General features: G+C 49.4%; 1 protein-coding gene across 1 annotated transcript; it reads right to left on the bottom strand.

The window, feature by feature from the left end:
* Positions 1–11,466: 11,466 nt before the first annotated feature.
* HCN4 (hyperpolarization activated cyclic nucleotide gated potassium channel 4) lies at positions 11,467–116,804 on the bottom strand (the record flags this gene model as incomplete). The annotated part of the gene is made up of 8 exons (XM_084268312.1): positions 11,467–13,028; positions 25,987–26,151; positions 28,384–28,624; positions 30,150–30,296; positions 41,395–41,613; positions 50,228–50,389; positions 85,483–85,906; positions 116,101–116,804. 8 exons carry the CDS (start codon positions 116,802–116,804, stop codon positions 11,467–11,469), a joined length of 3,624 nt encoding a protein of 1,207 aa, XP_084124438.1.
* Between the last annotated feature and the right edge of the window lie 5,092 nt (positions 116,805–121,896).

The raw sequence follows: 121,896 nt of genomic DNA, 5'->3' as shown, positions 1-121,896 counted from the left end.
GGAGCCCCGCCCGCGGGAGCGGCGGCGGGGGCTGCGCGGGGCGGGGCCGCTAGAGGGCAGGCGCGGCTCGCTGGCGAGCCAGCTGCAGCCACCACCCCGCCCGCGCCGGCCCCGCAGCCAGCTGGAAGGGAGTGAATCGCTTCTCCCCAGCCTAGGCTGAGGCGGCTGACAGCGGGGGTGTGTTCCTGCTTAGCTGCGGTGCGCTACAGGCCCCAGGCAGCAAGCTCGAGGTGTTCCCTGCCTGGCTGTGGCTGTCCCAGCTCACACTGGCTCCCAACGGGCGCTGCCTCAGGCACCTCCCGGCAGCTGGTGTGGCACTGGCAGGCTTGCTTCCCCCATTCAGAGACTGCTGTTCCATGGGGAGAGGTCTCCCATAACCCAGCATGGGCTCCAGCCCGGTTAAATGTCTCCTCTTACACACAGGTGGGACCATATACTCTCCAGAACGGTCCATAAGCAGGCACAGCTACATTCCTGCCCCCAGACGAAGCTTGCCAGCTCCCCACTGCCATGGGCACCCTGGAAGTGAAGGGGACAAGTCATCCTAGAGACCAAACACACAGAGCAGGCAGGGGCAGCAGACAGAGCCAGAGGGTTTGGGAAAGGACAGGCAGCCCTAGGCAGGCACCACCTGGAAAAGTGACAGCACAAACGTGAGGGAGGGTAAGAGTGAGAGGGTGCTAGGGAGACCAATTAAAACCCAGTGAGGGGGGTTTGAGTCAGAATGTGATGTTTTTGTGAAACCATTTTTGATGATTTGGGCCAAGAAGTTGATGTATTTTGTCAAGGATGTGATGTTTGGGACAAAATTTTGAGGTTTGGGGTCAAGAATTTGAGGGTTTGAGTCCAGAATTCGAGGTTTCAGGGCAGACATTGGAGGTTTTGAGGCAAGAATTTCAGATTTGGAGCAAGAATTTGATGATTTTGATCCAGAATGCCATGTGTGGGTCAAATTTTGAGGTTTTTTGGGTCAAGAATTTGAGTGTTTGGGTCAACATTTTGATGTTTCAGGGCAAACATTGGAGGTTTTGAGGCAAGAATTTGAGACTTTGTGAAAAAATTGACATTTTGGGCCAAGAAATTAATGATTTTGTGAAACCATTTTTGATGATTTGGGCCTAGAAGTTGATGCTTTGAGTCAAGGATTTGATGTTTGGGACAAAATTTTGAGGTTTTGGGGTCAAGAATTTGATGTTTTTGTCAAGAATTTGATGATTTTGGCAAAAATTTGATGTTTTTGGGTGAAGAATTTAATGTTTTGGGGAAAGACTTTTTGATGGTTTGGGCCAAGAAGTCAATGTTTTGGTGCAAGAATTTGATGTTTAGGGAGACTTTTCAGGTTTTTGGTCATGACTTCAAGGTTTTGGTCAAGAATTTGATGTTTGGAGTAAATTTTGGAGGTTTTTTGGGTCAAGAATTTGAGTGTTTGTGTCAGGAATTTGATGGGGTTTTTTTCTAGGATTTGATGTTTGGGTCAAAAATTGGAGGGTTTGGAGCAAGAATTTGAGGTTTGGGTCCAGAATTCGAGGTTTGGGTGCAAATGTTAATGCTTCAGGGCAAACGATTTCCCTTTCACAGGCAGGGTTGGTACCAATCACACTATGACAATAACCTATTCCTGGCCTTCCCTAAATGAGAATCAACCTTTTCCAGCTACTTCCCAGTTTCAGCTCCCATTTCCTCACCTTCCTCCAGCACACACAGCCTTCCCTCCAGCCCTTATTCCCTGCAGGGCCACTGGCCAGGACAGCTGACTCCTGTAGAGCCAAGATTTGGCACAAGTGCTAATTTTCCACCATACTTTCTCCCAAGGAAATTCTCTGTTCCCCACCTTGGCTGCCTCAGGACATTTCAACCCTCAGCTGCCATGTGGCCCTCTGGCCAAGGGGGTGCTGCAGGGTGCTCTGCCCATGAGGGTTGGTCTTGGTGACAGTTTAACCAGAGTCCTTTTGTTCCACCCAAATGTACTAGTCCTACCCCTGCCCACCTTGGAAACATCATGTAGCTGCTCTAGCATCCACATAGCCTCACCCCCTGAACCAGACACAGGCCAGCCCTGCTTACAGCCCTGCAGCAGCCCCATCACTGCCAAGGCTGGCAGTAGTCAATGAGACATGCCAGGGAGGTAGCAATAAAATCATCACAAGTGAACTAAATCCAAATGAATGCTCACCAGGCCAGGGCAGAGGAGTCCCTGGACTGCCACGGGCTCCTTGACCAGGAGGTTTTGCTGCATCTCCTTTTCCCTTCTTTCATTTCAGGCTGGCTGTCAGTGCCCCCACCTCCTGCAATCTCATCATTCTGTAAAGAGGGCAGGTGGGTGAGGTCCTCTGTCCTGGGCTGTAAACCTGAGGGGAAAAGAACCAGTGTTAGAAATGACAAAGGTCCTAAAAACAGGACTCAAGGTAGACACGTTAGTGAAGCAGTAATTTATTATACATTCTTGCAAGAGTGGGTGAACCAGCAAAGTTGGCACACTTCTGGTCAGAGCCTGCAGCCTTTTCATACCATGCAGCTATACATGGTCATCACCTGTCCCGCTTCGTATAAGATGAATTCTAAGAAGTAGTTTCCATAAACTCCTCCCTGTTGCGTGGTAGTGGTCGTCGGGGGTCTCAGCAATGAAGGTTCTTCCTCAGGTTGACCCTTTCACCTCCTTCCTCTGTTTAACTATGGATTTTACAGGCTCAACCAAAGCGCCCCATCCAGAGCAGTACACAATATAATACACATGGCAAGTCTGGGAGATTCCTGCTTCCATTGGTGAAGAAAATTAAAATGCATGAGTCCTTTAGTCTGGGACAACTGCTTACTGGCAAGTAGTTGCCTTTATCTTAACTTTCCTGGCAACTGACCTGGCCCTGGGCTGAAGGAAGTCAAAGCTCCAGACAGGTTTCAGTTGGGCATGTTGATTTTGTAGCTCCTGAAAAGGTCTGTTATCTATACTAATGGGCAATTCCACTCCTGGGCAAAATGATTATGGAGACCCCACATCGTTTTGCCTGTTTTGCCTTGATGTGGTAATTTGTGCCTCTTTATCAATCAACACTGTCCAAAGCCTGTTCCTTGAGCCTGATTTCCTTAAATTCCAGCCCATGTCCTCAGTCAGGATTTAACCCCTTATCTCATTGTCCAGGATCATCTGTATCTTTTAGCAGAGCTATGTACTCAAATTGAACCCTTATTTGAGAACAGTATTCCCCCTTATTTTATGTGCTATCCTAAATTCCCTGCACAGGATTTCTGATGAGGCAGCCTGAGTCCTTTAAGTCAGGAAATAACAATAACATTTTTCAGTTTGCAAAAGTAACATTTCTTAGCACTTTCCACACCAGCAACCCTGTTTGCAATGTCAGCCACTGTCCCTGGCTGGCAGGGCTGCTGCAGGCAGGGCTGGGACACTTGGGTGCCAGTGGTGGAAAGCCCAGACATGAGTTCAGGCCCCACCTCAGCCCCTTTCCCGGGGAGCACGAGGCTGTTGCCAGAGCCCTGTCTCCCACGGGCACTGCTAAAGCTGACACCCAGGTCCCATCTTGCAGCAGGGCAGGGGCACCAGGGTGGGGGGGCACCCAACTATCCTTGGGGGAGGGGAGGGAGGGTTGCAGGATATGGAGGATTATCCTTGGGCTGTGATCAGACACGTGCTCTGGCTGGGGAGAGCCCAGGCAGGGCTTTCCCACGGGGACAGCCCTGTCCCACCCAGCGTCCTCCCGATCCAGCAGCCTCGGACGTGAGGAAAGCACCAGACCCCGTGTCTCCTCCGTGGGCACTGTCACCATGGTAACAGCATCTGCTTCATCTCGCCAAGCTCGGCACTGAGGATGGTGAGGCCAGGGAGGCTTCCCTCCTGCCCAGGGGTTTCCTCGCAGCAGCCTGGCTGTTTCATGGGGCACAGCCCTGCGCCCCTCCCATCGTTCTCCTCCCTGTATGCGGTGAGGATCTGGGGCCTCATACAAAAGCCTGGTCACTGGAGAAGGGCACTGAGGCATTGCCAGCGAGCAGCTGCCTTGGAAGCCTTCCCCAGGGGCTCTATGCCACTCCACAGTGCCATCCATAAACCCTCTGCCAGCACCCCTCAACCTGAGGGCTGCCCCATGTTGTCCCATGTGGGGTGTCATGCTGCAGCCCAAGAAGAGTCACCTCCAGATTGCCCAGAAAGCAGGAAGCCTCCAGCAGCAGGACCATGCCTTGCCCTCCCCAGCCTGGGCACGCTCCCTTTCATCTCCTGCCTCTGCCTGGCTGCTCTTGCAGGGGGGAATTATATCCATGCACAGGTGCCTCCAGGTTCATCCCTGGGTACCTGCAGCTCCCATAAGTACCCTACCCATGGCTGTCTGGTGTCATGCTCAAGCTGTCATGGTAGAGCTGATCAAAAGCCACAGGCTTTCTAGGGCTGGGCACACATGTCCTAGGTTGTCACAGCCTTTCCAGGAGCACAAGGCCTACAGTGACATGAGATACCGAGCTGTCCTGGCACTAAATCTCTGCCACAAACCATAAGCTGCATGAGGAGCCTGAGGCACCAGGGAAAAGGTTAATAACCCATCAGAGACACTGCTCCTGCCTGGCAGCGAAGCCACAAGCTACAGATGTGGCTTAGGCCAGCAGGTCCTTACTCCACAGGGTGCCCTGTCCCTCCCTCCCAAGGCTGGCCAGGGGTTCTGTGAGCCTGGCAATACATTCACACTGCTCTTGGGGAGGGACACAAAGGACCAGTGCTGATGCCCTGTCCTCCATCTTCCCCCCCTCACCAAGAGCAAGAAGTCACTCCTAAGTCTTCTAGGCCCTTCTGACTCCGGTGGGTTTGCTGCAGCAGTGCCAGGACGTGCTGTAACACCCCCCACCCCCCCCCCACCCCCCCACCCCCCCCCCCCGCACCCCCATGCTGGGTGGTAGGGGTGAGGTCCCTTCTCCTGGTGGCTGTTTCCAGGATGATGAGTCAGCTGGGCCAACTGGAGCATCAGCAATAGCAAAGAGCAGCTCCCATCTCTAGCTCCCCCGCGCTCTGGAGAGCCACCCCAGGGGCTCTGCTGGCCCACACAGTGCGGCACGTCAGCGCCGAGCCTCTGCAGGGAGGAGCTGACAGTGACGGGCATGCACAAGGCCAGAGCTGACAGCATCCTCTGCCCACAGCAGGCGGCCAGTGCAGGTGGACCGGACACCTGAGAGGCAGCAGCGTGTCTGGGGAGGGCAGTTGGCCATGCCTGCCCGTGAGCCACCCTCACCAGCCCCACATGACAGAGCTGGGGGGGTGTGGGGGGGGTCAGTGCTGCTCCAGAGAGGCTGCTGCGAGCCGCGTGTGGGCGAGCTCCAGCCATGCCCATCACAGCTGAAGAAAGCGGGTGTATGAAGCACTAAAAGAAAGAAGAGGGGGGAAAAAATGACCCTGAAGAGCTGTCTAATTTGCAGCACAGTCAGGGAGAGCAGATTCCCAGAGAGGGGGAGGTGTTTAGACATGTGGCACTGGGAGATGCTGTTAACGCCTTCCTGCCTGTCACTGCAGGACAGCTTCAGGCAGCTCCCATTCCATCCTGTGCTGTGGATGCTGTGGTGGGGGGACTTCTGGGGGAGGTGGCAGGCTCCACACACAACAAGAGGGCACTCAGTGAAAGTCCTACAAAGGACCTGACATTTCCTTGTCTATTTTAACCTATCAAGCAGTTCCTCCTGGTAAAACAAAAGATCATCTATGCCTTCTGAGAGACTTCAGTCGCTGTCTTGTCTCATCAGGTGCCTGCCAAAAGGTGGGCTTGAGCAGAAGAGTCGCTGCTGGTGATGAGGGTCAGGCCAGCTGGTAGCTGGGGGCTGCAAGGCAGCTGGTTTGCAATTCCTTCCTAAAAGAAAAATCAATATCTACTGCCTCACAACTCTAAGTGGCAGAACCAAGGCAGGTTTTTCTTCCCTTCATCTGCCAATAGTAGATGGCACCATATTCAGCTCCATTAAAAACAGAGCCTGCAGTCAAAGCAGGCTTCCAGCACGGGCTCGGTGTGGTGGAATCAGTGAGGCAAAACGTCTGTGACACAAATAAGTGACAAAAGCTACACGGGTGTGAAATCCCCCCCCACACACTTTGTTACCAAGGGGAGACAGCTGGCAGTGAGGGGATTTGTTTGAAGACACTTTGCCAGTCCAGAAAGAGATCCCCTGAGGAGACAGACAGGGCGAGGTCCAGGGCCGGGGACACTGGAAAGGCCCCAGCACTGTGCCAGCTCTGACGGCAGCCCAGCCCTGGGCAGGCCAGACCCTCAGCTCCCCCAGTGTCACTGTGGTGCAGCTAACAGGGTCACTGGGGGGTGGCACTGATGGCAGACAGGTCACATGCGAGGTCATCTAGGGAGGTCTCCAGCCCAACACCGTCTATAGGGCACACACCCCAGACCCGACTCCAGCACTGTGCTGAGAACAGGCAGAGCTCAGCTGGGACATGGGGCCAGGACCTCAGCGTGGCCCAGCTTCTCCACTTTGTTCCCTCCTGCCAGAAACAGGGTGTTGAGCTGGGGGTGTGCAGGGTGTTGAGCTGGGGGTGTGTGGGGTGTGGCATGGCTCACAATGTGCCTAAATAGCTCACTTTCATTTCTGCCCATTTCTGGGGGCAGGCTGGAGCTTAAAAACCAACCTGACTGTGGCTCATGGTCTGGCTGAGGGGTGATGTGCACACACAAAACCTGGCATCACTAACTAAGTGTTCGTCTGTGTGGGGAGAGGGAGAAACCTGACCAAGGAACTGTGCTGCTGATGACAAGCAGCTGCAAAACCTCCTGAGGGCAAACCCAAAGTGCATCTTTCCCTGCCCTGCTTCTCTTCCCCACAGCTGAGGGGAATCAGGAGCCCAGATTCAGTCCCATAGTGGGACAGGGAGACCCACATCCCTACTCACAGGCGACCAGTTGGTCACCTCAGCCAGGGACAAAGAGGGAGATACTGTCTGCAAGGGGGTGATGGAGGATGGGAAGGGAGTCTACAGCATTGAGAGTGTCACCAGCAATATATGGACTGCTTTTTGGGTTTTGCTACTGCATCCCAGCTCCTGGTCTTTTAGCCCTGCAGCCATCACCCAGGTCCAGCTCTTCTGCAGCACTGCCCCACTAGCCTGGCAAGGGGGGCGGGGGGGGGGGGGTCAGCACTGGAAGAGAGCGTTGGCACTGGGTATCCTGGGCCCTGGCATGGGCTGGCCCCTTTCCTCCCAGTTGAACCTCTCAGGGGCTTGGCAAGGTGGCTGCCACCCACCAGCTCTGGGCAGGGAGAATTACCTTCAGGGGGAAAGATCCTGCCTCATCAGGTGCTGGGCCTATGCTGGTGACAGCTGCTGACTCCAGTTCACAAGCAGTGAAGCTGTAACCCTTGCCTATGGGAAGCAGAAACTCCTGGCCCAACCTTTCAGTCCAAGCACAGTCCCCAGTACCTTGCTGTCAAGATGCCAACCGCGGCCCCTCTCCCTTCCCTCCCTAGGTTCCAACTCTCTGGGCTACAGGAATTTGCCTCTACCCTGGTGCCTCCCCAGGGGTCTGGTCTGTACCCTTGCCCCAGTGAAGTACATGGCCTACTGTCAGAGATGGGATGGAAAGCCGCCTGTGCACCCCACCACCACCTGAGAATATGAGCATACTCTCTGTGCCCTCATCTTCCTATCCTTTCACCATGTCTCCAGTCCCACAGGGAGGTTTTGGGACCCCTTCAGCCACTCATTTGTGAAAGCTTTTGTGGGGCAGCTGCAGACCCAAGGGGCAGGCATGGCTGTACAGAGCTGTGAAGGAAGGAAGGGCACAAGGCCACACGGCTCCCATGTGAGCTACTGACCCCAGTCATCCATTTCTGCACATACTTCCTAGAGTGGGTTTGGACAAAGACTAGAAGAGGCTGAGGCAGGAGTGAAATGAAAGCTAAGAGGCTAGTTTGACCTTCCTAAAATACATCAGGTACTGACCTTGGCAGCATCATCCAGCTTAGTGTAGAGACCTCAAATCAGCTACTTCCTGGCTCCCCTTTTTTGTCTGCTTTCTGTGCCAGGCCCCGTTCCAAGTCATTATGGTTTGTATCCTGTGGTAGGGCTCCTTCTGCTCTTCTCTGAGGATCACCAAGTCAGCCAGGGTTTCTGTATCTGCCATTCATGTGAAGGGCTTCTACAGACCACACAAGTGCCGAACAACTACCAGGTTGATCCTTTGTACTGTTAAAAATTCAAGTATAGGCAAAAGCTCCAAACTTCTACTGTCAGTGGCTTAGTACACACTTCCTACTACAGTGTGTAAGGTGGAGATGTGGCAGCAGGTAAACATGCTACTAAAGCTCTAAAGACATCAGGAAAACACAAACTCCTGTGTCTTCTCTGTTCAGCAGGTAAGAGAGGGCTGAAATGCCACCCAGGTTGTTTTCTTCTTCTTTAAACCTCATCTCAGTGTTGCCTGAAGTTCTACACTTAAAGTAGACAGCAAGCCAGAGGGATGGGTTTTTCACATTTTTATTTACTAAGGTTTTTATTGTGTGTTTTATATTGCAAACCCCACCCCTAGAACTCTTCCCTCCCTTCCCCCCAAAAGAAACCAAAAAAAGAACGATAATAATTCATATAGTTCCACCTACTGAGACAAGCCTAGTGTTGACTGGGGTCCAGTCAGAGTAACTCAATATTGGCTACTGCACTGCTAAGAACTGGAAAATCAAACAGTATCCCTGTGAAAAACAAAGCAAAGGAACCCAGCCAAAGAAGGATGTTCACCAGACCGGTGGATGAAACGCACGTCTACCAGAGACAGCCCTCGGGGTGGCTTTGTGCACCTCCGTTTGTCTGAGTGTCCACAGGGGTTGTTGAGATTCAAGTACCAATGCAGCAGTCGCAGGACAGGTATCCATGAGGGCTTGGCATTGCTGGGCTGAAGACCTTTCCCACCTGCTTTCATGAGATACCCCAGACCCAAACAGCTTAGCTCCCAGCCTCTTGAGATGCTCGTTCTAGGGGCCCTCTGCATCCAGGGGAAAAAACTATAAAAGACTGCTGAAAGAAATCTAAAACTGGAAAGGATATTGTGAGTCTTCCTGCTAGGAACTGCCTCGTGCCTTTGAAATATGAGAGGGCCTGTGAGTCTCCTTCCTTCCTGTCACCTGGTTCTGTCTCAAGATGAACCTGTTTGGAAAAGCAGGATCTACATATTATAATTATCACCTCCCAATCTGGCAAGTAGCTTAAAACTAGGAGCTATATAGAGAAGAGTGTGTGTGTGTGTGTGTGCATGTGTGCGTGCTTACACATGTGCATACATAGGCTACAGATGTGTGTAACTGGATACTATAGATATAAAAGCATGTGTGTATATAGAGAGATATATATAAAATCTATACACACACACACACACACACGCACCCCTCCCACCACACACACTCACACACAGAGAGCCAGAGGCAGCTAGTAGAAAAGAAACAACCCCATTTATCTGGAGTTGCCCTGACCCTTAAGGAAGACCGAAGCTGGTTCCACCTGGCTCCGGAGGCAGCGAAGCAGCTGAAGCAGGAGTGCCCAGGGATGCTTGCAGCACGTTCAAGATACAGGCACAGGTCAAATCGGTATAAAAAGCCCAACTGTCAGCCAGTGTTTGGGGAGAGAGCTGTGGGTGGGAGGAGGTAAGGGAGGGAGTTTTATGGAGCTGGCTCGTTACTGTGATACTAGTATGGGGGTTTTTGGCACGGCTGCATCAAGTCCTGCTTTCCCTCTGAGGGCTGGAGGGACCCCATGGTAGCTGGACGTGTTTCTAACGAGGGTTAGAAAAGTTGAGCACCTGACTCTTTACAGTGAGGTGGCCAGAGGCACCTCACAGCCTAAGGAAAGGGAAGAGCAAAGTAAAAGAAAAGGAGATGTTTGCTCTAGAGGTAAAGGCTGTAGCTTCTCAGCGCTGTGTACACCCAATGGCCCCTGCCTGCCTTCGTCCCACTTTGACTGCCTTCACAGAGTCACCGAATCACAGGATGCTTTGGGTTGGAAGGGACCTCAAAGCCCATCTAGTCCCAACCCCCTGCCATGGGCAGGGACACCTCTCACTAGACCCGGCTGCTCAAGGCCCCATCCAACCCGGCCTTGAACACCTCCCGGGAGGGGTTGTATCAGATGAGCCCAAAAAATCCAGCTCAAGGTGCCTGCCAGGCCTCAGATGTGTCCAGTGATGCTGCAACTGCAGGGTGAGACCAAAGCCGATCGGTGCAGGCTGTTATTGCTGGTGAAATCAAGCAAACCATTCCAATTCCCCCATCAGAGGAGAAGCATGGACCACGGCTGCCCAAATTGATGATATCAACATAGCTGCAAATCTGAAGGATTCTGGTCTTGGCACCAGTGTTACCCTCAGTGCCTCACAGCTCTAATGCCCCTGGGCTAAGGAGGACGGGGCTGGGGTGATTGCACACCGCTTTTCAATCTTACTCGACCCAGTTCTCTTTAAAACAGTCAGCCCATGGACACTGAGACATTAAAATAAGAGAGGGAAGGGTAAAGTGCTGCCTCCTTCTTCATCCCTCACCTTGCTTTGCAAGCCTCAACCTGGAAGGCAGCACACATGCTTTCCAAACGATGGAGAGGGTGAAGCTTCTGCTCTTCTGCTGGCCAAGGCCAGCTGCCTGGTGTGCTGGCAGAGAGATGGGGATTCTCCCACATCCACGATACCTACAATACAGAGGGGATGCTCACTGCCCTCCCTGTGACTGAAAAAGGGATCATTTCTTCCAACTAGAGCATCAGTGAAATAAGAAAGAGACAAGCATCTCAAGTCAGGCCCGTCCATCTCTTGGTCACCTTTATCGTCTTCAGATGGAGTCCAAACAAAAACTCAGCCCTTCTGGAATCCCTAGAGGGGACTGGCTGCATTAGCAAAACTCACCCCTCTGCAACCTGCTGCTCACAGGAGAAAACCTGGGAAGAAGTGAAACTTTCTGATGAGCACATCCAAGTCCCCTCATAAATAGGTGCTGCGGGCCAGGTTCACAGCTGGTGCAAAGCGATGCAAAGCTGAGGCCACCCAGAGCTGTTCTAAAAGCACCAGCTACAGGCCTGACCTGATGTTCCCTTTGATGGCCCACGTCAACCTCAGATCTTTGTCTCAACAGGAAAACCATTTTTTTGGTGGCTTCTATGGCTGATCATTCGCATGTCCCAGCTCAGGCACACGCCTTGTCTGTGCGTTACCTCGTTGGATTAAATTTGCTCATATCCTTTTGTTCCATGTATTAAAATATTCTATAAAATCAAGTGACCAAAAATCTATAGCTCTAAGAATACCTGGTTATCTTCTTTTTTTTTTTGTTGTTTTTCATGTGTTTTTTTGTTTCTAATCACAGTTAAACCTAAACAAAAGAAATGGAGAAAAGAAGGAGGGGGGGGGGAGGATGGGGGAGCAGAAAAGAAAAGGCCAAAATGATTGATGAAAGTCTAATCAGGAACTGAATTGCACGGCTGACATAACCAGCTCTCAGAAGGAGTCCTCACAAATTGGAGGGCAGTTTGGATCTGACAGGTTCCAGATCCCCCGTGAGCACTATGGATTCTTTCCTCCCACCAGCAGTCAGAGAGGCAGCGCCCGCAGCGCTGGCCCCAAACACCAGCGGATGTGGTAAAGAACCTGAGGACATCTGACGCGGTAAAGTCACACGCCCGGGAATCGAGCTACAGGGCTTCCCAAGAAGTCCGGTCCCTCCAGCAGGAAAAGGGGAGAAGCTGGAAACAGACTCTCTAGAAGAATGAGGAGAACTTTGGCTCAGCGTCTGAGCCAGCTCTTGGGGCAAAGATGGCTGGGAAGCAGAAATCAACTTGATGTCCTGGCTCAGGCGTCCCGGCGGCACGGGCGGCGCGCTCTTGGACGGCAGGATCTGCGGAGGTGGGCTGGCGGTCTGAGGCAGGAGCAGAGATCCGTGAGAGCCTGAGGCCCCGGAAGGGCCACTCTGAAAAGTTCTTGTTGCCACTGGGCTCTGACTAGGAGGACTAAGGCCAGAAGGGGTGTAACAGGGAGAGGCGACACCGGACTGTTGTAGTGGAGACATGGAGGCAAAAGGCGGCCGTTCTTGGTGAAGCTGGGCTATGGTTCCAGTTAAAGATCCTAATGCACTTGGATGCGTTTGGCACAGGCCAGAGGACGGCCCGCCAGAGGCCTGTGCCAGGTGGCTGAGGCTGGAGGATGGAGAGTTGGAAGAAGGAGGAGGTTGGAAGTGATTCATTCCCCCCAAAGTCCCACTGCCCGAGAGCTGCTGTAACTGTCCCCCCTGCAGCGGTCTTGTGGTGGGCTGGAACTGGTTGAGGAGAGCAGGGGGTGAGTTTGATGAGAGCTGCGTGAGTGATGTGGATGGGGAGCTAGTTGTGGCTTGCTGGAAGTGCCCAAATCCACTGCTGGGAAGGGCTGGCTGCTGCGGGGGCGGCTGCGGCGGGGGCTGAGCTGTACCTAAGGGTGATCCGGAAGGTGCTTGTTGGAACTGGCTCAGTCCCACTGAGGACATGCTGCTCAAACCAGGTTGGCTCGAGCTGCCCGGAGGGGATCCCACCTGGAACTGGCCTAATCCGGTGGCGGCAGAGAATCCTGCGAGCTGCTGGATGTGGAAGGAGGAGGACGAAGGGGTTTCTGCTCCTGGTGTATGCAGCTGGGACGGAGTGCTGGACGGCGAGCCCACAGCAGAAGGTCCGGTGGATGGGATGAGAGACTGAAGCCTCTTCAGCTGTCTGGGGGTCTGGTTGGATTGCTGTCCCAGGGAACCCAGGACGGACACCGGAGGACGGAAGATGGCTGTCGGGAGGCGTGGGTGGTGGGTCAGAGCTATGGCAACCGAAGTGGTGGCTGCTGCAGCTTGCAGGGGGGCCTGGATCAGGGGAGTCCAGATGACAGGGGTGGGGGTGGATGCGGCAGCGGCGGCGGCGGCAGCCTGGACGTTGTGAGCACAGTGTGCCATTTCTCTGTCGTGCTGCACGATCTGCTGGATGATCTCATTCTCTTGGTAGTTGAAAACACCCGAATTGAGGTCATGCTGGACTTTATGCAGCAGAATGGAATTTTTCTTGCCTGTAGAGAAAGTAAAGAGAGGAAGAGTCATTCTGGTATGTCAAAGCATGGGAGGCTTCCTCAAAGCTTCCTGCCAGACTTTCCTCCAGTTGTTGGCACCGTCTCCCCTCCACTGTCACTATGGGATCTGTGTACAGCCCCTGCGCTCCAGCAACAAGATGACAAACATCTCCTCTTCTGCTTTTGTGCTGTGATCAACAAACCTCAAGGCCCCATACAAAAGTGCCCCACAGGACACGTACTCCTAGTTAGACAGTAAAGCCACATTTGAGGCATGTGCAAGACTGGTAGCAAAGCTTGTGAATCAAGGAGGTTCCCATTTTGCACCTCCTAACTGGAATGTCCATTGGAAAAATGGAAAGGCTGTCATTTTTATTTGTGTTTGCAAAGGAAAGCCTCCAAAAATAAGTCCAGTGAAATGTCCTGAGGCTTCAGCTACTCTCCTCCAGCTAGAGCTTTTCCTCACCTGTCTCATGCAGACTTGTTCAAATAGGTGCTTTTAGGTGAAAGGAAATCCTTCAATGAATACAAAAGGACAGAAGGACTTTACATGCTGAAACAGCCAAGCTGGCCCAAGTAAGAGACCTCAGACACGCTGCAGCAAAGCTGAGTTGGCTGTGCCCTTCTAGCCCCAGCCTAAGAGGAAACTGCAGGTTAGCAAATGTCATGTTCCAGCTGGATTTCCCAGCCTGCAGCACAGTATTAGCTCAGCATTTTGCCTTTTCGATGGGCTGGAAAATGAGGCGTAATGAGTTTGCCTGGCCTGAGGGCACACCTGGCACCAAAGGGATGCAGTCACCTGGACTGAAGGCCAGAATCATTCAGCACAGAGGGATGAGATGCTGCCGGTGATGCCCTTTCACCAGAGCACACATCCCTTCTCAGGGGAGAGGATTTCTGCTGCGGATAGGCACTCTGTGTAACAGCTTTCATCTCTCTGCTCGCAGAATCAGTGACTGTGCCAGCACTGATTTATAAGGAGCTGGTATATGCTGATTTGAATGATTTTCTTAGAAGATTAGTGTAGATTAGATCCCTGTTCTTGCCCTTTCAAGGGTCCTCTATCCTGACAACATATGCCAGTTTGCATTGGTGACTGCCCCTGCCAATGGGCTTCCTTTTCCCTTTTGTTTATTGAGGCTGATTGGATTTGAAGGGTTCAGCTTTGGTAAGTTTTGTGTGTGTGTGTGGGGTGTGTGTGTGTGTGTGTGTGTGTGTGTGTGTGTGTGTGTGCACCTGCCTCCCTGGCTGTGTGTCTGCGCACAGCTCGTTTTGTAGCTGAAATTCAGGGGTGAGTGTAGAGGGGTCACCTCTAGATGAGGCACCAGCCAGCTTGGATCAGATCAAAAGCTGTATTAACCCTCCTCCTGAACCAAACATACCCCCATTAGCAAACCTCCACTCTGATTCAAATGCCATTTCTGCCAGACCCTGTCTGATGGCTCCTAGTGCCTGTGCAGGGCAAACAGCATCTTGCCAACTGCTGCGGCTTTCCAGAGCGTGAGCCAGCAGCAGGTATGGAATGGAGACTGGGATGTGGAAGAGGGCTTTTTTTCCTCTATTTTAACCCCTAAATCATGTCCTGCTTTCAGAATTAAAGGCTGGCAGCACAGTGAAAAGGGCTGGTCCTTTGAACTTGTCTCCACACTTTCAGGAAATCACAACTTTTGAGATAAGTCAACAGATTCTATTATCAGCTAAACCCAAGATATGATATTTAATTCGTCCCAGGCAGCATTCTAGGTTAAACTGGTGAGCTGGTAGTTGCCAAGGAGTGGCTACAAGTGAGTGGCCATGTTGGGTAGTAGGTCCCAGTAAGATTCCAGAGGAATTTCCTTTCAATCCTATGCCAGCCAGATCTCAGATCTCTGTGTGCAGATGTGACTACATCTCTGTATGTAGTACATCTGGATGTGTAGGACATCCAGATTGTTGGGTTTTTTTTTACTCTATGGTGTATCTTCTATATATGTAATGTATGAAAAGTAAGAGTTCAGGGACATGCCTCTTACTCTGGGCTAATGTCAAATCAAACCTCTGGCAGCAAAGAACTTGAGGGTAGCTGGCACCCTGGTGTCCTGAAAGCTAGCTCTGAAATTCTAGTCTTGAATATAACTAGATGGGTTCCAACTCTACCATCAGAAAAAGGTGAAATGTGTTGCACAAATAAGAAGGAAATATGAAGTGTAAGAGAGATCCTAGTCACTAACCCAGAAAACACTAGGAAGGCACTAAATATGATGGTTTATTTCTAGTGGCTAGCTGCAGAGCATGAAAAGGGACAGAAAATATCCACAAGAATCGGGCCTGAAACACATCAGTGAACGAGCAGAATGTATTCAGCTTCTCTCAGAGGTGACTTGATAGTGATTTACAGGGAACTTCACAGGTAAAGCTGCTAAGAACCATTCCCTTCAGTTCCAGAAGGGCACAGAGATACTGGGATTTCAGATAAGGCCAGGAGAAAAGGAGCAATCTAACAGTTATGCCCTGGAAGAACACACTAAGGGTTTTTCCTTCGCTGTAATTTTCCAATCAGGTTCTAAATAGGATGAGGGCTGGCTGCAGGGACTGAGCACTAGTGGTAGGTGGTTGTTGAGAGCGGGCACAGCTTGCAATCACGGGCACACGCAGAGTAATTCCCAGGTGGGATCTACACGAATCCCATACGTGCTTGCAAATGAATTAGATCACAAAGAGCTGCTTCAACAGAAACAGAAATAATAACTGCTCTGAGTCTGGAGAGGAGAAACAACCTAACTGAATAAAACTGACAGGGAAGAGAGACCCTGGCCAGCACCTCGAGTCTCAGAGGGATGCAGACCACAGGTTTGTAATCATTCTCTTGCTGGAGCTGAAGGTACAAATCCCAGCATGGGGAATCTGTGGCTATCTCACACAACTGCAAGGTCAGGATGGGGATGGGAGGTGCCATGCTGAGTTCAAGGCAGACAGGCATAAAAGCTGCCTTACAACATTTGCTTTCTTGATACCAGAGTGTAGCAAACCCGGGCTGAGGGGTAGGAGGAGGAGGAACAGCAGCTGTTGTCAGCGCAGCTTTCCGAACAGCTCAATACCAGCAGCAGCTCCGTGCTTCCATCATTACACCTCATCTCACTCTTCTCATTCCATCTCACCTGTCTTTGGCTTCTGATTTGCTTGTCTGTGCTTGAACAGCCTGCAACTTCCAGCGCTGCCCTCAATTCAAATGAGAAGCCATAGGGATGTTAATCAGAGCCCCACGGGTGGATGGAGGGGACTGATGTTTTCATAACTGAGCTCTGGATGGCACAGAAAGAGCTGAACAACAGGCTCTGGTTTCCTCAGCACAGCACTAACTCAAGAACACATGAGCCTTTTCCAAACCCACATTCTATTGCCTGGAAAATGGTTTGATCAAAGCTTCTGAAATGATGAAATAGTTCCAGCACAAATCTTGGAATCAGTTTTATTTTTTTCTTGTTAGTTTTTAAAACAGCCCATTGGAAATGTACATTACACTGTCCTGTTTTCCTGAGCCCAGCCTGAATCTATCAACTGCACCATTAGATCAAATTTGTCTTTTCTGTTTTGCCAAGAAAGTCTTGATTTTCTCCTCCGGAGCATTAAAAGAAATGACTGTAAATCACAGAATCAGAAAATCCCAGAATCACAGGGGTTGGGAGGGACCTCCAGAGCTCATCGGGTCCAACCCCCTGCCAGAGCAGCTCCCCAGCTCATATTGCACAGGTTGGGGTCCAGACAGGTTTGAGAGGTGGGCATGTGCAATCCGCATGAAGTTCAACAAGGCCAAGTGCAGGGTCCTGCACATGGGTCAGGGCAATCCCAAGCACAGCTCCAGGATGGGCAGAGAATGGACAGAGAGCAGCCCTGAGGAGAAGGGCTTGGGGGTATTTGGGGATGAGAAGCTCAACATGACCAGCAATGCACACCTGCAGCCCAGAAAGCCTCCCGTGTCCCGGGCTGCATCCCCAACAGTGGGACCAGCAGGGCAAGGGAGGGGATTTTGCTGTGCTCCACTCTGGGGAGACTCCCCAGCAGTGCTGCCTCCAGCCTGGGTGTCTCCATGGAGCTGTTGGAGCAAGTCCTGAGGAGCCCGTAAAGAGGGCTAAGACAGGCTGAGAGAGTTGGGATTGTTCAGCCTGAAGAAGCCAGTGGAGAAACCTCCAAGCCCCTTCCAGTCCCTAAAGGGGCTCCAGGAAAGCAGCTGTTGACAAGGGCAGGAAGAGACAGCAAAAGGGGGAAAGGCTTTCAGCTGCAGGAGGGCAGACAGAGAGGAGATGGGAGGCAGAAATCCTTTCTGGGGAGGGTGAGGAGGCCCTGGCACAGGTTGTCAGCTGAAGCTGTGGATGCCCCTGGCCAGGAGCTAGAGGAGAGTGGTCAGTTAGAGGATGTAAGTCTAAAAGATATCCATGGCACAGCTGTTGGGTTTGTTCTCTTTGTGCAGCTCCTGCTACTGTCTGATTATTTATTTGCATATACAAAAATAAGTATCACCAATGGAGTGCTCCACAAACTCCCTCTTCTCACTGCAACAACAGGTTTAAATGCAGAGGGGGAAGGAAGATGTTTGGAGCCTGGAAGATGTTTAGAGCCTAGAAGATGTTTATAGCAAAGCTACTGGTGCTTTGGAGTGGGACATGTAAAATTATGGAAACTGAGCAAATAGATGTTGCTCCCTTAATAAAGAATTGCAAAGTCAGATTTTCCTCAACTGTAGATAGCACACAAAAGACCAGGGAGAAAGGCTGATGTGATTTCATGAAAGGAGCCAGCACTCAACAATAATTCTTCTATCAAATAATCAAAATTAGCCTTCTGCTGTTAAAATTCTGCACAGACACAGGGGAAATTAGCTGCGACTTTCTGTTCATTTCTCTTTGCAGTCTGTCTAAACCCACTAGCTGCAGTTGAAGAATTCAGGTCACTAAATTGCTTTCTGAATTTGCATGTATTTGAAATAATCTCACTTTATTAAGCTGGCTTATGCCCTGGCCTGCTGTCAAAGTGGCTGCCCCCTGCCATATGGTTACTTCTTTCAGGTCTTCACTTCTTATTATTCATACAGAATCACAAACTCACAGAATCACAGGGGTTGGAAGGGACCTCAAGAGCTCATGGGGTCCAATCCCCTGCCAGAGCAGCTCCCCAGCTCATATTGCACAGGTCGGTGTCCAGACGGGGCTGGAATATCTCCAGAGATGGAGACTCCACACCCCCTGGGCAGCCTGTCCCAGGGCTCCCTCACCCTCACTGGGGAAAAGTTCTGCCCCAGGTTGGTGTGGAACTCCCTATGCTCCAACTTGCAGCCATTGCCCCTTGTCCTGTCCCCACAGACACTGAAAAGGGGCTGGCCATTCCCCCCTGCATCCCATCCTTAAGATACTGATAAACATTAATAAGGTCCCCCTTTGTCTTCTCCTCTCCAGGCTGAACAGCCCCAGCTCACTCAGCCTTTCCTCACAGGGGAGATGCTCCAGGCCCTTCATCATCTCTGTAGCCTCCTCTGGACTCTCTCCAGGAGATCCCTGGCTTTTTTATCCCAGGGAGCCCAGCACTGGACACAACACTCCAGGTGGGGCCTGACCAGGGCAGAGTAGAGGGGGAGGATCCCCTCCTGTGACCTGTTGGCCACACTCCTCCTGATGCCCCCAGGATCCCATTGTGTCTCTCAGCCCCCAGGGCAGACCAGGTATTAACCACCCTGCTTGGGTCACTGGTTGCAGCACAGGGCTCACAGCAGCTTTGCCCTCCCTTGCCTATGGGTTACTCGTGTCCTCAGCCGGTCTCCTGTGGTAATCCAGCAGGCAAAGAAACCCTGGCTGAACTCCATAACCACAGCTGCTTCACTGCCCCCAGGGAACTTTTCTGCACTGGGACTATACTGGTTGGAAGGTCTCACTGCACCAGCTCTTGCTGCTGTGTCACAGTTGATGTATACAGTGAAATTCACTGGAACAGAGCTTTCCAAATAGCTCAACTCCCAATATTTGTGCTCTTGTCCTGTCCCCATCTGCCTTTCTGCAATGGGAGTTAACCCACATCAAACTGTGTTAACTGCCCTGAAACAGAAGGTTTCTGCCCTGAACTGAGGTACCTCTTGGCAGCGTAGCAAAACCCACTGGATCAACTCTAAAAGCATCCCCAGAGGAGTTTGGTGCCCTTCACTGCAGGAAAGCCACATACCACATCGAAAGGGGAGTAAATGTCACCAGTGTGGAGCCCATTATTATACTGGGTAGCTGAATCTCTTTTCTTACCACCCTAACAAACAGTAATAAGTTCAAAAATTTAAGAAGGGACAATTCCATATCTTTCCAAGAGGAGGTCTTCCCTCCCTGTACAGCTCAGGCCTACCACTGATTGTTTCTCCACTCCCATAACCCCAATAATCATCTTCCAGAATACGTGACATCTCTTAACAGGCAGAACACAACCTTGAACTGGGCCAAACTGATGTAGGTCAAATGATGCACCATGAACACTGTTACCTGATGAATCTCATGGGGGGTGAACAAAATATAAATGAAGCTCTTCCAGACTTTATGGCTATGCCCATCACATGAAGCTTTGCTCTATATATCATAGAATCATAAAATCCCAGACTGGTCTCGGTTGGAAGGGACCCCAAAGATCATAGAACTCCAAACCCCTGCCACAGGCAGGGACACCAACCTCCAGGCCTGGAGCTACACAAGGTTGCCCAGGGCCCCATCCAACCTGGCCTTGAACACCCCCAGGGATGGGGCACCCACCCCCTCTCTGGGAAGCCCCTTCCAGCCCCTCACCACTCTCTCTGGAAAGAACTTTCCCCGATACATAATTTAACCCTTCCTTCCTTTAGCTTTAATCCATCCCCCTTGTCCTGCCATTATCTACCCTTTTAAAAAGTTGATTCCCTTCCTGTTTCTCTGCTCCCTTCAGGGATGGGAAGGCTGCAATGAGGTCCCCCCACAGCCTTCTCTTCTCCAGGCTGAACCAGCCCAGCTCCCTCAGCCTCTCTCCGTAGGGGAGCTGCTCCAGCCCTCTGAGCATCTCCGTGGCTCCTCTGCCCCCTCTCCAACAGTCCCACATCTTTCCTGTACTGGGGCCCCAGCTCTGGACACAGGACTCCAGCTGGGGCCTCCCCAGGGCAGAGTAGAGAGTGACAATCCCCTCCTTGTCCCTGCTGCCACCCCTAATAAAACTGAATTTATAGAGCCATCTAGAGCAAACTGTTTATGAACATCCATGAATGGGTGTCAGACCTGTGTAATTCTGCAGTGCCTGTGCTGCCTGAAGCATGGTGTCCTGGCTGTTTCTTACCACAGGAGAATGAAGCCAAAAACCTGCTTCTCAAGTGGCAGAAGGGCTTGTGTCTGGAGCCAAAACTCCTGTGCTCAATTCCCAGCATCCTGCTGTTGCTGACAGCTGTGACAGGGACAGATTCTGGAAGAGTCTGGACATTCTGGCAGTGTTTTTCTGTCAGATGTGTGCCTCACTGTGTGGTCTGGTGGCAGACAGCTACTGGACTGCCTTCAAGGCAGGGAAAGTCCCTTGAGCCTAGAGGTGTGGTTGTTAAGCAGGCCCTACTTCGTGCCATTAAAGAGGGGGGTGGAAATGACTTTAAAAGCTGTTGGAATGGCAAAATGTTATTTGAACAGATGCTTTACTTTGATGCAGATCCCAAAGAGCTGTGGATGTGGCTTTCTAAACATAAAGGAATGGGTAATTTGTGGGAACCACAGAGATGGAGCACAAATATATTGTATCTCCTACAGCTCCTACAACTCCCCCAACTCTCTTGCTTACGCTTCATGTCTCCCAGCTAGCCAAACATCCATCTGTGGTACTCCTGACTCCTACCTAGAAGATTAAACTTCCCAGCAAGGATGATATGGGTCAGGATAAACTGATGTGACCAAAGACAAAGACAGGTCTCCTGAGATCTCATCACCAGTCCTCACTCTCCCTTCTACTGGGATCTCTTAGGCTTTGTCTTCCTTCTCAAGTTGCATGGGAAATGGCACTTCAGATGCAGGTTAACAGGGCTGCCAGTTCACCTTCATTAAGATGAAGTAATCTACATTCCCTCATGGCTGGCAAGTTGCTGATATATGTCCTTAGGCTAAACAGAAAGCACTCTGAGGCTGGGCCTGCACTTCCCAAGAAAAAGAAATTGAAATATTGGCTTCCTGCTGAAGTTCAGGCTCCCATCTGCTCTAGATAGCGTCCCTGGGGTGTGATTCACCAGGCCACTCCAGGTAGCCACCTTAGGAGAACACGAATCACACTCCAAATGCCTTTTTCTCTCTGCTGGGATTCAGATCTCCACACTGTACTGCTGGAAACGGTGTGAGAGGATTTCAAGTCAGAGGAATACACACAGTGGTATCTGCACTTAATTCCCCATAAAGAGTTCCACATCTGGGTTATTCAGGTGATCCCAGAGGACACCAGACAGAAGAACCGGTGTTCTGTCTTGTCAGCCTCCAGTACCCTCACCTGCCCAGGCATTCCACCTCCTCAAAAGGCCAGGCAGAGTTCTAGGTGACTGTGAAACAAAGCTTTCTCCCAAAGCTCACACACTCCAGCATCGTACTCCTGGGCCACAGGAATCTGTATCTTTGTCACTTGTGTTTGTGTCAGCAGCCTCAAAGCAGCAGCACATATATCTGTGTGTATCTCTGCATCCATCTCCTCATGACCAAATCTGCTTGCTCATCTCACGTGTGCACCTTTTGGGGGGTTATTCACCTGCAGACAGTAAACAAATTTGGGACTACAATGTGCACAGGGTGTGAGGTTTGTGCTGAGTGCCAACTGGTTTGTTTATAGGCATTTCGGTCTGTTCCAGTTATCCCTGTGATCTCAGGTGGCAGCTAAGGAGGGTTCAGAGACCAAGCTCCAGCTTCATTAGTATTATTTTCCCTGTGCAAGAGATGAGGAACTGAGGCACGGAGCAAACATGACAAGGACAAAGGGGGAATCTGTGGCAGAGCTTGGCAGAGATCCCAGACCTTCTCATCCGCAGCTCACCTGGCGGAAGGCAGGCCAGCCCTGCCTCTGAGGCAGCAGATCCCGGAGGATTAGTCATGACCGAGACAGGCAGGGTTGCAAACCCAACATGATTCCAACTGCAGGAGCAGGATCACAAGCTGGCAAATAGGGTGCCCAGTCAAAAGGTTTGACAATACCTATTTTGGGGGCTTGTTTATATGACAAAGCTTTTAAAACTTCTTCCTCTCTAATATCTTGAACAGAGACACTTGTACTGCAGCAACGTGATGTAATGATATTTAGAGACCAGTATTATGTTGACTTAGTTTTTCTTGGGCTTTTGAGCATCTGCAGTGCTTGGAGGAAATGTGAGGTCCTGGAGCGAGTCCAGAGAAGGGCAACCAGGCTGGGGAAGGGGCTGGAGGGCAAATCCTCTGAGGAGCGGCCGAGGGAGCTGGGGGTGTTCAGCCTGGAGAAGAGGAGGCTGAGGGGAGACCTTCTCCCCACCTCCACTGCCCTGCCAGGAGGGTGCAGAGAGGTGGGCGATGGTCTCTTCAGCCAGGGGACAGGAGATGGGACAAGGGGCAATGGGCTCAAGCTGCCCCAGGGCAGGGTCAGAGCAGATGGGAGGGAAAAGTTCTTCCCTGGCAGAGTTGTGGGGCTGTGGCACAGGCTGCCCAGGGAGGGGCTGAGTCATCTTCCCTGGGTGTGTTTAACAGATGGGGAGATGAGGTGCTCAGGGATCTGGTTTAGCTTGAGATGGGAATGGTTGGACTTGATGATCTTAAAGGTCTTTTCCAACCCGGTGATTCTGTGATTCCATGAAAACATTTGCAACTGGTGTTTGAAATGTGTTTGAAATGTATGCATTTCAAACTAGGTGGTGAAAAAATTCCCCATGAAGATAAAAAAAACTAACTCCCTCTGGATTGAAGTATGGCTTCAGCTCTCCCCAGTGCCCTGGATACGGATGGGAAGCGACCTTATAACGGACTCTTGTGGTATTTATTACAGAGTGATGAGCAATGGAAAAGAATTGCATCCCCCAATATTTTTGGAATGCATCAGTGAATTTTGATTGGACAATATTCATGACCCATATAGTACTTACTTTCAATGAACATTTGAGTGGTTGTGTTTTACAAGTGCAAATACTTGTGAAAATCTAATTTTCAGCTTGGCTGGTCACTGCAAGCCAGTTCCAAAGCCAGTTTCAGAGCCAGTCAGGAAGGGAATGACACGACTTATGTAACCAAGTGACACATCACAAACCAGGACGATTCACAAATGCTTGTCAGAACAAGAATTACTCACTGGAGAAATGAACAAATCATTTCAACACAGAAAATACTACAAAGAATTTTAGAGCTTGGTCAAGAGCAAGAGGGAGATTTAATCAGTGATAAAATAATCATTAATCAGTGATCAGCCTAATTTCCTCCAGTCTCAAACTTCAGGCGCTGAGCCCATGGAGAATTTTGTGTGATGTTCTCCAGGTTGAGAGGCACTGTAGAGTCTGAGGTTGCTCAGAGAGCAGAGCTGAGCAGGGACACAAATCTTTGTAGAATCCCAGCCCCAGTCAATTCACAGGGACTAATCCCTTCCAGACTTTAAATGGCTCTGTGAGTCCAAAACACCCAAGGAACTTCTTCCCCCACCAGCGTGGCACAGGCAGGATGCCAGTATCACTCCCCATTAACAACAGAGGTTAGAAGGCACCATCACCACATTCTTTGCCAAGAGATTGATGTCGCTGACAGCTGCCTGGGGGGCTCTGCCCTTCGTGCTGCTGCACTGCCCAGCTACCAGCAGGAAGCGATGGGCACACAGAGATCAGGGTGCATCTGTCCCTCTCCTTCCCCTCTGCCTGGCCACAGGCTTTCAAACTGCATTTGTTCTGCAGAGTGAATGCCTCATCGCACCTCCAGTCAACCAGTGTCACTCCTGCTGCTTCAAGGGATGAGGTCTTATGTTCTCATCCTATCTCCCTACTACCTAGACAAGCTTAGACCATGTTTTCCAAATCCTCCATATAGCAGGTAATCCTGCAAACATCTCTCCAGTCACTGTGACTGGAGGATTTTTCTCCCTGTTCTCTCAATTCCTCACTGCACAAGGGGGAATACTGGTACCAGAAGAGTGATAGAGCCCTCTGAATCATTTCATGTACCCAGTGAGGCATGGGCATCTCAAGGACACGTTCTCATCTGGGTAGAAGGGAACGCACTACTGACTTGGAAAGCAGCTCCCATTTGCTTCCACCGTGTGTCCTGACCCTGAGCTGAACATTACCAGGAACCAAACAGTTACACAGCTACTGCACTGCTTTTTCTGGGTGGTGTGTGGTTCAGGTTCAGGAGGAAGGTGAAGAGATGCCTTTTTTATACAGACAGGAATCTCCCTGGGATCTGCCAGTTTCAGATGGGTGTGTGTAACCCCCTTTGGCTCTCCTGGGGAACTCCAGCCAAAGAGTGTTGGGCATGACAAGGATTGGAAAGTGCTCTGAAGATACTATCTTCCAACAGTAGAGGATGTAAAAGTTGGGAGAACAGGCTGCTCTCAAGACTGATTGATTGCCAGGGAGACAGGGGCAGCTATAGGATGTTCAATATACGACTCCAAAGGTCTCTGCCTTTTACATGGCACAGGGACTGATGTTGTCTCAGGGCAGCAGAATGGCAAAGGGAGGGGAGGGCAATACCAGAGCTCTGCACCAAAGGGCTTGTTATTCCACTTGGTCTGTGTCACTTTCTGACCTATGTTGACATTTTGCAGCTGTGTGTGGAAGGGAATTTCTCCTGGGGGAAGAAGCATGTGAGGCTCTTTATGCTGGTTCAGAATTATCCATGAATTTCAGTTAGGTGTGCAGGAAGCGACAGGGAGCACAGGACACCCAGCCCACCTGTACACACAGTCACAGAGAGCATCAGCCCAGGAAGCTGAGTGGCTTTGAGCACCTAAAGCCAAAGTTGCCTGAGATGAAGCCAGGCTGGCCCACGCCTGGTTATGCCTGATGTTACATTTTCTTTGCCATTTGTTCAGTTAAATAACCCAAGTGATGGGACTATTGCCACTTACACTAGGGCCTCATTAGCATGGGCTTTGCCAAACTCTACATATTTAGCTCATAACCTTTTCCTCAGGGGTCACACTTTCTGATTTGAAGCAGGTAATGAGATGCACAGAATACAATGTTCCTGGTATGAAAAGCCCCAGAGGCACTGCACCCCTTGCTGGGACGCCAGCTTATTCCCTACCTCCCTCACCCCGTTATCCTCCTCGCCTTCTGCATTGTACTCAGACCTGCACTGACCTTTTCCATTCTGAAAAGCAATGAAAATGCATGCAGTTTTAAGAGATGTATAATAAGAAGCCAAAGAAGTTAGACTGAGACTCTGAAATGCTCGGTCCTCAGCCCTGCAAAGGCTTCTTGCATGACCTTGCATAAATCACTGACTCTCTCTGTGTCAGTCGTGACCAGGGGATGTTATCCTGGTCTTCTCTACCTAGACAAGGGTGTTTGCAGCACAGGTCATGTCTCCCACAGGACAGGAGTGCATCCTGGGATGGGTGACTATGAGCTCTTATAATCCAGTAACACTCCTTGGTTAACTCTGTTTCCTTTGGGCAGGGGGAGGCTAGGGGTTTTATCAGTTCTGTATTTACACCTTCTAAGCTAAAATTCAAACCCCAGCGAATTCACCAGCTTGGCCCTGATGGCCTCAGATTGCAGACCTCAGTTCTGCACAAAGGCCTCCTGGAAACGACTGGAGGCAGAAGCTGGCAGAAATGTGCATGTGTGGGAGAGAAGGATGTGGATTTAACTGCGAATCGGGCTCCTTGTAGGAGCAGTAGTCAAGCAAGGAGAGACAGGCTGGAATCTGTTCACAACTCCAGCAAAGGAACCAAGGCCCAAGCCCGGAGACAGGGTACCAGGGCAGCAGGTAGTGGGAAGGAGACGCTCACACATTCTACTCACCGATCCTGTCCAGCCTGTCGAGAGCCACGGTTTCAAAAGCTCGCCGCATCATGGGATACTCCTCCAGCACCTCGTTGAAGTTGTCCACCGAGAGGGAGTAGAGGCGGCAGTAGGTGTCGGCCCGCACGCTGGCTGTGCGCCGGCCCCGCGTCAGCAGGCAGATTTCTGGAACGACAGACCCAGCCTGAGAACAGGGGGACAGACACCACCACCCCTAGACCTGGTGCTCACAGGCAGTCCTGCAAGCCACCCAGGCTCCTCTCTAGCCAGACTCTACCTGCTCAGACCATGAACAGTGGTAACTTTCTGGAGATGCAGCAACATTTCACAGGGGGCTCAGTTGTGGCAGCTGCTACACACAGTCACACCTCAGGGATTCCACTGATCTAATCAGCCAGACAAGTTTTATTACAGTGGATTATCAAAGATACCACTTGTGCATTCAGACTGGAGAAGCTGTCTCTCTCCAGCTCCTCATGGGCACTGGGATCAGAAGGTCAAGCCGTGCTCTCATTGAAGCTAATTCTCTCTCTAGGTTTGTAGGAAAGGTTCTGTGCTGACCTGTGGCCTTGGTGCCTGGCAGTAATTTTGATCCCCACACCCAGAACATTTCTCACCTCAGAAGTTTTCCAAGTTCTTTGTAGATGTGCCACAAGCTTATGGATTGTCAGGGAAAGCCAAGTAATTAGCCCCTAACAACTCCTGGTGTATTTACGCTGCAGTCATTTACTCCTAGGAGGATGCTCAGCTTGTTACAGAACAGAAAGCCCTTGACCCTACCATAAATGCAGCATTACTACAAGGTTACAAGTGCATTATTAGGCTGCTTTCCTACAGAAATGAGGCCTACGGGACCGTGCTGGCTGTGGGTGTGTATATGGTGTGTAATACACATTGAGTGTCACCGGCAGCTCCATGAAGTCTGTCAGTCAAGGTATCCCCTCTCCAGCACTGTAACTCCAGCTCCCAGCAAACTGAACTGACTTGGTAAGGACATGCAAAATCCATGTAGTCCAGGTGGGTGCAGACAGGTTGTTTCACAGGAACTAAGAGTTTAAGAAGAGGCCAGGAAAAACATGACAGTGACTTTTTAATAGAGAAAAACCCTTATAGAAGGGAAGGAAAGGCTGGTTTCATTCTGCCCCCTCTCAGTAGGCATTCAGTGCTTGTACTGAAACATGCATCTACCAAAGGACTGTGTCTTGGGCTGTCAGTGAGGTCTCTATGGGGCTCTGACAGAAAGGGTGTCTCTGTGTTACTTTGAACAGTGACCCCCTAAATCTTCTCTTATTGTGTTTCCTGGCCTCATACTAGTTTCACTGTTCCAGAGCCCTGCTGCTCATACATTACTGCTGCCTGCCCACCTTCATGACATTTTGCTGAGCCACAGGCTGGGGAGATGATGGACTATGTCTTTTCCCCATGTTCACACAGTACCTTGGATGATAGATGCCAGACAGCAGGACTAGGCAGCACTATAAATGTGCCTGGAGAACTCAGAATGCTCTATTTTTTCCCTTAGGCTCTGAGCCTCACAGATCTGTCCGTTTGCTTGGGGCCAAAAGAAATGAACTGGCGAGAATTAAGCTTTCCTTCTCCATCTTGTTCTCATTTATCATTCAGACTCCTGCACTGCCCATGAGTCCCAGTCACCTCCCATTACACCACTTACTATATGGGAAGCTGCAAGACAGGTAAGATGAACAGAGACAGAGGGTGGAGGAGGAGTCTGGTGACCAATGGCATCCTGGCTTGTATCAGAGATAGTGTGGCCAGTAGGTCTGGGGAGGGGATTGTGCCCCTGGACTGGGCATTGGTGAGGCTGCACCTCGAGTGCTGGGTCCAGTTCTGGGCTCCTCACCATCAGAAGGACATTGAGGTCCTGGAGTGAGTCCAGAGAAGGGCAACCAGGCTGGGGAAGGGGCTGGAGGGCAAATCCTCTGAGGAGTGGCTGAGGGAGCTGGGGATGTTCAGCCTGGAGAAGAGGAGGCTGAGGGGAGACCTTCTCCCCACCTCCACTGACCTGCCAGGAGGGTGCAGAGAGGTGGGCGATGGTCTCTTCAGCCAGGGGACAGGAGATGGGACAAGGGGCAATGGGCTCAAGCTGCCCCAGGGCAGGGTCAGAGCAGATGGGAGGGAAAAGTTCTTCCCTGGCAGAGTTGTGGGGCTGTGGCACAGGCTGCCCAGGGAGGGGCTGAGTCACCTTCCCTGGGTGTGTTTAACAGATGAGGAGATGAGGTGCTCAGGGATCTGGTTTAGCTTGGGATGGGAATGGTTGGACTTGATGATCTTAAAAGCCTTTTCCAACCTGGAGATTCTGTGATTCTGTGTATCAGTCCCACATGCTGCCAGCCCTGTGTGGGTGTGGCTGTGCAAGGGTGACAGGCTAACACGCACCTCCAAAGTAGGAGCCATCTGCCAGCTTGGTCTCCTTGTTGCCTTTGGTGAGGACGCTCACCACCCCGTGCTGGATGAAGTACATCTTCTTGCCAATGGTGCCCTCCCGGATGATGTAGTCGCCGGGCTGGAACACCTCAAACCGCAGCTTGGTCAGCATGGAGGTCACAAAGTTGGGGTCTGCGTTGGCAAAGAGGGGCATGGAGGCCACCAGCTTCCGGCAGTTGAAGTTGATGATTTCCTGAACCACGATGTGATGCAGAAGAGAGAAAGAGAGAGAACAGGGAGGGAAGAGGAAAGGTGGGACAAGGAGCAGAAAAGACACACCCATATGTTTAGTCAACATGTAATAACCCATGAAGATCCCCCACTTGATGTGTACATTGCACAGTGTGGGGGGAAAAAATGCTGTTCCTTTTGACTGTCTCCCCCAGTGCAGGCTGGAATGGGGTCTGGGTGCTCAGAACACTCAGTAGTGCAAGCTGGAGCTGACAACCTGACACCATGCTTCACTGCTTGTGTTCATACACTTCCTCTCCACGCAGGGACAACCTCCCCAGCCTCCCAAATACACACAATCTACCTCTTCCATCAGGAAGCCCTGAACTGTGGGAGAATGACACAGCACTGGTGAAATGCTGTATGGAAAAGCTCCTAGCTGGGAGAATGTTTTAACTCACCTTGGCAGCCCCACATTCTCTGCTGCCCTTGCTTGTCAATGAGATGTTAAACAGTGCAAATGTGCCAAGGTGCTCAGAGAAAGAATTATCCTGGGCAGATGGGGACAGTGTCAGGAGAGGGGAGGGAGAGGTGCCCACCAGTCACTGAAGCATGGGCTGGATCATCAACCTCCACTGAAGAAAACCCAATTCAGCTGTTCAGCTGTCACAGAGCAGACAGGGACTGTGCCTCCTCCTGTGCCTTGGTGTCACTCGGAGGGTATGACAGCACTTCCCACTGCACACGAGTTGCTCTGCGCCGTGTCAGCTCAGACTCAGCAGCAGAAAGTGACACTGAGTAACCCACCTCAGCACATTACTGGGGGGAGGAAGAGAGAAGGAAAAGTGGTTTTGGTGTGGGCAGGACTCTACTGGAGGCTTGTACTAGGGAGAGCCTGCATCACTAGGCTTCAGCTAGGGAAGGGGGCTTTCAGTAAAGACTCCTTTGAGTGTGAAGGCTCCTCCTTCAATTCTACAGGCTGGTATAGCTGATGGATGGGGCACAGATGAGGTCAGCACACTATCAGAGGTTTATATAAATACATAATACATATATAATTAATGCTAGGGAGCACGAGGTGGGAGCTTACTGAGATGCCATGCCAGGAAGCAGTGCATGTTTGTGTGGGGAGGGAAAGGGGCTTGCAGGAGTCTGAGGTCATAGCAAGGCACTTCCAGAGCCAGAGTTCTTTGGGGAAGTGGATGCCATTGCCATGGCCTCAAAGGTGCCAAGATGAACCTACTTGCACGCTGAGTGGGTGGCAATGCCTGTATACTGCAGCTCCCACTGCTTTTAGGTCAGACATCACTTGTGCTGCCACAACTAACAGACCCAGGCAAGAGTCCTGCAAAGGCCAAAAGCTTGTGCTTCTGCAGGGCATGAGGCTAGAGTACACACACAGGCAGTGCCAGTGGGAAAGCTGGCCTCCCACCATCCCCATCAGCTGATGGCATCTCTGCAAAGCACTGGGACAGAACAAACCAGGAACTCCACAGCTGCCAAAGCCGACAGGAACATGCATGGCCCATTCACTGCCCTCTGCTCACCTCTCGGAGGGGTTCGCTCAGCTCTCCCAGGATGCTCTCCTCATCAAACATCTTGCCCTGGTAGCGGTGCTCGTAGTAATCGTGGATGCGCTGCCGCATGTCCGCGGGGAGCTTGTGGAAGGACATATACTGTTCCACTTGTTTGTACTGCCCAGGGGAGAGAAGAAGAGAAGGAGTTACCAAGCCATGCAGCAAACAGTGCCTGTTCACAGACAAACACAGGCTAGACCATGCCCATACCTGCATCCTTCACGCCAAGCCAGGCCCTGGCAGATAAACCTGGTGCAGGAGAGAGCAACTGTCTGAACACATGGGGAGTCTGCAAACACCTTTGTTACATTCCCCAAACAGCTGGCCCTTGTTTTAACCTTTAAGCTTATCCTCAGCCAGTGACACTGTGAAGACAACTCCTCATTCCCAGGATGCTGAGCAGCCCATCTGCCTCCTCTCCCCATCACACACAGCAAAAGCTGGGAGTGGAGATGAGTAAGAAGTCCTCAGCTGGGAATGTCCTCTCAGGAAATAGTGCTGAGTGAAGACAGACCAAACCCCCCGCAGAACGAGAGCAAGAAAATAACCTCCAGAGAAGGTTCCTCCACAGCACACAGCAGAATGGCAGCCAGGCTGTATGACCTGGCAGCTGGGCTCTGACCAGTAAGTGATGTGCAGCACCCTGAGGCACCAGCCAAGAGCAGAAACCCACTGCCCTGGGGGCTGTACAGAGTAGCAGAGCACAGTATTGCCTCGGATGTTCATACTCACACACTGCAGGACACACAGAGACAGAAATCCAAGTCATTTGGTTGAAGCTGCAGTACCCGTGACCTGCTTTTCCTCTCCTGTGTTCCTGTCTGCCCTGCTATGACAGCACCTTTGCTTTCCCACCTAGGGCTGCTCAGGTCCCAGTTTACTTCCCCCCTTGGCTGGATCCCTCTGGCCCCATGCACCTGTGCTGTCTAACCAGCATCTTCTCTAATGATTTGCATTTCCACCATGTCACTTTGAGGGGAATACAAGGGCACACTCTGACTGGTGTCAGAGCAGAATTTGGGGATGAATGGTGCTTTCTGTGAATAAATGACACTTTCTCAAGGGCACAGGGCTGTAAATGGGTCCACTTGCCTTGAAGGTGCTGCAGGGAGAAGGTGTGTGCATTGCTACGGTCATACTCCCTCCCTTTGTACTGGCACACAGTACAGAATACAATTCTGTCAAAAGGCCAACAGAACCCTTTTGCCATCCCTCTTTCCCCTCTTCTCCCCAATAAATGTGTCCCTGAATGTCCCTTTGCTGCAGCTTGTGCTGAAGAGCCTAATTACCAAACTTCTGCTCATTACAGACCTCCCCTGCACACCCCAGCGTTGCTCTGCTCTCAGTACAGTCTGTGCTGGCACTGCCTTGCATGCTAACAACTTGATCTGCACCAGAGAGGAGAAGGAATTACTCTAAGAAGCCAAGGTGGCAGAGGGGACACTCGGGGTTTCCTGGCATTTCCAGAGCTTTTTGTCTGTAGCTAGCAGCAGAGGAGCTGCCTCTAAATATTCATGATCGCTACAGCACCATCAAAGTCAAGCGAGTCACCACCTCCCTGCTGGGAGCCAGGCAGAGAACTGGCACTGGGATGGCTGAAGCTCTGTGGAGACTGGCAGGGCTGTGCCAGGTGGCACTAAGCTGGGTGCTGCACCCAGCGCCATGGGGAAGGCAGCGGGAGCACAAACCAGCATCTCATGTGGACAGCTCACTGGTCTGAGCCCGTCAGGAATTTTACAGGTTATGCTCTTAAGTGCAAAAAGTTGAAGGGCTGGGCTCAGGTGCCTACAAACAGAGATGTCTCCTGCCACTGGAGATGCACCGCAGCGCTTGAGACATCCAAGGGACCTGGCAAACCGGACACGGGACACGCAGGATGCTCCCTGTGGAAAGTCATTGGGTACCAGCTTTTGCTGACTCAATTTTCTTGAATTTATCCTAAATCAACAAACAGGTCTCCTAGTTTTAATGCTGTATTTTTGTTCAATAAATGATTTGCCAAAAAGTATCACCTTAACTCTCAGTTTCAGCCCAATGTCTTGAACTGGACCACTGACCCCTGTCACAAGATGCCTCTCATCGCCTGCTGCCAGCCACCTGCCTGCTACTCCTCTTCTTTCTATCCTAAGCACTTGCTATCAATCTTTACCTGACCTTTGCTTCTTGAGAAAAATAACCCCACCTTCTCAGAGTCACAAGTGCAGGTTGGATGGGGCGACTCAGACTCTTCACTTATTCACCACTGTACATGGATGTAGTGCTCTGTAACAAAGAGCAGTAAATTACTGCTCTGCAAAGTCCCTAGGGATTCTCCTACAATCCCTGTCCCTAGATAAAGCTCAGAGTAAAAACAGGGCAAATTTACTTCACTGGAGCGAAAGCTCCTACTGCTGAGCACAAATTAAAAGCATCCTTACAGAAGAAAATCATAAGTAAGAAACCACAATTCTCTGTTACATTTAAAAAGAGCTGCACATCTTAGATCTTTTGTCTTTGCTAGTGGCACACCACCTCAGCCACGCCAGCTGGAGAGTTTTGTGGGCTCTTAACTCTCCCTGGTGTAGAGATGGAGTCTGTAGAGGTGCTCAGGAAGGAAAGCGCCAGCCCCTTCTCTCTCTGTCTGAAAAAAGGAAGATTCAAGGGGAGGTTTTCCCCTTTCCTTAGGGCTGCTTGGCCAGCCTGCAGGCCATTGCTCTTGCAGTGTCAAGCATCTTTAGCCAGTAAACAAAAGGCCAGTAGAAAGCTGCATGAGGAAGGGCCTTTCAAAGTGCAGTGGGACAGACGTGTGTCTGCTCAGCTCTAGGAGAGATCTCCCCTGAGCTCACCAGCAGCACTCAGCGGTGGGACAAAGCAAAGGGGAAGGGTGATCGTGTGGTGGACATCCAGAGCAGAGTAAATGGGGGGGGAAAGACTTTGCCTGATAACCCTGAATTCACAGGTCTTCCTTTTTTAAGGAAGCCCCGATACTGTGCAGACCTGGCACTCTCTAAAGCCACTTGGTGCCCCCTTGCCCTGGCATCCCTCTGAGGTCCTTTCAGATGTGGCCAGGCCTCATCCAACAGCCCCCTTCTGCCTCCTTTCTCCCTTCCACTTGTCTGTTCAGTCTCCCTACTCGTCTCCATGTCCTCAGCCTGACCTGCGCTCAGAGGAACACACAGAGATTAGTGGTCTCTCCGAGTTCAACTAAAAAGACTCATTTAGGAATTATTTAAATCTCTCTGAAGACAATCGAGTCCATTTAAATCTTAACTCATTTTCTTAAGGCTGTTTTTCCTCAAATAAGCCCTTGAAGGAGGTATTAATATATCAAAAGGAAGCCATTTAGCTGAGTATTTTTCCTTCCATAACTGGCCACTTTCCCTAGTTGTCTCATCGCTCCCCTCCCCTTCTAACAAAGCACAGATAACTCACAGTCCAAAGGGAACTCAGTATTTTTAACCCTTTCCATGCCCTCAATCTCTATCATGAATCCTCCTCCTCTCTCTGGCAGTAATAAATCACTGACTGCAAAGGCCAAACTCCTAAATATAAAACCAATCCTGCATCTGAGAAGAGCTGCTCCCACCCCAGTCCTGGCACTGACACCTCTTTGACTCCTCCCCCTCCAAATCAGTACCTATTCAGACAGGGATTATGCTTTGGACAATCCTATTTCTGGGTTGCAAGACATCAACAGACCGAGTAGGGTCAATTATAAGCCTGATGAAACAGTTGTTTACTTCCTCCTGGCATCTGCTTTGCTGCAGTGGCCATGGCACAAGCCAGGGAACCCCACGGCAGGGGAACGATGCTCTTCAGCATCTTAGAGGCACTCAGCCCTAACCTCTAATCCTGTGGTAAGGTGGTGCAAGGATGAGTGGGTTATATACAACAGTGTACACCATGGCTAGAGAAACAGCTTGTTTTTCATGACTAAGTCCAGCCTGGGAAATGCCTCAGAGGTTTGAGAGGTCACATCCTAGCCTAAGTCAGTAGTCCTGCACAGGGAACTTCTGGATCTAGTCAATGAATCTTTGATTGTTCATTAAGCACTGTGAAACTCGTATCACAGGGTATATTGGAGATGTCACGTACTGGCACTGGAACCACGTCTTTGGAGGCGTGATGGGGAAAAAGAGATCAACATTATTTTCACCAGGAGAGCAGAGTCAGTGAGAGGAGGTAAAATCTGCCACCAGACAAAGGCCGGTGATGGGGAACAGGGAGCAGTGAGTCTGTGCAACTTGAAATCAGTATTGCAGGGAGCAGCCTTTTGCCAGGAGAGATGGCTCAGCAGGGAGGCTCAGCTCTTCGCATTATGATGTATTTATTTATTTATTTGCAGTTCAAGTGCCAAAATGAATTTCAAAACTGATAATGAAGCCTGAAATCCCACACTGGGATAGGCAGCACTGCTGAGGCAACAGCACTGTCCTTCCTGTGACCACACACACAGTACCTGTGCGTGCACATACTGCTCAGACCAGGCTGCCATCAGCATTGCTCAAAGAACAGAACTCTCTGTCTGGCTTCCACTCTCAGAAATAAGATGTTGCTACACCCACAGCATCTCTGGTACAGCAAACCAAGACAACTCCCCAACGTAAACGTGCTGACAGAAGGGAACCTACATGGCAGCTTTGCTTCTCCTTCTGTACAGATGTGCCCCAAAGGCACGGCAATGTTGCTGACACCCTCCTGCCCTCCTTTGTGTGAGCATGGAGAGGGTGCTGCAGGTACCCCAGGTACCCCTGCCCTTCAGCGCTGCCATACGCTCCACACTGGCACTGCCACCCGTGAGATGGACACGCTCACGTACCTGGGCACCGAGCTGCCTGCTTTCCATGCTCACTGGTCACTACTGCATGCACAGCTGGAGGACATGTTCTTCAAAGGAACCATTAGGTTTTCATTCATAAAATATTTCCATTTTGTAACTGACTCAGGATTCTTTCGTGAAAAGGATTAAATAACCGTAAACATTTGACTTTCTGCTTTTTTGGTGGAGCTGAACTGAACACATCGTTGTTCATGCTGCTCCAGAGCCTCCTGCTCACAGACACTCTGCTGAAGTTGAGGGGATGTGGCACCTGTAAAAGGAGAGCTGCCTTGCAGCACTGGGAGCACAGTCCTAAACCAGCCATCCTTGCCAAATCTGACTTGCCTGAAAGCACTTAGGGACTTCAAACTGGAGTCAAAAGGAGCCTCTAGGAGTCATCTGGTCCAAAGCCCCACCCAGCAGAGGGCCAGCCCACAAAAGGATGCAGCCTCCTTGGACCTACTATCACAGGTGGGTGGCATGCAGAGAAGGTGGGCATGGGGCACCCTTCACTATTCCAGCCATTCTTTAATGTGTTGGGGGCAGAGAGGGGAAGTTGGACCCCTTCTGTTAACTTAAGCTGCATCTAAACCTTGCTCCTTTCACTTGCTGACTCTGGACTGCAAACCAACCAGAAAACCCAGTCCCAGTTACAGGAAAAACTACCTGGAGGCGGTGCTGAGACACTGAGCCCAGCACATGAGAGGCCCTCACTTCCAGACACAATCAATGCAGCACATCATTTATAGGCCTTGTTATCAACCCCAAATACTTTGATTGGCAGTATCATGGGACATAATAGTTTTCAGGCCATCTCTTAACAGACTGAGGCAACACACAACTAGTGCAGTCACAACAGGATAAAGCCAGGCTCTTCAAACTTTTTCCAATTAGGAAATCTGATTAAATTTTGCATTTGATTAAATTTTCCAGACACCTTTAATTTCTAGAGTGCTGCGTGCTCCCTACTGTCTCCTTCACACACATTACTAGAGGAGTAAGAGAGCTCTGCAGCTTTCCTGAACTGAGATGTTAGCTCAGGAGGGGCCTTCTACAGCACCCCTTTGGACTCCAGCAATCTGGGAATGCCACCAGACAACCTACAGGCATCGGAGACTGATCATCTTGGGAATGGCACTTCAAATCCTGTCCAGAGTGGTAATGAAGGTGAAATCTCCTGCCTGACAGGTTTGTGGCAGGGTAGGTGTGGGAATGATGGCAGTCTTTGCCCAACTGCATGTTAAGAGAGCAGCTGACACTAGTTATCCTAATGCATCTGTGCTGTGTTGTCCCCAAGGCAGCACTGGCTAAGTCAGCCCTGGAGCCACAAGAATTAATACAGCTGCCGTACAGTGCTGCGCTTGGGTTAATTAGCTCTGCTTAAAGGAGGGGTGGAGGGGGCTAATCAGCAAGGGCATGTTGCCAAGCTAATGAGATTATACTGCATCCAGGACCCCAGCTAGGATCTCTGCACCGAATTCCCTGCACACATTCATTTGGAGGCAGTTCAGAACACCAAACCAGCCTGAAGCAAGGAGTAGCCAGGAAGGGTCGGGCTCCGCTCACCTGGAGTATGTCTCTGATGGTTTCAGGTGCTCTGAGGAAGAGGAGGAAGAATAAAACAGGCAGCCAGCAATGCAGCTCCTGGCCACACTCTCCTAGATTTCTTGACAAAAGCAGATTAGGGATACCCACTGCCAGGGTTTGGATCTCCATCTCAGCATTCAATAACCTTTGAAATATTTTCCTGATGTGAACTGGTCTAAATATTCTGAGGCTAAGCAAACTCTGGGCCCGCACAGCACCCTGCAGCAGCGAGTTCCACAGTTTAATTACATACCATTTGAAAAAAAACCAAATCACTTCTTAAACCTGCTGCCTCATAAGACTCTATCCTGCTGGTTTCAGAGAAAGGGCAAGGACTGACTAAGCCCAGAAGACAGACTCTCACCCTAGCAAACAGGCACAATGGCCATGCTTCACTTCCCCTCTACCAAACACTGGTGTGACACCTGCTTTGTCTCCAACAATGGGACGTTCCAGTTGTTGTCCTTCAACCTTTAAAATTACTACATTTCCCCCAATTACTCTAGGTTGGATTCAGGGCTGAGATGTTGAAAGTTGGACAGCAAAGTGGTTTTTTGCTTGAGTAGCTAGACCATGGGATAAAACTGTGACAAGAAAGGCTGTGCTGATGTTAAGCAGGGCTGTTTCAGGAAGTGAGAGGTAATATCATTAGTGCTTCTGTAGGATTTATAGTCACTCTCTCTTTACTGTTACCTGCCTGTCCCCATGCAACTGTGTTGCAGCAGGTGCTTCTGCAGAGTAACAGTGAGTGAATATGTGAGTATCTACCCAGTTTCAGAATGTATTTTAAGAACAAGAGTCACTTGGGGTTTATTAGATAATTCAGACAGCAGTGGTTGGTGAGGGAGGAGGAGCAAGGCCTGAATGCAGAGAGCAGCAGAGAATGCCAGCGTAGCAGAAAGATCTTGAGGAGAGATGAGGCTCTGGCTGGAGAGATTGTGGTTTAGGAGGCCCTGCAACGCTGACAGCAGCAGTTCCTACCTCTCACCAGCCATTCTTCCCTACGTACCTGCAAGGGTAACACGGGAGAGCTGAGCCTCCCCACAGGATGCCCATCACTGCTCGTGTCCTGCTGGGATGGCAAAGTGAAGCCCAGAGTCTCTCCCTGCCTTGTCCAAGGAGCAGGGCTGCAGTGAGCAGCACAGGCACCGCTCCCAAAAGCCTCAAGGTTACAGAGGCTGCTGGGGAGGAGAAGTGTGTGTCTGTGTGTGATGACTTGACAGAAATATTAACCCAGCTGAGCGTTAGGATTAGAGAAAGAAATTAATAGGGGAACCTGCAAAAAGCAGGAAAATAACATGCACATCAGTGGAGTTTATTCCTCTCTGGGCAGGTAACACTCTTCCTCTCTTATGAGTCACAGTTCCCACAGGTTGTGGGGTAATTTCACAGTCAACAATGAACTCAAATGTTAAGGCTTGAGCTGATCCAAGCACAGCTGAAAAGGGCCCTGTGCCTCTGCCCTTGCCCATGGACCTGCTCCACCAGCTCTGGCACTCACCAGACTCTACGCTAATTCCACCCACTAACCTGGCAGAAGACTGACCCAGAGGAAGAAATCAGCTCAGTAAAGGTCTGAGAAGTGTGAAAGGTGGTGCACAAGAGTGAGGCGGTGCAGTGGAGAGTAGTGGCAGGGAGCACTGGGTGAGAACAGGGCTGTGAGGCTTCTCCTTTTTGGTTAGAGCTGCCAGACCAATTCAGTTCTAAAACACAACTGTACAACATGACTTTGGGATTTTTTTCTATCAGAATCCTTCAGCACAAACTTGTAATAATATTCTGTCACATGACACCAACCCTGTGAGCAAAGATGTTTTGGAGTTAGACACCAGATTGAGGTTAATTGATAAGAGGCAGCTCCTGATCCTGCCACTGACCCTCTCTGTGACCATGGACAAGTAATTTAGGGCATAACACACTCTGCAATGGAAGATGGGACAGACAGGTCCCTTCTAACTTTGCCTCTGGGACTGGAAATCAAACAGTCACTTCAGAGTGCCAGATCTAAAGAGCTACTCTGATTCGGAGCTTTTCAACAGAGACTGACATGAGAGATGTGCCAGTGCCAGAGCCTGAGCTGGTGTGAGTGCTCTGTGCTGCATGGGACTCTCCCCTTGTACTCAGAAACCTCAGCACTACACTGTGCTGGACGGCACAACTTCCCTCTCCAAACTCTCCATGCCTCCTACCACCTCATGGATCCTATACAGTCTTGTTGAAACCAGTATAGCCCCAAGTCAGGTGCTGCAGCAGGGGATTTAGACAGGCCAGGGACTGAGTGGCCAAATGTCCCATGAATCCAACCCAGAGAGAGACAGGCTTGCTACTGAAGCAAGCAGACAGCACATCTTGGCTCTTCTCAAAAGCCCTGTTTGTACAAGGGAAGAACAAGTTGGTTTGGCAGAGACTTGACAACCTGGAACCGCACCACAAACTCACTCCTGAACCTCCTCCTGAAGGTTACACCAAGCAAAGCCCGTCAGTACAGTTCCTACCTACAACCTGCCCTGTTCCTATGTTATTTCTGCTGTCCCCTCTCCCTCCCCCCCTCCATCTCCCCTTTCTTCAGGGACTCCCAGAACAGCTGCTAAAGACCCTGTAGCCTGAGCCTCTGCGGAGGTGAGAGGCAGAGCCCTCTTTGCAGCTGAAAGGTGTACTCTGCAGAGGTCTCTAAACTGTCACCAGCTTCTACCAATCGCCCTCCAAACTTGTGGAGATTCTTTGCTTGTCATATGCTTCAACAGACACATTGTCCCAGGAGCACTGAACTCAATTGAGTTGCAGGGCTGCAAATCACCCAGCAGCCTCATTTTAATCATGGCTATTCAAGTGCTAAGGAACGCAGAAAGTAAATACATATTTGTTTTTAGGCCATGGTTTGTGCCCTTTGCAAGAGGAAAATGAACCAGTCAGTCCCTGAGGCTTTATTCCCAGGAGAATACCTTGGGAAATGAATTGGCTTTAACTGCTAGGCATGAAATACACACTTTGTTAACTCTGCTTCTGTCACAAAGCTTTTCTCCTGGATCTATTAACCCTCTGATTTACATCTCCTCATTCTAATCAGGCTTTAACATCTCACACTTCTCCTGCCACCCCAGCCACAGTCCCTGTTGGCTTACTGGTGCCTGATTTCCCTGAGCACTGCCTGGAATCCAACTTCCAGGGTCAAGTTCTGCCCTTGTCTTCAGACCTGGCTGTGGAAAAAATAACACGTAGTGCCCAGTCGTGCAGGTGTAAGCTTGGCTGAGGCTAGGTTGTCCAGGTGGTTGGATTTGCAAATCAGTCCTTGACTTCTATGCTACTTCAAACACATTTGAATAAGTATTCTGCATACAGGGATTTGATCAGCTTGCATTCCTGGTGCTGCAGTGTCCTTCTCTTTGGCATGCCTTACTCTCAAGTAGAATTAGTCCAGCCAATCTGCAACGCAGTGGTAAAACTCTACACAAAGCTCAGTGCTCTAACTGCACCCCGGTCCTCCACACTTCTCCTGGGCTTTTCTCCCTTTTCCTTCCAGCTGTGGTTTGAGATCTTCCCTGTTTTCAAAGTGTGATTCAGCCTCTGGACTTTGCTTTCACTCTCTGCCTTACAGCAAGGGCTTTCTGGGGCCACCACTGTAATTCCTGTATCTCAGACCTGTTCCTCTGCCATTTAAGAAATCCTTTCTCCCACCTTCTCCCTGATCTTCAATTTCACCCAGCTGGTGCATGCTCACCATGCTTTACCCCCCGTGAGTACCAGCTACCCTTTCACCTAATCCGACTGCACTGGGCAGGGTCAGAACAATGGTAGCACCTCTTCTTCCTCATCTGAATCTTCAGATCAACTGCAGCCATATGACCTGGCTGTAACACCTCCTTGCCTGCTGTATCCACAGCCCTACTAACTGAGGGGACTTTTTGCTGATGCCTGCAAGTAACCTGCTCTCTTTGTGGTGAAGTCCCTTCCTCACCTTGGAGCCACCCAGGTCCTTGCTCTTAGCTGCACACAGTCACTGTTCAATTAGCTCTCCTGTTCTGTGGAGAACAGGACTCAACCAGAAGTTGAAGGCAGAGGTGTTTGCCTGTCTATGTCCTAGAGGGAGAAGTATGGGTGCACCAGCAGCCTCTTTGCTTTCAATAACAAAATATCACTGTATGGATAGCGATATACTGAGGACATGGAGAGACAGTTCCATGAGTTACCCTTCTCCAGCCCAATCATGGTGGCTGACCCCGTTTGCCCCTTACCATTTAACAGATTCACAGCACCACCTTAAGCCCACCACCACCAGTTACAGCTGCCTCAGGTGTGACCCAAGCAGCTGTGACATTTCTCTCTGCACCCTGCACTATGCAATTCAACAACTGTGCAATGAATTGGATAGCAACCTGGGAGCTCCTGAGCTTGGATCTGTGCTTTGGGGTTTGCTGTGTAGTTTCACTCATGGGCACTGAAGTGAATAATCCAGATCCTTCTAAAGAAACTACTTGCTAAACAAAAGCTGCACATTCTGGAACCTTCACTGGGGATTTGAAAGGAGATCTCAGAAAGGAAAAAATGACTTACAATTGTAGATAGCAGTGACATTGATAACATTGATCTAAAAAGACAGTCAGAGACAACAAAAATGACCCGCTTGCCCTACTGTTATACATCTGATCTTGCATCTCTTTCCTCCTGAGGGTCTGAGGGAAGGGAGGAGTATGAATTACCAATGATCTGCCCTGGTAACAACGACACCGCCCCGCGTGTCTCTCACTCAGGTCACTGAGAGCCCTCGCTTCCTCCACCACAGCATGTAGACCGCCCCTGGGGCGCACGAGGGTTGCAAAGCCCAGTCCTTACCTTCTCCTGGTACTGGCGCCGTGAGGAGTCCAGAGACTGGATTAGGGCTGTGGCATGGCCGATGAACATGGCATAGCAGGTGGCACCGACAATCATGCTCAGCATAGTGAGCCACACATCTGACATGCCAACGGGCGCCTGCTGCCCGTACCCAATGCAGAGCATGTGACTCATGGCCTTGAACAGCGCATAGGAATACTGCTTCCCCCAGGAGTCATTCTGAAGAGACAGATAGACAGACAAAGCTTTAGCAGTGGGACAGGACATTCTCTGGGATGAACACATTTCAGAAAAGGATCCCTAACGTTAGACCCAAAAGTCCACGTTTAAAGCACCTCTGTATGTTAAACAAGCAATGTAACTCTTTGATGGCTTCACAGTCCTGGCCACACTTGATTTCAAACAAACAAAAGCAACAAGCTTCAGTGTAGTCATCAGACATCAGCTGACTTTGGCCAGGGTTTTTCCAGACTCCATGTATTCTTTCCAGCAAAAGTTTCCAGAAAGGAAGCCAGACAGTCTGACACACTGGAAACCTGGGATAAACTGAAATGATGCACTGGGATATTGGTGAGGGGCTGGAAGGGGCTGCCCAGAGAGGGGGTGGGTGCCCCATCCCTGGGGGTGTTCAAGGCCAGGTTGGCTGGGGCCCTGGGCAACCTTGTGTAGCTCCAGGCCTGGAGGTTGGTGTCCCTGCCTGTGGCAGAGAGTTGGAGCTCTGTGATCCCTGGGGTCCCTTCCAACCCCGTCCAGTCTATGATTTTATGATTCTATGATATTTTCAAAATGACCCATGGATGGGAGAAGGAGCTGAAGCAAGTGATTACACCACTGGGAAATGGACTTTAACAGAGACCTGGTAAAAGACAGCCCGAGCAAGGCTGCCAGCAGCAAGATCCTAGAGTGGGGAAAATCACTCCCCAGCAATTTAGGAAATGGTCAGGATCTCTGGTCATTACCTGAAGAGATGGGAAGGGCAGAAACTTCAGGTGATAATTTCCAGACAGCAAGTTCTTCTCAGTGTAAAACAGGGCTTTTTTTTCAGGGAGCTGTGAAAACTCCAAACGGTCTCATGTGAGAGCTGCACTAAACCACGTGAGAAGCCAGCTGAAGTCAACGGCTTCTTTCGGACACCCTGTGCTCTCCCACTGCAACTAACACAAGATGCACCTCAGCAATTACATCATAGGACAGGGAGAAAAAAACAGCCTGAATTTCATGATTATTCTGATTAGCCTGAGTTCATGGAACAGCTCAAGGTGCATTTATTATCCCATAGGTATTAGATGCTAGCAAGTCCTTGCCACAAAACCTTGGGAAGTAAATGCACTGTCATCACACACTCTATTACCAGGTACCTGATAAAACACCCCTGCTACAGTGACACTCAGTGCAGCACGTAATCTGTACGTTCAGCAGTCGTCTTTCTGTGCCAGGGAAGGTGTTCACATTGTGGCTGTAGCTTTGCAGATACACACACCACAGCAACTAGGAAGGTCATTGGAGGGAAGGCCTGGTTTGTAGCTTGTCAAACAGACAAGCAATGCTTCTGTAAACTCCATTCAGAGAGCTGCAGAAGCCTTGGCACCGGTGACTAGTTACAACAGGAGCTCTGGAGTTCACTGGACACCTCCTTGGAGGGATCTAATCCCAGTCAGGTGGACGGGCAACGACCTCTCTGCAAACAGCTCTCTGAGTGTCACTAGTGTTGATGGAAATTTTTCAGTAAGCTTGCAGTAGTAACCAGAAGCAAAGGGTACTGATGCTGTTTGTGAGCTGTGGCAAGGAGCTGGAACCTCTGGAGAGTGTTAGTGCTGGGTTAGGAGATAAGCACATGGACAAAGACAGGCGATAGCGTTACCCTGGCCGTGTTGTGTTACGTTATGCAAGACAGGCCTGGGTCACAAAGCAACAGGCAGGGCAAAGCAACACAAGTGACAGTGAGGCAACATGGCAGCAGCAGCACAATCACAGCCCCAGAAGCAGCTGGTCCCCGCTGGCGCCAGCCTGTCTGGGCTCACCTCCCTAACAAAGCAGGAACCTCTTCACCTCCTGCACTGGAAAAAACTACCCTTGAGTCAAGGAGAGAGAGACAATGTGGCCATTGCTGTCCCTACTCCTGGTTTCCAGTGTGGGAAGAGCAGCAGCCAAAAGGGGAGCCAGCTACAGATGAGGGCGATGAGCATTTGCACGCTGCTGCCTGTACAGGGCAGCGAGAAGGGTCTGACCACAGGTCCTGTCTGAGGTGTGAGCACCACAGGAGGGCATCTGCTCCGTCCTTTGCCTCACCCATATCTATGCTGTGGCTCCCAGGGTACTGGCCAAACAAGTGTGGAAGGGTCTGTTTTTCACCATTCAGGTTGTGTGTCATATTGCAGAGCAACATCTGACCTCTGAAGGCACTGAGCAGCTCACACACCTTACACAGGCATCTCTGCATCTTCACTGTTCATGTGTCCCTCAGCCTTGCAGCACCAGCAGTCACAGAGCCGTGGTCCCTGCCCTTTCCAGCAAGACACATGCTGTAAACTCCACAGCTTTAGCTCATCTATTGTCAGTGCTTCAGCAGGGAAGTTATCCTGAGACAACAGGTAGCAGTCACACCTGACCAACCTTTGCTTAAAATGGTGCTTCACCCCTAAAAACGGGCAGCACATTCCCAGCTTCACGGGGACAGAGGCAGCAGTGCAGGTGTCCCACCCCATCCCTTCCTCACTGAATGAATTCCCTTCCAATGCAGGCATTTCTTGCTGGACATTTCAGAAATGCTGCTGCCTTCTGAGTTCAGTGTGCCAGGAGTTCAACCAGGGAATTTGGGGAGACAGAGTAAGAACAGCTGAACTGGAATTGGATATATCAGGAAACTGGCTGCCAGGGTCTTTAATGGCCACAAGTGATCAGAGCCCAAGAGGAACATCTGGGTATCAGGCAGGTTCAAGTTTTAAAAGCCATTCTTTCAGCACCTTGCTGCTCAGGAGGGCTGTTTACGAGGAAGCTTGCCAGTGTTTTGTAGGAATTAGTCATCCAAAACTACAACATCCAACACGGCTGAGCCCCTGTAGCCTGCAGAAACACTCCTGGCTCCCTGGGAACTCTACACTTGGAAGTCACAACCCCAATTCCCAGCAGCAGCGCGGCTCCCTGTGAGGACAGCCTGCTTCGTGCCACACTGAGGAGACGGCTGAGGAATGACAGGCTGAGGGGTGAGAGCTGCAGGAAAACACAGAGTGTTGAAAAAAACATCCTGAGCAACCTGGTCTGCTGGGAGAAGAGATCAAGGACTGCTGAAAGAGAGGCACTTCCATGAAGGGGAAACCTTTCAGAGCAATTACCTTTAGGAGAAAACATCTGAGCTCTCTGAGCATCTGTAAAGAGCCCTGGATCCTCAGGGCACAGGCTTTGGGATGACTCTGCTTACAGGGCTCAGTAGGTCTTTAGTTCTTAGGTCTGCTCAATGTTCTTTTGTTTTTCACAGAGTAAGCAGGCAGGTGAGAATGCAGTGCTTGAAGCCAGACTAGGAGCAGTGGTCCTGAATGTCCTGTGGACAGGAGTTTCCCAGTGTCACGGTGCCTTATGGTGACACAGCTTCTTTCCATGAGAGCTGTGCCCCCACACTCCACACACCACTCTGCCAGTCCCCACACTGGGAGGGTTGTACTGCTTCAAATAGACCAGAGTGCCTAAAATGGCCCATTAGGGTAGGGAAAGGAGGCCTTAAACTGCAGAAAGAAAATGACTCCTCATTAACCAAATCTCAAAGCAAGCTAAAATGGAGCTACAGATCTGTGCTTGAGCATAGTCAAGAGGGATGTTACCTCAGACACATGCCAGGCACTAAGAGCATTTGCAAAAGGCAGTTAAAATTACTTTGAAGTGATTTCTCAAACTAGCTTGTTTTTAACATCCACACTGGCAGGACTAGAAGGGTTTCTCTGGGATTAGTGTCTGCACTGCAATGCCTCTGCTCAGATCCACCCCTGAATACTCGGAGACACACTCCTGGAACTCTTCAAAGGCAGTGCTGGGTTCTGCAGGGCCTTACACAAGCACGTCAAGGAAGAGTATGGTGTCTTACAGGTTGGTTTGGGTCTGATGCACATGTGAATGTACCTAACTGAACCCTCACAGGAGAAGACTAGAGAGAGAAGTAAAGACACTGAGATGTACTGGCAAGTTCTTGGGGTAGGGGCATAGTCCATGGGCACAATGTTACTCCTGATTCACACCACTAACTTTTCACAGTGAAAGGGTGTGTTTCAATCTTGTGAACTCCCACATTTATCTCAGCAGTGATCTTATCTGACCACAGAATTGTTACTCAGGGTTTGCTACTACACACCACTTAGGTCAAGCTGTGAAATGAGGCCTCTGAACATCATCACCTTCCCCTGGACAGCACTTAAGCTGCTGGCCAGGGAAAACAGACCTTGGATCTAAATTAAAGGAAAAGAATAGCAGGGTGAGAAATGGAGATGATGGGTCAACCTTCACATCGGACGGAACCTGCCTGTTCTGGGCTTATATCCAGGGAGAGCTTTGCATAGCCTTAACCTAACAAGAGAGATGATTTTCTCAGGACTCTGAGCGTGCCAGTATTTTTTAATTGCCCCAGTCAGCCTTGCCTCAGACCCCCACCCATGCACCCACCATTCCTGGAGCTCCATTTCTGCTCAGGCCTGGAAACCAAGACCTTGCCCAAGCTGGGTGCCCAGCCCTGAGCCCAGAACATACATTCCAGCCTGGTTTCCAGCCTTGCCCCTGACCCCATCTCTTGCTGCTCCTAACTGGCCTGTGGACATGACTGCCACCCTGCTTTCACTGGAATGGTCCATGGACCCTGTTATCACCACATCTGCTCTGCTCACTGGTAGGGCTGTGCCCCAGCTGGTGAGAGCACTGCCTGTGTAGGGGTCACCCTCAGCTCCTGGCTCGTATTCCACCATGGAGCAGCCCTCCTCTTGCTGCTCCCTGACACTGTATAAAACATGAGAGTCTGTTAGCTTCATATGCCTGCTGAGTGAGGGTAGGAGGGATGTGCTGGACCAGAGGCTTGGGGGGAGTTAGGAATTACACAGGAGACCCATGCAGGATTCCTCTGTCATCCCACAACACATGCTGCCCCCGTTTCTCTTCCTCCTTTCTATCAACACCACTACAAGAATATGTTGGGGAGCAGGGAGGGGGGTTCAAGCTCCAAAGGAAAGCTTCTCTCCTCCTTTTGGTAAAGGGGAGACGATTAGCATTCCCTCTGCAAGGTGGCTGCATGTGACAGGGGGATATTTGCCTTCCCTGCAGGGTTTATCAGTTCAGCACAGTACCCAAGGGAGTGAGCCACGTGTTTCCTGCAGCTCTCAGGTCTGGGCAGAGCTCAGATTCCCCTGATGAGGAGCTGCCAGGCAAGGGGCTGGGGAGATGCTGCTGCCCGCACACACGCCGCTTGGCAGCTGACTCACCAGCCTTCCTCTTTTTAATAAAGGGCCCTGTAGGGAAGCTGCTGCTGAAGCCCCTGAGACTGGGGCTAAGCAATTAATACTGAAAACATCCTTCCCTGCTGCTCCAGAGCCAGTTCAGAAGCAAGTCATACAAAGACTCACTCTTTCTACAGCTGCTGAAGATGAGACATGGCGCATGTTGAAAACACCAAGACGAACTGGACCCAGGGATTTATCAAGCCCCTGATATGGTTTTGGCACCACCAGACCAGACTCTTCACAGATCCCTTGGAAGAAGATCAAACCTTTAGGAAGCAGATGGGAGGTGATGAAACTTCTTGCCCTGCTGCGTCGGAATCAGAGCTGGTTTTATGGGCTGCCAGGTGGCTACATGGGAAACTCTGGAGGGGTGGGAAGGCAGCATACTCAATCAAGGAGAAAGCCTCCAAAGCATGTGGCACCTCACTTTCAGCTCCCCTTGGCTGCAGACTTCAGAAGATTCCTTTTTTTCCTACAGTGGTTCCATCCCAACTTTCTGTCTCCTGTGTGTAATCAGGCCAGTCGTGCACCAAGTGTATTTATCTCCTCAAAGCTGTGACCAGGTCAGTACAGAATGTTCCAAAATCCAACCTTCCAACTCTCTGTCAGAGACAGAAGCAGTCCTGTCCTCCCATCTCCCACCCTTGTCCATCACAGTTCTCAAACAGAGCTGTTTGCAAAAAACCATCAAGATCTTGGCACCAAAGCCTGAGAACAGCCCAGGCCACCAGTTTGTACTGGTTTCCTGACTCAGTAGCCTCTCCTATTACCACTGTAGACTACCCATCCACTGTTACACTAATCATGCTATCCACATCCACCACTGGTCCCAGTGACACATCTGGAAATCTTCTCAAGAGATTAGAGGACAGAAGCTTATTGTGAGAAGAAAGTATCTGATTCCAGAAGAACTAATTACTCTCTGTGTTAAAAGTTCTAAAACCAAGCTATTTTGGGGCTGGCTTATTCCTGCACAACTTCTGGAGTGGAAGCCACTTGAACTATAGGTGGGGCATAAAACCATCTCTCCAGTTCTTCACACCAGTTTCCTGAGGCTCCATTTGTGAGACAGTCACAGAGGTTTTTTAATTATTTTTTTCACTTTTAATAGGTGGAAGAAGCAAAGGTGATTTAGCTGCAGAGGATCAGTGGCAAAAATCACACAAGGCAAGTTTAATTCCCAGCTTCACAGGCTCTCAAGGCTGGGGACAGGCTATCAAGGCTGGGAAGACAAGTAGTGCAGCAGGAGTCTTTGCCTGGCAAAGCTCTGCTCTGGATAGAAATTGTCTACTCTGCCTCTCCTGGAGACTCCTCTAAGGCCTCTTCCTATGGGATGCATCCTTCCCCCTCTCACCAGTCTTGCTGCTACGAAGGGTGCCTGGGCTAAATCTCTCCTTCCTCTGTCCTGTGTCCTGCCACCTTTTGAGACGACATCCCTTCACTGCATAGTGACCTTGGTGACCATTTATAGGTTCTGATCCCAGCCTGGCTCCACTGATACAGGCTCAGCTCTGTTTCCCTCCTCCCCAGGCTCTGAGCCCAGGGTGTTCACAGCTCTTCGTCCCGCTGGGTCACACAAGCAGCTTTCTGGCTTTCCAGCCTCGAGTGAGGAGCCCAGGAGCTGATGTGCATTATCTTGTGCATCCTACTCAGTACAACCCTGGGTCTCTCAGACTGTCTGGGATACCCACCATCACAGCATTTGCTCAGAAGTACCCAGGGAAGGAGAACAACTCTCTGAGCCTCCTGTCTGACTTGAATCACACAGAACAATGTTGGGAACTGAACCCAGGAATTCCACTTTCAGTCAGTGTTCCAGCCACTGGATTGTTCTTCCTCTCTCCACGTGTCTCTGCCATTGCTGGTTACTGCCTGTGAAGGTTTTCCATGCACCAGTTACCAGCAGACCTGGTTGGTTTGGCTCTTCCTTGCAGCTTTCATCTGCTGGCCTTAGAGCTGAGTGTGCCACTCAGTTGTAAACCTGCAACCCTAGCTTCCACCTCTTCCCCCAGGGATGGGTGGGAAAAGCAAAGAGAAGTTGTTGCCATCAGACAGCAGCCTCCACCTAAATGTCAGGATAAAGGAAAGACAGTTCAAACCTGCTGCAAAGACACCATGGCCCAGTCACTTCATCGGATGGGAATGATTCCTGTCTGCATGTCTGAGCTCTCTGTATGTCCTTTTGAACCTGAACAGCACAAGCACAATAGGGCCCTGATCTCTCATTGCTCCTGCCATATAAATAATAAAAAGGCAGCATGGGGGAAGACAAGGCAGCTGCTGCATGGGCTGTTCTTCTGCTGTAGATAAATAAATGCTCTAGTCTCCAGAACTGTCAGTCTGGCACCTTTCAACAGCAGGAAGTGAATGATTATTGCAGAGGAAAGAAATGAATAAATAAACACCAAACAGACAACTTTTCCATGGATGCTCCCTCTTCTCAGGCATGGGCAGCATGTGCCCACAGCTCTGCATGTGGGAGGCATGGCAAATTGGCAGTTCTTTTATCCATTCTACATTTGTTCTGTTCTGCCCCAGTGCCTGATTATTATTATTTTTTTTAAAAAAAGAAGAAATTGGCTGGGGGAATCTGGAGGTTAAGAGCTGCAATAAGAGGCAATTTTTTAAGCTTTGTCAGTTTTTGCTGCTTAATCAACTGGACATTGTCCCTTTGAATAAAAGATCCTGAATCCTCAGTGAGATGGTTGAAAGGTACCACGAACTCCCTGCATCTCCCATATGGTATAAATGTCCCTCACTGCAAACAGCAGAGTGAGCAGCACAGCTTGGGGTGTTACTGGGAAATCTGGCTCCTGAGCCCATGGCAGGAGGTTGAACTGAGGCTTGGCAGGCTCTGCTCCAGCCCACTCTAATGGGAGCCCCCCAGGGAGAAGGGTGGGTGACGACCGACCGTACAAGCCAGTATGGGCCAGAAGGCTTAACGGTCTCCTAGGGAGCAGCAGCGGGAGTTCTGGATCAGACCCAGCTCCGGCTCCAGGACCCCTCTGCCTCCTGCCTGAGGCTCGGTCTGCCCAGCTCCCAGCACAAACCCGCCTCCATCCTTGCTCTTCGCTGTCTCCTGTCAGGAGGGGGAGCCCGGCTCCTGCCTTCTGCAGCTCGCAGCTGGGGCTGGTTCCTGCTCTGCAGCCCAGACTGTCTCAGAGAGTGTCTCCAAGGAGCCTCCATGCCCACGGGCCGAGGCGTTCCAAGTGCCTGCTGGCCAGGAAGGCCCTCGAAGGAGCTGGGGGGAAATGGGAAGCTGGGGGATGCCGATAGCGCCGGGAGGTGGGTGCTGGGATGGCGATGCCGATGGGGGGCTGGGTTTAAGGGCGGGGAGCGAGCAAGCAGAGGCGGGTACTTACCACCATGCGGTTGAGGGACACCCAGCAGTCATCGGGGAAGTCCTGCAGCATCGGCACGAGGAACTGGAGGCAGCCATCCCAGTGACACAGCAGCAGCATCATCCCAATCAGGTTCACAATCCGCACCACTGCACTGGCCAGATCGTAGGTCATGTGGAAGATCTGCAGGGGCCAACAGGGAGCAGATGAGATGGCAGCTCCCCAAATAACCAACCCAACATAATTAGACGCAGTATCAGGGTCAAGAACCTTGCTAAAGTAACAGAAAAGGCTGCATCAGCTCAGGTCAGCCACAGTGTGCAAGCAGAACCGGCTGAAAAACAGATTAAAAACTAAAATACAAAATCCTAATCATTCGCCCCTCTTGCCCTTTGATTTTGCCTTCTAATTGACATTACAAGTTTCATAACTCATTTCATAAAATAAGTTGGTTACAAATATTTCTGGGACATCAGCCACTCCTCAGAAACAAACTCTCTCATTACACCTTTTTAACCACAATGCCCTCCTCTGATTTCTGCTCTTGCTGAGTATGTGCTACACACCGGCCCACGGTGGATGCTGTCTTTGAACTGGATGTCAGAGGCAGCATCTGCAAGTACCAAATGCAAGAAAGACCTGCCTGAAGCTCAGCAGAGCTTTCTAGAAGAGGATCTGATTTAATTGTTTTCCTGTATTTCTTGTATTCTGCTGCTGTATCACTTCCAGTCTTAGGTGGGCAAGGAAAAGCAAACCAGGGCAGAGCTGTGGAGCAGTTCTTTGCAAAGAAGCTGGGAAACCTGGGAAGAGGCAACAGCAGCCTCAGCTCCACAGTCACAAAGGGAGCCCATGGCCATGCTGTGGGTAGTACCAGCCATAAGCAGAGCATGCTGACCAGTCCAGGCTCCCTAACATCAAAGCTGCATTTGCAGTTGAGAACTGCTTGATGGACACTGTTTCTTCCTATGGGTGGTGTGTTGGAGTGGTGTGTTGTGGAGGCACTGGGGGTCCCTGGTTCTTTAATGCCCAGCTTTGTGATGACAGCACAGGGCGTGCCAGCAGCTGCTGTGCTGAGCTACAGATCTGCCCAGGTTGGGCTTTCCTTAGGTTACAGGATGCCTCAATGAGGAGGAAAGGACCTTGGAGAGCATGGCTGGCCCGATGGGGCTCACCACAGAGATCTCCTTCTTTTCCCATTAATACAGATCATGAAGTGAGGAGACCTTCAAACTGTCACTGGGCAATGGTTTGGGTCCAGTAAGGACTATACACTGTGTCCTCACCATGTCCTGGTTTCCAGCTAAAGAAGCCTACTGCATCACCCTGAAAACAGAGACCCCAAACACATCTGGCATCCCCTCCCACGTGGTGCTGTGTCACCACAGCAATTTCTGATGGAGCCCAGATGAAGGGACACCTGACAGCCAGTGTGTCCTGCCCTCAGTCTCGTCTGGAGAGACGTTAATCACTGCTCCCCACACACAGTGCTGCTGTTTCTGGTAGAGGAGGAGTGAAGTATTTGGACAGCTGTGCCCGAACAAGCAGAGACCGGCTGCTGTCAGCTGCCATAGCTGGGCCTTCTCAGGAGGCCTCGCTGTGGTTTGAAGGCACATGCAGCCTGGTTTGTCTGCAGCCCAGCCCACAATCTGGTGACACAATGTCCTAGTTGGATTTAATAGAAGGGAACAAGAGGAGCAAAGACAACCCCGTGAATCCAGTGAGGCTGCATGTCCCAGCTCCATCTCCACATTTCCACCCTGCCTGTAGGGCAGTACTGCAGTCAGCTCTGTCCTAAAACCAGCTTTATCAGCTAGGAGCTTGGACCCCCCCACAGCCCATCCTGCTTTCTCCATCCCAGACCCCCCAACAGCCCTGCCAGAGCCCTGCTCCAGCTCACAGCCCTTCTGCTATGCCACCTGCAGAACCCTCCTGGGCAGCTCTGCTCCTCAGCTCGGCCCTGCCCTGCTGCTCCAGCCCTGCATGGTCACACGTTGTGTTTTCTGACCTGCCACCACACCTCTGCTCACAGCCTGACTCCCAGTGCTGTTGTAAAACTGACCTCTGAGCGAGGAGGAGCACGCAGTGATACCTATCCAAGCTCCCCACTTCCTTAGGGATGTAGCAGGATTAACTGTCAGTTCTTCAGATGCAACATAAACCTGGAAACACGACTTTCTTGCAGGGCACCAGGCAGGGGGCCAGCAGGCCTGCAGACCCTGATACAGGGTAGCAGTGTAGCTTCCAGTTTGCCTTGTTATGAATAGAAATGGGTAGTGGGGCAGCTGAGACTGTGGGGAGAGGCACAGGGAGCGCAGGACACCCCCACAGCACCACCCCAGCTCCCCCTGGCCTCAGTGTAGGGCTTACAACGGGTCACCCAGGCTCCTGGCAATCAGCTCTGGACAGGAGGCGGTTACAGAGGGAGGTGACTCTCTATCTACAGCAGGGGACAGGGCATAGGCATGCTGTGTGCTTTGTGAGAGAAAGGAATTGTGGTTCCTCAGTTTAGCTACCTGAATCTGCTCACTGCTCTGTTGTAAGGGCCAGCTGTTCAAGTTCAATGCCTGTTCCCACACCAGACACGAACACCTCCCCACCTCATCCTGATGCCATCAGGTCATGCGCACTGAGAGATGTAAAGGTGCTTGATCTGGGCTGGGAAGGAGCCACAGAAGAATGCTGAACAGCAGAAGGATGAATGATTTGGATAACTGCTTCTAAACTCCATTCTTTCCGCTGCATCTAAGCTGCAGCTGGAGCCCACAGTGCCATTTAGTGTGAGAAAGGCCATTCTAGCACTATTTCTAGGCTGAAAAGATGAAAATATCCAAAATCCAGCATGAAAAGATGTTCTAGGAAATCCAACTCTCGATGCTGACTCAATAGGTCAGTATGAAAGCTGAGCACATAATTCACAAAGAATCATTCCTACTGGTTTCTTTCTTTTTTCTTTTTTTCCCATTGCAAACCCGATCACTCTCATTTAGATACCCCAAAGCCCATCCAGCCTGAGTGACAGCCACGGGCTATGCTTTTAATGAAGCCAGAACAGCAGTCTGCAGAAAAATCCCTGAATGGATCTTTTGTATCACCAGGGTTTTACTGTGCTAATGATTTTTCCTCTCCCACCTATGTGTGTTTTTTCAAAGAGCCCCAGTCTTTCTGTAACCCAGGGAACTCTAGACAGGGAAAAACCCTGTCACAATTAGGAAATGTCTGTCTTCCTTTAATATATTAAAAGCAGAGTGAAAAGCCTGAGGGAATGGATGGTTTATGGGAAAGGTGAATGATATGGAGCTTCTTATAAAATGATTGGGATTTAGTCTAGGCAGGCCAGGGCAGAAAGCCTTTATTCTTCTGTGCCCCTCTGAAACCCAGGAATCGAGTGTGTTTGCTACTGCTTTTAGACTCTGGTGCTTCCTCTCATGCACTAACAACTCACACACTTGATGGGTAAGAAAGGGCAGCTCTGCCCAGTACCGGTACGTCTCAGCTCACAGGTCTTCTCCCTTCACCACAGGGTCACCACCCACCACGTAATCTACCCATAAGCAGAGCTGGAGCACAAAAGGGAGGAGAGTCCTGCCTCTGCACCAACCTGGGGACACATCTCCCCTTGTACACACAGATGTTCCCAGCTCAGAGAGGCCTTTGGGGATTACCTTCTAATGCCCAGCACTGACTAGAGGAAAGGATCTCTGCTGCCCATAAAGCAAACCTAGATCATGAACTCTAGTGCCTGAACAGCAGTTGAGCCAAATCCAATTGCAAATGTCAGTCTCAGGAGTTACAGCTCATGCCCACTCCTTGGAATACATTTGCATTCACATGCAAGAGAAAAATAAGAGACACTCACTGTGCAGTGCACAGAAATAAATGTGAAGGGGTGTGAAGGAGCACCTCTCACTGAGAAGTAGCTCCCACTGTAAATGGGTGCCTGTGTTGCAGGGAATGCTGACCCCACTAGTGCACTGGGGAGTGTCTAAGCTGGTGCTGCAGTGCCCTAAAGCAGTCTATAGCTCGCCAGGGAGAGGTGGGGAAGAAGCATTCTAGAATAGCTGGTCCAGGAGCAGAGAGGAACGTGAGTAGTGATTACAGCTCTGGTTTTCATCATTAACACTCAGGGCTTTCTTGCCCTGTTGTAACACAACCCAGGCTGGGTCCCAGAGCATCACACCTCCTTCTGTCCCTGGAACTGCTTGTGCTTTCTGTCTTTCTGCTGCCTGTGATTTGGAAAAAGGGAGTGAGAAGGAGGACAAAGCATGGATTCATTCTTTAAAGAATCTCCTTCCAAGGGTGCACTCTGATAGGCTAATATCCCTGTTTCATGATTATCCAAAACAAGCTGGGGCTTCACAGTCCCCATTACAAAGTTGGTTCTGTCCTTCTAGCCAAAGGACACCTTTCAATGCTTTCTGAAAGACAGCTTGGGAAATTGGGAGGACCAAAATTTCCTCAAGAAAGTTATCTCTAGTTATGTAAAAGCTCCAGCTTGGAAATCCCCCTTACACAAAACAAGGTGTACGGATCCTAGCAGTATGAGTCTCAAATCTTGTCAGCCCTAACAACCCTGTACATCACTCCTCAATTGGTTCTGTACTGCAGAAGGATTCCTTTAACCTGGCCACAGGAGCTGGGAGAAATCAAGGACACCTTGGAGAAGCAGGGACCTGGCTCTGGCAGTGAAACAAGGGCTCTGCCTGAAGTCAAACTTGTATATTTAATTAGGTGTGTTGTTTTCTGTTGGCACACAGCTCAGCAAGGCTATCCAAACCAACAGGCCACAAGAATTGCTCAGATCCTTGAAAGAGATGTTGCATAAGTGCATCTGTCTGTCTAGTGCATGGAGGCTGGGCTGCTCCGGGCCAGAGCCCAGCGAGGACGCTGCGGGGAGCGTTGTGCGGGGAGGCAGCTGGGCCCAGGCACTCTGCACCAGCCCGGCCAGGCCCCGGCCAGCTCTTGCAAAGCCCCTGTCTCTCCAGCACATAGAACCACACAAGGTTGGAAAAGACCTTTCAGATCATCAAGTCCAACCATTCCCATCCCAAGCTAAACCAGGTCCCTGAGCACCTCATCTCCCCACCTGTTAAACACACCCAGGGAAGGTGACTCAGCCCCTCCCTGGGCAGCCTGTGCCACAGCCCCACAACTCTGCCAGGGAAGAGCTTTTCCCTCACATCTGCTCTGACCCTGCCCTGGGGCAGCTTGAGCCCATTGCCCCTTGTCCCATCTCCTGTCCCCTGGCTGAAGAGACCATCACCCACCTCTCTGCACCCTCCTGGCAGGGCAGTGGAGGTGGGGAGAAGGTCTCCCCTCAGCCTCCTCTTCTCCAGGCTCAACACCCCCAGCTCCCTCAGCTGCTCCTCACAGGATTTGCCCTCCAGCCCCTTCCCCAGCCTGGTTGCCCTTCTCTGGACTCGCTCCAGGACCTCAATGTCCTTCTGATGGTGAGGAACCCAGAACTGTGTATATTTCAGTGGCAAGAACAGTGTTTTGTCTGTTCTGGTGAGGAGCCCAGAACAGCTGTGGCACTCTGCAGGCTGGGGTGCCACTGTGCATCCCAGCTGGCTCTGCGTGTACCAGAGGTGCTGCCCTGGCCAACAAATGGGTTTCCCTGAGGGCCTGGGGACTGCAACGAGGGGCACAGGAATGATTCTGTTTGGAGCCAGCACGGCTGGGCCGGAGCTAAACGTCCTGCCAGAGAGAGCTGACAGCATCCACATGTGCTCAGCTGAATGCTGGCTCTGCACACACCTGCCTTCCATCCACGGAGCTCATGAACAGATTCCTCACCACAGGGAAGCAATGAAAGTGCTTGTTGCCCTTCACTACCTCTACTGGCAGCATAGCGGTATTCCTGTAGCACTGCATCCAAACTAAGAGCCTGCTGGTCCTGAGTCAGTGCTGGTGTCTGCATCCACACCATGGTTAACACACAACTGTGATAACACCCCTGTGGATAAGCAAGTAGCTGTGATACTGCTCCAGCTTAACAGAAAACAAAGAATTTGCTCTTAATTTATGACTTGAAAACCCCAAAGACCATAAAAGGAAACACAAATCTCAAAAGAGACTCAAAACAGTGACACACACTATTCTGAGTGCTCTAGCCAGAGCTAAGGTTGTGAAGAAATACACATTCACTTATATTTAAGAAGAATATTTGTGGACTATGAGGAAGAAACTTGAGATGTCGTTCACTCTTCCTTTCTTGGCTTTTGTAGATAACAACAGAGGTGAAGATACATTTTCCTCACAGAGGCATTAGCTGCCTTTTCAAACCCAAGTGCTAATCTCTTGATAGACTGGGGATAGGTGGTTGCTGTGAGGAGCTTTTCTGAGCCTAAAATACTGTTAGACAGATTACTGTAGGGTGTTGTACTAAGACACCAGCTACAGTGTCTCTGTGTATCACCCATCTAATCAGCGCCCTGGCCTCATCCAGATTCGTTATGAAAACTGGCTGCACAAGGGTTTAAGCTCTTACTCATTCTGGCCACCAGGCAAATGAAAAGCAGCTCATTGAAAAACCAGTGGGTTTGCTCAGTGAGGGATTGCTACAGCAAATCAGTGCCAGCTCTTGTGGCAAGGGGCAAAATGTCACCTTCTCCACACTCAGCAAGAGTCTCAGCTGACATGACCCATATAAGAGGCGAAGGGCTTTGGGGCCTTGATGCTCAGATCCATCCTGGGAGGCTGAAGCGAGGGGAGAGACAAACAACACGCAGAACTTGCAGGATGGGCTTCCCCCAGGAGGAAAAATCCTCTCCAAGCACACACAGCATTATGCACATCAGAGCACCGAAGCATGGAAGCCATGAGCATACACGAGGCACACACAGAGCCAAAACCCCTGAGCAACTGTAAAGACACAGGAGAAATCAGAATTGAGAGAGAAAGGGCAGCACCCCAAGAAATTCAGCCTGTTGAGCAAGCCCAGACCATTGGGAAACACAATGTTTCAGCAGAGCTACACAACAGATCTCAGCTGCTGTTCTCCCTCTCCTGATGCTGCTGTGGGGAATGCATCATCACCCCTTTACTCACTCCTTCCTCACCCTCCCCAACTTTGTTTATCCTTCCAGTGACATCGAGTTTAAGCTGTGCCAAACCAGAAACTGATTCCACTCCAAAAGGTTTGCTGTCTCGAGCAGCTCGCTGGGCCACAGGTTGGGTTCCTTTGGAAGAAGGGACAAAACGCTGTTCTTGCCACTAAAATATACACAGAGAGAAACTCTGGATTTCTGAGGGAACTGAAAAGGTGCTTTTTAAGGAAGAAAATGATGTAAACCAAGGCAGTTGGGCTTATTTACAACTTCAGAGCGTACCGGGAAGCAGAAGTCCCTGGTGAAGGATCAACTTTGGGTCAGACAGCTTTGGGCTGTGCTAATCACAGTGTGTTTGGCAGAACGGTGCAATGGGATGGGAGGGAGGGAGCGTTGGGATCCAGATTGTATTGGGACAACGCTGAAAGCACCAGCCAGCACACAGCAGATGGACTGGAGAAGGGAAATCATCTGTGGTGCAGAGATACATCTGCAAGCAGCGTGCAGATTCAGGGCTGCGCTCGACAGTTTGAGATGCTGTGGGATTTGGTTTTGTCTGCTTTTTGCTGTGCCAGCAAGGAAAACTAAAGCCAGAAGATCAAGTTTTCGATGAAGGCAAGAGTTTGGGGTTGATTCTCTTTTTATGCTTGCTTTGCACCAAATGACATAACCAATGTCAGCAGAATTGCTGATGCTGCCTTGAGTCAGGGCGAGGAGAGAAGCGGCTCCGTGATTCATTGGGTTTAACGCTCACGGGGGGAGGTACTGTGCAGTGTGCTTGTCTCAGGGCTGCCTGGAACAGCGAGCTGGAGGGAAGTGCACTGAGTGCCAGGTGTTAAGAGAGATATCCAAGTAGATTTTACACTTAAAATATAATAATCCTTCGTGCTGCTGTGGCAGTTCTCATCTGAGGGTCTCAAGGGGCTCGGCTGACATTAATCTGGTATGTGTCAGTATCTCCAGTGAATGTGTGATCTCCATCACTCTGGATGGGCAAAGTGAGGCACATGAAAGGGAAAAGCCACATCCCAGAGGTTGCACAGGAAGCTGAGAGCAAAGTTTGGAGCCAAATCTAGGGATGCCAGCTTTGATGTCCTGCTCTAACCGCTGCCCAAGTACTGTGGTGACTAAGGAGGGCCCAAGAGGTACCCTTTGTGTTCAGAAACAGCTGCTTCAGCCCCAAAAAAGCCAGAGTGCCTTTGTGCATGCAGGGCAGGGAGAAGTGATCTTGCAGCAGCTTGGTGCTGTTAAAGCTCTGTAAGGACATGATGTGAGCCTGCAAGCCTCCACCACCTCTAGAGATGGTTTAACTCTTCCCAGGCAGCTTGCTTCTGGCTCACTGAAGTTCTTCTCCAGGTAGAAGCTGAGGGGCCACAGAGAGAGAACAGCAGAGAGCCCACGCAATGAAAAGGGGAAAAAAAAACCCAGCAGGTATTTTCTTGCCTTCTCCCTCAGAGACTTGTGTCTACTGGAAAATATTTACAGCAGAGAAAGGTGAAATAGCAGGACTAATTAGCACTGAGAAAGCTGGCATAAATGGCAGATGTTTATAGATATATATAAACCCCAAAGATCCTGCCACCACCATGTGTTTTGCCTCTTGCACTCTCAGAGTTGAGGCTGTCATGACAACAGCCCCCCTTCCCCTCCCCATGCCACCATTCCCAGCCTAGACTTTAATCTTCATCATTTTAAGAACTTTTGTCACCACGGCAACGTGACACAGACTTTTAAAAATATTTTCTAGCACAACAAATGACTGCCTTTCCTGCCTGGGTTTCTTTAAACCTCTACAGAAAAACACTGAAGTGTTGGATTCTATCTCCACTGAACCTGGGAACCTGAACTGCTGGAATCAGTACAGGCTGGAGGTGACCTGCTGGAGAGGAGCTCTGCAGAGAAGGACCTGGGGCTCCTGGTAGATGACAGAGTGGCCATGAGCCAGCAGTGTGCCCTGGGGCTGAGAGACACAATGGGATCCTGGGGGGCATCAGGAGGAGTGTGGCCAGCAGGTCACAGGAGGGGATCCTCCCACTCTGCTCTGCCCTGGTCAGGCCCCACCTGGAGTGTTGTGTCCAGTTCTGGGATCCCTGGGATAAAAAAGCCAGGAATCTCCTGGAGAGAGTCCAGAGGAGGCTATGGAGATGATGAAGGGCCTGTAGCATCTCCCCTGTGAGGAAAGGCTGAGTGAGCTGGGGCTGTTCAGACTGGAGAGAAGAAGACTAAGGGGGGACCTTATTAACGTTTATCAATATCTTAAGTATGGGATGCAGGGGGAACTGGCCAGCCCCTTTTCAGGGCCTGTGGGGACAGGACAAGGGGCAATGGCTGCAAGTTAAGAGCACAGGAAGTTCCACACCAACCTGGGGCAGAACTTTTCCCCAGTGAGGGTGAGGGAGCCCTGGGACAGGCTGCCCAGGGGGTGTGGAGTCTCCATCTCTGGAGAGATTCCAGCCCCATCTGGACACCGACCTGTGCAATATGAGCTGGGGAGCTGCTTTGGCAGGGGGTTGGACCCCATGAGCTCTGGAGGTCCCTTCCTACCCCTGTGATTCTGTGATTCTGTGAACCAAGATGTAAGCAGGGACAGGAGCAGGCTGGTGCCTCCAGAGCAGAGGGACAACAGCATTTCCACCTCCCATGGAACGTGTCCCAAAGTGGTGATGCAAAGACTGGGGCCAGGGCTTTTTCAAGAACCTCTATGATTTTGGAGGAACCGCCCCTTTTTTTTCCAGTGGGGCTTATATTCCCACACACCCACAGCTCAGGTTTTCAACACTATCTCTCAATACAGTCAAATGCCTTTGGAAAAAGAAAGGAAAAAGCCAAGTCCCCAGAACTGTAAGTAGGTTAGGTGTCTTGCTCTCAGTGGGAATTAGATATCTTACCTGCCTAGGCTTTTTTTTTTTTTTTTTTTTTTTTAATCTCTCCTGGCTCTTATCTGCATCTTTGGGAATTGTAGTTCTTGTGAGAGGCTAGCAATGAATCACTTCTGGAAATAGGTCACAGGCTTTTTTGGAACTTTAAGAATGACCACAGTCATCAAGCAAAAGGTCTGTCTAGTTCAGTAGCTATACATAGATATGCCTAGGGAAAGAACTATCTGGGAGGCTGAGGGGAAAGGATGCATAAACACCTGAGAAGGAGATGAGAAACACAACTGGGTTGAAACTGGGGCTAGTGTTAGGAAGATGTAGCTACCTCAGGGTAAGAGGTGAAGCCCACCAAGGCCTGGAAATGGCATCAGGAAGGAGCACTGGGTGGTCTGAGAGGCAGGTCCTGGCACTCAGTGAAGGTATTCATCGCTGGAAAAGGCAGCTGAGCAGCAAGATGAGGTAATCGATGGATGACTCAGATGATGTAGGTGAGTCCAGGCTGCAGACTATGTCAGAAGGACCTCATTTGTGGTCTGATCAAAAATTCACTGAGCTAAGTGGGAAAAACACCCCCTGAGTGCACTGAGCTACCAGGCACAAAGTCAATTAAAACGGTTAGCATGGAAAAGCAATGAGACAAAGTACTAATGGCAATATTGATCAGGTTAGGCTATTGCCTAGGTCAGCGACAGCCTTTCCCTCAGAGCACGGATCTATTTCCAGCTGGGAAGTTAAAGAAGTTTATAAATAGCTCTCTTGAGGAAGGGGTTCCCAATCTTCCTTCCTCCCAGCAGCAACATCAGCTCCCAAAGCTGGACCACATCACGTACTGTTTTGAAGCTGTTTGCCTTCCACTAAGCAACGGCTTTGCCAGCATAAATTAGTATTAAGAGGTAGGAGTGAAAAATCAGTAATTACAGAATACTTTCTGGGACACCTTGGTCCAGGAAGGAAATGGTGACAGGCAGGTAAGACAGAAGTATCCCAGAAAGGCGTAGGTATCATGGATAGCCTTCCTGCTCTTCTCTCTCCTCTCTTACCCAAAGACATGAGGACTGTTTATCAAAGTGAAGGATCAGCTGATGAGAGGAAACGCTCTTTTTCCCAAACAATGTGCAGTTTAGCTTGCAGAATGCCCTAGGAATCTTTCCGGCCAGGAACTTGGCAGAATATTAAATACATCCCTAAATAAATACATGGCTAATAATAACTTTTAAAAATTGGTTTATATTCTTCCTTTTCAGTGCATAAAACCCCCCTGAGGAATAAATCTACCTGAGAGCTAGTTATTTTAGAGCTGTTGTTTTGTTCCCATGCTCCTGCTGAAGCATTTGATCACCATTAAGAGCAGGAGAGTGGACTAAATGAACATCTGGTCTGCCACAGTGCCTTGCTATTCCCTTTTACATAAATGAAAGAGCCTGACCCAGAGAAACAGGGGCTGCCAGCTGTATTTGTATCCAGCAACACACAACTAGGAGAAAGAAAATCAAGAGAAAAGAAAGGAGATGAAGAGAACAGACCCTTCAAATAAGAAGAAAATCATGTTCTCCAAATACAGATTGCCTGTGAAATAGCCATGGTTCACATTCTGGAGAAAGCTGTCACAAAAGAAATTAACAATGACTTCATTAGCAGTCTTTGCATTTCTTTCAGCCAGGCTTGAATTTTGGTGTTTAAGTCTCAAAAGGGAGTTTTAGAAACCCAAGACTGTCCCTTAGCATGCTCATAGGTTCACAAGATCACCCCCTCACATACAATACACACCCCTTAGATCCTGTCCAGGATGGGCAAACTTGCTCAACAACCACAGAACTCATACAGGTTACTCAATTAGTGTTGCTTTAATTTCTCTTACATGTCCATGAGAGTAAAGCACCTGCATGTTGAGCCCTATTTGGATGTCTGGAAGAGCACACTGAGATGCTGAGCTGAAAAACACATACCCCAAAGTGGAATGAGCTTCTCTTCCAAACACTCCTCCCTGCAATACCTGCACCCACAGGTGAGCCCTCTCCTCGTCCCAGAACGGGCTCGAGTGGTTGGAAGCAGAAGAGTTTACAGGCTCTTTCCTTATGGGAATCTGGCCTGTGGCTCCACAGCTAAACCTCCACATGGGGAACATCCCTACAGAAACAATGCACAGAGATAAGGGCATCAACCAAAAGGAGTCCTACAGGCTCTTTAAAAGAACTGCAGCTACAGAGAGTTTCACTGAGCTTGTTATGCTGTTAGCTCGAATCAGTACAGGCTGGGGCTGACCTGCTGGAGAGGAGCTCTGGGGAGAAGGACCTGGGGCTCCTGGTAGATGACAGGGTGGCCATGAGCCAGCAGTGTGCCCTGGGGCTGAGAGACACAATGGGATCCTGGGGGGCATCAGGAGGAGTGTGACCAGCAGGTCACAGGAGGGGATCCTCCCCCTCTGCTCTGCCCTGGTCAGGCCCCACCTGGAGTGTTGTGTCCAGCGCTGGGCTCCCTGGGAGCATAGGAAGTTCTGCACCAACATGGGGAAGAACTTTTCCCCAGTGAGGGTGAGGGAGCCCTGGGACAGGCTGCCCAGGGGGTGTGGAGTCTCCCATCTCTGGAGATATTCCAGCCCCATCTGGACACCGACCTGTGCAATATGAGCTGGGGAGCTGCTTTGGCAGGGGGTTGGACCCCATGAGCTCTGGAGGTCCCTTCCTACCCCTGTGATTCTGTGATTCTGTGACCAGGCTTTCTGGTGACTGAAGTGAGGGCAAGTTTTTCCCTCCCATTTTTAAACAGAGCCCATAATGTACATTTTTTACCTGCTGCATATGCCTGCTGAGGCTGGCAGTGTGTGTTAGAGATGATTATATTTACGTACAACAGCATAACCTGCCGCTGCTCAGAGCACAGAGCACTGCCAGGATGGCTCACATTCTGCAGGGAATAGAGAACTTTCCACCTAACTCAATCCTCCAGTTTAATTCGATTACAACCACAGCAACCAAGCACAACTTCCACCCTTGACGTCTGGGGTTGTTTTAGGCTGTTAGTGATTGTAACACCCACGAAAGGAACCAGCCTGGCAGGCCTGGAGACTTGAATACTTGCATGCCCCACGAGGCAGAGAGTGTGAGGGGAGATAAGGAAAGCTCCTCAGGCTGCAAACTTGGTGACACTGTATTTTAACAGGGACTCAGGTTCACAGACTGAGGATGCTCAACCCAAGGGCCTGATTTTCAGGCGGGCTGAGCGTTTGTTTGCACAGTCTCTGTTGTTCCACTTTGGGCACTCTTATCCTTTTCTTGCTTGGAACATTTCAGAGAATCACAGAGTCACAAGGTTGGAAAAGACCTTTAAGATCATCAAGTCCAACCATTCCCATCCCAAGCTAAACCAGGTCCCTGAGCACCTCATCTCCCCTCTGTTAAACACACCCAGGGAAGGTGACTCAGCCCCTCCCTGGGCAGCCTGTGCCACAGCCCCACAACTCTGCCAGGGAAGAACTTTTCCCTCCCATCTGCTCTGACCCTGCCCTGGGGCAGCTTGAGCCCATTGCCCCTTGTCCCATCTCCTGTCCCCTGGCTGAAGAGACCATTGCCCACCTCTCTGCACCCTCCTGGCAGGGCAGTGGAGGTGGGGAGAAGGTCTCCCCTCAGCCTCCTCTTCTCCAGGCTCAACACCCCCAGCTCCCTCAGCTGCTCCTCAGAGGATTTGCCCTCCAGCCCCTTCCCCAGCCTGGTTGCCCTTCTCTGGACTCACTCCAGGACCTCAATGTCCTTCTGATGGTGAGGAGCCCAGAACTGTGTATATTTTAGTGGCACGAACAGTGTTTTGTCTGTTCTGGTGAGGAGCCCAGAACAGCTGTGGCACTCTGCAGGCTGGGGTGCCACTGTGCATCCCAGCTGGCTCTGCGTGTACCAGAGGTGCTGCCCTGGCCAACAAATGGGTTTCCCTGAGGGCCTGGGGACTGCAACGAGGGGCACAGGAATGATTCTGTCTGGAGCCAGCACGGCTGGGCCGGAGCTAAACGTCCTGCCAGAGAGAGCTGACAGCATCCACATGTGCTCAGCTGAATGCTGGCTCTGCACACACCTGCCTTCCATCCACGGAGCTCATGAACAGATTCCTCACCACAGGGAAGCAATGAAAGTGCTTGTTGCAGCCTCACCAGTGCCCATTCCAGGGGCACAATCCCCTCCCCAGACCTATTGACCACACTATTTCTGACACTAGCCAGGATGCCATTGCCCTTCCTGGCCTCCTGGGCACACTGCTGGCTCATATTCAGCCTGCAGTCACCCAACACCCCCAGGTCCTTCTCTGCCTGACAGCTCTCCAGCCAGTCTCCCCCAAGCCTGGGGAGAACCAGCAGGTGAAACAACCACTGCACTTCACAGCACAGCGACAGACATTGTGGGCTGCAGCACTGGATGGATTCAGGAGGGAGGTATCCAGCCTGCTGGCCTGGCTGCTGGCCTTCCTGGGAGCACAAACCCAAACCGTTTTGTTAGTGTTGGGGTTATTTTCCTAAATTGCTTTGACAGGAGCTGGTCTGAGTATTCCCAACAAGGATCTGAATCATCTTTTGGGGGGCCTAAACAGTTTGCAGGCAGTGCACTGAAAGATGTCATCTCACACACTGATGCAAATTCATTTGCACACAGCGTGTCACACGCCGCATCCGGCCCGAGACCCGCCAGAGGAGACACAAACGCCCTCCTACTCCTTCAGAGCAATAATAGCAGTATAACCTTTCCAGCACTGCAACATGCTCCTTTGAGAAGAAAGCAAGCATGGTGAAAATAACTCCCTGAGTAATACACCTCAGAGAACCTGTACCCTCCTGTAACCTTCACAGAGCGGAGGCTGAGGAGACCCTGAGAACTTGGAGGAAGAGGAGGTGCTGGAAGAAATGCAGCCGTTCCCCCCCTGCCCCCCATGCACACAGGCTGTGCTGAGAGCAAAGGGGGTGGGGGTGAAGTGGCTGGATGCATTTCTTTACTTGCTTTAAGAATCTGGGGCAGGGAAAACTGGTTTTTAACCAAGAAGCAGTGTAGATGATATTTATGAAAGTATGACAGGTTAATTCCTGCTGTGGTTGTATATAGATACTTTGGCTGATTATAGAAAAATTAACTAAGTCAGAGCAAAGATGTTTAAAAGCAGTATTTAAACTCTACCTAAAATGTTCTTAAACCTCCATTAATATATGCTGGGCAGGAACATAGTCCCTAAAGGCTGCCATTTTAATTAGAAATCCAACAGGATTTCTGCCTGATGACAGGTATCAAGGCAAAAATCCCCAGAGCTGCAGCCAGGGAGGAGGAGGAGATTTGCACAGCTCTCCTAGGGATATAACATAATAATACAGTAATGGTAATAGTAACAGTAACAGTTTGATGGGGATGCTGTAAGTTCAAGGAAAATACTAGGGTGTTGTAAGAAAGTGCTGCTGTTCCCTCTGTCTCCAGCTGTGCCTCGTAGGCTGAGCTCATGTCATCAGGCCCACAATGGAAAGGGGAGTCCCCCTTCTTATTCACACCACAGGGCTTTTCTGGCCTTGAAACCAATCTTTGACGCCATTTCTTGGCAGCAAACACATCCCAACAACCATCCAAAAGGCAAAAGATAACTTTGCAAGTGCTTTTAAAAGGCCACACTCTTCCACAGGCAGGTTTTTATCCTTTACCCCTGAAAAGGAAGAGACATTTGATACTTGTCTGTCCATGTTGGAAGGGACCCAAACACCACTACAGGGTTGCAAGATGCTCACACAAATGTTAACAGTGTCTTAATGAAACCTTTTCTTGTCTCATCATGTGATCCCAAAGTATTCTATTGACATCTCTCTCCACAAGGCACACTGCATGATAGAACTATGGAAACAAAACTACTTACTTTGGCCCAAGTGTTGCTGTGTTCCTTCTGACAGGGCTTTGCTGCTACATCTCTTCATCTTTTCCTTTTAGTCCTGATGGGAATGGGACCCACCACCCTCCCCTGATTCCCTCCTCACAGAGCTGTGAGCCTGGCTTCCTTCACACCAGCATACACAAAGAATAACTCAACCCACTTTAGCTGAAACTGTATGAAGATAACAAGGTCAAACCACATCAGGTGTGGAGCCCAATTGCTCCAGAAAGCTCTCTGGCAGCAACCAGGATTGGTTCATCCAAAACAAGGCATAAGGAACCTCACATCAGGCAGAAGGATGATAATCCACCTCCTTGAAAGACTTCACCTGAATGTGTAATAGAGATTGATTGAAACTTGGAAGCAGGAGTGGATTTTAACCTTCCAAAGCTCCTGTCTGCCTTATAACTCTGGATATACTTATAGCTCACATAAACATCCCAACTGCCCTTGAATTGTGTTGCCTGTGGAAGAAGCTCCAATGGCTGAATACATGCTGTCTGAAAGAGTATTTCTGTGAATGCATTTAGAATTTGCTGCCTTTTCAATTTCATTCACTGCTCCATATCTTTGTTGTATATGGCAGGAAAACTATATACAGACCTCATCTTTTCCTAGCTCACTTATTACTTTACAGGCTTTTCCTCTTCCCCTTAAATTTCAATCTTCTCATTTCTTCCATGTTGTTGTTAGTTTTCTCTAAATTCAGTTTATTCCTACACTGCACAAGCAGCCCAAGTAACTACACTGGGGATACTTTTATCCTCAGTTAGCCTACCATGGCCATTTATATTATTTTTTAATGCCTGTCTCCACCCTGTGCTCCCCCATCCCAGTTCTGCTTCTTTATCCCCCTCCAGCAGAGAACCAGCCATCAAGCAGCCACACAGAAGCAGCCTCTAAAGAATCACAGAATCACAGACTGGTCTGGGTTAGGAGGGACCCCAAGGATCACAGAGCTCCAACCCCCTACCACAGGCAGGGACACCAACCTCCAGGCCTGGAGCTACAGAAGGCTGCCCAGGGCCCCATCCAACCTGGCCTTGAACATCCCCAAGGATGAGGCAGCCACCGCATCTCTGGGCAGCCTGTTCCAGCCCCTAACCACTCCCTCTGGAAAGAACTTCCCCTCAATATCTCATCTAACCCTTCCTTCCTTCAGCTTCACCCCATCCCCCTTGTCCTGCCCCTGTCTGCCCTTTAACAAGCTGATTCCCCTCCTGTGTCTCTGCTCCCTTCAGGGACTGGAAGGCTGCAAGGAGGTCCCCCCACAGCCTTCTCTTCTCCAGGCTGAACCAGCCCAGCTCCCTCAGCCTCTCTCCATAGGGGAGCTGCTCCAGCCCTCTGAGCATCTTCATGGCTCCTCTGACCCCTCTCCAACAGTCCCACACCTTTCTTGTACAGGGTCCCCAAGAAGCTGTACCATGAAGCAGAAATGGAGCTGCTTTCAGCATCCATATTTACTCTGCTTGGTTTCTCATTCCATTCTAAAAGGAACTGAGTCCTCTGGGATTTCAATTCACAACCTGCTCGTCTGACCTCCCCTGCCTTGCCCTCTAGAGTCATTCTTCAACTTCTGCTGCCTTGTCTGATTTAATGCCACCTCGTTGCTGTGCAAGCCCCCAGTCCAGCAGCAGGAAAATGTGCCCCCACCAGTGGCAGAGGAAACAGGCAGAGGGAGTGACGGCGGCAGCGCTGTGGAATTACCGGGGGAAATGAAGTACAGCAGAATGGCAGCACTGAGCACCCCCGCTATCCCCTGCTGCTGCTGCAGCACAGCCTCCCTTCCCAAGACCTCTGGATATTTACTCAGAGAAATGAAGTCCAGGGTAGAATCTGCTTTACCTCTGCGACTGACGGGGCTTTGCAAGAGCTGTGTCTACACTGGCTGTGTCTACAAAGGCTATGGCCTGTGTACACAGAACCTGTAGCTACACTGGCAAGCTAGAATGGACTCTAAGCAAGCAATAGGTATGTGGAGCCAGCCTCCTGCTACGCCCTTTCCCATCCCTAGGGCAGTGGTAGTTGTGGCACGGGTACAATGAAATACCAACAGTGAATTTAGGAGGGCTGAGTACCTCAGGGTGCCTGCTCCTGGGTGGTGCTCAGCCTCAGGCACACCTGTCCAGACCACATGAGTGAGAGCTGGGCAGAAAATACTCAAGCTCCCCACCTTGGCAGGAGTAATCATAGAATCACCGAATCACAGACTCACAGGGGTTGGAAGGGACCTCCAGAGCTCATCGGGTCCAACCCCCTGCCAAAGCAGCTCCCCAGCTCATATTGCACAGGTCGGTGTCCAGACGGGGCTGGAATATCTCCAGAGATGGAGACTCCACACCCCCTGGGCAGCCTGTCCCAGGGCTCCCTCACCCTCACTGGGGAAAAGTTCTTCCCCAGGTTGGTGTGGAACTCCCTGTGCTCCAACTTGCAGCCTTTGCCCCTTGTCCTGTCCCCACAGACACTGAAAAGGGGCTGGCAATTCCCCCCTGCATCCCATACTTAAGATATTGATAAACATTAATAAGGTCCCCCCTTAGTCTTCTCCTCTCCAGGCTGAACAGCCCCAGCTCACTCAGCCTTTCCTCAGAGGGGAGATGCTCCAGGCCCTTCATCATCTCCGTAGCCTCCTCTGGACTCTCTCCAGGAGATCCCTGGCTTTTTTATCCCAGGGAGCCCAGCACTGGACACAACACTCCAGGTGGGGCCTGACCAGGGCAGAGCAGAGGGGGAGGATCCCCTCCTGTGACCTGCTGGCATCCTCCTGATGCCCCCCAGGATCCCATTGTCTCTCTCAGCCCCAGGGCACACTGCTGGCTCATGGCCACCCTGTCATCTACCAGCACCCCCAGGTCCTTCTCCCCAGAGCTCCTCTCCAGCAGGTCATCCAGTAATGCTGGGGCACTGTCCATGCCTGGCTGTGTGCTTGTACAGATGCAGTGTGCATACTAGACAAGCTGGGACTCATGCTGAAGTGACAGCTGACATGGAGAAAGGCTGACATTGCCTCTTCTCTCTCCAGAAGGAGTACTAATAGAGTGGTAAAATTGCAACACAGGACTAGATTTCTGCCCTGGAGAGCAAGCCATGCTATAAGAAGGGATGAAGACGGGACCAGTGCAGTGCTTCAGTGGTTTGCATTTATTATAATGAGTGTCTTTTCCATGAGCATTTCTGACCTAAGGCAGAATTATTATTAAGTGTCAGTGGTGATTATAAATGAAGCCGGATCCCTGACCCCATAAAGCTTTGGCAGAGCAAGAAATGTGAATCAGGACAGAAGCACATCAGGCAGAGGATGTAGCTACCAGCAGCAGCTGCCACCTATGGAATCAGGCAAGAAGAACCAGCACAGCAGTAGGCATGTTCTTCCTAGACAGTGCTAAAGTTCTCACTTCAGAAAGCTTTAGCACTGTGACCTAACGATTCTCCATTTTAATTAATACTCTTAGTTTCTTTCTTTGTGTTTATGGAGCTTTCAAAGATAGTGTTAAACTCAGCAGGTAGCCCACAGGATGAAGCAAATGCAGAACATCAAACTTGACCTCTTCAGATTCCAAAACCCGAATGGGAGAACACAGCTATGAGCCTCCCCACCAGCTTAGGGCTTATCATCAATTCCAAAGCACGGGATGTGATTTCCCAGTTCCACATGGGATGCAGTTAACATCTCACCAGATGGAAGATTTTGTCTCCTTTCACTGAACTTGTAAGAATAGCACTGTCATATTTCAGAATCCTGTACACATGGTGGGCAGCTAGTGAGACATGGGAATTGCAAGGAAGTGTCTCTTCACGACCACCTACGAGCTGGTGACTTCCTCCAGAGAACTGGCTCTGAAGGATGTGGATGGGTGTGGGCTCTCTGAAGAGCAGCGAGCAAAATAACCTGAGGGATCAGATATTTCACATCCCCAGTGGGAAGACTGAAAATGGGAGTCAAGAGCAGATGTCTGATATCCCTGTCTGGATCTCCATAAATCCCCAGCAGGCACCTCAGTCTCAGAAGAATTAGACTGGTGTCCAAATTTTTAACAAATGAGTGGTGTTTAAATCTGAGCTATGTAACTCTCCCTACTATATAGATAAGAAATGATCTGAACATCAGGATTTCATTACAGATCCCATCTCTCATCTGTAGACTGAGTATCATGGAGGATGCAAACAGGTTTGACAAGACTAATGAGAAAGAATTTGGCAACTGCCTCTTCTTCAGATCTGCTGGATGTCAAGAGAGAGGTGAGAAGGGAAGTGCTGGGCATGATTAGGGATGGGTTGAGTGGCATGGAGTAGAATGTATCTGGATGAAATTAGGGAAAACCCTAAATTGAACATCGGGGGAAAGGCTGATTGTAAGGCTCCTTTAGCAGCAGTATCTTGCTAAAGTAAAGGTTGGAAGCCACGGGATTTAGGGCATCAGAAAGCAGGGCTGAGATGGGGTACTGGAGGCTTCTGTGGGCAGCTGCGACTGCACCTGGATCTGCCCACCCCAGCATATCTTCACTGTGATTCAGCACACCCAAGGTGACCTGGCAACTCCTTATCATCACAAAAGACACAAAGGGAAGACCAGCAGCGACAGGCATGGGCAGGCCAGGCCAGCCACACAGACAAGCGTCTGGCCAGTATGTCCTGTCACCCTCCAGCAAGCCAGCTGGGCTTTGCTAAGTTGTCAGCCCCAAACACACAAACACACACTTGTAGGCAAGATGAGAGGATGTCTCCACTAGAACTGCTGCCCACAGATGACCTCCAGCTGCCACCACTCCAGGAATCAAGCCGATCTCCCCTGGTCAGCGTGTGAGCTGGCTGGCAGTGCTCTGCTGCGGCTCCCCGCTGCGGGGAGCGGGGCCCTGTGCACCTGGCTGAGGGGCTTTCCAGCAGCAAGCAGGGAAGTGCACAGCTTGCTGTCCTGCTCCCAGGAGGCTCCGGACCAAGGGCTCGGAGCACTCGGCTGCCCTTGCAGTCAGGCCTCCCAGCCAGCCACCTGGTCTGCCACATTGTCCCTGCTTGAGCTCTGCAGTAGCTCCCCTCACGCCGTTACGTGCCGGGCTCCTCTCCCCACTGCACCCCAGCTCGCTCCCAGCCCTTTCTCCTGCCACTCTGCTGATGCCAGCGCTGGCATCTGGAGTGAGCAGCTGCCTCCCATCCATCAGGACATCTTCTTTTCTGTGCCAGCTGTCAATTAAGCTGGCACATGAGTGCAACCTTCCCACCTTCAAAACGCTACCCACAGCGCACTGAGCTGTCAGGCTCGGAGGCAAGGAGCTGGTTGTTGGCTGTCAGGGTAAGCTCTGCACCATCTGCAAACAAGTGACAGGAGCAAGAAGCCACTGTGTGGGGTACTGATGCCCAGTCCTCATGCCTTGTCTGGAATAAAATGTGGTCTGTCTCCTTTAGCTTGGTTTTTCCACTTAAACCACTGTGGAAATATTCTCTCCCCCCTCCTATTTGAAAGATCTCTCCACAGAATAGTTTCTCCATGGAATAGTTTCTACCTGCTTCTAAAACAGTACAGGAAGTTTTGGGGTGGTGACCTACAGCTCACATCTCCCCTAGGAACACATGCAGAGAACTTTTCCTTCAAATGACCAGAAAAATTGCTAGCTAATCAAAACAGGCACTGCTTCACTCAAGTGACTGATTGTAGCACTGGCTCTTTTCCCTTCCCTCACCCCCATTAGTTGATCAGGGTCAGATGCTGGGCTCTGAGGCTGCTTCTCTCACTGTCCTGCTGCTGCTGGCCAGAGACTCTAGAGGTAGGAAGGGGAATCAACTTTTAAAAAAGGTAGATAATGGCAGGACAAGGGGGATGGAGTGAAGCTAAAGGAAGGAAGATTTAAATTAGATGTTAGGGGGAAGGTCTTTCCAGAGAGAGTGGTGAGGGGCTGGAACAGGCAGCCCAGAGAGGGGGTGGGTGCCCCATCCCTGGGGGTGTTCAAGGCCAGGTTGGATGGGGCCCTGGGCAACCTTGTGTAGCTCCAGGCTGGAGGTTGGTGTCCCTGCCTGTGGCAGGGGGTTGGAGCTCTGTGACCCTTGGGGTCCCTTCCAACCCAGACCAGTCTGTGATTCTGTGATTCTATGATTCTATGAAGGAAAGGCTGAAATGAGCAGCACATCTTGCAGCCAGCAATTGCTCAAGCTGGGGCACCATTTATCAGGCAAGGAAATGGCAGAGCAATCCAATGCCTTCCAACCCCTGGGAGCTTGCTGCACTGCACTTGCAGCCCACAGCTTGATTGGATACACAGGGCAGGGAAGAAGAAGCAGCAGCAGTCCAAGCCTCCAGAGGGGCTATGCAAAACCCACCAAGGCCCATGGGTATTCACTGGGGGTACGATCCTGCTCTTACATGTAAGTAACCCCCTCCGTGGTGCTCCCAATACCCAGGCTAGAGCCAAGGCAGCAGAGATCCCTATGCATTGCTCTGCCATGCCAGTGGATCTTTACAAGGAGGAGGGCTGCCTCTCCCACGACTGTGCATGGCTGGTTTAGTGGATGCACTGCTGCAGACAGGCTGGGAGGGAGGCCCACAGAGCTTCCTCTTTTCAGCAGCAGATGGAAAGCTGCTGCCAGCTGCTGCAGGTCCCCAGTCAGCACTCTGTGCAGCACGTCCACATCTGAAGGCTGTAGATAAGGGGAGAGTGCTCTGCGATAAGGTTCTTTTTAAAGGCACCGTCTCCTGTAGGAGCTTGTGGCATGCTGTGCCTCAGGAAGGGGGAGGAACCAGAGGCTAAAAGCCAGAGGAACATGTTCCAGCCTGGCTCCAGACCTCTTCGTCTGCATTCCCAGCACTCACAGCAAGCCAGGATGGAAACCAAAGGGTTTTTTCCATCCTCCTAAAATGGGCTGTGTTCTTACTTCCCTGCCAGCTGCCAAAATGACCTTGAGGAGGGGAAAGAGAGGGGCAAAAATCCGAATGTGAGGAGCAGCAGCATCATATGCTTGCATCTCATATCCAGCAACATTATTGCCATGGGTCATGAGAGAAGGTCCAGGAAGGATTCCTCGAGCTCCCCTGAAGCACAGCTGCATTCTACCCACAGGCACTCATGGGATGCACTGTGCACAGAGCTGCTGCATGCTCACCCCTCTCCCTCACAGTGGATACAAGAGATGTCTCCCCTTTTGCTTTGCATGCTGGAGAAGCCAATCTCTTCTCAGTGGCAACAGCAAAGACAAGCTCTGGCCCACTTGTTCTCTGTGGACCAAAGCAGAGTCAGACCGTGGCTAAGCACAGCAACTCACCACACTGGGAAGAAACCATCCCGTGCACAGGATACAAGATGATGCTGCAAGATGGACATCTCAGAAGGAGTGACAAGATATTGCTATTTGACACATTTACAACTTATCTGACAACAGGCTCTGAAGATGAGACAGTGCTGTGCCAGGACAAACTGGATGATGCAGCAATCCTTCTCTATCCCTCATTTCTACTGTCTCATTTTGCAGAAGCCTCTTCATTGTGCTTTCCGCCCACCCTGTTGGCTTTGCTCCTTCCTTTCCAGGGCTGGACTGGATCTGCCTTATGCTCAAGACAAAACACAAGCACATCTTTCAGGTCTGGAGAGAAGAGTTCTTATCTGTGCTTCCTCACACCTACAGGCTTGAGGTGATTTACCCAGCAGGGTTAAGACAGGGAACAGACCTTTGTGGAAGTGCTGCGGGTGCAGAGGAGCAAGGCTCACCCGTGGGCCAGGCCTCTTAGGAGGAGCACAACCATCCCAAATCACCAGTCATTTTTGCCTCTCTCCACCTGCATGCAAATGACAGCCCCTTTTATCCCTTCTAAGGAGGAAAAAATAGCATGGGAATAGAGAAGGTGGCGATCACAGCCCAAGTTCCCCAAGACTCATGAGTGGCTCCACTCTGCATCTCCTGTGAATGGCCCAGCACAAAACAGGGACAGAGATAAAGAGACACAGGGAGAGTGAGGCAGCGCTGAGCTCACGTGATACCCAAAGTTCAGCACTGCATGGCAACACACTTACACAAACCCAACAGAAGAACATCCCTGTCCAGCCTGCAGTGAGCCCCAGAGCCCCCCCAGCTTTCTGTAGACAATCTCTTCAGATGCCCCTGTGGCACCTAAGGGCCATGGTAGGGCTCTGCCAGCCAAGCCATCTGTCAGGGCTGCTACCAAGCTTGTCTGACCCCTGTGATGTGCTATAACAACCTTCCAGTGCAGCAGAGGCACAATTCCCCTGGCCCAGCACTTGTATTCCTCAGGGAAGATTTGTAAGTGTGGTGAATTGGGGGGTCATGTTGATATGTCTCCTGTCCTCCAGGTACATCCTGCTATTCCAGAAACCTGGGCCCACAGAATGAGACCAGTTTTGGGGGGTGGTGACGAGAGGATGACTTATTTCTCAGCTGAGGACCTTTTATTCATGATCACTGCTGGGCCCTGATGGAGGTCTCTGGGCTTTGACTGCACCAAATTTTTATAATTAACTACACAATTTCAGCTTAATTCTTTGTAGCATCAGAAAAAGCCAGTGGCACTGTTGGGATAAAGTGGAATTACTGGATGTTTGGGTGATGCATACGGGAGAGCAGTCTAATCAAACCCTATTTAAGGGACACCCTCTCCAAACTGGGCTGCACTGAGACACAGCAAATCAAGAGGAATTAACACCCAGCAGTTTGCTGCATGAAAAAAATAAATATATAAAGAGGGAAAAAACCAAACACAGCTGCTGCGTCTTAACTGCTCTCCACCCCCTCCAGGGACTTGAGGAAGAGCAGGCCTGTCAGCTGTTTTAAGGGACATTATCCTCACAGTTTCCTCCCAGTGTTTACAAGGAAGCACTGCTGCTGCTTGTTTGATTGCTTGTCACTGCCAGCGCAGAGAGAGGTTCTCTCAAAGTTCACTCTCCACAGGCTCCACCACCCGAGAGTGGAGCCAGGCCTGAGGTGATCCTGCCTGAGGACAGGCTCCCAGCTGCTCCCTAGGGAATGGCTCTGTGCACACCCAGCACTGGGCAGCACTTTGCAGTGACTTCTCCTCCCTGAGCTGGCTGCCCAGTGTTGCTGCTCTCTCCTCCTCTAGAGTTGCACCAGTCCCAGTCTGTCTCTAGCCATCTTCAGCTCCTGGCCGGTACTTGCCTCACTCCCTAACTCAAGCTTTCCACTTGGGACTGTCTCTTCCCAACTCTAAACCCACTTACATACTGCAAAGATCATCCTTTCTTAATGTTCTATCCTGGCTGGATCTAAACTTGAGAAATACATTCCCCACCCTTCTCCCAACACTCAGGGATCAAAGGTCCCTGATTACAAAGAGTAACTGTGAGACCATCCTCTTCTGTACTCACCTACCTTGATGACCCCAACCAAGTCAACTGGTCAAGGGAGAAGATATTAGATACCTCACAGAATAATGAAAAGCCACATGAGACAGTAGGGTGGGCTAAGATAAACACATGGATGTCCCACATTGGGCTAGGGCTCTGTTTCTAGAGAAGAGTAGGAACAGTGTCCCCTCAGCCCTGGGGGTGGCACCTGCCAAAGGATACTGAGTGGAGACGTATACATTTATGCCATGTCTCAATGGGATCCCTCAGTGTCTCTGTCAGAGCAGGTGTCAGGCTTCATGGCACCTCAGAAGCATGAAGGAACTGCAGCTGTTTAAGAACTGTGAGGTGACTACATTATTCCTTTCATTTTATGGAATGGAACGTTGTGGGCCTACAGGCATGTTGTGGCTTACCCTAAGCCCAGAAGGAAGCTGGAAGAACAGCTTTGGTGGTTCTGTTTTCAGATCACATCTCTCACTCTCTTTTTCCAGCTGCCATGAAAGGCAGAATGTTTCCTGTGATCAGGCCCTCCCTGCTTTCTGGTTTCTCCCTCATAACTACTGGATAAGCAAATGGCAAAGCAGTTCAGTGGGGAGCTGCCTGCTGCATGGCTCCAAGGCAGCCAGAGCCACCAGTGTCATTTTACACTGTCAGGGAAAACAGCTCTGTCTTTAGATTAAAAAGCCAAAGAATCATAGAATGGGATGGGTTGGAAGGGACCCCAAAGATCAGAGCCCACCACTGCCATTCCCCTTTCCCTCTGCATATGCAAACATCCCCTTGCTTTCTGCCCTTGACCACCCAAATCGTGCAGAGAACAACTGAGATGAGCACTGAGCCTGCTGCATGGTCCAGGCTCCTCTGCAGATGACCCAGCTCAGCCCTGCACAGTGTGTGGCCGGCTGCCACCATCCCTCCCTCCCTCCCTCCCTCGGATGCTGCAGCACATCCAGCAGCAGCACTGCTGAGTCACGCACTGAGAGGCTCAGGGAGCCCTGGGGCAGGCTGGGGCTGCTCTGCTCTTTGGGACCCATGTGCATCAGTCCAGCTTGAAACAAGGGGCTCCAGGAAATGTTCTTCAAGCCTCTGTATTTAATAAAAAGCCTCACAGGGCACTCTCTGATCAGAGGGAGAAGAATGAATCGAAAACCCAAACATTTTTACTTTCCTGAACATAAGAGAAGCTGGATGAGGAAGGTGGCAGCACTGCAAGGCTGAGCTGAAGATCTTTATTGTCAATCGTTATCCTTAGTCTACAAGGATTTTATGTGTGATACAACCCCCTTTAGGAAGTGCCAGGGGCAGAAGAGGTGGCATATTAATCAAAAGCAGGGCAATTATCCTACTCTCTGCAATTTTAAGATGCACTCTTGCTGAGGAACTTCTGGACTGACATTATCCAGCTCAAAGCTCTGGCAGTCGCTGTCCTGCAGGAGTTCTTGCTTAGGAAGGGGTGGACACACAAGGGAGGAAGAGCTACCAAAATATCCCTGACCACGTAGGAATACAGAAGGTGACAGATGCTGGAAGAGCAGAGAACAGGGAACAAGTGCTCCTTGCAACAAACAAATAGGATGAAGATCAGCACCATGAACAAGACATTAGAATTCTTCCCTGGGGAAGTGGTGCTGGAATGAAATTAATCAAAAGGTTCTTGTGCTGCAGTCAGAGATGGACTTCCAAGTCCTTTTCCAAGAAGGAAAATTTTGCCATTTACTCCAAAAATATTTCAGAGACATTTTACATTCTAATGTGGCTCTGGACATGTGGGAACCGCCTCACCCTGCTGTCTAGCCCTTGGGGTATTCCTGCTTAGTCAAAATGGGGAGAGAGAGGAGTTAAAGGAGAAGAGGAAGCTTAAAAATATGCATCTATATGAGGGAAGCAAGAATAAAATGTCATCTCTCAGCCCAGAAAAAAAGTTACCACATTGATTTCTGCTTTGTAAAAATGAGGTTAAGTTGAATGCATTAAGCTGGCAAACTGGATAATTGCATGTCCTGAAACTGTCTTCGAAACAGCTCTTTTCACAGCAGTGCTCAGAAAATAACTTCATCAATAAGGCTCTTGCCCATTAAACCTTCGCACTTCTCTGTGCCTTGCTCAGGACTGAAGCTTGTCCTTCCTGAGAAAGTCATCCTCCTCCTTTCACCTCAAACTGCTGGGGAAAGTAAGGCTGGTTTGCATTCCATTAGCATATTTCTGGCAAAAGGAAAAGAGGGTGAAAACCAAACACGTTCTCAGGGCTCTCCAGCTCTGGTTCCCCACACACAGTGTGCTGCAGAGAGTCTCACACTGTGGCTGGTGACTGTCTCCCTAGGGTGGAAGTGAGAGTTGCTCAGAGCCAAAGCGTCACCCCAGGTTGTGCTGCCTTGCAGAAGAACCTTCCTTCTCTCCCCAGCCAGTGTGGCCAGGTCAGGCCCTTCCAGCCAGCTGAGCCCTCGTGCAGCATGGCTGGGAGGATGGGCCCTGACATTGCTGCATGTCTGACACTGCCCTATGCCCCTTCCTTGGTGCACAGCCCCTCTGACAGCTTGCCTTCAGCTCCCTTGTTGGCAAGGCAACACTATGAATTCTTCACCTTACAGTATTATCTAGCAGTGGTGCTGGAGCCTGAGGTCTGACCACTGCACTCCATCCTAGTGAGCTTTATCTGGGAGAAGGGTTGAGGCTTCTGCTCTGCCTTGAGCTCCACAACACAACAGGACTTGCCCCAGGGTGCTGTGTCTCCAGACAGGGAGGTGTGCTGCTAATTGGTTGTTCTCTCCCACCAGCCCCACCACGTACTAGATAGGTAGGTACCCACTGCCATGGTGGATTCCTCTAGTGTCCTCACAGTCCCCACCAGTTTCAAGGGGGGAGACAAGCAAAGCAAACCAGACAGAAGAAACCACACACATATCTAAAGAGCTGTTCAGTTACAGATTCTATTCCAGAATCTAAACCCTTTATTATCCCTGTGAGTGGGGTATTTTTCTCTTCTTGCTCAACAGAGCTTTGCTCTCCTCATCACTCCAACTCCAGCAGGAACAGCTGTTAAAGGTCCCCACTTGCCCAGTGACTGGCTCAGAGGACATGAGGATGCTCTGTGGGGGATGAAGTAACTCACTTCAGTCTCTCTTAGCAAAAAGCAACTCCACACTGCTGTGCTCCCTTATATGCTGTAAAATCCCCTCTTCTTCCTCATCCACTGACCAACTTGAAGTTTATTTCCACGGTCCTATTTGGGCCAAGCTCCTACTTCATTCACATGCTTTAGGGATCTGGCGTGTTCCTTTCCAACCCTGTCTTGCTAAATACAAAAAGTGAGGTAAGGAAATGCTCTTCTCCTCAGCTACCTCATTAAAGTTTTTTACTTGATATGAATGCAATCAATAGTGCTTCCTGGAAGAAGCTTCAACAAGAGGAGCAATTAATTTACTACCACTTGCCAAAGCTAATGTACCTTAGAGACACTGGCCTTGAAGTGTGGGGTGAGTTTGGCAGAACGTGATTCCCATACTGCTAAAAGACAAAACCAGATTTGGCATTGGACCAGCAAGCCAAATGGTAACATGAACCTACCTCTGAATGGCTTCAAAAGCTCTGTCAGCTGCTCCTAACATCAGCACCATATATACATACAACTCATATAGACCATATGATCTATTGACACCACGCTCAGCCCTGGCTACACAGAACACTGTGCTGGGGCAGGTACACAACCTGAGGTGCTCAGTTCCAGCTCCACAGCAGGTACAGCCCCATCAGGCTGGCCTTCACAGTGCTCTTCCTGTGAGGCACAGCCCTACTGGTGAATCTCTGTTCCAAGAGGGAACTGGGCACTGCCCTTGCTGCTTCCCGAGCTCAGAGGATTTTTCCATGAGTTAGAAGTTTTCCTTATGCTTTGCAGTTAGAACACAGGGCTCTCCAGTCCCCTCTCCCTGTCACAGACATACCTGACACAGGTCACAAGCCCCTCCATAAGCAAGCTGTGGTGCTGTATGACATCAACACAGCAAGCTGAGGGTCCAGGGTCTCTGCATCGCTCCAGCCAGAGCGTGCCTCATCAATAAAGCATGAAGCCTTCCTGGTATGAAGTCTTAGGAAACGATGGTGATTGCAGGAGGAATCTCCTCATGCCAGACTCCAGCACTTCTCCTTTGAGGAGCCTCTGTTATTGTAACACAACAGCAATAATAAACCCTGCCAGAACCCCCCCCCTCCAAAAACAATGGCCTGAAGAAAAATGACAGGCAGCTGGCAAAATATGGGCATTGAGCTGCAGGCAGCTGGTGCTGGCAGAGAAACGCAGAGACGTGAGCTCCCTGAGAGAAAGGCACACTTACCACAGTGTCCAGTGAAGGGACACAGAAGGAGTAGGCTAGGAGGAGTCTGAGGGAAGAGAAAAATGAAGGGCTGAAGCAGCAACCAGCTATCACAGTGATTAGAGATCATTAGGGGGTCAGCCTATCTCTTTTGCAAACCTTTCTCATTCCCTGGCAGTAGAAAAGCGCAGAGAACCAGGGGCTGGGCACAGGCAGAGACACCTTACACCATGGTCAGTGGGCACTTCAGATGTCTGGGGGAATGTAACCCCATTGCTGCCACTACAGGGAGCCTGAGGCTCACTGGGGCCAGTCCCCTAGATGGTTCTGTCCCACAGGCACCTGCCTGCTAAGAACAGATCAGAGCAAAACCACCCACGGGACAGCAAATGACTCTGACTTGCTACAAGCTGGATCTGAACCACTGACCTAGAGGCAGATGGCTCCGTGCCCTCAGCCCAACCGCTCAAGCCATCTATTTCCCCTATCATACCCTCCTGTTGACAGACAACACATTAAGCACTGCCAGAAGGTAACTGTAAAAAAAAAAAAAGAAATAAAAAGCTTTTTCCTTTTTATGGCAACCTCTGTAGCTGCACAGCTATTCAAATATTTGCCTGGCTCCTTATAATTCATTACAACCCATTTTTTATGATATTCTCTTTGAAACTGTATTCCCGTTGCCCAGGTGGGAAGCTTAATTTGCATTACAGCAGTAGAACTTCCCATTAAAACTCTCCCAAAACCCCTACTTTTTTTTAGGTTTCCTCCTCCTGGAAAGTGCCATGGCACAGGGCAGGGGATGGACCACAGGCAAGGAAGGGAAAAGGCAATGTCTGCACAGGAACGGAGCACATCCCTTCTGTTGTCTGCCCTCCCCCTGCACAAGTGAAAACAGCTCAATGTAGAAGGATGTGGTCAAATCTTGAGTGACCTTCCTCTAACTCATCAATAAGGGTTTGTTGCCATCGAGGTCAAGGCAGCTGGGTTTTCTCTGGAAGGAAAAGGTGCTCGAGCTTTGGGTCAAATGACTGTAACTTGCATTATGGTTCTAATAAGCTCCTGTAATGACATTAAAGACAAATGTGTGATAATGTTGCCTTCAGAAATGAGGTGATGCAGATTTAGGAAGGAAACCAGCCCATTCTCCCCCTCCCTGCCACATTAACAGTGTTTGTTGAGTCTGCTTTTACTCCAGGGTGGCCAGAGGTTTTAATGAGTTACTCTCCTGGGTCTGCCTTGCTATTTAACACAACAGAATTGCAAATCATACCGATAAACAATCTGCTAAGCTATTTTGAACTGCTCCTGGAATGGGACCCTGCTGTGCTACTTGAGAACAATGACTTTGCCCAGCTCCCCTCCTCTCAGGACCCAGTGATGGATTTGGCCTCACATTACATCCCCCAGGCCACTCGCCACGTTGTTTTAATTTAATTTAAGGAAGGCTACAAATAGGGCAGAAGAAACTAAGGGAATTAGCTGTTCAAATCAAAAGGGAAATCAATTGGGAGCTACGTTCTCCCAGTCTTTGGAAGCTCTCTCCTGGTCCTCTAGCTTTTGAAACAGTTTTCTAAATATTTCTAAATCTTCTTAAAGTGATGTCATCTTCCAGCTGATGTAATCTGTGGCCAGTAACAGCCCGAGATGATGCATTCCCTCCAAGTTTTCATGGACATAATAGTTTGAAAAGCACCAAATTGCCCTTTTCTTCAGGTTTCAGCAGCAGAACTGAAAACTCTATTTGCTTTCTGACAAAAATCTTAAAAAATACTCTTACTTACAGATAATTTTATCATTGTGGTATGTATCAAAGCCAGTTAGTTCCTTTCCTTCTCATCATAATCCCTCAGATAAATTCTGAAAGCAAAATATTTTGGTTTGTCTTAGCTTATGTGCTATTTGGAAACCAATTTCTAGGAGCAGGATTTCACTATTGTTGCAATAAAAGTTCCTTGTTCATAAGTTAAAGTAGTTTGATCTTCAGTGTAGGTCACTGCATCCTGGCACCAAACATTGGGGTAGATGCTGTGCATAAAATAGGGAGAGCTCAGCAGATTGCTCTTAGGAAAAAAAGAATTCAATCATTTTGGGGCATGAAAGCCTGAAGAATCTGAACTTCACTGGTTCATTTAGTTGAGAATGTATTAGTTACGTGGCATTATTCTGCTGCTTCTCTTCCTGCTGAGTGACCTTGGGATGCAGCCTGTAGGATGCTCGTGGTCAGAGCCTGCTCCTTCTGAGCAGTTTCTCAGAGACAATCGCGTGAAGATGTGGAGAACTGAAGACAAACTCTGTGAGCAACGATGAGCCTCCACATTCACATGGTGAAGAACCACAGCCCAACCCAGACACCCTGAAGCACCCATGGACTGGTTCAGAGGCACCCAGAGCTTCCCCAGGTATGACCGAGGCGCAGCCAGAGCACCGGTGTTTGTCCTAGCCCTGGTGTGCAGCTCCAGACACAGGCTGCACCAGCCCTCCTGGACAGCTGCTGATGGACTCGGGAGCTGCCAAACACTGAAGTTATAATGTGATATCAGCCAAGCTAGGCTGGAGCCAGCGTGAGCGTGCCTGCCCACATGGCAATCAGGCTTCCTACTGCAGGGTAGGTACAGCAGACACTTCAAAAAGACTCTATTTATATTCTGCCCTCCTGGTAAATTCATTCGTTGGGCCACTCATGCAAAATGGATAATGCAAATGAAACTGCTACATTTGGGATGAAGCCTCTTTTCGTACTCCACTGAACATGAGTGCAGGAGATTGTTTTCCTTCTTTTTTTCTTTGCTGTTTTTTGTAGGTTGTTTGCCCAGCTGTAGTCTCCAAAGCACTTCTTTCAGATCTGGGGGAGGACATCAGAGTAGTTTGCTGCTGAGCCAGAATGGTGCAGGCACTTCAAACCACTGGCTCTCGAGCCCACAGACTCATGACTAGCATTGATCTGGAACTGATGAGTGGCTGGCTGTTTTACAGCATTGCAGCCTTAGAGAGGGCTGCTCTCTCCTCACTGCAGGGTGAGTGATAAATTCATGCAGAGCATGGACAATTGCAGGGGAAGAGATGGAGAGGTTTGCTGCGGACTCAGGAAGTGACAACTTGTCCTTGTACTCACTCAGAGTTACACCAATGCACAAATGTAACATTCAACTAGGAGGCAGAGTAAGTAGAGTATCATCTCTGTGTATACTGAGCCCCCCCCCTCCTCTTCATACAACACCTGGAGCCTCAGCACGAGTTAGAAGCAAGGCAGAAGAGACTGCTCTGTCAAAAGCCACTGCACAAGCTGAGTACAGGTGAGTGGGGATGCTCTATCCAGACACAGCGCTTCACACTCCCTCTCTGACTAGTCCATCCACCTCTACTAACTCCACCTCAGACTGCTCTACACCCGCTCCTGTAGTGCACACACATACTCTTCTCCAGTGGACCAGTGTGCCCTACTCACTGGTCTTTGCAACTTATCTGGTCACGTTCAAAGAGCCCATGAGAGAAGGACAGTACCTAGCAGATGAGACACACAGTGGGATAGTGTGGAAGAGCAAAGGAGAACAGAATTCTTAAGCAAGCCCCTTTCCCAACATTCCTCCTCTTTCTTTAGCTCTGCACAGCAATCTGCCCCTTGCCTACACCCAGAGTAAGTCTGGTCCAACACTGCTCCACCCTGCAGGAATCAGCGACCCCAGATCACCACTGCTGATCTGTGCAGGGAGGGAAGAACAACGTGACCCTTCAGAGATGGGTCATCCATAGGCATTTCAGAGTAGGAGGAACAAAGAAGTAAGTGTCAGTGTGGTTCCAGGGAGCACAACCATTCACGCCCATGCAAAGATGGAGAAGCCCTTTTCATCCCCATCTCCCTGCTGGTAGCACACTCTGCACCAACAAGAAGGGATCACCTCTTCTCTCTGCTTCCCTCCCCGACTTGAGAAGGTGGAAAACCTCCTAGTATCACACTGTCTGTGGGAAACTGCTGCTTGGGTCGAGCCCTGTTTGAAAAAGACTATCATGTTTGCTGTGCTGGGCTCTGCAATGCATAACAGAGTCTGCATTGCAGTCTCAAACTGCAATCCAACACCATCTGTCCCTTCCACTTGCAGCACTGCATCACACCAGGGAGTCTGTTCTTCAGGGGGAGTGTAAAGTGCACCTGGGTGTGCTGACCCTCAGTACCCAGGGCAGCCAGCAAAAGGGCAAAAGGCCCCACCTAATTGTATTAGGAGCCTGAAACCAGACCTGGCTGCTCAGGGCAACTGTATGAGAAGCAAGACAGGGAAAGGGGGCTAATGTGCTTCCATTTCATTCATCTCTTTTTAAACATGTTCAATACAATCAAGAGCAAATATACTTAAATCCTCTTCAACCACCTTATGGAAAGGAAGTCAAGGAGCAGACACAAGCAAGATGGAGCTCTGTGCTGCTGTGGCTACATGTAAATCTGTGTGAAGGAGCTACTGAACAGCAGCCTAACTAGTGCACCTTTCCTGAGCCCTCTTGGATCAAAGGGCAGAGAAGCAATGCGACCAAGGGACAAGACAACAGACCTGGAGATTCTTCACTGCTCTGCTCAGCCTCTGACTTACTGAGTCACCTCGGGAAAGACGCTTCTGCTTTATTTATCTCCATCCCTTCCTGTGCTTCCTGCCCGTGCCATGAAGCTGAATTAACCTAGCAGTGAATTGTTTGGGGCTGTAGCTGTCTCTCCCTACACATCAGTACAGCACCTTGCACAACGTCAGCCCAAGCTCCAGCGTGACATTCTGCCCTGCTGGAAGTGAAGCGTTCCCAAAGAACACCACAAAGATGAAGCCTGGAATTTGTAAAGCATGCACCAGTGCTCTCTCTGAATCTGTGATGCTGGGAGGAGGAAATGGTTCAGCTCTATCATGAATTAGTGTTCTGACAGCTCAGTGCACTCCAGCCATAACTTGCATGGCTGCTTTCCCTTCACGTTCCCAGGAGCACGCTCTGCGTTAGATCATGCTTTGCAGCAGGCTGTGCTCCAAAGCAGAAGTAGTAGTACAGGGAGGAAGATGAAATTGCCTTGACCAGTTTTCCTTGTCCTGAAAATATGCTCCTGACATGTGGAGAAAGCTGCAGGGAGTTTTCTCTCTGCTTTGGAGAGCATGGAGACAGGAAAAAAATAACTAATTTTCAAGCTACTTGTGACTTCATACACATTGGGCCTGACAACTCACCCTGCATAGTGGAATTCCCCTGGGAACAGCACAGTGTCCAGGGGTACTGGGACTCTTGCTTGTCATCAGACCTTTATGTCTTTAAACAGACCCTGCTTATCTACAGATTGCTCTTCTTCCCTTTTCCCCTTAACACCGAGTCAGAGAATTTAGAAAGTAGGAAGGTTATAATTCCACCACCAAGCCGTTTATTCAAGAGATAAGCATACAAAAGAAGATGCTTAGGGACAAAAATGCCACAGGTTCTGCAAAATTAGCTCCCTCCAGACCTTTCCTCAGAGCTGTTTCTGGACATTTTGGTGCTCTGAGGGGCCAAGCCCCCGCTGCCTGGCTAACTGCTCCCCTCACAGGCAGCTCTGTGATTACACACTTCTTCAGGGGGCCCACTGTTCTTACTTTCCTCCCAGTCCACACATCATCTCCACAGATTATATATGTGTATATAGATTATGAAGCAGATAGTACAATCTCAAGTGACTAAGCAACAATGCGCTGAAGGCCACCTTGGGAACCTGCTAAAAGCAAAGCCTCCGACTCAAGACACAATTCTTCAGCATTCACACTGGGATAAACTAGAATGGGCCTTCAGAGAAAGCACTTTTGTGTCATACCAGCATAAGTGGAGAAAAGCTTTAGGATGCAAGTGCATGGCAGCCTTGCTTACCTCCTCCCACTGGTGAATGTAGCGGATGAGCCGGGAGAGCCGCAGCAGGCGCAGGAGGCTGAGGATCTTGGTGAAGCGCACGATGCGCAGCGCCCGGGCTGTCTTGTACACCTCAGAGTCAATGCGGGTTTCAACGATCAGGAAGATGTAGTCCACGGGGATGGAGGAGATAAAATCCACCACAAACCAGCTCTTCAGGTACTTCATCTTTATCCTCTGTGGGTCGAGGATTATCTCCGTGTTGTCCTCCACCACAATGCCTGTTCGGAAGTTGAGGACAAGGTCGATGAGGAAGAACGTGTCCGAAACCACATTGAAGACAATCCATGGGGTAGTATTTTCATCCTTGAAGAAGGTGATGCCCACAGGGATGATAATCAGGTTCCCCACCATCAGGAGCAGCATGGTCAAATCCCAATAAAACCTGGACAGCAAGACAGAGACATGTGAGATCAGCTACAGAGTGGGAGATGAGGGAGTCCAGGTCAACAGAACTAATGGGCTTTATACATCTTTGCTGTCATTCATTCCCTACGCTCTGCTAGTCTGCCTGATGTACTCAGAGTGCACAAGCTGCTAATGAAGTACTCAGTAACACAGGAACACTCACCTTCTGGCTTAGAGAGGAACTGAGTACATGGCTGAACATGCCCACTTGGAAACTTCGACCGGGACTTCAGAGCCACCCAAGAAGTGACTGACATACTGGCGGTCACTACAGAGATTGCTAGGTAAAGAGAGAGAACAAGTACTTGGAAGGCCTCAGAATCTGTATGCCAATAAAGCCATTTGAGGTTAAAATCATTAGGCTTGTTCCTGCTGCCTGATCCTTATTTAGAAGTTAGCACTGACAGCACTGGGATCAGGATGGAACTGGAGACTGTGCCATGATTTACAGCATTCAGTTTACATTTCCTGCTGAGCCAAGCTTACACTGAGCCTGGCTTTAGGAGTTTAGTCCACATTCCACAGACTCCTGTGTATTACAGAGTGATTGATAAAGCTCAGGGTCACGTGTCTAGAAATACCTATTGCATTTCTAAAGTAAGTAGTGACAACATTTAACTACTGTTCCATGAGGCACAGTGTCCAAGAAGCTTAGCTTCACTTCAGTGGCAAGTCAGTATTACTCTGTGGGCCTTCCAATAACATTCATTTTTGGTTCTGAAGGCACACACAGTCTGAATATAGTTTCTAGCTTATTTGTTTGGGACTTTTGAAATTTTTCCCCCAGATACTAGTCTAAAAGATAAACAATCACACAGTGTTGCCACAAGTCACCCAGAGCGAGCACTAAAAATGTTTCCATGTCACATACTTTATTGGGAAGCTTCACAGAGGAGCCAAACGCTGAGGTGCTCCAGTCCCCTCCACATGTTCCACACATAGGGATACTGATGTCTCATGGTTTCACGCTGCTCTACACTGTATACAACAGGGTGGCTATTATAATATCATCTCAAGAGCAGTAAAGTCAACAGAGTGACTCTGGATTTACTACAATATAACAACAGAAACTGCTGGGTTTGCTGAAGAGGGACACACAGAGGCTGCTTCTCTGCCTGTCTGACAGATTACAGTCAAAAATCACTGAAATCACAGAATCACCAGGTTGGAAAAGACCTCTGAGATCACTGCGTCCAACCATTCCCATCCTAAGCAAAACCAGATCCCTGAGCACCTCATCTACCTGCCTGTTAAACACACCCAGGGAAGGTGACTCAGCCCCTCCCTGGGCAGCCTGTGCCACAGCCCCACAACTCTGCCAGGGAAGAGCTTTTCCCTCCCATCTACTCTGACCCTGCCCTGGGGCAGCTTGAGCCCATTGCCCCTTGTCCCATCTCCTGTCCCCTGGCTGAAGAGACCATCGCCCACCTCTCTGCACCCTCCTGGCAGGTCAGTGGAGGTGGGGGGAAGGTCTCCCCTCAGCCTCCTCTTCTCCAGGCTGAACACCCCCAGCTCCCTCAGCTGCTCCTCATATGATTTGCCCTCCAGCCCCTTCCCCAGCCTGGTTGCCCTTCTCTAGACTCGCTCCAGGACCTCAATGTCTTTCTTGGAGTGAGAAGCCCAAAACTGGACCCAGCACACAGGCTGCAGCCTCTCCGCATGCCAAGTACAGGGGCACAATCACTCCCCTGGACCCACTGGCCACACCATTTTCGATATAAGCCAGGATGCCATTGGCCTTCTTGGCCACCTGGGCACATTGCTGGCTCATGTTCAGTTGGTAGTCAACAAACACTCCAGGTCCTTCTCCTCCAGACAGCTTTGCCTGAAAGTTTCTCAATATCTAGCTTAGTGAAGAGCTTTTGAGTTTAAGCCTGGGCCTTGGACCGGACTGAGCTGCTGCAGAACACTATCACTGTCATGAGGCAACTTACACTGAATCTTGATGCTCTCAGCAGGAATACAAAAAGGGCAGAGAATGCCTTAAAAGCCTTCTCTGTATAGATTCTCTCTCCCTGTTAAGAGCACAACGCTTGAAAGCACCTAAGAGCATATGTAAGACTCCAGCTATTACACATGTACGGCCGGTCAGAAGCGAGCAGCACACCAGCAGCTCTCAGAAACGCTCAGCTGATGGGAACCGACTTCAGGAGGAGCACAGTTACCCACTAACGGGGCTTCTAAAAATGTAATCAACTCTCTCCAGCTTGCTCTCAAGGTGCCATGCCCCAGCAGGCAAGGCGGCCTGCAATCCTCCCCTTAGTGTAAAGGTGCAGTTGGTAGGGGTTGGCACTCAGCAGTGGTGTCTGAGAGCAAGGCAGTGTCACCTGGTGCCGTGCGCTCACGCTGCAGAACCCTGTGCTGTGGGCTGCCTTATTAAGGGCCCGAGATGCTGCTGCAGCTCTCCTAGTCAATTAATCTAGATAATCACACAATGGCAGGAAGTCTGGAAGCAGCGTGTATATTATTATGGGAAATAAATAACCTTCCAGCCATCTTTAATTTGCCTTAGGGGATACAGAAGGAGGGATGCACAAAGAAAATGACTCTTCCCAAGTTTCAAATTAATGGCATGAGACAGGCATGGCCGGACATGCAGAGATGGGAAGGTAAGAGGCTTTCTTCAGAGATCTCCGGACTGTTCTGCTTCTTACATCTACTCTGGCTGGTGATTTCAGCACTTAGCAGGAGCTGGGGACAATGACAACAGCGGCCAGGATGGCTCACAGTTTAGGTAAGATGTTTTCCACACACACAGCTCCAGTAACAGGCTTTCTGCCTGATAGACTGCTACCCCAGTGTCCTATAGCCGAGCATGATCATGGTGCTGTCAGCTCTACTGCATTCCTATTTACAGCATCTCTTCCTATCCTGGTTCTCAGATCCTCAGATTCACTTCACACAGGCTTTTCAGCCCCAGCCTGCTATTACTGCTGAATCTTCTACAGAGAACCACAGGCTGCAGTGTGGACAAGCACAGATGAAGTGCTAAAATTCATTGCCATGTGTTTCTTACACCACAGTTCTCCTCAAGGGTGTACTAGCAGCTCAAGATTATTGTCCCAGGCTCCCCCCAGTTCTGACCTTTAAAGTCAACACTTACAAAACACAGAAGGTAAACTTTTGTACCCAATGCACCCCTGCTAATAAAAGGATATCCAAGGTGTCAGGGAGGAGATAACCTTTAGACTCCACAGAGGAGGCAGAAAAAGCTGAAAACCACCAAGCATTTGGTCTGCACACCAATTCCAGCACAGGAAATTCACCTGTTTTTACAATCTAAGCTGCCTGGAAGTTCAAATTTACCTACTAAGACTCCACAGCTCCTGCACATTTTAATTTTACCCACATATGAAGTTTGATCTGCTCAGGGTGCCATCACTGGATTTAGACTGAATAGGCTCCCAGGGACCGCAACACCTCAGCAGTCTAATATCATCCATGTGTCATTCTGTATTTACGCTGAGGAACATCTTTTCCCTCCCTGTAAATTATTGGTCAGGATGACTAACGGTGCATGTGATGTATGTAAGGGCAAGCACCAGCTATTAATAACCCATGTTTTCTGTATTTCCGTTGTTCCTTTCACCCAGGGATTCCACAGAGCTGACAGTGATGAAACTGGCTCTGCTGCACCCATGAGAGGCAGATATAGTTATTATCCCTGTCTTGCAGATAGAGAAGCCGCACGGCAAAATTAAGAGAATGGGATTTGTCCATGGAAGTCTGAGGCTAAATAAGGGTTAGGACCTGAATTTGATTCTTGAGTCTAACCAGATCTGAAGCTATTCATATGGCTTGAAAAAAAGAGTTTAACTGAGATGCATCTCATGGACATCCTCCTCTGACGTCCTGTCGTTTTCTCACTTCTCTTCCTGTTTCCAAAAGCCTACATAAAAATTAATAAATATGAATGTATTATTTTATTACAGTTGACTCAGTGTAACTGAACAGCTCACAGCACAGGGAACAGCCAGCACTATATAAACCAGATGTCTTGTTCAAACATACTTGTTCTTGATACCACATCCTACTTTATGTACGCTTCTTAGATCTGAAAATCACATTTTAACATGCACCACTACCTCTCATCTTCTAATTCCTAATATATTATTTAGTTGTAACAGAATGCATCTGAGCATTAGCATGGCAAATACTCTTGGAGAATCACAGAATCATAGAGGTTGGAAGGGACCTTAAGAGACCATCGAGTCCACCCCCCTGCCAAAGTCAGTTCCTCAGGACAGATGGCAGATAGGAATCCAGACAGGTATATCTAGTGTATCTCCAGAGATGACACTCCACAGGCCCTGGGCAGCCTGTCCCAGGGCTCCCTCACCCTCACTGGGGAAAAGTTCTTCCTATACTCTAACTTGCAGCCATTGCCCCTTGTCCTGTCCCCACAGACACTGAAAAGGGGCTGGCCATTCCCCCTGCATCCCATCCTTAAGATATTGATAAACATTAATAAGGTCCCCCCTTAGTCTTCTCCAGGCTGAACAGCCCCAGCTCACTCAGCCTTTCCTCACAGGGGAGATGCTCCAGGCCCTTCATCATCTCCGTAGCCTCCTCTGGACTCTCTCCAGGAGATCCCTGGCTTTTTTATCCCAGGGAGCCCAGCACTGGACACAACACTCCAGGTGGGGCCTGACCAGGGCAGAGCAGATGGGGAGGATCCCCTTCTGTGACCTGCTGGCCACACTCCTCCTGATGCCCCCCAGGATCCCATTGTCTCTCTCAGCCCCAGGGCACACTGCTGGCTCATGGCCACCCTGTCATCTACCAGCACCCCCAGGTCCTTCTCCACAGAGCTCCTCTCCAGCAGGTCACCCCCAGCCTGTACTGATTCCAGCAGTTATTCCTTCCCAGGTGCCAGACTCTCCACTTGCTTCTGTTGAACCTCATTTGGTTACACACCCTTTCTGAGCACAGTCAGTGTCTCTCAGTTGATCTGATGGTACAAAGATGATCTAACTTTCTGGTCAAAACCCATCTTTCTGTTCTGTCTAGTGCATAAAGTAATAGCAGGCTGGGAATATCACTTTCAGACGTCATTTTTTAATTAAATAAACCTTGATTTTTCCAAAGGACTCCATCCTGCAGTGTTATGGTGCATGAGCTCAGGAAGGACTGTGAGCAATTGGAGAGAAAAGAGGGGACTGCAGAGGTGAGCCCGGTCAGCATCACTGCGCTGGTCAGGCATTCAAAGCCTGCCCCTGAGTGGGGCACATTCGTGGCTTTGACTTTTGTTCTTGCTCTGTAGTGTTTGCACTGTCAGAAGAAAATAGACTTGAGCAACCTCACCTCTAAATTAACAAAGCTTTCGGGATGTTTTCAGCTTTTGCTGAAAGGCAGCCAACTCTGGGTTGGACTGAAAGTGCACAGAAAGGAAGGGAAAATAAAGATGCACCTGAGTGAAAAGGCCAAGGAGCTGGGATAATCTCACCAGCAATGGGATTCAGCTCAGACACCGTGGCCAGCCTTCCTAACCTTACAAGAACAGATCTTTAATGAACAGATCTTGCTAAAACCAAAGTCAAAGCCAATTGCTCTACCAAGCCTAGGCAGGAGCAGTGGCTCAGTGCTGAGTCAAGAAACAGAGTGCCACCTACTGAGTCACAAATGACATCTCCATCCTCTGCTTTGCATGGGGAGGAATCACTACATTATTCCTCCAAAGGGCTGATGAAAATCTGCCCTTTTCTCCAGAGCAGCAGCTCCCTTCCCCCTCTCTGGGTTGCATTTTGGATTAGAAACCACTGTGCTCACCAGCAGCTATCCTGCCAGGAAAGAGGTCACACTTTAATTCCCAGGACTGCTAGTTGGGCTAGAAATAGAAATCATCTTTTGTAAGGAGCATTAGGGGATGTCAGTGGGGCTAGAGCAGCAATGATGGGAGGAAAGTTTACTCCAGAAAGCAGCCATTCACGTAGGGAACGGAACACAAGGGGGAGAGAAACAGAAGCAGGAAGGGATCCTTCCCTGGCTTTGGGAAGCATTACTTCTCCCAGGTATGAGTAGGCATATTTCTGCTGGAGAGTTACAAACTTTGCATTATTCACAGAGAAAATAGGGGGAACATGGTGATTCACCACTCCTAAACACACTAAAGGACACTTACCCAGCTCCAGTGTCCAAGAATTCACTTGCTAGAAGATTTAATTTATTTATAGTGAGCTATTCAAATACCTGTGCACTTGAAAACCTCTTTGAAATGAATGCCCACCAAAAAACCCAGAGTCCAATGGCTTACAAACATACTCTGCATGCTGTATAATGAGAAATGATTAGGCAAACCCAGCTAAAGAGTAAGACAAACAGTTTTAATTCCTTCTGACCAATCTATGCAAATAATATGTATCCTCTGCCATCCTGAATCAAACCCCTGAGAGTGCTGATAATTAGCCACGTGCTATGACAGCACCAGGAAGGGAACTCTGCAGTGTCCCAGCCTCCTCTGGAAGTCCCTGGCTTCCTGCTTGGGCAGTGCTGGCTGCTTCTCATTCAGCTGTGGTTGTCCCTGTCTGCAAGGATTTGGCTGCACCAAATCCAACTTCCCAGCCAGTTGTTGCTGGACAGACACACACAGAATAAACAGTGGAGATGATACACCCAGGGCTGGTACAATGGCTCAGGGCCATGCTCACATTACCTGCACCGGGGGGTCTAAGGAGGATGTTCCACCTGGCTCCTCAAGGTGCAGGCAGGACTGGGCACCCAATGCTCAAACTATTCATCCTTCTTTCGATGCTGTAGCCACCATGAGTAAATGGATCAGTGAGCTACTGAGATGGGATACAGGTCTGCATGTGATTAACATCCCTATCAGGAGGGGAAGGATCCTCAGCTGGTGATGAACTGTAAGTGTATGACTGGGGATATCTCATGATGAGTCCTCTAGAAACAAGCTGTAAGCCTTGGAGCCCTTTGCATCTAGATTTCTTAAAACTCCTGCATTGTCTTTGACAAAATTTTCATTGAATTCAACTGTCAGTTTGACTTGAGGTAAGATATTTTCTGAGGTCTGTATTTAGCCTTTCATTTAGCTTATCTCCAATCTACGTAATTGCTCACCTATTCCCCTGTCACAGTGTGCCAAATTCCATACTGTGTTTCAAGTTTAACATACATGCTCATATTATTCTCTTAAAATATAATTACATGGATTTTGATGAGTGGAAAATTAAGAAAGCTATTGCTTTTGTAACAGATTCAGAAAGCATTTGCAGTCCAAGTAAGGTAGCACGTTAGCTTTTTATTGCTTCTCTATCAAGGTTAAACTCTAACACTACCTTATTAAACAATAATCAACACCCTGCATTTTTCAAAGTGAAGTCCATACAGTAATTAAATCCCAACAGGTAAAATGAAAAAGGTATTATCATCCTATACTGCAAACAGATAGACTGCAAGACACTAAGGATTTAAGTAACTTATTCAGAGGTAGAACTACTATCCAGACAATATGGTTACCTAGTTCCAGAAGAGGTTTCCAGTCATGTTATAAACTGTAATTTGATCAGTGGCAGCAAAGGGAAAATTTCCTTTCTCTTCCATTGTAAAAACACAAATATAGACATTACTTAGTGGTATTTCCATCCCAGCTATAATACTTGACAATTTGCAAACAACACGTTTGAGGCCCTGATGCATTTACCCAATTATAACACAGCACATTGTGAATTATGCCCTTTCTTTAACTTACAACACACAAGGCATTATATCAATATGAGTTAGCTTAAATTATTAGTTCTTTGATACTACCTACAATACACCCACTCTGCTGTCAGGCTTCTTAAAAAGATGAAGATTTGTATGATGGAGATTTACTGGAGAATTCAAAAGAACTGAGAACTAGTGAAGCAGACCTTTATGTTGAAGGTAACCTACCAGGGAACGTGCCTGAGCTATGAAACAGCTTGATGCTTTCCATAAACAGGGAGTTTGGTAGCTGTTGGTACAGGTCCTGCTGCAGCACAGAGTGAGAGAGGAGCACAGGCAGCGTCACGGCTGTGCTGCAGCCCTCCCCTGGTGTTACCTTTGCACCAGGCATGACCCAGAACCACATGAAGAAAAGTATTGTTATAAATAAAAATTAAAATGGAACCTTATCCCAAAGAGCTGCTGACATCACTTCTCTTAAGTGTATTTAACTTTCCCTCAGAGAAGGAAGCTGGTGATAGGATTTAAGTGACACGGCTCGGACAATAGCAGCCTCAGCACTAGACAGCGCTATCTTTCACTCAGGTCCCCATGTGCCCTAAGGTGCATGTGAACTACACAGCAAGTGGTATCACAGAATCACAGTGGTAGGAAGGGACCTTGAGAGCTCATCAGGTCCAACCGCCTGCCAGAGCAGCTCCCCAGCTCATATTGCACAGGTCGGTGTCCAGACGGGGCTGGAATATCTCCAGAGATGGAGACTCCACACCCCCTGGGCAGCCTGTCCCAGGGCTCCCTCACCCTCACTGGGGAAAAGTTCTTCCCCAGGTTGGTGCAGAACTCCCTGTGCTCCAACTTGCAGCCATTGCCCCTTGTCCTGTCCCCACAGACACTGAAAAGGGGCTGCCCATTCCCCCTGCATCCCATCCTTAAGATATTGATAAACATTCATAAGGTCCCCCCTTAGTCTTCTTCTCTCCAGGCTGAACATCCCCAGCTCACTCAGCCTTTCCTCACAGGGGAGATGCTCCAGGCCCTTCATCATCTCTGTAGCCTCCTCTGGACTCTCTCCAGGGGATCCCTGGCTTTTTTATCATTAAAGACAATTTCAGGGAGACTGAGGAAGCCTTGTGGGGTGTCGTTTCGGTGCGGTCTGAGGCGTGTCAGGACCGAAGAGTTCAAGGAGGCTACAGAGCTGCTGCCTGCACAGCTTCACCTGTCTTGGGATAATGAGAGTTCTGGACATCCAAGGTGCAAAGTCAACATCTACCAGCTAACCCTGCAGTGTGCTTAATAAAAATCCTGTAAGTACCTTCAAGAGTTTGATGTGAAATCTGCCATTTGATAAGTGGAAATGTAGTGGAACACTTATACCTAGTCCTTGGTCCACAGACACACTGTTCCACACCGAAACAATATGTTCCTGCACTTCATTTCCAGTAATGCTGAAACATTAACATGTCATGGGAATATGAGAAGCCGCAGTGGATTCCGCACCAAGTAGTCAATTGACCACTCTCCTCAACTCCCGCTGCCTTCCTGCCTGCAGATATCATCCTAACAAATGAAACCATATCTTAAATCTATACTTAGAACCCAATCTTCCCAGAAAGGTAAAAATAAACAAGATTTCATTTCCCCCTTTGGGGAATGTGCACACCGAGCAGAGATAGCCACATGAGACTTGATTTGTTCTGGCTCTAAATTTGGAGTATGAAGGCCAATAGAGCACACCCTCTGACTAAACCCAGCCATGGCAATATTTTCTCCCTAGCCTGGATGCAGCTATTACTAGCTCATGGAGAATTCCCCTGTAACAAGCTGCAAAAGCTGTGAAACTTTGTGGGTGCTACCTGTAGGAAAGCTTATTCCCTCTCATTTTGAAGGCTCAAAGGAAGAACATTTACACGTTGAACCTAGACAATTTATTGTTGTCCTCACAGCACCACTGAGGTGATCAAAGATATAAATTGTTCTGCAGTAGAAATGCATTGCAGCAGTGGCTGGAGACACCCTTGGGAAGATGATATAGTACAGATTCAGTGGGACATTTATAAGCACCAGTTTTCTCTAGAAGGTGGCAAAGCAAGCTCTAACCTGTCTGGATTGACTCCTCTCCTGACTGGTGGTGCATTAGGCCATTTGGGGATGCTTTGGGAAGGTACAGACAGACTGCACACCAGCTGCTGGTGGTCTGGGATTACCTCCTACACAGCCGCATCGCTACCTAAGATGTGTTTCACCCCGTGGCTGTCTCCTCACACTTCATCAGAAGGAACCCGCAACACCACATCCTCCCAGAGTTCAACAATTAAGCCCAATTTTCTATTTGTGGCATTTAAACAAAACTCTGCTCACAGCAGAAAGCCCAAGCCAGAGCCCTCACCCCTCTCTTCATATCCCACCCCACCGCGCTCGCAAACACATCTTGATTTCTCTCTCCTCTGCCCCCCACTCCCCCTGCTGAATCCCAAAGGTTTTAAAAGTGTGAGATGTGTATTGATTTCAGAGAGCTCCCAGAATACATTATGTATGAGACCAACATGCTATGGGCCTGGCAATTCTGCATTGTTTGATCTTCTGAAATCTCTCCCTTGTATGAATATGGAAAAGTTCCTCTTTGTTTGCTGTCCATTGATCCAGACATTGACCCTTCTCTGTGTGCATTTATCTCTGATGATTTAATAATGAAAAAGGCCAATAAACTGAGGAAAGGAAGGAAGCCCCTTTAGGGGGACCTATTGCCATGGAAACATGCTATATGCTGCTGTTGTAGAGAACAGATAGATCAATAAGGGCTGCAGCTTCCAAGTCATCATGAATATGTTGTGGAATGTGAAGGACTGAAGCCTATAGACACGCCTAAATTGTGACATTATGAAGTTCTGGCCCTGGCCCATACCCAGCATCCAGCATCAAATCAATGCTTTGGGCAGTCTGTCAGAAAGGTGCACTAGGGAGCTGTGAATTGTCTCAAAAATCAGCAGTGTTGGGCCCAGGGTTGGATCTGTACCCAACTGCATGAAGGAAAGGGACTGGATCTTATTTCAGAGTGCCCAGAGACATACAGGTAGAGATTTCAAAGCCTACTTCTCTGAATGTGACCTTTCACCCTTACTTGCCAGGGTATTAACAGCAACTGATACTTAGAGGATTCAGTGCTGCTGGTACAGACTGTACATCTGTATCGATGATATCGACATATGGATTTATGGATTAGTTCAGAGTGGTAGAGAACTTGTGACCCCAACTGATGTAGCAGGTACCTTCTACCAGCTTATTTCTTGGTAAGTTACAGGGGTGACAGGCTGGATTCTTAACTGGTTTGTACTGACGTACCTCTCTTGATATAATACGAGTTTACTCGAGATGAGGGTATTAGTTAAACACTAAAATAGGACAGAGAGATGGCATGAGTCACATAACTAGGTAAGAATCACAGTTTAGAAAGGGGGACAGTGGAGGGGACATTTCTGCTAGCTGTTGTTTTGCTTTGGATGGGCAAATTTCTGCCCTTATGCTCTGCAGTCGGCCACAAATTGGTGACAAACGCCCACGTGCAGCAGGGAGTGAAGTCACCTGCCAGGCAGAGAGGAAGACTTCTGGCCATCCAAGATGCTAAAAATGTTAATCCTTGGTATTGCAGAGCTGCAGCTTGGTGTTGATTAGGAATCACAACTCCAGCCTCCTCAGTTGGAAAGCAGGGTGAAACAGAAGGTCTCTTGTTACAACACCCAGGCTCTCATAGAGGTCTGTGGTACCCATTGTAACTGTTGGATCATGAACCACCAGGACAACTGTCTCTGCAGCAGGTCACCAGTGGGCTTAAACAGCCTTTGAAACAACTATGTATGGCATTTAGCTGAGTAGCTGGCCACTTCCATCCAACTACTCTGCAATGAGAGACCGAAAAACAGAGAAGAGCTTCCCCTGCCTGATGATGGATCAAACCTGAGCCTGCCTCAGCTGTCATTCAGCTCCATGAAGCAATTTAGCTGATGAGATAGATCTCTGCTTGCACAATAAGGCACACAGGCTCTCTCATACTCTCTTCAACGTTTCAAGTTACCAGGATTTATGTCTGAGACAAGCAACAGCATCTGCCAGACTTCAGCACCCAGGCAAGTTTGTTCCTACCACTCTGCGTGAGCTCAGGATACGCCAGATGGGGCAGGAAAAAATGCTCAATGGCAGGATGGGAACCCAAAAAGCTGCCAGGAAGAGGTCACTGAAAGTCGTTTGGGGTTTTCCAATGGTCTGCTGGAATGCTCATACTCAAAGATGTGTTACCCTAAAGGCTCCTAACTTCCTAACCACATGCTCACTGAGGAGAGAGAAAAGCCTTGTTCCAGACATGTTCCCTGACAAGGACACCTGACTGCAGACCTTGTGGTTCCACACCACAGAGGTCAGAAGACCTGGGAGACAGAGTGCACTCCCAACTTACACTCCCAAGTCAAATGCCTTTTTTAGCAGGTACTGCTTCTGTGTTAAAAATACTCTGGCCCTCAGGGATGGCAAATTTTGTGCCTACTTTTTGAAGAGAAGTATGACTTCACATGATAAAGGAAGTGCCAAAGGAGCAGACCATGGATTGGGGATGGATGGAGTATGTATTTTGTACTGTTTCCAAACTTGGGCTCCTACAGACCAGTATTACTGTATGGGAATCTACAAAGGCACACGGACTGACATCAAAATTCTCAGCCCTGCTGGGAGATGTTAATGCCAACATCACTGTTTCAGACAAGCTTCAGCACAAAGGGCCAGCCATAAGCCTCTTTCTGTGGGGAAGAGAAGATGGGGGTGGAAGGGAGTAAGACATCTAAAGTGACCACGTGTGTTTCAGTTTCAAAAGCAGAAAATATTTTGCCTCCCCAGCTCTCCTGCTGCTAACATCAGGCTCTTGTTTGCAGTGAGTTATTCAGGCTGGATTGGAGCACAATGAATCCTCAAAAAGACTAATGCTGCTGGGATCTTGGGCCTATTCAGGTATGGAGACCCCAGACAAGAGATGAATCACCTTCTAAAAATGCAGCAGTTAAGGAAGAAAAAAAAAGTCCAATTGCCTCTGATTATTTTAGGTCTCAGAAGAAACACAGCGTGCTAAGGCTCTGCTTATCTAAGGCATCCACGTGAATCCACTATCCCCTCCAAGCATCGGTGCTGAATTCATTACTGCCTGTACTGAGAGAGCACACAGCTCACAGGACTGCTCTTGCTTTTGACCTCAAAGCGCTCCATGGCCGGTGGCTGGGGCTCAGCACCCGCCAGCTGGGGAAACTGAGGCACGGAGCGGCCGTCGTTTCCTAAGTGCCTCACTCACATGCAGGGCTGCAGGGGAAAGGAGGCCAGGAACCCTGACAGCCCCTCCAGTGTGTTCAGGGCACTCAACTCACCTCACAACGTACCACTTCAGCTCTACAGAAAGGCAGATCCTTATGCAAGGAGCTGCTGGGCTCTAAAGCCATTTCCAGCTGCTGAGAAATTATTATTTGGGGTCCCCACAAACATTTTGGGGACCCCCAACACAGGAAAGATGTGGGACTGTTGGAGAGGGGTCGGAAGAGCCATGAAGATGCTCAGAGGGCTGGAGCAGCTCCCCTATGGAGAGAGGCTGAGGGAGCTGGGCTGGTTCAGCCTGGAGAAGAGAAGGCTGTGGGGGGACCTCATTGCAGCCTTCCAGTCCCTGAAGGGAGCAGAGACACAGGAGGGGAATCAGCTTGTTAAAGGGCAGACAGGGGCAGGACAAGGGGGATGGGGTGAAGCTGAAGGAAGGAAGGTTTAAATTGGATATTAGGGGGAAGCTCTTTACAGAGGGAGTGGTGAGGGGCTGGAACAGGCCGCCCAGAGAGGGGGTGGGTGCCCCATCCCTGGGGGTGTCCAAGGCCAGGTTGGATGGGGCTCTGGGCAACCTTGTGTAGCTCCAGGCCTGGAGGTTGGTGTCCCTGCCTGTGGCAGGGGGGTGGAGCTCTGTGACCCTTGGGGTCCCTTCCAGCCCAGACCAGTCTGGGATTCTATGATTCTATAATGATTTCTGCATTCAGCTGACTGAGATGAGGAAACCTGGCAGAAGCTTAAGTGCAGCAGGAGATTTAGGGAGAAATGAGGAGGACTTGGTGAACACTCTGAGGGAGGAGAATGGAAAAGTCAGAAACTGGGCACTTAAAATATATTTTCCCCTCTACACGATACAGTCAGACACACTCTTCACTCAAAGAGGATGCTTTGAATCACCAGTTATGCAGAGTACCAAAAATTCAATGGCCAGATTTGGGGCATGTAAGCCCCAATTACACCAGATTTCTATGAGTCATTTTGGCTTATCATCCTCCTGTAGAGCAGGGAGCAGCCTATGTAACACTTGTGTAAGGAAGCACGTGCTCCAGGACCCCGGCATTTTCCCTGAGCCTGGCTTTTGCCATGATGCAGGGTGCTGATGAATCTCTCCTACTCCTTCCAGGGCACGCTGCAGACTTCCCATTTTTGATCTTTTGTAGATCTTTGTTGTGTGGTGGGGATTCTCCTTTACCAAAGCTCTGCTCCATGTCGCAGGGCATCAGTGATCCTCACCATCCTCTCCAGCAACTTGTTCCAGTCAAGAACCTTTCTGGGGCAAGTTGTAACTGCAGCTCCTTCCTTCCCCACCATTCAGAATCCCCATTACAACCAAGGGGGGTTTCCACAGTACGTCTCCTTGAAAACACTACAAAACAGGGAAGTGCTGGTTGCAGCACACAGCAGCTTGCTGGGACTCTGCTAGAAGGTCCAGTGCTGCTCCTCCAATACATACAGTACTTTTCTGCCAGAGGCATCCAGGCAAGCAGTGATGGGCACCACAGAAAAATGCTTAGATAAATCTTTTCCAGTATGGGCTGGGCTTTATCTGCTCTATTTAAGTCAATGGAACACAGCCATTGAGCCCTGGGGGAGCAAGTGCCAGCCCTAAATCATTTCTTTGATTAATTGTTCTTGGGAAGGAAGAATTCATTAAGCATTCTGCTCAGCAATTAGAAATAAATATATTTTTAGAATGAACAACCTGCCAGAAACAAGTTGTTTCAGAAATATATTCAGATTGATGCAGCCCATTTTCCATCAATACATAATAAGGAGGCTCCAGCCTGCCAGGTTCCATCCTACCTAGAGGGACACTGCAGTAAAAGGTAGGAGAGTCCTATCACTGAGGAACTACTTGGGCTGTCTACACAACTCAAGTTCAGATTCTGTGAGCAGCTCACTAGGAAATAATGTACTTCCTCTGAATATGAGTTTTCCAGATATAAAATGAGAATATATATCCTTGCTATTTCACAGAAATATTACAAAGACATTTCTACAAACAGCTGGGACAGTGCAGATATGGTAGTCATGAAAACCCAATAAATAATGAGAGGAAAAATAACAACCCACATTTGCTTCAGCATCAGGGCTCAGACATGCTCTGAAGGGAATGTCCTGTAACAATCTCTTTCAAGGTTTTGGGACATTTGACCAATATAATTACCACAGACTTCAGGTAGAGCTGAAAAATGCAAGAAGCTTTGTTGACACAGTAAAGAATTACCAGAAAGATAGAGGGACAGGTATCTGTTCCAAAGCAGACATTCAAGCACTTTCCTGTCTATTTATGGGGAAGATTCCTTTGACAAATGAGGTGTAAGTGTACATTTTAAATCTACCTGGTTTAAATTTTAAATCCCCTTACTTCAAGGCAGGAACTCATCACAAAGCACTTTCTATTTTCTCTTCCTCTTCTGGTGAGGACAGGGTCTATCCATTCCTGAGGCCTAGAGAAGCACAGGCAACTACCATTGCCCTCCTCCCCAGTCAAGAAAGATGTACTTCAGCTCCTGACTCTGGAAAAAGAAACCCTAAAAGAACCTAAATATGCTCTGGGTACTGAAAGTTACAGACACAAAGGACTATTCCAGACTTTTAAACTTTGTGTCTTAAAAGAAAAGACATGTCTTATCCTTTGCCTATGGTGCCTGGGGGCAAGTCTGTTCCCTGCCCTGTTTTGGGTACCTAGGATGGCAGCAACGTGGTGATGGATTCTAGCTTCACCAAGAAGCAACACAGGAATGTGCTCTCAAATGCTCTCTTCTCTAAAACATAAACATACTTGTAGTTTTGTACTTTTACACATACAGGACACAATTTCAAGCCAGGCACTGACTTCACCTTTGATGTGAAGGAGCAGGGATGTGCCAGATTATGATAGAAATTATCCAGGAATGTGTGTGCTTTGATAATGCTTGTTTATGCCATTTCTGTGTTTTCCTTCTTTTCAGTTAATCTAGTCCTTCTGTTTAAGCAAGCTTAGTAGTAAGGCAAAAGCTAGGGTTTTCCTCTGTGTTCTTTCAAATTCATCCCACCAGAAATATGTGTGATATGACTCAGCCCAACCGGCTGGCACTCGGCAGAGCACAGGGAGGCTGAGAAAGAGAAGTCTAAAGATGGTTCAGTGATGAGGGCACCTAGAAGAAAGCTCTGCAAATCACTCGAGCCAACAGCCTCTGCACTCCCTGGTTTCGGTGGGGAACAGCAGAAGGTCTTTCACTGGATTAAGGAAAAGCAGACAGCAAATTAGCTCTGCTCTCAAGTATATCCAGAAGCATTTTAGCACGTTAGATATTTGGATCGTAAATTAGGGATCTCCTTTATGAAAGGCATCATTGAGTCTGAAATAGCTGTTTCGTGGGAGAGGAGCAGAAAATTCAGTGCTCTGAAATACTTCCACTGCAGCAACAGAGCACTGCCCTCACTAAATCCTGCTTTGAAGACCATTCCACAATCATCAAAATGTGAATGCAGTCTGGTGTCTCTCACTGTAGCCCAAAAGGAGCAGGTCTCAGACAGTGCTGGACACTGGTACGTATACAATACAAGAGCAACAGGCCAGAAGTAGGTCCAAGGAGTAAACCTGACTCCCAGTGTGTAGCTGCAATGGATTCTCACCAAGGACTTCAGCTCTGTGCACCTACTGATAAAGACTCATCTCCAAGAGACGTGTCTTTCTGCATGGCTGAGAACCTCCATGCATGGAGAAATAATTTCACCCAGCACCTCAGCAAGGCTAACTCTCAGGTGAAATGCAGCAGTCAACCAGTACAGAACACCAGGCAGCTACTTCTTCAGGGCAGGGTACGTGGCTGCTGTAAAGTCTGCTCTGTCAACACCCAGGGATTTTGAATGATGGGGGGCAAACCACTTCATTTGGAACACCTGCCCTTCCACTTTCTGAGCTAACCAGGACCACATATACTTTTCTTTTGAAAACTTTTCTTTTGACAACTCTTTTGAAAAAGAGTTGTCACCAAGCTGGTGAAGAAACCTGTCCCCTCCTGGTGCCCAGCTGCAGGAAAGCTGTGCTCCCCATCACAGTGGGAGGTGCAGCCAACCACACGCCTCTGTCCCTACCTGGACTGCACATCTTATTAGCCAAGTTTGGGGCAAGCACAAGTTCCCACATACCTGTCCCTACTTGCAAGAGCTGCTTTTTCCCTGAGAAAGCCCTCAGCCACAAGGATGTGTACAGAAAGCAAGGCCTAAAGCTTCACCATGGGCCAGGCTGAGGAAATGTGAATGACTAACATCAAGGCATCTTGTTCAGCTCTTTCACAGCTTGACTCTGCATGTCTTATCTAAGAAGGCTGGAAAGAAATGCTGATGGCCTGCCATTACTGAGCAAACGTGTGTGTGATGATTATACTAGAGGAAGTGTTTAAAAACAGCTCAGCCTTGTGAAAATAATACTCCAGAACAGCTGCCAAGTCCCAGAGGGGTTCCATCTCCTGACTCCCCAAGTCATGCATGACTTCCATACATCAGTGCATCCCACAGCTATGCTCATGGATAGGCACTGTCTTTCATCTCTGTGGAAAAGCCAGCACCTCTGCCATTGCCTATTCACCATGGGGTGCTCTGCCCTGCAAAGAGGGTCGTGCTGATTGGGGGACTGAGCTGCTGAGAAATGGCACTGTCCCTTGGGGGGTTTTCCTGCTTTTAAATTCTGGCTATGTGAAGCAGAGGGCTGGAAAGACATCCAAGGTGTATTAGGGGGGGTGAGGAGCAAAAAGGAGGTGGTGGTGGTCTGGATGAGAGAGTCCCTATCCTGTGGCAGCAGGGAGAGCGATCTTTGTACAGCTGTTTGACACGCTCAGCTCTGGTTTACACTTCTCACAGCCCCACCACTCATGAGGCATTGTATTTTTAGATGCACCCCCGATGTTATGTATTAATTTCCAAAGCAGACTCATTCACACACACATAACACATCCACCCACATGCAGTAATGCTTAGACAGACACAAAGCCATCCAGCAGCCAATGATTTGGGGTGGAAACAGCTTGCATTAGCTCATGAGGAAGCTTAGCCTTAATTCTACTGAGCTGGAGAGGCTGGGAGCTGTGCACTGCTCTCCTGACTAACTGCAGATCTCAGAGCAGGGCAGATGATGTCAAGGCAAATCTTTTTTGTCTGCAGTGCAGATTTCACTGTGTGAATTTACTTACAGATGAGGCTTCCAGATCCTCTGTTCAAAAGTAGGAGCCCTGGGCCATACCTACATCTACCAGAGTTAGCCTAAATTCTTCTTTGTGCTGCAAAGGGAGGGCACAACCCAGAGCTGCCCTTGTTTGGGAGTCTCTGCTCTGGCCCAGCTCTCGATCAGTTTATGCAGAGAACAAGAAGCCAGAGGAATTCACTCCATTTGGGTGATGGATCAGGAACAGATGAGACAGAAGTGCCTGTGGTGCAAAGAGGCAGTAGAAAAGCCCCCTTACAACGGGCCTACACTAAGAGAAGCTCCAAATAATGTAACTTTGCATGGTGCTTGGCCAATCTGAGGATGAAGAACTTTCCAAATACAGTCAGGATTGAGCCAACAGTCACTGCCAAATCTGGAGTGGGATTTAAGTATGTCTTTGACCCAGGCATCTGTTCCAATTCCCAACTGTGGAACAAGCCTACCTGCTCTCTAACCAAGTCCCACAGGGTGTTTTATCACCTAAGCCATGGCTGGTGTGATCTGAAGCACGCTTATTTGTGCTGGAGCACAGAAGATTATCCTAAAGAGCCAACAATCAGCGAGTTCAGAGGATGTTTTCTGAAGCTGCCCCACCACAGAAAAGGACAGACATCTTGGCAGCTCTCATGCCAGACCTTTTATTCATGAGTATTTACTGAAGTCAAGGAGTTGCCTATTCCTGAAGAAGAAAGGCAGCACACCTTGCAACACACATGCCCAGGGAGGAAAAGATTTTCTTTTGAGTGCACCTACAAACCTCATGCAGCGGCTGCACAATTCTCATTTACACACAGAAAAGGTAAAATTCATCTTGCCCCCCTCCCTGTGCAGGCTGTACAGGTGTTGGTAACCTTATTGAGACAAAGGAACCACTTGTTCAGAAACCAATTGATTGGACATGGATCTACTAATTTTTGTGTTCCTGACAAAAGAGGGACAAGAAGGGTAACCAAATCTACAACAGCAGATCACAAAGAAACTCTCATGACACAGCCTTGCAGATGTTAGTACCATCCTTGCTGACATGTGTTCTGGCACCTTCTGCTATGTTAAAATATTGGAGTTCTACAACACCTTCCATGGCCCCTGGCAGTACCATCAGCCCTATTTTCAAAGTTGGAGAAATCAAGACACAGAGTACTCTGTTCAAGATGGCTTGTATGGTCAAAACCAGATGCCCAACCAGTCTTCCAGTTTGCTCTCCTAGCCATTATATAATGATTATGATTCAAAGTGTATCTATGGCTAAATGAGCACAGAAGAATCATACAAGTGGTTTATACAGACGTCGAGGGTTATAAACCATGATGTGTTCTTGACCAGTCCTTTCTCCTGCCCTCCGGACAGTTCAGAGAAAGCCAGGGCTGGAAAAGAGTATTCCCTTTGCTAGAAAGATGTGGGACTGTTGGAGAAGGTTCAGAGGAGCCATGAAGATGCTCAGAGGGCTGGAGCAGCTCCCCTATGGAGAGAGGCTGAGGGAGCTGGGCTGGTTCAGCCTGGAGAAGAGAAGGCTGTGGGGGGACCTCATTGCAGCCTTCCAGTCCCTGAAGGGAGCAGAGACACAGGAGGGGAATCAGCTTGTTAAAGGGCAGACAGGGGCAGGACAAGGGGGATGGGGTGAAGCTAAAGGAAGGAAGGTTTAAATTGGATATTAGGGGGAAGCTCTTTACAGAGGGAGTGGTGAGGGGCTGGAACAGGCTGCCCAGAGAGGGGGTGGATGCCCCGTCCCTGGGGGTGTTCAAGGCCAGGTTGAATGGGGCCCTGGGCAACCTTGTGTAGCTCCAGGCCTGGAGGTTGGTGTCGCTGCCTGTGGCAGGGGGGTTGGAGCTCTGTGACCCTTGGGGTCCCTTCCAATCCAGACCAGTCTATGATTCTATGATTCTGTGATTGGTGGTTTAAAGCGAAAGGGGAAAGATCAAGCCTCAAGAATTTGTGCTTAATGAAAGCAGGTTTGTTATTGTTAAAAACCTGCACAGAGTCAGTTATCATTATCTTTTCTGTTATCATTTTGGCTGCTGAGAGTGCTAGTCCAAGCCCTGACACTGCCAGGAAATGCCACCTTTGCACAGCTTCACTACAGCTAATGCAACTTGTGCCTCTCTGCGGAGAGCCAAGGTGTCACTGCACTCGCTCAGCCCACACCCCTGTGCTCTGCACCATCCTTCCAGCCCAGCCACAAAGGTGGACAGAGGGGAGAGAACAGGCAGAGCAGGGCTGGATAATCATGGGCCTCCACTTCCTCCAGGCCCTGGAGACAGGCACCCCCAGCTCCTGTGCAGCTGAGACACTACGCTGGGTAACAGCGATGAGTTAGCACCTTGCCCTGAAATCACGTGTGAGGCGATGGCAGGGGGAAGGGACTTACTAATGTGGAGACCCCGAGTCTCTGGAATGCAGCTGTTATCTCCCACACAGGCTTCAGAATGCTGATAGCTTTGCAAGAGGTTTCTTCCCTACACCCAGGTCAATCCAAATGTGCTTCACTTGGCTTTCCATGCCCACCATGCAGTGGGTCAAACCCAGCATCAGGCTGTAACAGCGCTCAGCTGCTTGGGCCAGGAAAACTGATTCCCATCCGAGTTCCTCTGCAGACAATCTCACTGGAGCTGTGTGCAGGGATGAGGAGTTACTCAGTGTACAGCTTCTGATTTCCTGGCAGTCACAAGAACCCTGAGCACAGCTGTGAAAAACAAAGTGAAAAAAAAAGTTCTAGCTCCTACAGTGGAGTCAGCTGGCAACCTGCAGCACCTCTCCTGCCTCTAAGCTCTTTAACAATAGATGCATACACACAGACAACCTCTCCATCCAGAGAGGCAGAGATTTAAATCCTTAATTAGCACATTTGGACGAGTCACCACAAATGAGATTAGCTTTTGCGCATCGCTGGGGAAGCAGTTGTGCCCCTATAATATTCAAGTGCTGGGCCCTCAAGCTGACCTTGGAATTCCCCTTTGTGTGCTCATCTGCTTTGCTCTCCCCCTCATGGTCTTCCCCCGCTGCATGCAGTGTCTCTTCAGGTGTTAACAGTTTGGTTTTACTACAGACTGGTGCTAATACTGGGCACAGGGTGACCACATTTGATGCTGGCCACTGTGAATATACTGCATGGAATGAGTAATTTTGGTTTGTAAAGGGACTTTCAAGGTAGCAAACCATTCAGCAGGGAAAAGGGGCAGAAAAAAGCTCTCAGCAACAGCACCTTGTTAGCCCAGCACACATCTGCTCTCTCTTCTGTGTTTCTGGAGTTTTAACTGCTTTGTCTGCTGACAACCCCCTAGTTTCAGTGCTGTCAGCACTGCAGAGCTGTAGAGCTGCACAGAGCCAAGATGCCTTCTCATCTGCCTCGTGCCTCACCAAAAAAAAAAACCTTGCCCATTTAAGCAAGGATACCTGAGCAGTTCTTCCTGCTTGTCATGTGTAAGGCAGGTTTGATTTGGAGACCCCTGAACGTGCAGTGCCGCCTGGCCAAGAAACCTCGTCCTGCCTTGTAGGCTGGTTTACAACCACCTCAGGCAGCCTGGGGATGGGCACGAATGGCTGCTCAAGGAGAGGTCACCTAAGCATTGCAGAGCAGGACTTAAATCAACTCTGCTCACCATAGGAGCTCCGACTCTTCTGCAACACAGGGCAAGTAAATCTCAGGAAGTTGTAGGGCTCTGGACATCAAAAAGGTAATGATGTCACCAGGCAGATGCTCCCTGATTTGAAAGATGGTTGTGGCTACTACACCTGCATCAGCACTCACAGGAACACACCTAGGACACTGAGAACCAGCAGAGGAGGAGAAGCAGACACAGTGCTCTGCACATGGAAATAAATCCATACTCTTACAAACCAGGGAAGGGATATTCATTAGAATTGGTGATTTTCTTAATTCTTCCTCTTGGCCTTGAGCTCTGGAAATAGCCTCACCCTTCTGCATACAGGAACAGCCCAGACTCTGTCCAGTCACAGAATCACAGACTCACAGGGGTTGGGAGGGACCTCCAGAGCCCATCGGGTCCAACCCCCTGCCAAAGCAGCTCCCCAGCTCATACTGCACAGACAGGTCACAGAGCAGGTGGCATAAATATTTAGGGGTGAAACCCTGGGCTCTCACCAGCCACTTCCCTGCAGACTGGCCTTGCCCTGAACACTCAGCAGTGGAAAACGGGTTTGGTTGTTTTTAAGTCCTCAAAGACAGAAAAGGAGTTGGCACCTTTCTTTTTGAGTGACATTCGTCTGTAAGTAAATTGATTTAATAGCTTGTTAGAGTGCCAATTAGAACCAACAATAACTCAATTGACCTATAACTGCTTTGGCACCAACACAGCTTTCAAAAATAAGAGAAAGGAAGAAATCTATGCTCTGGCAGAGATGAAAGCTCAGATAGTAGGTTTCATGAGCAAACTGAGGGATGCATGGGCTTGCTAATGAGATGCTCATAACACATCAGAAACAAAGACAAATTTCAGTGGTTTCCAGCTAAAATGACACTATGTTATCTCCAGACAAAGATCACTCTTTTATCTGTATAATAAATGGATTTCAGTGCAACAGCAGTGACTCTACAGAAGAAAAAACCTGAGTGCAACAGAAAGCCTGGCACAGTTACCTAACCAGAATGACACTCTGCTGAAAACTTAAGTGTACCTGCTTATAATAGCACTGAAAAGTCCTACACTGATTCTGCCTACCAATAAACACCTTTAAAACCCACATTTTCCTCTCAAATAAAATCTGTGTCATGCTAATGCAGTAGAGATTGTGCCTCTCTACAAGTTCATCATTTTAAATGCTTAGCTCCAAGGATTGAGATGTTTCAAGTTTAAAAAATAAAAAATGGGTAGTTTTGATTCAACACTGCTGGGCTGGTAGTGGGGAAGGATGGCAAGAGGGATAATGTGAAAGGGTTTTAAATTACTAGGCAAAATAATCCAGTCATATCAGAAAGGAAAGCAAGGACTGAGAAAGCTGAGATTGTCTGAAGAGTCAGAGGTAAGACAGCAACTAGGAACATACAGAAGGAGAGGAAACTAATTGGGAGAGACTTTGAAGGAAAGAGATGAAGACTGGCAAGGGAAGGAACTGGATTGAGAGAGGTGCCAAGCCCAACATACTGCAACTAAAACACAGAATCCCAGACTGGTCTGGGTTGGAAGGGACCCCAAGGATCACAGAGCTCCAACCCCCTGCCACAGGCAGGGACACCAACCTCCAGGCCTGGAGCTACACAAGGTGCCCATGGAGCTGGGGAGGGAGAAAAAAAAGGTGTGAGGTGGAAAACAGTGATCAGATTAAAAGTTTGGTATTGGAACCTACGTAGGGCCAGCTGGACAAGGAAACTGCCATAAGAAGCCCAGAAAATTGAGATGGGACTGGTAAGGTTAGAAACACAACCTTGTAATGGGGGATGGGGAAAACTAAAGGTTGCAGAGAGCGGGGCAGAAGGCATCATGCCTGCCTATGTGTGAGGGGGAAAACAAGCAGAGGGTTTGCAATAAGCAGGGTGCATTTCCCTGCGAAACCTGGAGAGTCACCCAGGAATCCTCTGCACCATCGTGCTTTGCCTCCAAGTACCTGCTGTGGCCATTGCTTCATTCAGAGCAGATGGCAAGGAAGTGTATCCTCAAAAAGATCCACACCTGCTAATGAGCTTGGAGATATTATAAGGATGAGGATGGGGATTGATTTGTTCTATAAAACCTCAGCACCTGTACGAAATCACTGCACTAAAAACTGGACTGCAAAGGCAAAAGTTCGGGTTATGACAGAGCAGGATGGAGGTTACCCAGGCATATACATGATGGTACAGTCCTTACAGGACTCAAAACAGCTCTTCCCATTGAATTCATGCCTCAGGCAAGATGAGAGGAAGGGCTTGAGGCAGTTGTGTGCAGGAAAGAGCTTTTCTATAGGAGCTCATTTCTTGCCCAAACTGGAAGGTTTGCAATAAAGGAGATAAGGAACTGCAGGATGAGATGTGATGGCTGGGGCAGATGAGCAGTGCCCTGGAGATTTTGGCTCTGCCAAAAAGTTCCTGCAGAGGTGTTAGGCAGATCACTCAACCCAAAATTGTAATTAGAATCATATTCCTAGGTGGTGATTGAAGAGAACAGTATGCTATTGTTTACAGCTATGATTTTTTTTTTGCTATAACAATAAATAAACTAAGAATCATCAGAGCCTTGGGAAGGGAGTAGGTGGGATGGGCATGCCTGTTCCTCAGGCTGGCTGCTCACCCAGCAAGTCTAAGAAACGGTCCAAATGAGAATGTCCCGATCCTTTTAAAGCACCCATTGTTCTTAAAACAGGGAATCATTATCTCCAAGCCCTTGTCTTCTGGGTCACAACCACGTCTGATTCCTTACCAAGCACCCACAGAGGCAGAGCATAACCCACGTTATGCTGTGTAATGCTGGGTATTCTGCAAAACAGGTCCTCAGGTTGACTACACCAAGTTAATGGATGGTTTTGACCTTAATCTCTCTGAGTCTCTGCCACCTCACTCTAAACTGGGGATGACAGTACCTGTTTCCCAGCCAAGGTGTCAGGAAGCAAAGTGAACATTTATTGCTGTTATAGTTGAATATTTTATACATGCCAAAGGAAAAAAAAAAGCCATAAAGAAAATAATCTGGTTTTTTTCAGGACAGACTCTGAAGAAGATGAAATAAATACGGTGTGCTATCTTAAAAGGAGAGATGGAGGAAACATTAAGTAGTTTTTCAAAAAAGAACCATCCCTGTGTGCACTGAATGAGGCATGGGCTTCTGTGGAAGAGATAATGAATTCACCCATTGGCATAGGTTTTTATGGAGGGTCTGGATTAAGTTTATGCTGAACATCTTAATCATAGCACCTCCTTAAATCAATTATTTGTACTCTCTCCTTTTCTGCATGTGAATATGCATGAAAATACCATCGTATTATGATAGTCTTAAAACATACTACAGTGATACACAATTAATGATACTTCATTTACCAAGGCCCTCCTGCTTTCAAATGTTGCCTTCTGTTGCATCTGTAAAAGTCTCAGATGAAAACCTATCCCTGCACTGACCGTCAAGCATGGGATTTTTCACCCTCCACCTCACGGCATGTGATGACTTGCCCAGGGACCCAGGAAGTATGGCTGCACTAGTATGGTGCCCTCAGTTCACAGCCACAAAACCACGCTGCTTCTCCTGCAACCTGATTCAGAGTCCACCAAAGACAAGAGAAGTTCAATCCGTGCTGTTCTAGTGGGATGTGGATATTACTCCTGTTTGGATCCCCTCGTTCTGTTCCAGCAAAATGACCCTGGAAATTGGCAGGGAAGTTGTCTGCAGTAAAGCCAGCAAGAGCTGACTTCAGGAAAGCATCTCCCCTTACCACTACACCTGTGTCTGACTGTGTGTGCGTCTAATGACAGGCACAGGTTCTGCTACTAACGCCACTGTTTCCCCAACCTTTCCCTCCAAGCAGAGGTTTCACTGAACCAGCACTTCAGTTTGCTGTACATCAGGCTGACACAATGGGCAGCTTTCATGTGCCTTTGCCCTGAGCAGTGGGCGAGTCACCAGACGGGACTCTGCCACTGTGGACAGCCTCTGTGTGCAGGGAGGCAGGACGCAAAGGCTGGCGCAGGGAGCAGCGCGCTGGGCATCACCGTCTGAGAGCCACCCGAGCGAGCTGCCCGCCGGGGAGCAGCGCCGTGTGCTGCACAACCTGTGTCCCCTTCTAACAGAGCGGGGTCAGGAGGCTGGGAATGGCAGCAACACTCTGTGGGGCCCTCTGGAAATCACCGCTCCTCAGGAGAGGGGGAAAGGAAAGCACCCACCCTTCCTGGTTTGCTCAATCCCACCAGCACTCTGGGCTCAGTACTAGAACTAGTGAATCCCACCGACTGCCCACGAGGCAGCAGTCTGAATCACCCTGCTTAGGGGTCTGGAGCAGCTTGAAGGGGAGCAAATGATTTTGTTCCTGGCCAATTTCCCCACCTTACCCATGGCACCTGAGCATCTATCTCTTTTGGTGTCTGCTTCACAGAACTCTGCCCAGGCTCCCAAACAGAGGGAACAACCTGAGAACAGGATCTGATTGCAGACAAGGACTCATGAGTGAGAACAGTGAAAGGAAGATACCCACGATCTGAAGTTGGGGCTGTTAACTGCATGGAATATTCCCCATTGTTTTCAAGAAGGCAGCAGCTTCTCTTTTCTGTGAAGAAGTTAATAGATTGCTGGGCAGTGAATAATGTGCAGTTCTATTTACATCCACTGTTTGGACTATTTTGGTCCTTCAGATAGCGTATCTGTTCTCAGGCCTTTCTAAAAGCAGCATGCTACACTTTTTTTGCAAGCAATTCTAGGTAGCAGCTACAACCAATATGCTTCAGTCAGCTACAAACTAGATAGATCATTGTTTGTCTGGAATTTTTTTATTAAACCAATTGTACTGGATCAATGCTTCCTCTAAGCAATAAATTACAATTCTATCTACCCAGAGAAAAAGCTTTCAAAGTCACAGATAAATCTTGATCTAGGAAATACACTTTGGCTCTGCAGCGACGTGAGATCAACCACAGGCACAAATAAACTCAAGCAGCCAGCCCATACATCTGCATCTCAGAAGGGGAGTTGTGTTCTTATTTTCATTAGGAATTGCTAAGACACCTTTTAAGAGCTTCTAGAACTAGTCCACTGCATTAGTCATGAGTACTCAAGGGCACCGAGTTTGGCTTTTATAAAGGTCATTTGGTGTCTTTTCCCTTCACAATGGACTAAAAGCAGAAACCAACAGAGCCTTAATCCATATTAATTTGCTTTACTCTTGGAGGGTCATAGATTTGCCACTGGAATTAGCCATATTAGATGCTAGAATGATAATTTAATGAGAGTATGATGAAAGCCTCTGTTCTATTTTAAAACAGGAACTCCCCTCACATAGCACAAAGAGAAGCAGCTCCAGGAAGTCAGAGGAATTACACCAATGTCATTTCATGGCAGAATCAAGCTCCAGTAAATAGAGCTGGAGTGTTCCACTCAAAACTTCACATCTCAAGCTGCACTGAGACAGGAGTCATGAAATCTGGAGCTCTACCAGAATGCCTGGAGATCACCTCCTTCTCAGACCTAAAACTGGTTTCTCAAAAAAAACCCCAAACAAAAAACCAAACAACAAAACCAAACCAAACCCTAGAAAGCAATATCTGGGTCTAAATATTTAAATATTAACTAAAAACATGTACACCAAGTGCTGCTGCACAGCGTTGGTGACAGCAGGGTAATGGAGACCCATGCCTCTTACAACACCCTACGTCTCCAGAGTCTGCACCCACCTACACCAAGGAGCAATTGCACTGCGTAATTTGCAAAGCAGAACAGAGGCTCCTTTGGGCCAAGGATAGAGCTCCTGCAAATGTTTTGATAATATCTGCTCTTTGGTGCATTCTGCTGCATTTCAGGGGTCAAAAAATGCTATTGATATTCATGGGTGTTGTTTCCAAGACAGATGCTTTAGGAGCATTCAGAGGAGGGTACACAAAACCCGAGCAGGATCTGGGAAGCTCCCACTCTTCTCCTTCAAGGCAGCCACTGTTCATAGGTCATTCTTCATGGAAGCCCACGCACTGTGCTAAGCATCATTCCTATTCAGATATGCTGCCAGTGACCTAGAAACAGGAGCCAACAAAGTTCCCCAGAAAATGTACATGCTGACCACAGAGTAGTGCAGCCAACTCCTCCTGGTCTCTTCAGATGTCTCTGTGCAGCCAATCCCCCTGCCTCACCTGATGGTGACACACAGCAGCAGGGAGAAAGCACCTCTTTGTGCACCAGGCTTCTAGCATCAGTTTAGAAGAAACACAAAGCAGCAAGATCCCAACCCACCTCGAATCGGAGCCCGAGCAGCGGGCAGGGTGCACTGGGGCACAGATACCTCACTCTGTTCCTCCTCTGCACAGAGCTACATCAGGGCAGGATTTTATTATTAGTACTACAGACTCAGGCATGCATTCCTGTATCTGCATACATCTGAGTGTTAGCAGATTCGTATGGTCACTGCCTGGCTTGGGAGAGTGTAGCTTGCCTGCGTATTTCATTCTTCTCAGTGAGGCTAGGAGTGGCCCTACAGCCAAACACCTCAGAAATAAAAGCTTCCCTCGGAATTTATTGTGTAGTTTTAAGGAATAAGTTCACTAGATATCTTAAAAAAATTAACTCTTAGGACCATCTCACCTTGGGCAAGGTGGTTACCTCAGCTGCTGCTCCAGTCCTTTCACTGAAGTTTGCCAGTCTGGCTCTGTGCTGGAAGGCAGGCATAAAGACAGCAGGGAAGAAATCCACTGTGCTCCCAGATAAAAGACAAGCAAACTGAACACTGCTTCTGCATAATCCAAACACAAGCCCGAGACTAAACCCACATTTCTTGAGGGTTCAGCAGGCAGAGAACACTTTGCTAGAATAACCCAGGAAAGCACATTAGGTAGTTTTTAACTCCACACTGATAATACAAAGATCTGTAGCCAGGAATATGAAATTGGTTTTGTGGCTTTTTTTAAAGCTAATCACTCTCACATTTCACTCTGTCAGTGAGGTGTTACTTCATCAGTCACAACTGGGGGGCAGTTTTATACTCTTTCCAGTCTGAGTTTGAATAAGATTGCACTTGTGAGGACTGTGTATGTAAACCCTTATATGCTCGGTCTGCTGTGTGTTTGGGACACTTGCATGCCCTGAACTGAAACTCCAGCACAGTCCTCCAATTCACACAGCCTTCTAATAACATCTGTTAATCCAAGGAAATATCAAGGAATCTGTTCAGTGCCAGTGCTGAATCTTCCAAGTGTGCAGACTGCTTGCTAAATCCCTAAAAGGTAGTGTCAAGAGGTTTCTGTCTTTGGACACCCAAATCCACTCTGAGACACCCTCCTCCAGTTATCTTGCTAACTGTATTTTAGGGAGCAACACAAAGGTTTTTGAAAAGTCCAAGATATCAGTAAAATCATGTAGTTTGATAGAAAGGTGTTTGAATATTGTTCTTCTACTGTGTGCTTTTAAATGTGAGATGTAAGCCAGTTGTAATTAAAGTTGAAGCAATAAACCTTGGCCATTGATTACACTAAGTAATTAATTATTGATTGCAGCACTTTACATACATATTGCAGAGGACAGTTTACCTGTGCAGGAGACAATGCTTTGCTCAGAAGTACCTAAACACAACCCCTCTGCTACAGGGAACTATACAAAAACTGGCTCTAGGGTTTACAAGTTCATTTCCTTATTAACCTTCATGGAAGTGTCACTATCTTAGTGAAAGCAAGCCATTGCTTTCATAAAGACAGCATTAACTCTTCCCTCTCCAAATTAATTTTGCAAAGAAGGATCTGCAGATGCAAAAGATAAAATCTTTCTCTGCAAGACTCTGAAGGTGTTAAGTTCCTTCTTAAGGAATGCTGCTATCCCCTGCACATACCAGCTCCTGACAAAGGATGCTGCAGTAAGAAGCCCTAAGGAGAACAAGCAACAGTAGCAATATCCTTCCCTAACTCTTGAGGAAGGAGAGAGGGGAGAGGACTTTGAGGTCTGAAAATGGGAACTGAAACATTAATCAGGCAGAACATAGGTTCTGAACTGGAGATGTAGGACAAGTTAAGCAGCAGACACCATGCTTTTAGTCCAGAGCTGAGCATCAGGTGGGAACATTTTTCCCCATTTACACTGGAGAGGCTTTCCCTTATAAAAAGCCAAAGCAAAAGACATTTGTTGGTTTAAAAGCACAATCTAAAATTAATAATAGGGCAGGGACACTGAAATTCAACTTAGATATAAATGAAACATGCAAACTGTTTGACTGGAACAGGTCTTAGCTATGTCCTCCAGTTCTTCTGCCTGGGAAATGACCAGGGAAAGTTATGCCTGGGTGTGTGTGCTGTGCGGAAAGAGAGGTGTGAGCTGGCCTGGTAGGGGAAGGGGCACCAGCTAGGTTCGAGTGGGCCGGGGAGGGGAGGATTGTACCTGAAGTCGCTGTAGGGATGGATGATCCAGAACCCGGCGGACTTAACCCTTTCCTGCTCCCTCTCCACGGCCTTCTGGCTGCCAAACATCCTCAAGGAGAATTTGTTGACCCCCGGCTGGAGCATGGCCCCGAACTGCCTCTGCATGAAACCGGCTTGGCCCAGCCTCTGCTCCTCGTCTGGGGTGATCTGGTCGCACCCTCCACCTCCTTCCACTTTGATGGAGGTAGAGGAGCAAGCCCGGGGGGGCTGCTGCTGGGGCTCCGGAGGGGTCGCTGGCGGTGGGGGCGCTGACAGTCCCTGCTCCAGCTCCCCACTGCCGGGGGGGCTCTTGTCCTCGCTGGGGGAGGCCGGCTCCCCCTCCCCGCCGATCAGCCTCTTCTCCTCGGCCGCGTCGTGGAGGTGCCTGCTGGTCAGCGAGGACAGGCTCCCTTTGAAGCGGCGGCAGTCCCCGTTGGTGCTGGTCTTGGCGCCCTTGCCTCCCGCCTCCGTCTCCAGGAGGCCGGGGTCCCCGCCTCTGCCGGGGTCTCCCCCGAGTGCCCGGGTGCTCCCAGCAGAGGGCGAAGGCAGCGGCTTCAGCCTGATGCTTTTCCTCCGGGTGTCCTTGTCGCTGTCTTCCTCCTCGTCCATGATCGACGCCTTGGGTCCTATCTGCTGGGGCAGGCTGTAGAGCCTCTTGCGCATGGAAGGGGGCAGCTTGTCCATGGCCGGTGCTGCTGCTGCTGCCGCCGCCGCTCAGTTAAAAGGGAGAGACACCCCCCGCCCCGGTGTGCCCAAGGAGGGGAACCGTCACTGCCCCCAGGCCCCAGCCCCCAGCTCAAGGGACAGAAGGGACCAGAGACTGGCGTGTCATCTCCTTACCAGACTGTGGCATCCACAGGCTCTGCATCAAAACACAGGCTCTGCATCCAGGAGGGAAGGGAAAAAAAAGGAAAAAAAAAAAAAAAAAGAGGGAAGGAAAAAAAAGCCCCGACCCCCCCCTCCACCTCCCGCCTCTTCTCCGTGTTCCCGATTTGGCTACTTGCTGCTTGTCTCCCCTTGGCGAGTGTTACTGCAATCCCTGTCTGCTCAGATCCAGAGCACTAGGCAAGAAGTCTAGAGGAGAGCCACACACTTCTGGCTGGAAGGCGAGGGAGGGCGGCAGCGGCAGCAGCAGCAGCAGCAGCCTTGCCATGTTGGCTTCGAGATGCAAATCTGCCGTGTCTCCCGGCGGGCAAACATCATCCGGAAAGCGAAGCTCAAGCCCGGGTGCCTCAAACTCCTCAACCTGCCGGCCAATAACACAATGAACTGCAACCTGCAGCAGCCACCGCTTGCTTACATCACTGTCATCACTTATTCCTCATGCAGCTCCTGCTCCTGGGAATATTCATGAAGCGATCCCATTCTATTGGGTTGCCATAGGAGCGACTACTGCACGCAGGCTCTGCCTACCTGAGCCAGCACCCGAGCTTCTTAAAAGGGCAACGCCTGGCTGCCGAGGGTGTGTGTGTGTGTGGCTGAGCGGGCGCCGCAACGCTGCCGCTGCCGGGCTGCGAGCACCGCGTCGCCCTGGCGCTGCAGAGCTCCCGCCGCCGAGGAGGGCTCAGCCGCGGCTCGGCTCCAGCGCAGGCTGCCGGGCTGGATACAGCACTACCGGCAGCTTCAAAATAAGCAGCATCATAAGCATTAACGATAATCCAAACCCCAAACCCAACGTAAAAACACACAGGAGAACCAAGAAGCTCTTTTCTCTTGGGTGCTGACGGTCTTTTCCCCTGCTGGGGTTGCTTTGTTGCAGGTTTGCTTGTGAAGACACGCGGCGGGGGGGTGGGGGAGAGGGGGAGGGATGTTTGTGGGAAGGGGCAAATCCAAATCTAAAGGAAAAGCAGCGGTTCACCTTGAAAATCTCACCTGCATGCAAAGCAGGGCTTTGGGGATTGCCTGTCTTTTCCAGCTGAAGTTTGCCTGCTGGGAAACGCGTTGTGGTGTGTACCTGTCTGCAAAGCACCGAAGGTTTGGGAGGGTTCTTTTTCCTTTGCTGCCTTGCTTAGACATGCAAAACGTCCCCAGTTCTCCCCTGCGGGGTTGGGTCTGTAGAAGTCATTCAAAAAAAGAAAGGAAAAAAGAAAAAGGAAGCCGCATCTCAAAGAGCTCCCCTACAGGAGGCTGGGCTGGGGTGGCGAAGGAGTGTGTGGGATGCGTGGGCTCTCCCTATGACACGGGGAAACCCACTTCCCGGTGGGCACCTGAGTCAGCACTTTCTTCGGCTCACCCAACGACCTGCGTGTCTCTCAGGAGGCTGGTCCTGGGAAAAGAGCAGCTCCGGATGGGAATCCTTCTGCCTTTCACTGCTGGCCACAATACACCTCGTGTAACAGAGGCCAAGGCAGTGGGAAAAGGCTAAAATCAGGCTTTTCCCTACTTTTTGTTCTTTGAGAGGATTCTTGGAGAAAAAGAAGAGGTGGCAATGAGTGCAGCCCTGGGCTTCCTCAGGAATGGCTGTTCATCCTGCTACATTTAAGGAGCTCTTAGATGGCTGAACTAGTTCAAATGATTTACTAGTGCAAAGCTTTTCAGACCAGTCGAGTTCAATCAAGAATCTGTTTAGCCATATGAGAGGCTGTTTGCTTACATATCGTGCACAGATTCAGCATCTGAGGCTTTCTAGAATGTTTGTTGTTTCATACGTTTCAAATCCCACCTCCTAGGAAAGGAACCCACCTCACTGCACAGGCAGGCAGGGAGGTGAAACACCAGCAAGCAGCCAGCACATCCTCACCCCACCTCTGCACTTTTGCTGTCAGGAGGGACTACTCACCTCTCCCCTCCCAGGAGTCACCTGTGACTGCCCTAAGGTGCCCTTTAAAGCAGCAGGATGTTACTTAACCTCTTACTCCAAGGAAATGCAGCCATGAGCAGTGGCTTCACTGTACACTCAGACAGCACATGCTTCCTCATCTTTGTTTGCCTTGCTCTCTTCTCTCCTGAATCCTTTCTCTGAAGCATTCACCTGCTCCACTTCTCCTCCCACCTCCTGGCACAGCCTAAACTGGCTGTGACTCATTTGAAACCCTCTACAGTGAAGCTACCCGGTGCAAATATTATTTAGTATTATTTTCATCACAATTTCTGGTAGAAAAAACTTTTTTGGGGGAAATAAACCTCAATTTGCAAATGCTCCTGTAGATTAGATAATATGAACTAAGCTAGTGATAGCATTAAAGGTCTTTTTCCTCTTCTTCCCTCCTCCAGGCACTAGGGATGCTGAGGTGTAAGCACTTCTGTGCCTAAGCTGCAATCAACTGCCTTCCAAAAGGATGTGTTTTGATTAATGAGGTGCATAACATCTGAAACTGATGCAGCTTCTTAAACACAGTCCCTGATGTTCCCAGAGAATGACAGAGCAATAAAGGACGTGCTCAAGGAATCAAGCTGTTCGTCCTCTTTCAGCTACAGGCATTCTAGCTGTCTCTGGGAAAATACCCCCACTCTCTATTTCCTGGCCCTTCTGGGATTGTTCTCTGAGTGCTGCCTTACTCGATGACACAAATCAGGTTCTCTTAGAGCCCTGAAGTGGGGAAAGCACACAACAAAGCATGCAGGCAGCAGAATGCTCCTTTATCACTCCCGTAGCTAGGAAAGACAATTAGCAGGTGCAAAGACTGAGGCAGGCTGGCTTGCACACTGCTGCACACACAGAGGCACTCAGACAGCCCCGTGCCCAGAATGCTGGCCAGCACACCCCAGCCACCAGTATCCAGCCTACAGACAATGCAGAGGGTTCCTCAGATGCAGGCAAGTTTTTTTCAGATACCTTTTTTGGATCATGTTTCTTTCTTTTCCACCTATCTATAAGGAATTAAGCTTCACTTCAGTATCATACCTGTTTTGAAGCAATTTTTCAAGCACAGCATTTGATCAATTACCATAGTCCCATTTTGAAAAAGAAAAGAAAAAGCTTACCCTGAAAAAAGATCCTAAGGGACCTAAGAACAGGGAGCCCAAAGTGCTACAAACAGGTGCATTCTTGTGTAGCTCTGTCTCCAAGTCTGGGTTCCTAAACACTTACAAAACTTGGCTCCAGGACTTACAGGAACCAAACTCAGAGGAAGTCTAAATGACAATTCTGAGTCCAGACAACTTCAAAGTAGTGATATATTATTTGAGAGCCTTCCAAGAACTAAGTGCAGGAGGCTGGGAATCATTATTGTCTAATGGTATGAAGCTACTAACATGGACATTATTTACTGTTGGCAGTATGAGTGCTTTCCATGTCAGCAAATGGACCTTTACAGGTGCATTTTTGGAACATTTCAGAAAAGCTAGGACTGTTGTAGGACTAAGCCTTGCCTATCATTGGCTGCACAGTACATTCAGAGGGGGTATAGAGAGAATTTGAGGGAAGTTTTCTCCTTTATAACAATGTTTATTAGATACTGCTCCAAGAATTTGAACAAAGTGAATGGATTTAGTAGGGAGAATGCAGGTAAAGCAGCCAGAGGTTCATTTGTTAGAGGATTTTGCCAGTTCATATATACATATATATATATGTACATATATATGTGGTACTGTTTTAATAAAAATCCAGTGCTGCAATGCAAATGTGAAAAATCACATTCCTAATGAGCTCAAGGCTACAGAAGAATAGACTGAGAGCTCTAAAAACTAATATCCTCTAGCTCAGGATCCAGAAAGCAGCAATGCAAGCTCTCTGCTTGCTGGCCTATTAAGACCACCTTTGCTGGGGTAAGACTTTCAGTCATCACCCTTGAACTCTTGGATTCTTAGATAAAAAAGGAGTCAGCAAACACGTGGCACAGATTGGGAGAATGGGAGCAAGTCCTTTCAAAGCTGTCTATTGTTCCTGGCAGGCAGCAAGTAACTCATAATTGGCATTTGGAATTCATGAAATATTCAACACTACAAAACAGAGAAATTCTACCTCAGAGTTTCAGTGGCAAAAGTCTGCACTCACTGCCTCTGCAGCTTATACCTAGAAGATAATAAAGAAATAACCACTATAAATACACAAACCCTATCTACCCCTCACCCCTAGTAATTACCAAACCCGTTGAAATTCAGCCAAAGTGGACGACTGAACTGCTAGGACCTCTGCTGAAACCTGTTTAAGGCAGAGAAGGCGGCACCTGAGCATCTGCCCAGGCTAAAGAAAACAGCAGAGCAATGGGAAGTGAGATCCATGTCAGGATGCAGAACTCTGGGGAGTCAGCCCAGAGGAGAGTTCCACAGAGCTGGATGTCAGCAGGGAAGGAGGAAAGTCACTTTTGCTGGGCAAGATTTGCTTTGGGGTGGGAGAAAGAACAACCGGTTTGGGGGTTGGACTCGATGATCTCTTGAGGTCCCTTCCAACCTCTACAATTCTGTGATTCGAAGTCCACCAGTGGGAGCAGAGATATGCCAAACAGACCCCTAACAACATTGGATGGTGAAGCCTGGTAAAAGAAACAGCAGTATGAGATGAGACACATCCAAGCAGGAGTACTTGGAAAGCTGTATTCATTCCAGCTTCCAGAGGTAAATAAATCAGGAGCAATCCCTCTCTCTTCACCTTTATATCCAAGACCACAACAGGAGCACTTGTCTAGGATATATGGGGGGCTGCTGGGAACATGCTTGTAACTAACACAGCCCCTGGACTGCAAAAATGGGAATGTTATCCAAAGAATCAGCCGTGTTGGTATCTGTGGGAAGCAGTTACAGACTGTGCAGGAAATAAACCTCTAAGATACTCAGGATGTTTAGATGTTTTGCAAAAGCTGGTAATCCTCACTGGAGTGAGCTGCTAAAAATCATA

This window comes from Gallinula chloropus (assembly GCF_964237585.1).
Source record: "Gallinula chloropus genome assembly, chromosome: 9".
Classification (NCBI taxonomy): domain Eukaryota; kingdom Metazoa; phylum Chordata; class Aves; order Gruiformes; family Rallidae; genus Gallinula; species Gallinula chloropus.
The sequence above is the reverse complement of the archived record's forward strand: the minus strand, read 5'-3'. Positions and strand labels throughout refer to the sequence as shown.